Source organism: Netta rufina, assembly GCF_964035555.1.
Source record: "Netta rufina genome assembly, chromosome: Z".
Lineage (NCBI taxonomy): Eukaryota > Metazoa > Chordata > Aves > Anseriformes > Anatidae > Netta > Netta rufina.
The window spans coordinates 50,313,600-50,454,706 of NC_140126.1; the positions used below are offsets into that span (position 1 = coordinate 50,313,600).

The window sequence follows — 141,107 nt, forward strand, 5'->3', positions numbered from 1 at the left end:
AACTAATTATTATATATTAACACTCCCAATACTGTGCACATGACAACAAGAGTCAATTGCTCCTACATTCTGAAAAACAGGTTTGGAAATAAAAAATACTATTTCTTTGTACATTTTAATGTTCAGTAGGAATCTGTCAATATTATAACTGAATTACCTGTGGAAGGCAAGTTACTGGTAGCTAGGGTCACAGATGTTTTTGAACAGCCATAAAGAGCTTTTTTTTTTTTTTTCTGACACATTCAAAGATGATTACTAATAGTACATGTAGAGCATAGAGTTACGTAAACATATTCCAAGAAAAGGATGAAAATGTTTCAGTTGGTTAAAAATCTGAGTAGAAGCACAAATTCAATGTCTGGTGTTGTATTTCTCTTCTATGAATGTGAATTATCATTTACTTTCATGTGTTTTTTTGTTTGTTTGTTTGTTTTTTTATGTACAGAAATGCTAATCCACAGCTCTGCCGTGGGACCCATGGGCTGCAGGGGGACAGCCTGCTCCACCAGGGGCCTCTCCCTGCACAGCCCGCAGGGGAACTGCTGCTGCCTGCCTGCAGCACCTCCTGCCCTCCTGCGGCACTCACCTGGGGGCTGCAGGGCTGTTTCTCACTCCTCTCTCCCAGCTGCTGGAGTGCAGCAGTTTTTTCCCCTGTCTTAACTCTTCTTTCCCAGAGGCCCACCCAGCATCGCTCCCTGACTTGGTTCTGGCCAGCAGTGAGTCCCTTTGGAGCCATCTGGAGCTGGCTCTGTTCTGACATGGGGCAGCTGCTGGGCTCTGCTCACAGAGGCCACCCCTACAGATCCCCTCATATCAAAACCCTTGCCTCATAAACCCAATACATAATATTGTCTGCAAACTCACTGAGGGTGCACTCAATCCTTTCATCCAGATCACTGATAACAACATTAAACAAAACTGTCCCTGGGACAGCCCTGGGGAGCACTACTGGTGACCAGCCACCAACTGGATTTAACTCCATTTACTGTGACTCTGATTAGCCATCCAGACATTTCTTCAGTCAGAAAACTGTGACCTGTTCAAACCATGATCAGACAGTTTCTCCAGGAGAATCCTGTGGGAATCTGCCACTACTCTTGAAAAACTTTGCCATCCATTTGCATCTTCCTGCACATGTTTCCTTATGTTGAGTTGCATACATCTTCAGATACCTTAAAGCCAATCCTTGTTTTATATTGGTAATATGTATTATATATAGACTGACACCTATTGATTGTTCACACAAAACCATTTTAATATGTAAGTCATATGAAATACATTATATATATACATGTTTGTGTAACTGGTGTATGCTTTGTTCATTTGGATGAACTTTCCAAGATTTTAAGAATATATCAAAAAACTTGCTCTGACTGATGATCCAGAAATCTTTAGAATGCATGAAGATGCCAATTTAGTGTTTCAGGTTTGTAGGTTTTTCTTAAAAACATTTCTAAACAAATATGTTAAATGAATTATACCTTGTAGCTTAAAGGGCAAATTTGATTTAACAATCACAGTTTGTTAAGCAGAAATAACAAGGAGTGGCTGCACAGCTCATTAGATTTGGCTTTTTCCACATTGGCATGAAACAGAAAATTCTTGGATGTTTTCTTCAACACGTCTTATCAAATTACTTATTATTATTATATTCTATGTTATATGTTATCCATGGTTTTGCACAAATCAATCAGTTTTCATGTGCTAGTGGTTTTACACTGTCCAATTTCACAAAGAAATACACCAAAGGAAGACTAAGAAGCTGTTCATATCCAGGTTCTCAATATTAAATTAGTTAAATCTTTTTTATCTTTCCTAGAGGGACTCCAGTAATCCTCTAAAATCTGCTTAAGCGAGACTTTTACAACAACTGATAATGTGATATGTTTACAACCACTTAATATAAGGAAGTTTAAGACTTTCAATACAAGCTAAAATATAAACATGAAGGAAAAAAATGTATTTGTTTATGGTTAAGGTTTTGGGGTAGAACTGCAATAATTTTGTACAGCTGCTGACTGCACCACAAATACCCAGAGTAGACTGGAGTAAGTCATTTGATCTCTTTATATTTTTGCTTCCTGTCAGCAGAAAAAAAATGTAATATTTCTTGTTTATCTTCCTATACCTTGTTTATCTAATCTGAAAGCAGTTTGGATTGACTGTACACAGCCAACAACGTACGAAAATAATTTTGGTAGTTTCATTAGTGCTTCTGAGTACACAATAATGACATTGGATGACTTTAGAAATACATATATGTTAATATTCCCTGGATCATTTTTAATAACCTGATATGCAAATCACACTTTTACCACTTAGCTACCAGTTGCTACAAGATTTCTAATTCTTTACATTTCTATTCCTAATTTATCAAGCATCAATACACATATCAGTCCTTTTGCAAAGATATCAACTTGAGATTTTAGATGCAGTTTTGAACAGAAACAGTTTACTTACATCATAGCCCTCTGTTAGGGAGAAGAAATGTCAATTTATGTCTACAGTGCAATATTAATTATAAAAACTAGACTTCTACAGCAATAAACTGAAATCCTAGCACAATAAAGATGGAGGTTGTACCTCCTAGAAAATAAGGAAGATAAAGGACATGATATTTAATAAACTTTGTTCCTCCAGGCTTGAAATGAGAATTTAATAACATCTAGTCCTAAGATAATTAAGTCAAAGTATTAAAATTTTAATACGTTTTCTTATGTTTAAGACCTCATTCGGTAATACACCTAAGGATTTTACTGGCAAAATTAGGAACATGCTGAGGAGAATAAACCTCTTTATGAAGGAAACAGTGAAAATTGTCCTTAGAATGATCAGCACAAAGTATTAATAAACACTTGAAACCAACTTGGAACATTTATCTTTGATTTAAGTAGTATTCATGGTCTACAATTTAGTGCAAAGGAATAGATGTTGTGTAAAATTAAAAAATATATTTTTTTCCCAATTCCTTGGAATATTTTTCCTGTGCAGTTGTTCTTTTACTAAATAGCTGAGAACAAGTAGACATTTGGTGTAGAACAGCAATTTTAAATTTTGAATGGAGCAACTTAAATAAGACCATCATTCCAAACACTGCATGGAAGCATTTCCCATGGAAAATATATATATATAAATAAATAAATAGGAAGGAAAGAGTAGTAAACATGAGACTTCAGTTGGAAAGTGCTCTGAAGGATTCCTGTTTTTCTATTATCTATCCTCTGTCCTATATAAAGAGACTGATATTTTAATTACAATAATATCTGAGTTGCAGCCATGGTCAACAGCACAAGGATGAGGGAAAATCAGTGAGGAAATTTTCTAGGGCTCATTAACATTATCTTGTCCAAGCTCTATGATATTTCAGTGTCACATATCTTTCTCAGTGCTGATATTCTGTATTATAAAGTCTGGTTGTTAAAACCAGTGAAAATTGGTCCACTGTTTAATAAATTCACTTCTCACTGGAAGCACTACAATGGACGGCTGCAAACTCTACAGAAGGGATAGGTAGCCCTGTACATTAGGGAGTGTTTGGATTGTCCTGAGATCGATAATGGTGATGACAGGATTGAATGTTAATGCATGAGAATTAGGGGGAAGGCCAATGAGGCAGATGTCCTGGTGGGCGTTTGTTATAAACCACCTAACCAGGCCGAAGAGGCAGATGAAATACTCCACAAGCAGCTGGGGGAGGTCTCAAAATTGTTAGCCCTTGTTCCCATGGAGGATTTCAATATACCAGATGTCTGCTGGACATACAACATAGATGAGAATAAACAGTCTAAGACAACTAGCGATGGCACTCTGCTAGGCCTTTTGCAGGGCAAAATATAGAGAAGGAATTGTGGGTGATGTGAAGGTTGGAAGCTGCCTTGGGCAAGTGACTTAATAGAGTTTTCAATTCTTGGAAAAGTAAAGAGAGGGTTTAGCAGAACTGCCACCCTGGACTTCCAGAGGACAGCCTTTGGCCAATTAAGGAGGCTGGTTGGCAGAGTCCCTTGGGAGGCAGTTCTGAAGGGCAAAGGAGTCCAGGAAGGTTGGACACTCTTCAAGAAAGAAATCCTAAAGGCACAAGAGCAGGCCATCCACACATGCCAAAAGATGAGTTGGTGCAAAAGAGGACTGGACTGGCTGAACAGAGAGCTAGGGCTAGAGCTTAGGAAGAAAAAGATGGTTTATGACCTTTGGAAGAAAAGGTGGCCACTCAAGAGGACTACAAAGATGTTGTGAGGCTGTGCAGGGAAAAAGTGGAGGGCCAAAGCCCAGTTGGAGCTCAGTCTGGCTAGTCCTGTTAAAAACAATTAAAAATAAATAAATAAATAAATAAATATTATAAGTACAAGAAAAGAAGGACTAAGGAGAATTTCAGTCCTTTATTGGATGTGGGAGTAAACATAATGACAGGAAATGAGGAAAAGGCTGAGGTATTTAGTGCCTTTTTTCCTCAGTCTTTCACAACAAGACCAGTAGTCCTCCGGGTACTCAGCCCCCTGAGTGGATAGATAGGGACAGGGAGCAGAACAAAGCACTCATAATCCCTGAGGAAATAGTGAGTGAACTGCTACTCCTCTTAGATGTGAATAAGTCTATGGGACAAGATGGGATTTACTCAAGGGTACTGAGGGAGCTGGTGGAAGTGCTTGTCAAGCCTCTTTCCATTATTTCTCAGCAGTCCTGGCTACCAAGTGAGGTCCCAATTGACTGGCGGCTTGCAAATGTGACGCCATCTACAAGAAGCATCAGGAGGATCTGGGAAGCTATAGGCCTATCAGTCTGACCTCAGTGTCAGGGGAGCTCATGGAGCAGATTATTGTGAGTGCCATCACACAGCACATACGTTATAACCAGGTGATTAGGCCCAGTCATCATGGGTTTATCAAAGGCAGGTCCTGCCTTATGAACCTTATCTCCTTCTACAACAAGTTGACATGCTCAGCGGATGAGGTAAAGGCTGTGGATGTGGTCTACCTGGATTTCAGTAAGGCTTCTGACACAATTTCTTACAGCATTCTCCTGAAGAATCTGTCTGCTCAAGGTTTGGATGGGTGTACAGTTCATTGGGTTAAACACTGTCTGGGTAGGCAGGCCTAGAGGGTAGTGGTGCATGGAGTTAAATGTAGGTGGAGAATGGTCGTTAGTGGTGTCCCCAGGGCTCCGTACTGGGGCCAGTTCTCTTCAATATCTTTACCAGTGATCTTGACGAGTGCACCCTCAGTTAAGTTTACAGATGCCACCAAGTTAGGCATGAGTGTTGATCTACTCAAGGGTAGGAAGGCTCTGCAGAGGGATGTGGTTGAGCCACCATCCCTGGAGTTCTTCAAGAAACACGTAGGTTTAGAACTTAGTAGCATGGTTTAGTGGTGGACTGTAGTACTAGGTTAAAGGTTGGACTAGATGACCTTTGAGGTCTTTTCCAACCTGAATGATTCTATGTTTCTAATAAAAGTGCACTTGTCATAATGCCAGTTTCACATAACAAAATAGTAAATATGCATATAGCATATAAAAAGCCAAACTTCTAATACCCGTGAAAAATTGCTGTACTTTGAATGTTAAAAGGAGGAAAAAAAAAACGATCATAATCCACTGTCAGTGCATGAAAATTGTTGCATAAAGCATAATTAGGCAGTAAATTCTCATTTATGCATGTGAATATCTTCAAAAAGGTATGATGACTAGTGAATATAAAGCATGTAAGATTAATCAAAACACATTTTTTAATATTAAATATATTTATCTGCTAAATGTTAACAACTGCAACACAGCATAAACACTTAGGAGTAACAATCCAAACACTTCAAGAAGTAAGAGCTCTGAATGGCAATTGGTGTTTACAAGGCAGATTATAAGTGTGTTACTGGGACAAATTACAGTGTTGAAAGCCTCTTTCAGAATACCTTCCTCCCCCCCATCCCTCCCCGGGCCAGTGATGCAAATGTTATCTGGCTGTATGGAATAGACAAAATAGCATTTCACGGGATCATACCTAGTTATTTTAACTGAGGATTTGGCTACTCTTAGATTGCATGTTACACAGTGATTAGATACCTGGCATAAAACCGTTCCTCTCAAAATAAAAGATAACCATGTGGGAGTAAAATTTCCTACAGGTGTTTTTAAATCAATGCTTTTCATTATGTTTTAAGTAGAAAACCTTGAATAATAGTTCAATTAAGATTAAACTCTTTTAAACCTGTCACAAAACAGAAACTAATTAAACACCTTCAAAATTATGGTGGTCAGTAATTGTATTCCTATCTGCAACAGGCACAGGTGTCCATGAGAAAAACATGGTATAAGAATGACTGTGTCTGACTTGTTTGTGTATTGTCTGCACATAAGTGGAAAAGAAGGAAGGATCTCTAAATGGAGTTGGAAGTCTTAGGCAATTAGAAAAATCATCTATTCAAATAGATGTTCATGATGAGATGTCATAGCAAAAATAGATATCTTTTGTTCCATTAGTGAAAATAACATCCTTTTCCAACACCATTTTTTTTTACATATTCCCTTAGCTCTTAATTTCATTTATTTGCTAAAAGAAAATTTTAACACTTACATCACCTGAAATGCATAAATCTCACAGCAGTTTACATGGTTACTAAGCAGCCACAACTGTGCTACTGAAATGCTTTCCCTGCTTAGATTTACACATGTATTGAAGAGGTATGGCATTTGCCATGCATGACACAGCCTGAGATATCTCGTTTGGGTAGTTTTTTGTCTAACTATATATGATGTGGCTGCATTAGCAAGGTATGGCCAGCAGGTCAAGTGAGGTGATCCTTCCCCTCTCCTCAGCACTGCTGAAGCCATACCTGGTGTACAGTGTCCAGTTCTGAGGCACCCAGTGTAAGAGAGACCTACACATACTAGAAAGAGTCCAGTGTAGGGCCATCAAGATGGTCAAGTGACAGGAGCACCTCTCCTACAAGGAGAGACTTAAAGAGTTGGGACTGTTCAGCCTGGAGAAGAGGAAGCTCAGGGAAGGTCTTATCAGTGGCAATAAACATCTGAGAGGAGGGTGCAAAGATGATGGAAATGGGCAACAGTGCCCTGTCCTTATCTCAACCCTTAAGCCTTTTACATCATATTTTCTGCACTTTCCCTTTGAGGAGAGGGAGTAAGAGAGCAGGCTGTGGTGCAGCCCAGCTGCATAGATGAGTAAAACCACTACACAGGAGTACCCATCTCTGCACATTTTTTGGAGGCCTACATAGTTGAGCCTTTAGTTTAGATAATCTTTGAAAAGCAAAGGCTCTGAAGACCATTCAAAATAAAAGTAACCTGCACTTAGATACTGAGGTGTGAACATAGAACCCCAGCTGCAAGTCTTATTTGAAATCACTTCTGACATCCTTGCCACCTTTCAGGTATACCGCTTGTGAACAACAAAAACAATGAGATTTCTTTATGTCCATGAAATCAGTTGGAATCACAGAGAGTCTGTGTCATTAATGTTTCCTAGAATTGAAAAGTACAGGAATAAACTGGAGTTCAGGTGTTTCTCACTGTGCAAATCATTCATTAATCTTTACTTCAGTCAATAAGAAAAGAGTAAGTTGACAATATAACGTTTTTTGTGAAACAAGGTCTAATTCTACCTCAAATATAGACAGTACAGTCTCTCATATCTGCCTGGTGTTAGCAGGAATTTACATTCTCCACAAGGACAGGGTCAGCCAAAAACACTACATACATTCTGCACATGTAGTGGCTCTCTTCCATGTAAAACCACTGAATGAGGCGTGGCTGTGGACTGTGCTTTCTGAATGTCAGCAAATACAGCACTGAAATCTTTGGCTCCCTTTGTTAAGAGAGACAGAGATGAAGAAGATAGGTTTAGGTACAGGTTCTGTCTCACCCAGTATTCAGAGAAGATCTTATTCAGAAAGCTGAGCAACTTGAAGTTACCTTACTTGTTCCACAAGGATTTTTGCTTTTGTGCTCAATGTAAACATAAACCAGTGGCAGGAGACATTTTTGTGAGACTTGAAGCCATACTGGTGACATGTGCTTGCTTTGTCAGGTTCCTTTCAGGCCTGCAGTGACTACACATGATCTGGAGCCTGAACTTCATCCATGCCCTCCCTTCTCTGGGGAAATACATTCAAAAGAACCCACAAATGGTCCTTCCTTCAGTATCAGTTACTTCAGCTTGGAAAAGGATTGATTGGACCTAAAATATGTGACTGATTTTTGACCATCCAGTATATGTTGGGTTTTGCAAATTTCTTAGCTTACAGTGCTCTACAAACGTCTATCACAGTATAGAAAGTTTTTTTTTGGTTTGTTTGTTTGTTTGTTTTTTCTCATACAGTCCATACCAGGATTTTGTTAGCCTCGCTCCTGAGACCATTCTATAAACTCACAGAAGGTTTAGGAAGGAAGACTGAAAGGTAAAATGGACTTAATCACAGCTCATGATTTTCAGAGATGTGTAATTTGTTAATGGAGTCTCCTGTCAGGAAGTGTTCACCTTTACTCCTTAAAAGGTTTACAGATACATGACGATACTGATGTTGAGCCTGGTTATGAAAAAGCTGATATCAGCCAAGGGAACTTGTCTCTCCCTTGACAGGTGCAGTGTTTTGTGAGGAAAGTGAAATGCTCAATCCAACATTTACTGCTAAATGTTCAGTATATATGTCCTGTCCTTAGGATGCCCTTAGGATGCCCTCTCTGCAGCAAATTAAGACTCCCATGCCAGGCACCTGCCATAATGTTATCTCTGAGCTCAAGATAATACAAAGCTCTGAGTGAGATTTTCTCCTAACACAAGGAAGATGTTAGAAGTACACCAGTGAGTTACAACCTGAAAGGGAGTTAACATAGTGCATGCCTGAAAAGATGAAATTAGTTATGTGTCCTCTGCCCATTTAAACTGGTGAATAATACCACAAGATTCTGCACATGATGAACACTGAATCCCAAACTGCTGGCTTTGCCACTTGACAAAAAAACACTTTCACTTTTTACACTCTAACATTTTTTATTTTTTATTTTTTTTAGGCGTTGGACTCGATGATCCTAATGGTCCCTTCCAACTCAGGATATTCTATGATTCTATGATACATTTATCTGTTCAGGAATTCCATTAGACATACTCCATCAGTGCCATCCAGGAAAAAACAACAACAACAACAACAAACAAACAAACAAACAAAAAACTCAACTGAGGGGAAACATAGGATCTGTCTGCAAGCAAAACACTTTGTTATTTTGCCAAGAACACTTTACTAACATGTAGTAGAAAATATATGGTCACTGAATTACAACATGGAACTAGTATGTGATCATCAGTCAATTAGATAAAAGACAGGCTCTTTTAATGTGTTCATGGAACTGGGCATGTCCAATATTAATAACAGAAGTGATGACAAAAGTCACTTTATACTATTTCTGCATTAAAGCCTGTTAAAATGACAAATCAGGTTGTTGCTGTTTAGATGTCCACAGTACCCACAGCTTCCATTTTATAGCAGCTCTGGAGGAAACACATGGGCAGAAACATGGTTGACTTTTTGTTTCATACCAGTTTTGGAAGTGACTCCTCATGTCCAGACCCTGACATGCATCCCCTGGAATTGCGTAACAGAGAGTTCTCCTTACAAATAGGTCTTCCGCTCTCCCACTAACAAATTCTATCAAGTTCACAAGAATCTTCCATGCTACGCAGATGCTTACTATCAACAACTAATTTTCAAAAGCTCAGATTTTCACTTGGCAATCTTTTTCAACAGTGGTGAGAACCTGGCTGTTTCTTGCTCTGAAAACTGATCCTCTCACAGATACCCAAACACAAAAAGTTGAGACTTTATATATTTATATATATGATGTTATTCTTACTCTGCAGAAGCAACAATTAAAAAGGCAAACAGATAAACAAACAACAACAACAAAACCCAGAGCCTTAAATAAGAGGTATGTGGTTAACTTCTGTTTCTGTAACATTTTAAAATTATGACTTGAAGTCTCTCTGGAAACACTCAAAAACAATTGCTGGCTTTGTGGTGATGACAGAAGAGGTGGAAAACAAATCTATAATAGTTTTATTTAAAAAAAAAAAAAAAGTTCCTGCTCTCTGGGCCAATGCAGAATATTCTTCTCCAAAGCCCTTAGGAAGCTGAGTATAAAATTTTATCTCAGGACAGCAGTAGATGCAAGTATCTCACTTTATTAGTTAAGGATTTGGGAATTTCATGCTGAACTTGATGTCTTTCAGCTTTAACTATGGGAGCTGCTCAGCTCCCATATGAAAGAAGATGCCAACCCAAGTTTGCTGTGTAGTCTTCTCTCCAAAAGCCATTTGGAATTGAAACACAAAATTCACACAGCACAGCTGCTGAGAACTCTGCTGTTCATCATTACCATTATGGTAGTGGAGTATGTTTCTGGACACTGGGATTTCAGCCTGCTGCTAGTCTTCAAGGCATTTGAAAATTCAGAGCAATGGGAAGGATGTGCTGCAGAAAGGCCCTTCTGGTACATTTGAAATGGTGTATCCAGCATTGCTGCAGCTTGAGCCTTCCCAGCTATTGCACAGCATCAATCTCAGGTCATTACCTTGTTCTGTCGGATCTCATATGGAAGGTGTATTTTAAAGTATTGGAATCTAGTCTATATAATTAGGTGCTAGTGATTCCCAAGCAGTTGTAAAATATGTCTGGGATGCATCTGGGAAACTATAAATCCTCTGTTATTTGAGTTTTAAGATTAGTTATGTTGGAAGCACTTGAAACACAGCTGCTGTTGATCCCATGTTGGTCAGTAGAAAGATTGTGTGAATGAATTGCGTGATATTTGATAAGGAGTCAGAGCTAGAGATCCAAAGAGAATCTTAAATGGTGACGGAAAACAGTTGTGATGGAGTCTAGCTTTAAAAGCTACCGTGTCAAATATAAATCCAAGAGACATTTCTACTCTTTCCTGTGCAACACCTGTGTGAAAGCACAGTAGACCCCTAGCAGCCTTCAGTCCGTTCAACATGAGAGAAAGGGAGCCAACTTTCTGAGCACACGTATTTTTACAAAAATTGAAATGGGAAGTTTTGTATATTTTGGGTCCTTTCTCCCTTGCTCTGCATGCAATCAGGAGGAAAAAATATAAGAAACCCTTGTTTTGCTAATAATTCCAAACTGGATGTGGAATTCTGGTAAGGGGAGGTCTTCCAGGCAAATTTTCTTTTCTGAGCCCTTAGCACAGACATACATGTATTCTCAATGAATGTTTTACAGAGGTTCAAAATATTCCAAATTCCAGCAAGAGGAGATTGATGGAAGAGATTTTAATTGAATCATAGAATATCTGAGTTGGAAGGGACCCACAAGAAGCATAGAATAGCCTGGGTTGAAAAGGACCTTAAAGATCATTTAGTTTCAACCCGCCTGCTCTGGGCAGGGTTGCCAACCACTAGAGCAGTGGTTCTAACTAGTTCCCTGAGCAGTCTGAAATCTGCTCTCCCCAAATCCAGGTTTTGGCAGCAGTTTTCCTTTTATGACCAAATATTTTGAATTCTACTACCTCATGGCTTCTATGGCCAAGACAGCTACCAATGCCACCTCACCCACAAGACACCCCCTGTTTACAAGCAACAGGCATAGGAAAGGTACCCCCTTTCCTAGTCAGATGGATTCACCTCTATTTATTTCCATGGTGGTTTCACAACTTTTGGCACTCTTATAGTATAAACCCCACAGTTAGCCATGTTCTTCAATAATATTCTGCTGATTTATACAACTCTCTTACTCAGGGAGTGTGGTAACTTAGTATAAGAAAATATTTTTGGCTCAAAAATCTTCTACATCTTTATTATTATCAATACTAAAAAGTTAATGTTAGTTCTAAAGAACTATATGGTTTTACTGTAGTAAATACATTTCTGATATGCACTGATAGAAGTTATACAGCCACACTTTCCATGGTGGAAGGCAAAACAGCAGACTTTCAAGGGTGACTGCCAGTGTTGTAAGAAGATTGAAAAACATATTGTTCCAGGTGTATCTAGGTATTTGAGTCAAGACACCTCAGAAAACATTGTAACCCGAGTCAAAGTGAAAATTAGACATTGATGGTATCTATTGTTTTTTATGCTTCATGAACAAATCAGGGCTGATTCTCATCTTCTTATGCTGAATACTACCATACCAGAAACCTACCATGTCTTCTAAGAAATAAGGCTCTCTTTAGCAAAAGACAATGCATAAGGGCCTTTACTGTTATGTTTCTGTGTTACCTGGGAAGGGTAAGAGGATCAATGCTCTTCATGTATCACTTGTGAAAGTGCCTCGACTTTGTAAGGGACATTGTGGGTTAGTTCCTTTTTGCCTTTTACCCTTTGTAATCATTTTGGGATTTTTTTCCTTCTCTTAGAATTATGTAGTACTTTGACAGATACTCTGTGACACTATTTAGCCATGTCATGAAGGACTGTTTATCAGTAAATACAGATGACGCATCATCCTCTCCAAGGGTGCTGTGATTCTCAGAAAAATATTAAATGTATTGGCACTTTATTCTGCATTGTCCTGTGTGTACAGTGACTATTTTCTGGGCCATTTTAAACTAGGTCACTCTACAATTTCTGTGCTGATGGTGCTATTACCTTCCAAAAGGTTAAGTGACTACTGAATATCAGTAGTCACTTACTACTGATATTCAGTAGTCACTTTACTACTTTACTGCTTTACTTTGTCATCTTAACAAGTAAGCAGAAAGCAGTTTCAGTCTAGTTATAAAGATTTGTAAACTGCATAGAGCTAACATAATTTGAGTTTTAGAACACTTCTGTAAGAGACAGTCCAGCCCTGCTATGTAACAGTATTACATAGTAAACTGTAAATTGAAATTTTTATTTGCACTGGAATTAATAAAACAAAAATGATTGAAATTAATATTCCGTTGCTGTTTTCAGACAGTTTCTGTCCTTTTTCTGATCCTAACATATACACATTCAGTTAAAAAGACTCTTATACAACAAATCTACGTTTCTTGAAAAATCATGCTTTGCATTAGAACACTAAGCTATTCTGACTGTGTGCTTTAACTTTAGCTTTTATCTTTTTATCCTGTCACTGGAGATTACTTTCAAAATGGAGATCTTCAAGCAAAAATATTAGTGGTCCTTGAGCAAGTGTTCCAAAGGTCATTTAGCATCCTGCATCATCAACTGCAGAAGTAAATGATATTTAGGCTTTTTATTCATCTATTGTCCCTGTAACTAAAGCAATAATATACAGTGAGCACTTCAGCTGCAGTCCAGGAACAGAGCCTGATATGACTAACCCAAAACCCCATACCAGTACTGCAGTTCAGTTAAGATATTTTTAATAGGCAAACCACTCTTGAATTGCATTCTGCAAGGTCAATTTCGCAAGCAGAAGCAACAAAATGGGCAGGAGAAAGAATGAGAGATCATGGCAGTTTTGTCTTGCTGGCCCAGAAAGAAGTACTTAGAGCACTAAAGCTCCTGTGGAGGAGAACAAGATCTCAGAAATATGGATTGAATTTTTAGTGGAGGTTTTTAACCATAAATCATTGCTACCCCTCTGAACTGCACCCAGAGCTGAAGAAACTGCCATAAGTACAGAGCACAAAAGCTACATGAAATACTGAACAGGCAGCTGTAGTCAGAACCACCAGGGTGCTTTTTTGAACACAACTCCAAGTGGTGTGATAGCTCCATTGATGTGATGGTCTAATTTCAAAGCTACAGAGGTAGCATTCATAACAGTGAAGTCTCTGTCTGAAGGGAGCCATCACACCCCTAATAAAGAGCACTAGAGGAGAAGCTCAAGAACCTGATCCTAAAAGAAATAGTTTCTTGTTCCTGAAGACTGTATAGCTATCAGCTTCACCATCACCTTTTAAATTGAAACGTTTTCTCTTGAGTAATAGTTCTCTTGCTAATTTTCTTTTTCTCTCCAATACTGATGGTGAGAAGGATTCAACAAGCAGGTATGGGAAATATTAATTCTGGTGCACTAAGACTTGGAAGAAAAGGAAGGTGTGGGCCAGCCAGAGAAAACAATAAGTTGATGTTTTCTTTTAGCGAACACTTAGAAAAGTGCTGTGTTACCCCAAAGAGGGGAGGTGCCTGGATCAGATCATATCCTTTTGCAGGTCTGTGGTGATTAGTTGGCAAAATAAAATCATACCAAGAAAGGTGTCATCGCCACGACATCAGTGAATGGAAAGAAGCTATTGAGAAGAGTGCCGTATTGCCAATATCTTCCAGCCAAATGTCATGATATAAATATATATTTTTTTTATTAATTGATACTTTGATACTTTAATTGAAACATTGCTGCATGAGAATTTAGCAAAATAAAAATAACTTTTTACACAATCTTTTTAACGAAGTCATATACACCTAGCTTGAAAGTGGACTGTACTAAAAGATTTGCAAAAAATGTTGCTTAAATGTGGTGTAGACCATGGACAATAAATATGGAATCTGACACCAATGAAATCATTGGCAAATTTGCTACGGATTATGCAAAGCCAACATTATTGCCCTAATCACACAGAGTTAATCACTCTATGTTGGCAACTGTGACCCAAGAAATCAGAGATATTTCAGATTAAGTGAAGGTGACAGCTACAGTTAAGCGGCAAGAGCACTGGGGGTGTTCTGTTAATGATATGTGTGACTGTCAGCATGAATTTTCTTTCCATCCTCAACAGCCAACATTTCATACATTAGAAACAAATTAACAGAAAGGTGATATTCTGGCAAAAAACAATAACAATAATAATAATAAAGTCTGTTAACATATTTACTGATAAAACATTCCAGACACTGCACTGGTAAGAGCTAAGAAGATGATAGTTTATTTTCTTATATGCAATATTCAGGATCATAAAACTGCAGAGAGATGTCTGTCAAATCTGAGAAGTAAATTTCACAACCGCACTAAACAAAAATGATAAACCATAAAGAGATTGAAAACAATAAAATGCTGTAAATCTTACAGTCATGAATGTATCATTTAACTTATTAACAATATTTAAAAGTTCACAAATACATAGTAACACGTTGACACTACTGTTAACTTGTAATAAATGCATTGTGCACTTGAATTCTTGTCTATTATTTGTAGCAGATGATGACAGAATTACGCGTGGAATTAGTCTAGGAAATAAGTAACAGAGCTCAATATGTATACTATTCAGTAGCTACAATTACTAACATCAGTAATAATTATCTCCTAAAATTAATTTTATCCCCATCAGTGTATGTTAGCACATAAAAGTACACTTCTCTCTTTTGAGTTAAATTACTTAGCAGAATTACTGGTAATATTCACTTTTAAGTTACCTTTCTGCTCTTTGTGTTTATCTTTGAAATCCTTATGTAAAATCCTTTGAAACAGCTTCTATGAAGTTTGGAGCAGACATGAGTATTGTAAATGTGCAAATGATGGCAAAAAGGGTAAATGCAACCAGGCATAATCTGTCTATAACTGCAGCTGCAAACTTCCACTCGCTGCAGATTTCTTCACCCTCGTCTTGCTTCCTGAAGCGTGTTGCTATGAACTGAACTTCCTCCAGGATCTTCACAATCACTGGGATAGTATCCATTAAAGCTTTCTTTTGAACAAGCTCATTGTCTTCTGGCAAGGGGCAAGAGATCTTTCCACTCTTGCTACCGAGGTCATTGTTCTGGGGGCAGCATGGATTCTCCATTGCATGGTAGCTGTAGATCATGTTGCCATTGCTGGACTGGTGCCCAGGCAGGGTGTTCATCTCCACGTTCTTCATGCTTGGATGGTGCTTGGGGTAGCTATATTTGCAAGAGAGGGGCTTTAGGTTTTCTCCAGGTTTTTTCATACGTAAAAACCACGCACACCAATTCAGCAGAATGACACGGACCTGAAAGAAAGTGGTCATGATATAAATAAATGGAAATTTAGTGCAATTTAACAGGTTTTGAAACACTCAGTGACTGTTATAGTCAGTCTGTATGTTCTGCTAGAATGACTGGCTGCTGTTTCTAAAGAAAAACAGAAAATAAGTTAGACTGGGCAGTTCAAGTCCTAATGCTTTTGTTGGCTGCTGTTGTCTCCCCATAATCATGTGTACAATTGCTTGAAGCATTGTGAGAATACTCTAACCTGCACATGGCAGACTGTGGAGTGTACATTTCTTGTAAAGGTCATCAGTTGAGACAAATGCGGAGAGTGCATCCATCTCTTTTTCCTTATGAAACGATCTTCTGGTGTCCTGCCTGAAATCTGAGCCTCCTATAATTCCTGTATTCGACATCATTTGTTGTGAACTAAATCAGTAGATCTTGTAATTGTGAAGTCCTGCAAGCAGTATGTATACAAAATGGACATTTGCATGGTGCTCATGAGTTACTCCAGGGAGAGAGAGGACCTCTGTAATGACTTTGTCATTCTGGCTGCAAGTCCAATAATCTGCTGTTTGGGAAAAAACAAAAGTGACCACTGTTTTTGGGAAGAACAGGACTCTTTCTGCATTTCTAGTTGCAGTCATGTCAGCCACACATAGCTCAGCACCACCCTCTGCCACTGTGGTTGTTTTAGATAGAGGCTGAGTTGTCTCCTACGTTTTGCACAGTGAAGATACAGGGATGCGGAAATTGCAGCAAGCATGTCAAGTTGCTGCTGTAATGACAAGCATAATTTCAGAAAGGAGAAAGCATTAATTACCACAGTTGGGAATAATACTAATAAAACCCCCAAGCAATAGAAAGTGGAAGATGGTTACACAACTTTGAAATTCTACAGTAAGTGTTCTTGTGGTTTGCAGTCTCGTACTGTTTTCTGTGATCCTTCCTGCTTCTCTCCTATTAATGAATCATTTACTCTTCATCATGAAGAATATTTCCTGTGTTTCAAATTACTGTTGTTTTTTTGTTTGTTTGTTTGTTTTTGTTTTTGTTTTTGTTTTTGTTTTTTCCCAAGGGCTTTAACTGTTTCATTTATTTCCTCCGTGGTCAGCACAGACAAACAGAAAACTGTAATGTAGCAGCTTAAAAAAATCCATCCTCAATTTAATTGAACTTACTTAATTATAATGTCCTCTGACAGCCTTTAGACAGAAAATGAAACATCATTGAATAAATAAGGTCTTAATTACTAACAGTATTTTAACAGTGTTTGTGGCAAGGGGGAGAAAGACAAATATTTTCTTCAGTACCATGAAATTCCAGAATACTGCACCAGGCAAGCTTTCTTATTTGAAAATGTTAATAAGTCTCTTAGCTCTGGAAGGAGACATGAGGTAAAAAGCTTTTTTCTATGTGAATGTTACTTTTCCTTTCAAGACAAAGTGTTTGCTCCCTAGGGAAATTAGATTTATAGATATAGCCAAGCCCATTTCCCATAGAAAAATAAATATGTGCAAGAAAGCAACACAGCTTTTAATTTGCTTGAACTTCAAAATGCAATATTTCTTTGAAAACAGAGATGCTCAGGCATCAAAATGGTCTGTCATGCCAATTAACTCAGGAGACAGACACAGCACAGGAGCTGTCAGAAAACAGCCAGGATTTGATGGTATGAGCCTACATTCTCATCTGCACTGTCATTTATGGGTGTCTGTGGAGGAATGGCACAGGTATGCCACCTTCAGAAGTTAGCAGCCTGCCACTGTTGCGACCTTGCCACCACCACACCCTTTCTGCTCTCTGTGCTATCTGTCCTATACCTCTCACCTATCCAATCGTTTTGCTTGCCAGCAGAGGTGGGTTGGTGGAGCTGAACCTCACACTTGATATTATCCACTCTCAGATTGTCAGCAAGCTGGACTTTGCCTCACGCTATTTCAGCAGATGTTTTAAAAAGTGCCACGTTGCCATGAGATCCCACTTCTGAGCTGAGTAACCAGCAAATACCATGACTGAACACCTCGGATTTAAGCTTCTCTCTCGGAAAGATGCAGGCTCTAGTAAATCATCTAAGATTAATAGACAGAATGGCACAATTCTCAACTGTGGAGTAAGGGAAAAAGCAAGAACTTGCAGAGAGCTTAAAAACTAACACTCATATCTCCTCCCTCCTCTGGCCCAAAGGCCAAACACCAAGCCCTTGAGAGACAGGCAGGGAAAAGAAACTGCTCAGTTGTGAAAAGTTTAGAAAGCAGATGTTTCAGCAGTGCAGTTGGCTATCCCCTCTAGGTTTGACGCTGCTTCCACACAAACCCAGTGCCTTCCCCTGGAACTTACCCCAGCACTAATTGCATCGGAGCAGGAGGTGAAAATAATTGTGTAATGTTATCCAGTCAACTAGGGCGAGAGCTCTGCAGTACACTGGTGTCTGGCTTTGTGAGGAGGAGGAGAGTGTGGGGAGAAAGTAGCTGGTAGGGGAATCTGATGAAACTGGAATTGCAGAGGAAAAAAACCAGTATTTCCTACTTTCTGCAGACAGATGTATTATATCCCATTTTTTTCACTGAGCAAAAGTCTGTAACGCTGTCTGGGACAGAAAAATGTAACATGCCTTGAAAGAGGGGGGACAGGAAAAAATGAAAAATGGAGAATGTGCCATGAATCCTAGTAACTGAGACTTGGGCATGTATTGCAGAGGACTAATGCCCAATTTTGTGGAATTAGGCTCTTCCCCGCATACCTGGCATTTTTTTTTCTCTTGAGATCCCTTAGCCCTGTCAACTTGCCTGTTCTGCATATTTCATAGTCTTATCATCTGCTCTTTGCAGCGGTCCATTAAAGAGTTTTTGCTTCATAATTGTTTTTTGTTTGGTTGGTTTTATTGTTTTTATTTTGTTTGTTTGTTTGGTTGGTTGGTTTGTTTGTTTGTTTGTTTGTTTGTTTGTTTTAATGCATGCCAGTTCACCAGTTCAGCAGTCAGGGCACTGAATCATGTTCATCAGGAGTGTTAATTCTTTATACTCAGTGTTTCCAGATGAGAGGGTGGACCTCAGCAGCTCTGTGGCAAGACCCCAAACTACTCAACCAGGTCTTCTTTTATCTGCAGTTTTGATTCTTTCATCCTTTGGTCCAGATGTTGTCAGGCACAGACCAGGTGGTAGTCACAAAGCTTAGCAGCAGGTCTCTGGTGGGCTCATGAGTCCCACACAACATGCTTCAAAACATAGATCCAGAGTCCTCCATTCCCTCTCTTCTCACATCCCAGCCCCTGTATTCCCAGACTGGTTTCAAGAGTCTGGTTAGGTCTAATGCCAAAATGGCCAGGCCTAATGCCCAAACTGGCCAAATTAACAGAAGCTCCCGTCTTCATCAGCTGTGTTAGCACAGGAGGTTGCCGTGGGACTTTGCAGCACTGTTCTCTAAGGTTTGTGCTCTCTCATGAGAACCTCCCAGAAGAGTCCTGAATCATCATTTCCTCCAAAATCTGAGCACCATATGACAGTTTCCGCAGCAAAATAACTGAGGAGGCCTGAGAGGATCTCCTGCCATTCTGTGAAAGAGAGAAAGAGCTGACTTGGAAGGCCTTGTGAGCATATTTAATATGAGCCATTTTGTCCAGGCTCCTCAAAAAGCAAGAGGAATAATAAAATTGCTCGTGGGAGCTGTTAAGCTGCTACATACTCTGTCTAGACAGGTATCTGAAGCATGTTTACCCAAATTTTTGCCCTCAAGTCTTGCTTGCATGGAGGTTTATCCACAATTAACATGCTCTGGTGTCTTGAAAGTAAAATGATCTTCAAAGATATGGCACCTTAAGAAATAATTATTAGTAGACTTATTACTCTTGGACTTTCTTTCATTTATTTATTTTTTAATTTGCACTGATGCTGCAGTTTATTTTTAGAGAAGTCAAATTAGAAAACATTTCTGTTCTCAGGCTGACATTGGTAGGCTTATGACATTTAACATTGTGTCAGGATAATTGTCTAGCATGACAAATGTGGTGAATGAGGTACTAAAGGATGCTGTAGGAGCAGACGTCTGCAAAACCAAGGTAGGCAGATGACTATTTGTATCTGCTTATGCCTTCATTGCTTTTCTTTTTGCAATAGCAAAGCATAACCTTCTTATTCTGAAACCTATTCTAAGGGAAATGAGAGAGGAAAAAAAAACAACATACTTTTGTTTTAACTGGAAAATCTAAAATAAAGTCATTCCTCCTGAAAGGCATCTGGGACAGGTGCCAGACCTCAGTGGGAAAACAGAGTCTTCTGCTGCAGAGAAAAGAGGGTCCACATGTGAGCTGAACTGAGAAGTGATCAGATGGAAACAGACAGAATTAATTTTCCACTTGGAGCAGTAGACATGCTTCAGCAAAGGGCAGATAACTGAGCCAGTGATGTCCAGGGATCTCCTTGATGCCAGAGTGAGCCCAACCTTTCTGTTTTTGCTGATGGTGCATTAGGAGCCATATCCAAGCTGTGAGAAGCATCGCTGTGCTCTGTGTTCAGTAATGAGTTGTTGGTGTTCCTGGTTTTCCAGCAGCTCTGGGAGCCAGCTCGTAACTGGGGCAGTTGCAAGAGAAGATAAGCAAATTGGCCTCACCTCCTGCCTTTGTTCTGGGGGATTACAGCTCTGATGTTAAATTCAGTGAGAATCTGTGAGGGAGCAGAGCAGACAAACTGCCCAGCAGAGACCAGTCAGTGTTTGCTGGTGCTTTGTAATGCCACATTTTATTGGTGTCTGCTGCATAAGAAATCAAAGGTGCTGCCCATGGGGTTGGTGCTTACAAAGCAGGTGCTGAGAGAGATTACTCTTACCTACCCCTGTTTAAAGTTTAAATTAAAAATAAATAAATAAATAAATAACAGATGCTATTTTTAATGGAAACCCCAATTTAGTATGTTTGTTCTTCCACCCCAACAGCAAAAGTAACAGTGTAAAACAGTGTCCATATTGACACTTAGGGTTAATGAGGAACAACGTCTGCCCCTCATCAGTTTGCCACAACATTTAAATTTTTCCATCAGTAGGTTGTTGAATATTTACCACCAGAGGTACTTACCCATCTGGGCATCTTTCCGGCTTGTGGGTCATGATGGTGAAACTGCAGAACCAGCACCGTTACAACCACAGACAGACCAACGATGACCATGATGCTAGCGAAATACTGAGCTGCAAGTAGAAGGAGGATTTGGTTAGGAGGAAAAAAAATAAAATAAAATAAAAAATTATTCCTTGCCCAGGCCCTGAGAGCTACATTTGAGAAGCACTGCATCTTATCCAAACACCCTCTTCTCTGATCTTCAACATTGGAGCATCTGAGGCCTCTGAGGTTTTCAGTCTACCTGCTCAGTTCCCCCCTCTCCACCAAGAAAGGCCAGAACCAGTGAAAGGCTTGTGTTGGTGAGTTTTTGTTCCCAGAGAGGAATGTACAGCTCTATGCCAGGGACCTGCTCCCTGTCTGCTGCCAGGACAGCAAGGTGCCTGCAGAGCTGACCAGAACACCTTCATGCCATCATTGCTCACAAGGGGTTAGGTGCATTTTTTCAACATCCTCCTCAACCCTTAGGGCCACCTTCTAAGTGCTAAATTTAAACCTTCCATGCAGGAAAGAAAAGATCTTGAAAGCCAGAACTGGGACCTGAAACTGAGTCACCTCAGTGTCAGTAGAGCCTCCTCATTCCAGCAGTGGGGTTGATGCACCAGAGCATACAGAAGAATTATCCACAGGGCTAATGACATTTGAAGGCATCTGTGTCAAAACACCAGGGACCATTATAGCTGGGTGACAGGGAGAGATGTGGGAGAGAATGTGACACCACCACCACAGGCTGCAGCCTCCTTCCATCATCAGCCCTCCCTCCTGCAGCTTGCAGAAAAAAAATTAGAATCTAATTAAGACTCCGAGGCAAGTTTTTCTATCTCAATTTCTTAATGCTGCATCCCACTGCCTCAGCAGGAAAAACAAATAAAAAAAAAATCTCGTTCATAATAATGAGGTTCTGAAACCTTTCTGAAACCAACGCTGCTATTGCTTCAAGAGGCAGTTGTGGGTTTCTGAGACAAGATGAATTTCACAGCTGAATGCTCCTGAGAGTGAGGTGAATTGAGAGGTCTTTGCTGCACCTACTCATAAGAGAACAGACCCTACAGCCAGGCAGAAGAACAGTGTGAGGAATGTTTTAACAATTTGTGTCCATAAAGAACAATTCCATTTGAATCCTGTCTGCCTCTGGGCCCTGCACTGGCAATTTAATTCTTGAACCACAGATGCAGTGTGTCCCAGTCTCCCCCTCATTCTAGTCAATTTATCAAGTCTTAAGAAAATACTCCTTAAATTTATGAACCTGTTTGCTTTTGTTATTCCGGACTTCTATTTCTAACAGTTACAGGTTTTTTTTTTTTCCTGTCTTCTTCGAGATTAACTTAACACTGCTATAGATGTGTCTGTGAATGACTGGGGAAGAATGTTTTAATTACTCGTGAAGCGTCAAATAAGAAAGCTGTTTGTGTTTGATGTCTGGGAGTTTCAGAACAACTGATAACAACTAGTGACTGTCATGGGATACTATGCGGATCTTTGGTATCTGGTTAGGGGGGGCCGAGAGATAAAGAGGAAGGAGAAAGAAGCTGAAGGATGGCGGGAGACAAGACTTGAAGAGAATGTTCTATAAACTTGGCATGGTTCCAAGTAAGTAGAAAGGGGGAGAGGAAGACTACGAGCCTTCAGCATGAAAGACCCCAAACTCGGGGTTGAAAGGAGATGTTTGATTTGATTCCAGCTTGCCCCTTACAAGAGAAGTGTTGGTATCACTGTTTTAATTACTGCCATAAATCACTAAATACTACAGTAAATTCCATAAAATTTGGTGCCTTCAATAAGACTGTGTGGCCTGAAGTGATCCACTTAAAGGGCTTTGGCTTGGATTTTTTTCACAGAATCTTACAAAATTACCTGCCCTGTTGAATTTGAAAAGTACTTGGTATTACCTGACACTATCAAGGTTCAAGCCAATGATTAGGATAGGAAATCAGTCTTAACTTTGTGTGCTGTAAACCCAGCAACTGAGGTCAGGAACTTGCTGTAGATATCTACTAGTAAACAAGGAAAGCTGTTTTTTCAGGAACAGATTGGGAATTGTAGGGGACCCGTGGAGCCATAAAGAAAGATGTTTTTTGCTTCTGCCTAATGATAGACAAAAGAAAATAGATAAGAAATGGCTGGGTGAGCACCATCCAGTATTTGTCAGGTAGGTTCAATTCAAGGCACAGTTAAGTTTTCAGTTGGAAAGTAAAGATGGAGGGAATAGGGAATTGTACTTCAGCCCAGTTACCAGGGTCAGGCAATGAAAAGTCACAAGAGAATCTGTGAGATGAAAATTGGCAAAATTGGCATGGGTAAACCCATGCACCCCAGGTGCTGAGTTTATCTCAGGGGAAGAAAGCCCCAAATCCATGGAGAAGCCCAGACTTGAATTTTGCCAGCCCGAAAGAACCAGCAGTGAAAGAGGTGGAAGGAAGTAGCAGTGGGTGGCACGCTTTGCATGTTAGCCTTTCACAGCTCCAGTATGCAACATGATAAATGATGTCTCCTGCTCTTCTGTGGCAAGGCAAGGTAGACCTAAGAGTCATTGTTCACAAAGAAATTGCTAGATCCCCACATCTATCTTTGATCAAAATAAGATTTCAACTACAATCCAAATCTTGTACTGGGACATAGATGCAGGTAGAGATGACCAAGACCAAGCTGGGCCTGGGTTCAGTGACAGTTCACGTGGAAGGGAAGGAAAGACCCCAGGACTCAGTGTTAAATTCTGCAAGGCAAACAGATGCTGACTTGGTAAAAACATGTGTACCCACTCAGCATTTCCTGATCTTCCCTTCCAGGGTTTGATCTTACAGCCTTCTATTTCCCTGCTGAAAAATGTGGTCCTTCTGCAATAGTCAGGAAAACTGGTGAGTAAGACTCCCATGCCATCTCCCATGCACCTCCCCAAAATCATTGCTTAATGGTTTGAGAATTCTCCAGCCTGCTGACTTGGCATCTCTGCCCCTGGCAGGTTTTAGCCGTCACAACAGATGGATCAACCCCATCACCTGGTGAAAGCAACAAGGACTGATGTCCCATTTCACACCTAGCACGCCCTCTGTTTTGACTGTGACTTTCTCACTTTTCTTAAGCCACCCTATGAGGAGAGGAGCAGGCTGCAGCTGCCCCACACTTGGCCCAAATGAGCCCAAATTAGTGAACTCTAGTCCTGGGGCACCACTGATGTTGCTGAACACTGCCACCAAAACAGAGATGCTCTCCCATGAAATGCGGCACAGGAAACAAGTGACACTTACGGGCTTAGGGCTTTGAAGCTGCTGCTTTCACCAAGCCCTACCCTCGTGTGTGCCTGTTGGCAGGACTAAATCTGAATCTGATTTCACAAAAGCTCATCCCTTCTCACTGAAACAGCAGAAGGGAAGTGCTCAATCTCTCTCACTAAGCATCTCTCTGTATCCTTCTTAAGAGCTCCTGCTTACTGAGATCTTCCCTCATAAAAATGGGTCATGCTAGGGGCTTTAACAAATCACCTTCCAGTGGGTAGTGTCAGCCCTTGGATGAACAAAGAGCAACCCCAGACCAGGGTGCATTAGCAAGAGCACGGGACCAAGTGCTGTGCGTCAGCTGCTCTGAGGCACATCTGGGAAATGACTGACCCGTTCTAGAAGGCAACTGCTTCGTCTACACTCCCTGCCCTGGACAGCTGCCACAGTCCAGGAAAGGGAGAGATCTGCATTTCCAGTCCCACCAGATACCTGCCTTATACAGCGACATCGCCCAGGAATACCAACGCCTGCTAGATGCTCTCCATTGATTTCAGAGCTGCATGCCACTCTCTTTAGCAATTACGTGTGAAAAGGAAAGCTGTTTAAGATTGTTGGCTGATGTCTTCCAAGCATGAAATATTTGCTCTCCTACAGCTGATATTATTCCCTTTGCCAAAGGAGGCGTGATGTAACACGCTACCTGGACAGCTGTTCTAACATCTGGGAGTTGTCAGCCTCTGTCTCAGCACAGTCAGAAGAAGATCAGGTGCTGCTGTCATAGCAAATACAGATCTAATATAGCCACAGAGACCCAGAAGCTCTCTAAAATATCAGTGACAACAGCTATTTGTTCTTACAGACATCCTCTGACATTGCCTATATCAAAAGGATGGCACTGACTTGCAATTCATAACTCAAGGAGCTTCCAGCATGATTTATGGACCCTCTGTGCCCTTATTTGATGTCAGGAAAGCACCTTAGGATTATTTCAGAAATTATTTGGATCTGCTGCTTGAGTGGAACTGGATTAAGTTTAAGGGCTGATTAGGAGCAGGGTAAATAAAACAGAAACCCTGAGGGGTGAAATGATTCCAGATGGATGCTTCACTTTGTTGATTTTATCACTGAACACTGATTCAGAAAGCAGTATATTACCCAGATTTATTAACACAACTAATCATAGGAAAGGCAGAGCTTCTCCATTGTGGCCAGTTACAGTCTTGCTGTTACTATGGAAGAGGGGGAACAAAAAAAGAGTGTCATGATCAAGTATTTACAATGATGAGGTTGGATACCTGCCACTGCCTTTCCTGTTCATATTCCTTCTTTGCTGCAAGCACCAGTTTGTGCATCTGAAGTGCAGGACTGGTTCAGAGCTTCTGTAAGTCAGGTCATTTCAATCATTTAGCACTGAGCACTTCTGGTGAACTCTCACAAAATGGCAGAAAAATCCCAGAAAGTATGCACAGAATGAGATACACGCTGCTCTTCCCTCTGGAATGGCTCCAGGTTAATAAACTGACACCTGTGGAGGGTGCAGGAAACCCCAGATGCCAACACAAGGACTTCCAGCCGTCCTCCTTATGTCATGGAGCAGGACTGGTGCAGGTCTGGACTGTCGCAGTCTGCAGCAGGTGATGGCTGTACATGGGCAGAGCTTCTTGGAGACAAGGGAAATCAGAAGGTGGAGGACCGACTGCCTTGCTGCCTGACTTACTGTTGCACACGGACAGTAAAGAGACAAGGAAGATGACAAGAGCAAGAAAAAGTTGTCTATCGTTACCATTTGCTGTAGCTGGGACACCTTGTGTTAATCCATTAGGTCTCACTGGCAGTAGAAGGCAAAAAAAAATTGTTACTGGTGCCTCACAAACATGAAATGTATTAAAGGACTGAGAGACTTCAGGATTAGACCCCATCTTGACCTTCTGATTATGGTATTTGTAGAGGGCATGGATTTTCTATGTCTTTTTCCTCCCACGTGCTGCTGAATAATAGAAGCAAGTGTTTGAGGAATAAAACTGTTCTTTCTTTTTTTTTTTTTTTTTTTTTTTTTTTTTCTCTTTTAAACAATGTGCATCCAAGACTCATGGATTTCTGCAAAGCACCATTGATCACCATAAAAAACTGCTGCAAATAAGAATTTCTGTAGGGTGGAAGAGGTTGGGAGGAGACCTGGCATCAGCAGGTCACCAGGAAGGACCATGAAAAGGGAAGGAGAAAAGTATTCCACAAAACTGGAAAGAGACAGAGAAAAATGAAAGGGCAGCAGCTGAAGACATGCAGGCAGGTAAGAGAAGATGCAATAGATTAATCTCATTTTCTCTCTCTAGTCAGTACCATTAATAACATTTTATGCTCATAGCTTAAACAATCTGTAACTCCTGGAGGTGGCAAAGCACCACACTGCTTCCTTGTCTTAGCAATTTGCAGTCTCATTTGCTGTATGACTAACTGCAAGAAATCACCCTAAGCATCTGCTGCACACATACTTACCCACAGCTTACAACCCTGATTTGTATTGAGATAACATTGGCAAGATAATGAACGGCAAGGAGCGGAGGAGGCTGAAAACAGGTCAGCACAGTAGAGCCCTGAGCTGCAAATTTAAGTGCTGTGGATTTAGAATAAGCAAGCAGATGAAGAAGACAGAGGAAAATCCAGTTATGCTGTCTGGAGACAAGGGTAACTTGAGGGGTTTTGTGCAGCATTTGACACATCCAGCCAAGGTGTCAGGCATCATGTGGAGGTTGATCGTAGGAAGTGACAGTTCCTTACATTTACAAGCCCCACTGTCCACTTCCAAATGCGCTCTGCACATGTTATCTTTCAGGTGTTTCATGTGTAAGAATCCTTGTAGAGAAAACACGAATTTGGTTGTGTTATTCTGGAGATAGAAATAGTGATTTGCAGTGTTTTGGAGACATTTGGCTGTGGGGGAAAAAAATCTGACATGATTGAGGACTTCTCCACAACAGGATGTTCTCTGACTGGTTTCAGAACATTTCACCTGAGGATTTCGCTTTTGGGCAACCTGATCTGACATCCTCAGAGCAGTGGCTAGGCTGGAGGGAGAGCAGCAGTCTCACAGTTTCTTGCAGATTTGGACTCAAGCTAAAGCTGTCCTGCTGTGAGTGCCTCTAGTGCTGTGAGTGCTCTGCATAACTGTCCTGCTCTGCCACCCAGGACCTGACCTCAGGGACTCCTGGTCTGCTGTGAGCTGTGGACCAACAGGAGAGTAAACCACCAGATTAATTGCAAAGTGATCATTTTAGGGTATGTTTCTCCACTACATTGCAGACATCTGTCTTTCTGAAAGACTGGTTAGTATTCGTGGTAACTAAACATTGCATTAGAAGCTAAAAATTTTTATGGTGTTGAGTTTACAAGTCCAAACCAGAAGCTTAAACTGAGACACTAATTTTTGAAGACATGCCTACAGCAGCACAAGATTAATGAGATTCTAGTCACAGCTTTACCAGGTACTGCTGGATGTGTGTAGGCATGGTCAACAGCTGTGACATCTTAAGGAGGCTCTACTCAAAGGAGAGTCATGAAGGGACACAGTTACAGTCAGGAATCTAACTTGCCATAAGTCTTGACACAGGGGGACTTGTTCCTCAGTGACTTCTTAATGCATGATTTACTAGCATTAATTACAAGGTTGCTTCCAAATGGGAAACACAGCTTAATGAAACAGACCAGAGATATAGAGACTGTGAGCAGGGAGGCAAAGAGCTCTTTAAAAAAGAGAATTCAGGCATATGTCTATTGCCAGAGGAAGGAACTGATCCTATCTTCAGAGATAGTCATAAAATATTATCAAAAATGCACTTGATTATCCAGCCCTGTTTACCTGAATAACTTTGTAGAGATAAAAAAAAAAAAAAAAAAAAAAAAAAAAGACACTCCCAGTTTACATCTGAACGACTCAAATGTAGTTCTCAGATGAATTACCTAAGCCTTTACTTTCAGTGGATAGGACCTAAGCTTGTACAAAAGCTCTAATTGAAATAAGCGTATTTGCTTAATTTCAGTGTGGTCAGTGAACTGGGAAATCAGCACAGTGGGATGCACATCCATGTAGATATCCCTTCTTATATAATGCAGTAGGCTGGGTGCAATGGTAGGGGCATGAAATCCCTTTGAAATTACCAGCTTTTATTGTGTGAGACAAATCTATGCATAACTGCATAGGTTTTGAGAAGCAGAAAGAACAGTTGTATACGTGAGCTGTACCACACAGGCTTTAGGATTTCAGCCAGGGATCAGTACACTCAGACCAGCCATTTCAGACATGCAACACATCTGGAGTACTTTGCATTTCTTTATGTTCCTTCCTGAAGTAATGGCATCCGTCTCTCTACTTACACAGATTCTTCATAAATATTTCCAAAGAGAGAAATCAAAAGTCAAACCATGTGTGCAGCCAGACACAGTGCCCATGAGGAATGATTAAGCTACACCAGGGAGGGTAAGTTTAGGACACAGCTGCTGCTGTGTGGACGCGGTCTGAAAGTCTTTTAAGGAGCTACACTCCAGAGCTTTGAGTGCCAGGAGGGACCTCCAGGACCCAGAAGCGAAACAAGCCTTGTGTATAAAGTTGACTTGTGTTGGGCTCTGGCCAAACCATTGTGTTTGTAGATGTCCTGGGACTAAAATGCTCTTCATCCAAATGGCTGAGCTGGTTTCTGTTGCTAGGGGTAGTTAATTTTTTAAACAGAAACAGAGGCATCCTTGCTCTGGTTCCCAGGCTTCTTTCTTTGGCATCACAGATGACTTTGCAGAAGGGCAGCATTCAACTTTTGAATGGTTTCTGTGCCTTGCTTGGCACGTACTCATGCTGCTGAAAATTGTGTTTTGGAAGTACTTTTTTTCCCCCAAACATGGATGCTCTCCTGGAGAAGGATGGGAGCAGATGTGTTTCTATTCAAGGAGTAACTAGCTTCTGATATGAATGCAAACCCCCAGGAAGGCTGGGAGAGAGCAGGGACCAAATGTCATCATCCAGACTACCCAGATAGAACATTTGGCAGGGAAATAGACTGAATCATTGTGGGAAAGAAAGTTCCAGTAAACACAACCCTGCAGTGCCATGGAGCATCAGGATTCTGGTGTTGGGAAGTGCTGAACAGCCTGCTGCTTATCCCTAGGCCAAGATTTGCTGCTTCCTCTTTGCAGAAAATAAATCTTCTTGTTTTTAATGTGTATTAACACAGCATTTAGAGGGCTGTATAGAGGGCATCCATTGTGAGGGGAAGTTGAACATGACGAAGTAAGAGCAGCTTTATAAGCAGAGAAAGAAAGGGCACACACACCAAGGAACCAGGGAGCAGCTTCGTGCAGAGGTAGGAAAAAGCAAATGTCTTGCCCTGCCTGTCTCCCTGTGTCTATTTAGTGCTTTATTCACTGTAAATATAAGTTGAGGACACAAGGGAAGTGGCCTCAGCTAAGAAGAATCAGGCTATAATTTCCACATTTCCTTTCAAATAGAACAACCCTGAAAAGCTAGTACTATTCTAAGTGTTGTATTAGTGCAGCATTCCTTTGTCTCCTCAACACAGACACTCTGAACAGCAGTCGTGATAATTTCCAGCATTATTACCTACTATTATTTAAGTAGTTAAAGCTGTGGTCTGCTGGTGGGGAAAAGTAAGATGTACAGCATGTTTGGGTTTAGTGTTTTTACACTAGGGAAGGCCAGAAGTGTTCAGCCATGTCCAGGTAGCAGTGAATGAACAGCTGTTTAAAAAATAAAAATAATAAAAAAAAAAATCCTAGGAATATAATGCAGATTTTCCAAAGCACGTGGGGTTTCCCACATAAAGACCAGCAACAGTGGCTTTTCTGTAGACTAGCAATGGATTTTTTCAGCTGTCAGTGACCTTGAGAAGAGGATAGAAGGTGTGCTCTTTATAGAGTCATTTAGGTTGGACAAGACCCTTAAGATGATCAAGTTAGGTTGATAACATCAACCTAACACTGCCACTACTAAACCATGTCCCCAAGTGCTTTGTGCTCATATCATTTAAACATCTCCAGGGATGGTGACTCCACCACTTCACTGGGCACCCTTTTCCAATGCTTCAACACCCCTTCATGAAGAAATTCTTCCAGACATCCAAACTAAACCTCCCCTGGCACAACTCGATGCTGTTTCTTTGAGTCCTACCACTTGTCACCCGAGAAAGGAGACCAACACCCACCTCGCTACAACCTCCTTTTGGGTAGTTGTAGGGACTGATGAGGTCTCCCAGACTGGGGAAACAAGTGAATACCTACAAGGCTGAACTATTTGGAGGAAGGGCTGACTGAGCCAGCAGGCAATTCAGGCCAGAGATATTGGCAGCCCTGGGCCTAGGCATGCAGAGCCCATCAGGGGTCCAGAGGGCAGCCCTGGGAGATGGCACAGGCTGCATGGGGCTTCACAGGAGCCAGCCATGTGCTGGGGCAGAGTGGGCATGGGGTGAGGATCCAGGAGGCCCGGGGGGATCCCTCCCTTGAGCAGCAGCCAGTCCTCATCTAGGTGCTCCTTTCTGGGGTCCTGGGCAGGGCGGATGATGGCAGACTTTCAGACAATGATGCCTGAGTGGACCCCACCATGTGGAGGGTTGGTTTGCTTTTAGGCTGTTACAGGGGAGCATCAGATGAGAGTAGCCATGGGATTGTTTTAGGCACCCCTCATCTGGATACCCAAAGTCAGTCTCCAGCACCTTACAAAGTATTTGTTTGTTAGCATAATTATATTATAATGTTTCACAATGCAACATTTGTCTAATGAACAGAGGAAAGAAACAGACTGCATTTGACCTACATGACAACTTTGAGATTCCAATATATTTAACATGCTCTAATTATTTAGGCATTAGGAAAAACTTGTAACAATATGCGCAGCCAATGAGGCAAATTTAGTATACTAGTTGTGAGAAGAGACCTCTTTATCACCTCCCTGTCTTTGTGATCTAAAAAGGATGAAAAGGTGTGGGAGGTCCTAATATAACTGAGACAACATTTACCTGGAGAAACAGACTGTTGCATAGTCACCCTCCTTCTCCACAGGCAGATCTAATTTTTTTCTCCTTGAAGTTAGATAATGAGATGTCTGAGTAAATGCTATTTTGGTATTTTTATGATACAATTCATACTAGGCTTTAATTTTACAATGATGAAGTGCACCTTCTGTCAGCACTTAGATATATTGTTGAATGTTTTGTTTATTTCAACTGCCTGGAATGTGTACCTTAGTCATGATTTATATGCAAATATTGACCTTAGCTCACAGGAGAGGATAATTTAACAATTTCTGAGTTTTTCTGACATGTTCATACTTCTTTCTTTTGCAAACCAGAACAGTTTTATTTTTCCTACCCTGCTATGAGGTCAGGAAGCTATGCTTTACCCAGTTTATCGGAGAGAAACTGAGTCCTCGTGAGATCAAGATAGAGTGATGATCCTATGGAAATAAAAGTAATAATACCTGTCTGGATCACTCAAATCAACTTCAGGATGGAAATGACTCAAATAGCCATACAGCAGGTGTTGTTAGCTGGGTCCTGTAGAACAGCAGAGTTCCAGCCTCATTTTCTCCTTTTTAAAGCCAGGTCCAAATTAAGCAAAAGGAGGATAAGGAGATAAAGGACTTCACTGCACTCTTAGTCCCAGTGAAAAAAGCAACTACTGGCTGCTTTGCCTGTGCCCACAGGATGACTGTCATCAGCTTCTCCTTCAGCAGGTGCTGGTAGTAACTCAGGCTCTGCAGCCAGATACATGTGCATCCAACAGAAAGACAACATGAAAACCTGTGCCTTCATTTATCACTACTTGCCACCCATCCTTCTACCTCTGCCATCCAATTTAGCCATCACAGCTCTGCTGGGTTTCTTCCTCCTCAGCCCAAGAAAGATGGAGAGGCACCTGAATCTGCTGGCTGTCTGACCAGCCTCAAGGCAGTCCCTTCTGCCTCTGCTTCTCTGAAGGCAGAAGGGAGCTTCTTGCTGCATCTCCCTCTCATGCTGCTGCCAGTGACAATGCAGCTGGTTGAGGAATGTGCAGCACACAGAGGTGATTTTCCCTTCCTGTAGTTTATGTCACGTGCAGCCTCAGAAACAAGATGCCATCAAGTCCGTCTTTCTCACTTTTTCTGTTAAGGTTCATAATATCCAGTCATTGTCTTTGTGTGCTAGTACCTTGATATGACAACCCAGTAACAAACAAACCATCTCTCCTCCCACATCAATTTACCTTGGAGAACAAAAGTGAATCCCTCACCTGACTTGTTATTTGACACTCCAGAAATAAAAAAATAATAAATCAATAAAAATAATTACAACCCTCTGTCTTTCTTGTATGACTTTGGGCAAATCATTTAGTCCTTCATAGTGTCTTCACTCCTTGTCTGAAAAAAATGGGAAAATGTCATTCCTTCCAGCTGTTTCTTTTTAATTCCCATCCATTGTGTGCTCTGTGTGCTCAACCTACTGATATGGAGCCTTCTGATACCACTACAGCGACAATGTGAATAAAAATCTATGCTAACTCCACATAAGATTTTTTTTAGAGGTTTCCATAGCTATTTTCTAGCTCATAATAAGAATGTATATCTAGTATAAGTTTCTATTTCTTGTATTGTCTTCAGAGTTATTTGACATTGGTCAATGCCAGAAAGAGAATTGACTAGAAGGTTCCTGGTTTGGATTTTACAGGGCTATATCTAGCCTTAGAGATTTTAAGCCAGTTATGATTGGGGGGTTTTTGCTCTCAGTGTAGGCTGTGCAGTCCTACAAGCCCCCAGAGGGTGATCTCTTATCCATTTTGTGTCCGTGTTAACTTCTCTATCTGTAGGTTGAGTCTTGCTGTTTGGATGGTGGTGGTAATTTCTTGAGTCATTTGTGCAAGCCTCACCACTCTGTTCTTACCTTAATTCCTTGGTAAGGACAAGCTCCCCTGCAACAGCATAGCAATTTAACCCACACTGGTTATTTCAAAAGAGCAACTCATGGTACACCTATGGGGAGTTCTGTGTCTAGCTTGGGGGGATGACCACAAAGAGAAACTGAGACTTCAGTGAGCTTTAAAGGCTCATGACACACCTTTGCAGACTCCCTGTAGATCTGCATATGGTGGCAGGACTCTGTCCAATGTTCATTAGTCTTTTTTTATATTTAAGCAAAAAGATGAGTTTAATTTTCATCAGGTAGTTCCCAACAGTGCGCAACAGGATGGATTGCAGGTGATGTGGAAGAGGAAAGAATTTTCTTCAGCCAGCAGCACTGACATCTTCAAATGGGCCCAGCTTCATCCAGAGAGCTGTCAGAGTAACTGTACCAGCAGACCCAATGATCCTAGCACCAGGGATGAGCAATATTCCTGTATCCCACACACACTCATGTACTGGTTGTGCTGTCCATTGTACTTTGCCTACCCAAACCTCCACATTGTGTATTGATTCATTGTCCCATGAATCACTCCAATTACCAGCTTATATGATACTTCCAGAGCCCTCTATCCCTCATAAAGGCTCTCTCTGCATCTACTCAAACAGTTAAACCCAGACAGAGATTTACTCCTGGTGTCGCTGAAATGTGAAACTCTGGTAAGACAAAGAGTCAAACCTCCAACGGGCATTGAAGAACTCTTGGAAAGCATTGTGCTTTATGCACAGAGAAGAGAAAATCAACCTACCTATTAGTGGGACTGAGTCAGAAGTTGCAGGCATGATCTCAGCCACAAGCAGCATGAACACAGTCAGGGAAAGCAGAACAGTGATACCTGCAGGGAGTGAACATGTAGGGGAAAGATGAGGACCATGATCGATGCAGCTCCTCCTCTGATGTCTTTGCTGTTAAAAACAACTTTGTCCTGATCTATGGCTAAGCCAAAACCATGACTTAGGGCTTCTTAGGGCAGGTGAGAGCTTCTACCAACTGAGAACATCTTTTGATATACATTTATCTGCTCCCTTTCCACTTCTCAATTGCACCCAAACCTTTGCTGCTCTCAAAATAATAGATAAATCTTTGCAGGTCACTAAAATGGAGCTTGCAGAGCTCATGAAATACACCGTTCTTGCAAAACAGAGCTCATAAAAAAAACAGACACTTATTAAGGGCTAGGAGACACTTAAAGAGTTTTGGCTATTGCACGTTATATAACACCCTCCACAGAGATGCATGCCTGTTTCAAAAGGAGCTCATTGTCATCTTGTTCTCTCTGGAAAGGCTGTTTGCAAATCCTAACTGCCCTAAGCTGAGAAATTGCTTTTTATTTCACATGTTTAATGTATGAACATTATATCCCATTTTTATGACAATATTGTACTTTAGCTCAGATAGTCCTTTTCCCTGCCTGCACACTGTTTTTCACAGGCAGCAGTCTTATCCCTCACAGCCCGTGTTTTGCTTCTTGTAAGACCGGCTGCTCAGTAGATCCCTGATGGTTTTAACAACCAAGTGCATTTGTATGATTTAAAGGTCTCTATCCTGATTGTATTTGTGCACAATTGACTCTAAAGGTCTCAGCTGGGTCACTCTTACATATTTACAGCTTCCCCTGTCTTTTCTTAGAATCACCATCCTGTCTGTATTGGTATGCATGACAGTAAAGCTTGTTTAGCTATTCCTTTGCTGTTGCTACTTTGCATTCCTTGGGAACTCATGGTTTGGAGGTTTGGGAGCTGTACTTGGAAGGCAAAAGTAAAGTACCCAGCTGCTGCTGCTCATGACCCTTCACTCTCTATATCTCAGCAAGTCCTATCTGAAAGAGAGTTAATCACCTGTGAAATCCAGTGAGACATGCTAAGGAACAGGACGACAGGGAAGACAGACTGCTATCACTGCTGCCTCTGCCAGAGATGAGTTCTGCCTCATCCCAGGGTAAAATCCCAAGGATGATGTAAGTGGAAGTACTTAGTACAGCGTGTGTGAATGCTATACAGAAAGCTGTTACCCCAGTTTCTGCAACCAAACAAGTGCTTCTGTTGTTCCTCCAGGGAAATCTTTATTCATCAAGCACCATGAGGCATTATTTGCCATTTTATGGGAATCCCTAATGAAATAAATGAATTCTTGACCACTTACCTAAAGAAATCTTCTCTCCTGAATCAGCTGGCAAAAGGAAAACAAGCAGAGCCAAGCCAGATATGAGGACACAAGGAATCAGTAAGTTCAAGCCATAGTAGAGGGTGCGTCGGCGCATGGTGATGGTGTACGTCACATCTGGGTAGGGTTCTTTACAGCACTCGTAGTACATCTCGTTCCTCTTTCCTGGGACACCTACAGAAAGGGAGGTCAGAGCAGCAGGGAGAGGTGCAGGACTGCCCAGCATCCATCCCCTTGGAAGGAGCCAAGCACCAATGGCTTATGAGCCAATGTCTGGCTCGTAAGGGCCTCTCACTGTTACCAAAAGGATCTCCAGAGACCCTCTAGTCTGTCCCACAGCCACAAGCAGATCCAGCTTTCTTATTTCATATTCTTATGAATGAAATGTTTCTTATTTCATGTTTCTTATTTTATTGTTTCTCAGATGCCCTGGCTGGTAGAAATACTGTAATCAGTTATTCTGGGTCAGTTTTTCCTTGGCTACATATCTGGATTAGAAGATGAAACATCCTTGTTGCAAGTTCTCATTAAAGTGGTCTAAAACCTGTCCATTTCTACAGCATTACTTCTGATTTACAATTTCTTAAATGAGTTCAGAATATCTCACTGAGATCAAGCTATGAATAACCAATTCTGGACATGGGTTCCTCTTTTAAAAATGCAGGTATCTTTTGAAGCACAGAAGAGAAGAGAGACATAGTGAGGTGCAGTTATTTGCAGATTTTACAGACTGGAGGACACTTTGATGGTTTTCTGGCTGAGAGGGATTCTTTGCAAAAGCTCTTTCCAGTTTTGCTGAAATAGTGGTTTTTGCACCAATCATTTTTTGGCTGATGTGTTAGAGTAGATGTGACAGTAGTGTTCAGTGTGTCTACATGAGGCACATCTAAGTATAGTACTGGCACACTGCTCAGATGCATCAGCACCAGTAGATTTCATCTATGCACTTAGTTTTAGGCAATTGCTTCAGAACACAGTGTTTTCAGACACATTTCAAAGAATGTATTTGAAAAGTTTTTTCTGAACTTTTTTTTTTTCATGCTGTTGTTTTCATGGAAAATCTTAGTATCTGTATTTCAAATGTCTCAATAAGATTGATCATTTCTATATATTTGGGTTTTGTCTTTGAAAATTAAACTACTGAAAAATAATTTAAGCCAGATAATTTACCCACTAAATCCCACTCTCCATTTGAGATGTAGTTGGAAATATCAGCATCAAGCATCTGCAGGTCAATCAGCCAGCCACTGTGAGTCCAGGAGCCAAACTTCAAATCACACTTCTGCACATCAAAGGGGAACCAGCGGACATCAATGTAGCAGGTGCTCTTCAAGATGCCTGTGGATAGACATAAACCAGAGTCAATAGCATGCAGGGAGCAGTTCTCCTCCACCCTTATCTGTCCAGTTGAGTGTGAGCAACTTTCCTCTGCAAAAGCCTGTGTGATGTAGTCGTGGGTTAATCAAACAACTATCACAGGTGGAAGGTGTTGGTCTGTGTGGAATATCATCCCTTCCTGGGCACCAAGGAAGAGCAGAGAAGATGACCGGTGCAGCCCGTGCCACCAGCAGCTGGTGGCAAAGCACAGATGCCATCCCTGCAAACCCTCACTCCTGCAGGCTTGTAGCTCTGCAGCCTTCACCTTATCTCCCCACCTCCCCGGGCCAGCAGCCATCTCAGAGGTGCTGTGCGATGGAGAAGCAGCTCCTGCTTCATTAGATAGTTATCTCCAATGCTGTGCCGAGGTGACCTGTTTGCAGTAGTTGTTTCTGTGTGCTCCCTAAAACACCAGCTAATATGAACCCTAGACGTGAATCACCTAAACTGAGTCTGATGCTTTGCTGTAAGTACTCAGGCTGTGATTTTGAAGATAAAATCCCCAAAATAGAGTTACTGTGTTGCTGTTTCTGCCTGCTGCTGCAGAGGCTCAGGGCATTCTGACATAACTGTATATTATGTGCAGGATTATTTATTTCCCTGCACAAACACTGATGTTCTTCAGAGGCTAGATTCCCTCCTTTTGCTCCATCACCTTCTGGTAGGTCTGCCTCCCACTGCCACAGCCACTGTGGGGTTGGTTTCATGGGTGTTTTCTCCTAGTTTTCCCAAATTTTGGCTCTGCTCCCTTCCTTCTCAACAGACAGCTGTCTCCTGCTTGTCCTCTCTCTCCACTCCTCCACCAAGCCATATGTACCAGAGCTTGTTTCTCTAATGGAGAGCAGTGGTGAGTACAGTCTGCTCTCAGTCATGGGAAATAAAACTTTCATGAAGCCTTGGAAACAACATCTTTTCCTCCTTTCCATGTTTTCCAGTCTCTTGATTAATCTAGCTGCTTCTGTGAGCACTTGCTGCATTAAGTAGGCTGATTATCAACATTTACCTTCTAAATTGGATTGGGCAAAGCAGTTTAGCAGCAGTTAAACTCATTTAAGAAATTATTTCCTGTGCTTTTCATGAGACATTTCTATTACTCCTTATTCTCTCTTTTCTATTTCCTTGCAGTCTTAAGTAACCACAGTGTTTGTAGCTCACCATAGATGTACTCTGCTTGTGTGGTATGCCTTCTCCTCTGTTAGGTGAAAAGAGACTAGCAGAGCATCAGATCTGCCCACCCAGGCACCTTTTCCATCACCTACTCGTACAGACCCCAGAGGAATGAAGAAGGCTCTGCTCTGGTGCATCCTGATTTTATTCCTGTCACCTGTTTCTCCCTGGAGAGCAACCGTTCCCGTGGTCTGCCTCAGGAAAAACAAAACAAAACAAAAACTTTTCTTTTTCTTTTTCTTTTTTTTTTTTTTTCTCCATTTGCTTGTTTGTTTTGTTTTGTATGTTTTTAAAGAAGTCTCAGAGGTAAGGATCTGTTGTGGACCAGCCACCAGGGAAGACCAATTTGTTTCCTGGTGTCCCTGTGGATGTCCTGGCATCAGTATGCCAGCAGATTTGGCACAAGGTTTGGACATTTCTTGCCCACCAAATGGAGGGGCTGTGGAGATAGCCCATGTGTTTTCTGGCAGGTGCTGGCTGCTGGGCCCTCTGGGCACTGAATCATGAATACAGACAGAAAGCAGGATGTGTTTTGGGTCTGGCTGGCCAGCACTGGACTCAGTTCATCTTTTCTCCTGGATCTGCAGGCTCAGCCTCATGAGGTGGATTTGGCTGCAGAGGGACTGCTGCTTGTGGGTGCCTCCTCTGGTACACAGCTCTTCTCACTCTCAGGAAAGAGCTAGTTGGTTTACATGAGAAACTTCCCTCTGTGATAATGTGACCTGTGGTGCGTATCACTTTGCTTTGGGCAACACCTCAGCTGGGCCTCTGAATGATCAAACTGCTCAGAAGAGAGATTTACTGATTTATGAAGTGGAAATATGCTACTAATGATGGACCTAAATTACTTCAGTGGGTCTGCCTAATAATTAAATTACACAGATTGCAAAATTTCTGCAGACTGCTTCTAAACATTTTGAATTCATTTATGAAGGAAAACTGCTTGTAGTTATTCAAAGCTACGCATTCACTTAAAACAAACAAACACACTGCATCCTACCTGGAGGAATATATTGGCAGGATCCAGAGTAATTCACCAGCACATTTGTGTGAAATGTTGCATCAAATCTTTCATCCGCACTATAACACGATATAAAGAAAACAAAAGAAAAGAAAGAAAATGTAGGCTGATTTTGAGTTAAGATGAAGCAACTTCCAAGAGAATAAAAACAGTCTTTTGTGAGAGTTCAATGCACAGAATCAAGGTCTGGCTTACACCTCAGCAAAGAGCACACCCTTCATTAGTATCTGGTCTTCTGACAGACACCATTGGCCTGCACCCAGACATGCTGGTGACTTTCTTAACATCCTTGGACAGTCTGGGAATCATATTATAGAATGACTTGAGTTGGAAGGGGCCTTAAAACCATCTAATTCCAAACCCCCTGCCATGGGCAGGGACACTTCCTACCAGACCAGGTTGCCCAAAGTCCCATCCAGCCTGGCCTTGAACACCTCCAGGGATGGGGCATCCACAGCTTCTCTGGGCAGCCTGCGGCAGTGCCTCACCACCCTCCTAAAGAATTTCCTCCTAACATCGAATCCAGATCTCCCATCTTTCAGTATAAAACCATTCCCCCTTGTCCTAGCATTATCTACCCAAGCAAAATTTGATTTCCATCTTTTTTAATAAACCTCCTTCAAGTATTGAAAAGCTGTAGTGAGGTCTCCCCAAAGCCTTCTCTTCTTCAGTCTCAACATCGGATGTCTCAGGGCAAAGGCAGAAGGGAAAGGAGCAGAAGTATCATAGTTTTTGAAGTTTCTGAGTGGTTTTCAAAGATTGGACTGTAGGAAGAGTTTTTTTTCAGGGGCTGCTGTCAGAATCAGGCAGCTCACAGTGTAAATCAAGTTATTTTTTACCTAGATATTTGTTATGAGAGCAAAGGTTTCCTGAGGCTACAGTTCTGCAGTCTCTTAGGATACATGGGGGCCAAAGGTTTGCTTCAGACAATGGAAGACGACACTGGAGAGAACGTGTTTCAGATCTGGGAATCATAGGACATTAGTGATTGAGGCTGTATGAGCAGAAACCAAGCAAAAGGGACCAGGAAAAGTGAATTTATTTAAGGTTCCAGAGGTTCTGAGAATACAAAGGGAATGGTGTGCCAAGCAAGGGCAAGCATTCTTCAAGGGAGCAGGCATGGGGACCTGCTCCAGGTTTAATAAAGAAGGTTCCTCACACTGGTGCTGCAGACCCTTGCCTGTCATAGCTATGTGCAGGTCTTTGTTGCAGGCCTCCACCTTCTTACACACCCTGTCTTACAACCAAACAAGTAAAATTCAGGTCCCCTGTTCCTCTTATGACCTGCTCTCTGTTCCTGTCTGAGGAGTCCTCGGGCAAAACATGCTGGAGAAGGAGACTCCATACAGGACACACAGACAGCCTACTCTGATGGGAAAAAGTAAATCACAGTGTCCACTGCTTCAGGATCCTCTGCATCAGGGCCTGGAAATCAAGGGCTGAACATTGAAAACATGGGAGCAAGATCATATGCCTCAGGATAAGATTAATGAAACAGAACAAACCAATGGGGATGAAATTGAAAAGACTAAGGTGCAGGATGAGTGATGACATAAAAGGCAGCAAGAAACGCTTTCATTAATAGAAGAAAACAAGAAAAAGTCAAACTGGAAAAGTCAGACAGGATAGACCCACTGCTTTCCATGGTACAGGAAGATGCAGTATCTTGTACCCTCTGCACCTCACTCTTCACAAATTGTGGCTCACCCTAATTAATTCTCACACAGTGACAGGAGCCCAGGGCAGGAGAGGGGAGGAATAGGTTAAAGAAGTGTAGATAAGAGACTTTCCAGTTGGCAGCGCTGATGAAATTTACTCTCGAGTACTGAAGGGACTGGCCGAAATGCCCTCTGAAGCATTAACAATTATCTGTGAGAGCTCGGGGAAAACAGGGAAGGGCTCAGTGAATTAGAGAAGATCAAACAGAATTCTGACTTTTTTTTTTTTTTTTAAATAAGGTGAAATTACATACACATCAGTCTAACTTCAAAGATAATGAGGTGAAAACAGCTGGCACAGATTTGTCAAGGGCCAACTGGATCAAATCAATCTAATTTTCTTACTGACTTACTGAATAAGAGGAGGTAGAAGATATATCTGAACTTCAGAAAGCCTTTTCCATGCATATTCTTATAAATAAACTAGAGTAATATGGACCATACTGTATTACTCATTTTTGGTGACAGAAAATGAGTAAAGAGACTGTAAAGTAGTAAAGCTAGAGTAAAGAATTATACTTTAAAAATTTCCAGGTCACTCCAAGCTTCCTTCAGATATTGCGGGGACTTGGAATGAAAAATGGATCTTGGTAGACAGTAGAAACCAGCAGAATGAAACTCATCCCAGATAATTAGAAAATATTATGCATAAAACTGACAGAAAAAAAAAAAAAGACAAAAAAAAAAAAAAAAAAGACAAATCAGTGTCAAATCCCCCCCCTCCTGGAAAGAATTAAAGAGAAGTGTCTAGAGCACTTTCACTGCAACCAAAATGGCAGAAGTACTGTCCAGAGTACTGGACTCTCATGGAAAAGAAAAAAATAATCTGGAGTGTTAAGAGGAGACAAGGAATGATGAAAAGAAATTTAGAAAATGTTGGTGATGGGTAATGTGCAAAGAAACAGATTGTTCTGTTCAGGCAGGAAGACTGTGGCAGCAGCAATTTTCTAGCACAGGTGTGGTAATTATAAGGAGAGTACGGATTGTTTGCTCTGCACATTCATTAGGATAAGGGAAATAAGACACCTGCAAAACAATAGCAAGATTTAATATTTAAATATGTTAGCTGGTGCTCATTTACTTTTTTTTTTTTTTTTTTTTTTTTTTTTCAAGTGTAGGAGACAAAGTCCTGGATGGCAAAAGCCCTGGAATATAAATGCAGCAATGCTGTTTTCCAGCACCTAGTGTTCTAGTGTTAGGCTCTCACTGGATATTGTGCACCTTGCTTACCTGTTATACAGAAGAATGTCTGGTACCCAAATCTGGTCAGCGGGAAATCGTAAGTTCTGCACCCCTGGGTATTCGTACTGATCCCAAGACAAGTAAATATCAACCCAGTACTGTTGGAAAATACATACATTACGTTATACAAGCTAGCAAAAATCTTTTAAGGTACCTGGAATATTTAGGGAACAAAATGGGTATTGCCAATAGCAATAGCAGTAGTCTGACAGTATGGCTAAAAGGGTGTTACGCGTGCTATAGCTGAAGACACCCTCCGCAAAGGACAGGATATATGTAGGCTGTGCCCTGACAGTCCCGTAGTCCCATGAGTTGGTCTGCTTTAGTTTTTCCAATAGAGCTAAACCCATTCTTTCTGCAAACAGCAGCAGGTAGCTGCAGAAGAAGCAGCCTGTTCAGTTGCACCCATTAACTTGACATAGTGTTCGGCTGCTTAAGTCAAAGCAGAATTAGCTCAATCATTCAAGTCTCCCACAGGCTTCTCCCTGCAGAGCTGCATCTTTGCTGAGCACAAACCATTAAGGAGATCGGTTTATGCTCCATAAGAATAGATCATATCTCTCACCATACGCCACCAGCAGCAGACGTGGTGAGAAGCTCCCTCCACCACAGCCCTAAGCGAAGATCAGTTTTGCTTATCCTGCATGACCAGCACTGGTCACTGCTCAGCTGGAGAGGTTTGCAGGAGAGGGAGGAGGAGCATTTATGGGTGAGGTTTTTAAACTGGGAGGGAAGCTCCTAGGAAGCTGTGCCACCAATGAGCCTGGGCACTGCTGACAGCAGTGTAGCACAGGGCTCCACGTGGTCCTCTGCATTTAGAAGTGCATGCTGGGGGGGTTTTGTACAAGCCATGAGAGCAGGGCACCCAGGTCTTACTGTGCCTTACTTCACCACAGGTCCTCATCTCTGCCCTTGGAGGGGCCCTGAGCCCCTTGAAGAGTCCTTCACTTGTGGTGGGAGTCTACCTTTGGGCTCTCCATTGCAAGATCCCTATGCCCAGTGGCCTAACAGTATAGGCTGGTATCACCTCCTGAAGCCACCAGGTCTGCCCAATGGATTAACTCAATCTCCTTTGCTTTGTTTCAAATGCTGAAAGGAACATTGGAAAAAAATCAAAGGACTCAGAACATGCACTAGTTTCACACTGCAGACAAGTTAAAAGGCAGCGATCTTGCTTTCCAGGTAAGAAAATGCATCCAACAGCAGTTTGGTATTAGGAAGAGGCGGGTTGTTTATTGACATGGGTTACTCACCATCTGTAGCCAAGCATTTGTGATCAACACCTGGTTCTTCTCATCCTTTAAACAAAAGGGACAAGGGAAAGGGAAAGGGATAAGGGATAAGAGATAAGGGAAAAGGGAAGAGAAAAAGGGATGAGCCTCAAAGTACAAATAAATTACAGGTGGAAGAGTTCCTTTTCTGTTTCTTTGAAAACCCATGCTCTTGGAGTAAGCAAACACAAATGCTACGGCGTAGACTGTGAGTTCAGCACAGTGCCACCCAGCTGCTTTGCATGGCTCAGACAATACTGGCTCTTTCTATCCTTTAAAACTACAGACCTCCTGAATTTATCATAACAAATCACTATCAGAAGCGAAAATAATAGACAACAGCTGTTATTTTGCTGGAGACAATTGAAGAGCTTACCAAATGCACAAGCTTTTCCTTTCATCTAGTTGGGCAAAACAAGTTATTTCTAATACCATGAAGTATGTGATAATTGGAGCAGGTTTATGTCATCTCTGCTGCCACTGCAAAACAGTAGGGAAATGGCACTGGAAGCACTCTTCTTTTTGAGTCTGCAGAACCCCAGATCCACACCCATGCTTTGCATAGCTTCAGATACCACCATATGCGTGCCCTGCACTTACAGGGAGCTAAGGCTGGGTACTCCATGGTGCTGGCTTACTGTATGCACAGTCCTGTCCAGCTTGAACTGAGATGGATACTTAGGCTTGGGTTTGATGTTGTGCCTGAGGGTAGGTCTGACCAACGTAGCCACTTTCCAAGAAAATCACACTCTTGGCCAAAAGGCATGCCAGAAAGCAGCAGTTGTCCTCTCTGCTTCAGCTCAGATCTCTTGGAAGGAACAGCCATGGCCTGGACAAGGTGACTCACTTGCCCACAGCAAACTGGGAATGCTTTCAACCAGCGTTCTCCCAGACCATCACACCCCATCATGCATTGACTTGCCTACCCTTACTCCAGGTAAGTTAATATAAAGTACAATTTGGGCTCCGGAGACATTACTCTTCTTTAACAGATTTTATGATTGTGTTCTTTCCTATTCTTCCATAGCCAAAGAGAAACATCAGATACAGAACTCATGCAGAGACCAGAGTGATTAGTGACATTACAAGGAAGATGTGGAGATCTCTGAAGGAGAGAGAGATGTTTTATCATCAGACAAAGCCACTGTAAAACTCTGCAGAAAACCCTGTGACTGCACTGCAGTGATAAAACCTCAGGGCCCAACAAAGCAACAAATACTCATGGAGAGTGCGCAGTAAGAGCAGACAGACAGAGAACTTCACCAAGATGCAAGATGATGTGTTGTCCTACCAAGTTTCTGAGTAGAAATTTGCCAGTTGGTCCTGGATGTCACCTAATCAAGTTACTTCCCAGGCTCATGGTGACAACCACGTGGTGCCAGTGCTCTGGACTCCCAAGCTACCAATTAATGAGTCTGTGTGTGTGTGGATGCCCTACGAAGCATCTGTTCCTTTCTGGTGTTTGGGGTGGGAGACACTGCAATTGCATACTACTGGATGGTTTCTTCAATGAGGCCTCTTGAGTTTACCTGTTTTGTGTCCCATGCAGAAACCACTGCACAACTGCAGACTCCCAGGCTAATGCCTGAGGAAGAGCTGCCTCAGGAAGCCTCCTCTAAGCCTCTCTGGCACAGAAGATACTGAATCACTGGCACTGCTTTACCCCTAGCATAAAACTTGTTTGTGTCGTGCTTCCTTCTCCTCTCCCACTTGGCTTGTTGGAGCTGCAGAAACATCCCATTATAGAGAGGAGGAAATCATTGATCTGGAGGATTCATGATTGCTTTGGCAATGTGGCAGAGATATTCTCTGTTGCCAGGCACCTTTCTCCAGGAAAAGCATGACACAGGTCTTTGCCATAGTCCTCTATGCAAATTTGTCTATCACACCACCTCCTCTTTCTCACCTTGCATCCCCTTGGGATCAGCCTAAATGACTTATGCTGCTGGAAGGTACTACACAGAAATCAGACGAGATTTTAGATCCTGCTATACTGGTAATTGATGGAGTCATTAGAGTTATTTGTGCCAACAGATCTGGAAAAACAGCAACCCTACAATACCAAGGAAGTGTCCCAGGAGTTCTCACAGGCCTTCCCTACCTGACTGATGCCTGTCTGGCCTGCCATGATTCCCCAGGTGGCATCTGGCATGGTGGGCATAATGCTTGTCTGAGTTACTCATTAAATCTTGGCTACGTTTTGTGCTGCTTGGCAAACAATAAGTGCTTTATACTTCTAAGCTGCATACATCCTCAGTGCAAAGACTTTCTGTGTACTGCTGAAGACAGCTGAACAGAGTGATCCAAAAAGGGGCTGTAACAGCTAGCCTGCTCCTTTCCCCAGCCTGTGCAAAACGAAGGTTTTCCAAGCATACATTTTACCTCATGGCGAAAGTGGGGAGGGTAGCTTCCCCTTTCTGTTGGCTACCCTAAAGCCAGAGTGGGATGCAGTAAAGGGTAGCACGGATCTGGAAGGCCTGTAAGTTTACTCCATGTGGAGATGTCTCTGTTCAGGGGCCTTTAACTCTTGACTCTGATTTACAAACAAACTTCCTTTAACTTGATGTATTAAGCTTATTCTCAATAAACTCCATGATTGCAAAGAAAATCACCTAGGGCAGACCTCTGTACTTCACAGAACTGCCTGTTGTGTTTAGCTGCTCACCCATCATATCTTTATGAAGTCCTTATTCAGAGTCAGGTGCTAATGACCTTGGCAATCAGCTTTGTCTTCAAAAAATTCATCAGCCACCGCACAGCATGTGGATATTTCATGTAGCACTAAACACATTACCTTGGGTACAATTTGACTTCTTGTCACAAGGCCACAGTGTTCACTGTGTTTGTTCTGCTCCTCAGTTTTGTTTTGCAGTCAAGGTTGGACTTTTCTATTCAAGTTGTCACACATTCACCTGGAACATAAGCACACCCTGCATGGTCTTCCTGCCTTGCTTTTTGATAAGCACAGTCAGAAAGAGCACAAAGTCTAACCAGAGCTTTGGGCTGCTTATGACTCTTTTAGCCTTGGGGGAAAAAATGTCACTTCAGGCTCTTTTCATGGCCATTCAGAGTCTGTCTATTCTCATCCTCGCCTCCAGGCTGCCGAGCTTTCAAAGGCTTTATAGACAGCAAATGCTATTTCCGTATTCAGCACTGATCAAAAGATGCAACCTGACGGGTCCTTCTTATCACAGGATGGAACAGAAAGTTTCCTAAACAAGGATCTGAGTTTGGGAAGAAAAAATAAAAGGCTGTTCTGGGGAAGCAGAGGGGCACAATCCCCTTCCTCCCCTGCTGGCCACCCCTCTGTTGATGCAGCCCAGGCCTCAGTTGACCTTCTGGGCTGGAAGCACACACTGCTGGCTCAGGTTGAGCTTCTCATCCACCAGCACCCCCAAATCCTTCTCTGTAGGGCTGCTCTCAATGAATTCTTCTCCCAGTCTGTCCTCATGTCTGGGATTGCCCTGACCCGGGTGCAGCACCTTGCACTTGGACTTGTTGAACCTCATTAGGTTCACATGGGCCCACTTCTCCAGCCTCAGGTCCCTTTGGATGGCATCCCTCAGAAGGCCCCTCCTCAGAAGGACCCTGAGGAGCCAGGCCTTCCAAGAGTGCATCCTGAGGCTGCCCAGGAGGTAAGGGTGGTAGAAGTCTGGAAGTCTGAGTCTATCATACCATGTTTGTGCAAGGGGCTTTTAAGGCCTGAGATATTTATGGAGCTTTCCATCTTTGAAAGTTTGTTGTTTTACTGGGCTGTGTAGCTTTGTAACCTGTAAGGAAATAGGGGACTAAATAGCCTTTGGAGTGGACTGGTTTTCTGGCCTTTCCAGAGCTCTGGAAAGATAGGAGAAAACTTGAATAACCCAGCACTTCTATTTTTTTTTGGTCAATTTGCAAGGTCTATTCCTCACTTAGCACTGTCAGCCCTGGGGATGACCTTCCCTCTGCTTTTCACTCTCTCAGCTCTCCCTACAGCAAAGCAACCAAAGCAGCCTAGCCAAAATCCCAGGTGAGAATGGAGAAGACAAGCCCCCAGAGATGCTTTTTCAACATTCCTCAGGCTGTTCCCCTGGGCTGAAAATGTTCAGCTCAAACAAATCAGTTTGCTTCTGGTTATTAAAAATGCTGGGAAAGCTATTTCTGTGGTCAGTAGCCAGTGCAACAGTTGCCCTCTAAATCCTTTCTTTCTTTATCTGGGTCACATTCTCCCCTTTCTATCTTCAGACTCACCCCAGTTAATCCTCTCTCTTGGACATCTGATTATTCCTTTAGCCTTTGACCCATGGATGTTTCCTCCAGTGCATGTTCTAGGACATGTGTGAGTTTTATTTTTATTTATTTATTTTTCCCCACTGCCAACTCAAAGCTCACAATATGCCTTTCTTTTGCACCAATGCCTATCAGTAGACTCTCCCTTGCCAGGCAAACTATGCCACACAATTATCTGGGTCATGGAAGAACAAATGCAAAGGTCTTCCTGGTTTAGTAGCCACATCCTATGGTGATGTGTCATCTCTCTAACAAGGCATTTGCTACCTGGTGACTGACTGACCTCATTAATCTTTGTACTTTTGCAGAGGGAGTTAATTCTGCCATTGATTTATCACAAGATACAAAGCTAAAAAGTCCTAAATTGCACAGGTAACTCTCAGCAGTGACTAAAGGCCATATGGGTCTACTTTGGTTGATTTCTTTTCTTTTTTTTTATGCTGCTTTCATGCCTGAATGTGTAGGAGGGGTATGGCCAAGAGAGAACACCATTGACCTTGAGACTCAGCTTTGTTAGCAGAGGCGTCATTCTCCACACTGGATTTTTCAAGAGAATCAAAAGGAAATGGAAAGGCTTTCAAATGCTCTTAGGCTCCGTCTATGTCTGCAGCAGGCAGTCCTTTCCACTGCTGAAACACCCTTCTACCCACTACCTTGCAATGATTAAGTAAAACAGCTTTAATGCACTGTATGAATGAAGCCCCACAAAACCAGACGGCTTGGGGAAAGCCTGGGTTGCCCTGGCAACAGTCATTAAGCATAGCTGGACAGCCTTTATACTTTTTTCCAGTGTTTGTTAACCATAAGTACTTGTACATCTACAATTTGCCTTCTGAAAGAGCGTTTAAAATGTTGGAATGAACGTTGCCATAGAAACGTCAAAATTGAGAAGATAACTGATGTTTAAGTACTTCATCTCCGTACTTTCAAGAAGGCACTTTCAGGAGGAAATGGGAACTGGGGAGATGGCCTGGGGTCAAGAGGAAGGGATGACGAGGGACACCAATATACACTGGAACAACAAAGAGGACCAAACATCTACTGATGTCTGCTAAGCATTTCTGTGCACATCAGGATGGAGGCATGGTAAAGTTTGTCAAGCCAAGATATAGTTAAGAGCTCATAGATGAATATCCTCTCCCTCTTGCTTGTCTCATTTTACCACCTCAGGCCTTTACTCCTATGTTAAAGGTGTTTTCTTTAACATCCATGGAATGCAGACTTAGTCTCACACCTTTCATAGTGCATGGCATTCAACTACAGACTGTGGCTATAGGTGCATTACTGCTGAAACTCTTCAAATTTTTGCTAAAATGCAGCCACTCACCAGAGCCTGAAGACTTGGACTGCTGGAAAGAGTGCCATATTAGAGACTCTAGAGCTGGTTTGATGGCTATTTAGACTCAATCCCTTCAGCAGAGACCTGCACATTCAAGGGACCCCATCCCCACACTGTGGCAGGGTGCTGGGAGGAGCGAGGGTGCCTGCTTTGTCCTGCCACTTCACACACATTTCCCTGGGCAGCCCCAGGAGCTGGGACAACAGGCCTCACGTGGCTTTCCAGCACAGGGCTGCTCTCTGATGACTGCTTGGATGAACTGACATGCCTGCCCAGTTCCTGAGGGAAAGGATGTTATGTCACAGCCTAAAATCAGCCAGCCCTCCGCTGAAATACCAAGCCATCCACATGGAGCATGTAGGTGGTTTGTGTATTCTCCAGGGTGGGCTCCTCATCCCAAAATAGCCCTCTGTGTGTTTTGTGCACAGTTGGCAGGTGTTCTGATAAACAGGACTCGACAAAAAATAATGTTATTCCAGCGCATTCATTATTCATTGCCTTTTTCAGCATTTGAAATCACAGGAAAAGCAGTGGGAGAGGGGCAGAGAACGGTCACAAACAGGCCAACCCCAAGCACTCACCAAAGTCTCACTCCCAGGACACCTGCAAGGGTGCCTCTGCATTTCCTCCTGTATCTACATGCTACCATGACAGGACATGAGTCTGTTCTGAAACACAAGCAAGCACTTAGAGTCTTTTGTGAGGGATGGGAAATGGGGGAAGAGGATTTTACTTAAGAACTGAAGTGACTCTCAGGAGGTACACTCAGAGAATACAGCAGCACTAAGATATAAATCTTCTAAACACTGACAAACTAAGAAATGGACAAGGACACACTGACAGCTTTGGTTTAAATGCTTTATTGCAGCTTGTGGATTTAGAAACATGACCATTTGCAGTACTCCTGTCTCGTGACATTTTCCACATTTTCCCCTGGGCAATGGCCAGAAGTCTGGTTTGTGGGGACTCTACTGCCTTTACTGGAGGGGGATGTGGAAAGTGTCATGCATTTCAAGCAAGTGAGTGCTTCTCCAAAGGACAAGTTTCTTTCCCTGTCACTGCTACCGGGCTCTTGAGTGATAATCAGGCAGATCTCACCTTAAATAATGTTTGCTCCTTTGTACCTTGTCTAGCTGAAGTAACAAGTGCTAGGGACTCTTAAAAATCCTAGGTGCCTCAAATTAGTTACACAAGATTAGGGACTATCCATGGGTTCAGAATCTAAATTCCCCTTCTTCAAATGGGATAGTACAGGCCTTTTTGCCACATAGACAGAAGACTGGGTAGTTATTGTGAACTAAAAAAAAAGGAAAATCAGTGTATTTCTTGTTAGAACCACAGCCACCAAGCACAGCTTGGAGACCCATGCCAAATAACAGAGCAAACAAGCTGTTGGATTGGTGCTTACTAGGTGAACCCCATCCACTCCTTACCCCGAGCCAGGCAGAAGCCAGTGAAGAAAAGCTTTAGGTTTTAGGTTAAGAGGCGGGTAATTAAGACTTCATGACAGTGGTTAATGTAAGTGTGTGGGCAAAGATGTATCAGCCAGGAAGCCATAATTCCCATGATGCCCAACTTCATTGTGCTAGCAAACTCAAGTGTTGCATGTTTAATTGGCTTAGTAAGACTGACATTTTGATAATGCCTGACACTTAAGAGGAAGCCAAATTACTAATTCATGACTCAATTAGCCCTGGCATTCCCACTGTTGAAGCTTCAACCACACTAATGAAGAGGCCAATTTATTTAATTTTTCTTCCCAGAGTTCAAAATTGGTCACAGTAAGTGAGCTTTATGACCAGGAGAGACTTGTTGGGATTTAACTTTAATGAATCTATTGGTCTATCAACCGTTCCATAATTTTCTGCTTGGAATTTTAATGAATACTTTTCATGATCACTAATTACTGATTTTCAGCTTTTATAATGATGTCCAGTCTGATTTGCTTCTCAGTTACACAGTTCTGAATCAGTCTCACTGCACTGGTCTCCATGAATTTGCTGTTGCAAGATGAGAATACAGTTTCTGGTGGAGAAAAACCTTTCAGGAAGGAGATGGGGTTTTGGAAAGTAGGGCTGTAGAAGGAGAAACAGAGCAGATGTAGCTCACAACGACTATGTTGGAAGCCTGCTGATAAATAATCACAGAATCACAGAATTTCTAGGTTGGAAGAGACCTCAAGATCATCGAGTCCAACCTCTGACCTAACACTAACAGTCCCCACTAAACCATATCCCTAAGCTCTACATCTATAAATGCAAAGGCTTGAATAGGGAACAGTAACAAAAACAAAAAAGGATATATAAATGCAGAAGAACTGAAGGGCTGAAAGAGTTTTTCTTCCTACCTTTTGTCAATGTTTTGTGAATAAATAAAATACAGAATGTCTGCTTAATAAATATTTCCTTATGGTATCTCTTTCTTTTATATGCTCTGTGTTTCAGTCTTGAGTGGTCAAGCTTACACTTTTTAAGTTATCTACTCTGAAAAGATTTGTACAGGATGTACTATCAGGATTACGGTTTAATCTATGAATAGTTTAATCAGTGAATACTGATGCTATATTGGGAATAATATGTGAATGGGTGCTTATGTGTTTGACGTATTTATATTTATTTCCTTGAATCATTTGTGAATTGACCCAGGTTTGCTGTGCAGATATTTGGACACGTGGCAGTGTCAGGATGTAGGGTGGGAGGGGATGACTTAGCCACTGTAAAGTCAATTTAGGAATGGAGAGGAGAATTAGAGCTAGAAAGACAATATTTGAATTTTCCGATTGTTTGGTTCACTTGCAAAACCAGTGTGCCTGGCTGCCACCCTCCTCAGCACCTCTGGCAGGACCAGCACCACCACCAGCACCGCCACCAGCACCAGTACCACCAGCACCTCTTGTCCTTAGCCAGCTTTGCAAAACGGGAAAGCAGTACCTTCACCATGTTAACGTTTTCTGGAAGGAATAAACACATTTTCAGATTAGAAAGCAGAGCTTGTTTCATAAATCATTTGAGTTTACAGCTTATGAAGCACTTGAAAACAAGGGGATGACTGCTAAAGATGTTCAGATCTGACAGAGATTTTGCAAGTACACTGACACTAGGAAGTCTGCATCAGATGGCAGGTGCCACACAGCTGGCCTTCATCACCTTCCTCCTGCCCTTTACCTTCACCTTGTGGCACAGTCTACTTACAGGCAACCTTGTGCTTCGGCAATTTTTAGGCAAATGGAGTAAGAGCCAGCAAAATGCTTTTTCTATACCAGCTCTTGTTGGCTGAATTCAAGGGCCCTGCTAACTGAGGAGCAGATCACCCAGGAACTGAGCTGGCAGATGAGGCTATCCCTACTATAAAAGCTGCCTGCAAGGAAAAATTGTTATCTCACCAAACACTTCCTTAAAAAAAAAAAAAAAAAAAAAAAAAAAAAAAAAAAAAACACTTTTCGGGGCTGCAATCTGATTTAGAGGAAAAATGACATGAACTAAAGCTTGAATCTGGAATTCTGATGAGTTTCTGGTAGATAAAGTTAAAACTTCCGTGTTGCCAAGCTAGCACACTGCTTATAGCACTAATAACTGCATCTGAGTACTCAGGGAAAGCATGCGCATATTTTCACCATAATTTCCCTGCCCGGAAAAGCACAATATGCACAGTTCCAGTTTTCAAGAGACAAACTGCATATTGGCTCTTTATTGCTCCATTAAACTTGTCTGTGACCTTGTCTTGCTACTTTGCACACCAATCCAGAGCTTCGAGAAGCACCTAAATCTGCGGTTTAAGTGGGACTGTTTGCAAGCATATGATCCGGTTTGGGATGATCCTGCAATCTGTGGAATGGACAATCACTCTACACGCTGTTCAATCAAATCAAAACAGCGTACAGTAAATTTTCCATATAAAATATTTGTTTGGGGTTTATAGCTACAGCAAAATGATGGATTTTTTCACTTCCAGAAGTGCCAAGTTGCTCTTGGGTGGCAAGATTGGTTTTGTTTTAACATTTTTATGCCTTCCTATTGGGGGTTTGCCATCCCTTTTTCTTATAATTTTTCTTATTGCACTTCCTCTGAAACAGGGGGGCTGTTGCCACTGAAGCACTAACAAGATTGTGGTGTTACAAACTTGGGCAACCTTGCTACTCCTGGCGTGGTTTTCTGGATCAACAACCAGACCTTCAGGGTGGCTCTGCAGAAGACGACAATGTCAGAGTGATGGACAGGCCCTGCCCCTTTCTTGCATGAGGCTAATGAGTGTGCTTGGCATTGTGTAGCCTCTGAAAGGAAACAATGCACTTACTGGAAACCTCAGAGCTGTGTTTGCTTTTAGAAAGGACTTTTGAGTCATTTATTACCTCTGCAGCTTTGTACCACCTTGCAGCACTCTTCGTAGAATGTGGCTCTTTAAATATTTTTTTTTATTAAATCTGTGAGAATTGCTGCAGTTTCAGTCATGATACACTTCTATTATTTGTCTGGCTGGTTTCTTTTTCTCTTTATACATCTAAACTTGCAGTTTGGAGAAACGTGGCCTAGAAAGCTAATCAAACAAGCTTTTCTTGCACCAAAAGCAGTGTCTATTGTTGCAGTGGCATTGATGCACTGACCCAAAGATAACGATAAATAGCATCACTAACAGAAGGAAAGCTTAAAAAAATACTGTATTTTTTAAAAATGTCTCACCATTTCTTCATCATAAAGGATGTAGACCCCCTCAGATAAGGTCTCCTGCAGATGCCAGCAGGAGCAATCAAAATCACCATTCATGATGACAAATATTTTCTACTTAGCAGGCTACCATCACCTGAGCCAAAGGGAAAATGCCTGCGCTTCCTTGCTGTGAAAAATGCCTTATTTTTTAATTTGTCTAGCCTGACTGACAAGCTGGGCTTTCAGGCAAATTAAAAAGAGGAATCTCACTACAGGTACTCTTGGCTATGCTGTATGTTTGTTGAGCTGTCAGGGTGTGTCAGTGCTCCCTGTGCTCCTGGGGAAGTTCAGCACCCAAATCCCCACTGGCTGTGCCAGGGAAGTGCCCACTTCCTCCAGGGAAGGGTGGGGGACAGGCCCCAGGAAAAAAGTGACCCCAAGATGTTGTCCTCACATGTTTAGGACATGGCAATCTAAACTAAGTCCTGATGCTAAACAGGGAGTGCAACAGGTCCGCTTCCTACTCCTTTGTTTCCTGGGTGTGAGAGGTCTGGCTTGGCTGTAGATGTGAATTAAGACCATTTTGGAAAAATCCTAATGCTAATGATAAGCTGTTCTTCACATCATGCATTTGTCTACTGGTCTATTTGTTGTCTATTTGTACAACTGTGAAAAGCAAAGAACATGTTCTTCAAGGCTTTGAGTATGGCAGGTGGCTTTGGGCTTTGAGTGCTAAAAAAAAAATAAATAAACAAAATAAAGGCAAACAAAAGTTGGTGGCTACAGAAAATACAGTCTATGGAAGTCATGCTATAAAGTTTTCTTTGAATGGATGAGAGAAGAGGAGGTGATACTTTAAGTCATTATTATTTGGCAAACTATGGGAATCTCAGAGCTGTCTTTCCTCTCTGTGTAGCGAATTGTCATCAATGCTGCTATTAGAAGCCTGGCTGCAGAAGATTAATTTAGATTTTTTTTTTTTTTTTTTTTTTGAGTTTAGACTTGATTTTCTGTTCTTCTCTGGAGGAGACAGGCACCTATTTTACATTGTGTAAGATATACATTTCAGGTTAGTACAGATATTTTTTTAAAAACACCATAATCAAAGGTTTCAATACCATGAGCCTGGGATAAGTCAATAATGCTCTGAGCTTAGCTTCTAGCATCTGTAGTGTGTGCTGAGGCAGAGGGAAGCAAAGCTGTGATTCTATGTAGGCATGACCATTTAAATGACCTCTTTCTTATTGCTGAAAACCCAAAAGAAAGAGGAATTAAATGTGTTGCAATGGACAAACACATAAGGTAGACAGAGCACTTAAAGAAAGGTCTGCTGAAAGGATATATTTCACATGCAAATGTGAAACCCAGCTGAAAAAAGGTTTTATGTAACTCTTCCCTCCTCCTGACTGAGTGACTTTGAAAATGTACAGTCACAGCCGGAAGGCTAAGAAGTCCTCTCTTCTACCCTCAACCTTCAAATTACTGCATGAAATACCAGCGGAAAAGGAAGGTTTGAAGCAAGATCTTTGGAGCTAAGATTCCTCTGCTAAACCTGGAATTGCTCGCTGAAATTTACTTGAAAGTAGCTGGAGGATTTCTCTGCTCTTTCGTTCATGAAGAGGACTGTGAGCCCCTGCTGTGAACGAGTGACTTCAGCTAAGGGTACTGATCTCCTCTCTCTTCCAGCTCAGTGCAGTCACTAATGTGTCAAAGGAGAAAGCTGCTTATCCTGCCTGAGTGGCTGCTGCCTGCCCAGGGGGAACCACAACTGGCTGATCCTGCCGCTGGTGCTGCACTGTGCTGGGGGGCTAGGCCTCCAGGGGCTCGCTTGTCCCTTCAGAAGGGGCACGTGGTGCACCATGCATTTCCATAAAAATTATGGGTACTGTAAGAATTTTAAATATTTGAGACCTCTGTCAAATTGCTCTGCAATTGCACCAATATTTGTAAGTTTCTCCCTCTCCTCCTCATTCTCTCCACAACAATGACAGCATGTTGGAAACCAGCCCATACTACTGCTTATGGAAATGGCAGGATGAAGGGAGAAGCACTGATGTATTCAGCTGTTTGTTGCACTGGCCTAAGTGATGGTGGTCAAAAATTTTTTGTTGTCTGCTTTTTGTTTTGTTTTGTTTTGTTTTTCCATGCACATGAAGGAAATTCTCCCCATACAGCATGGCTTACTGTAGAGAATCATCGTTGGGGTGAAAAAGAGATTCGGGTTTAGATTATTATATTAAAAATTTTCCATGGCTCAAATCTCCAGTTCTGGAAAAGTATGTTTCAGAGAGATTGGTAAAGACAATTAGAGGGCTATGCCTCCAAGTTTTTATGTATTTTATTATTTTTATGTATTCCTAACCTAGTCGCAAGACAAGCTCTTTCAACTGTCTGCTAAAGATGTGGTTGGAGAAGAGGTCGACACCATTATAATGTCTAAAGAAAAAGTGTAAATGCAGTGATGCTAGCTCCTAATGCTTCACATTGTCTTCAGTTATTGCATCCTGCATGGTGCTGAGAAGAAGATGTCATTAATAATTTGTAGTGACACATGGCTTCTGAACTATTTAATTATTTTTTCTGTTTAAAACAGAATTATTTTCTCTGTCTAAAACAAATGGAAAAACTGCATAGTCTTGCAGCTCATGTTGTATCAGAGATGACTGTGATTCTAGGATGATATTCACTCTTTTAAAGTGTAAAAGCATGTACTCCAACAATTTTTTGAGGGTGCTGAGCCAAAGACAGTACGCTTTCATCTCTGATAGCCTGATTAAGAGGAAATGTGTAGTACCTACATGAGAGATAAGATTAGTTATGCTGGACGGGTGCCATGGAGAACGGAGCAGCCAGTGACTTACCACGTCAATTATCTGCAGCAAAGAAAGCTGAAGCTCGACTACAAGGGGCTGGGAGTCGTTCATGACCGGTCGCTCAAGACGATTGTAGTTTCTCAGCAGCTCTCTGTACAAGCGCCTCTGGCTTTCACCCTGCAGAGAGACTAGGGGAAAAGAAAGAAGGCAGCTGTCACTGAGGCTGGTCCCATTGTCCTCATCGCTTGGCTATTTAGCTGAAAAATCCCTCTTAATATGTTGGTAATTTGAAAGCTGTTTTCCAAAAACTAAGTTCCCCCAAACTCTGTGCGTAGGTGTGACAGACACGGTTTTTCTACATAGGTGACTGGTGAGCTCCTAAATAAAAAGAAAATAAAAAGAAAACAGAAAACAAACAAACAACAACAGCAACAAAAACTATTAACACTTTAACTGGTTACTAACACTCAAAAACTACCAAATATCCTTTTGGACTCAGAGTAAAAGTCCCCCACTGCTCGGCCCCCTCCTGATGATGATCAGGACTCCAGAACTGCCAGACAGCTTGCTGGAAGGCAGTGAGAGCACTTTCATTTGCTTGTGCTTATTTTATAGAGATGGGCTGCTGTGTGCCAGTGCTGGTATTACCTGGACACACTGCATGTTTACTCAGCATGTATAACAGGTATGCTTGTAACTCAGGGCTGATGTATCAGCCCTTCTCTGAGTGTGCTCAGGAAGCAGGAAAAAGCCTTCTAAATACCCTCTTTGGTTTTGTGTGGAAGCCTCTACAGGCTTTGGGTTGACATTTTTCCTTCAGATGGCAGCACACTTTGCTGGCACCAAATGAGGCAGTGGTTTGGAGGCCAGAATGTGCGGCAGGTATGTGTAACAGTGGTATTGAGCTCATGCTGTTAGATGCTTAACTGGGCTTCCTGTGGGAATGGTCTCAACACAGCCGCTGTCATGCAGACAAAAAAAGCCTGTGAGAGACTAGCAGGATTTCAGTCTGTGCTTAAATTGCACCATTCTTCTGTGTCCTGTCACCCTGCTTTTGTGATGAGCATGGAACATGGTCATGTACCTGGTGTTGCAGTGTTTTCAGGCCATAGCAAGCATGGATGAGGCCGTGTAGCAGTGATTGCTCCAGTTTCTTCCTATGGGAACACCAGCAGCTCACTGGGGTTTGCTTTCCAGGAGCTTGGGTCCCATAGGACCATGCAGGTTTTGATGCTCTGCCTGGTGGCAGCCTGAGCTCAACTCAGAGATCATCAAACAGAGTGTGGGCCATGGGCTGCAGGTTTTCTCAGGCCAAACCAGTCCTGTCTGCTCGACTGTACATCCCTTACACTGTAGAAATGCAACCTCTGGCAGTGAATCTACACACTTGGGGCTGAGGCATTTTTAATACACTGTGACTCTTTTTAACTCTTGAGCAGAGGTCTTCACACTGAGACCAGGAATCCTCTCACAGTGGCTGTGATGAACACCTTTTTGACAGTCCAGGCAAACTCTAACAACTAATTCTTCTTTCCCCAACATTTTGCTGTGCTCAGCAAGCCCTGCAAGCCTGGAACAGGTATCTCCAACACAGCAGCCATGACTTTTAAAGCTGATGATGTTGCTCAGTTAAAAAATATATTTAATTCAGATTTGTTCCCATTTTCCTGATACTGAGGGGAGTTTTGTGGCTTACCAGTATGGCAGTGCCTCATGAACAAGGAGAAAGAGTGTTTTTGTTTATTTTGGTGAGTTACACTGATGCGTCATCTTCATGGACCCTCTCTTCTCTTGAATAATACATAGCATGTTCATGGGGGCCCAGGGAAGCAGATGCTGTAGGGCTGCTCCGGTAGCCCTTGCTGACACACTGGACACTGTGCATTACCATCTGCATTGACAAGCTCTGGCCACAGTTTCTCACTTCAGCAGCTTAAGCAAGCTTCCTTGCAAGACAGTGATTAAGGTCCTCTTAATATATTTATTAATATATATCCTCTTTTCCTCAAGAAACTGGCTGCTCTTGGCTTGGACTGGCACACGCTTCGTTGGGTTAGAAACTGGCTGGATAGCCGGGCCCAAAGAGTCGTGGTGAATGGAGCCAAGTCCAGTTGGAGGCCAGTCACTAGTGGCGTCCCCCAGGGCTCGGTGCTGGGGCCGGTCCTCTTTAATATCTTCATCGATGATCTGGACGAGGGCATCGAGTGCACCCTCAGTAAGTTCGCAGATGACACCAAGTTAGGTGCGTGTGTCGATCTGCTCGAGGGTAGGAAAGCTCTGCAGGAGGATCTGGATAGGCTGGACCGATGGGCTGAGGTCAACTGCATGAAGTTCAACAAGGCCAAGTGCCAGGTCCTGCACCTGGGGCGCAATAACCCCAAGCAGAGCTACAGGCTGGGAGAGGAATGGTTGGAGAGCTGCCAGGCAGAGAAGGACCTGGGAGTGATGGTGGATAGTCGGCTGAGTATGAGCCAGCAGTGTGCTCAGGTAGCCAAGAAGGCCAACGGCATCCTGGCTTGTATCAGGAACAGCGTGACCAGCAGGGCTAGGGAGGTGATCGTCCCCCTGTACTCAGCTCTGGTGAGGCCGCACCTCGAGTACTGTGTTCAGTTTTGGGCCCCTCGCTACAAGAAGGACATCGAGGTGCTTGAGCGGGTGCAGAGAAGGGCGACGAAGCTGGTGAGGGGCCTGGAGAACAAGTCCTACGAGGAGCGGCTGAGGGAGCTGGGCTTGTTCAGCCTGGAGAAGAGGAGGCTCAGGGGCGACCTTATCGCTCTCTATAGGTACCTCAAGGGAGGCTGTAGCGAGGTGGGGGTTGGCCTGTTCTCCCACGTGCCTGGTGACAGGACGAGGGGGAATGGGCTAAAGTTGAGCCAGGGGAGTTTTAGGTTAGATGTTAGGAAGAACTTCTTCACTGAAAGGGTTGTGAGGCATTGGAACAGGCTGCCCAGGGAAGTGGTGGAGTCACCATCCGTGGAAGTCTTTAAAAGACGTTTAGATGTAGAGCTTAGGGATATGGTTTAGTGGGGACTGTTAGCGTTAGGTCAGAGGTTGGACTCGATGACCTTGAGGTGTCTTCCAACCTAGAAAATTCTGTGATTCTGTGATTAATTTCCAGTGCCTCAGCAGGCTCCAATTACCTTTTAAGATTCTTCCATGGGAAGGAAACCAGTGAAAACCACAAGACATCATCCTATGCAAAGAGGCTCTGTGTTTTGAGCAAATCTGCTGTCCTTTGACTCACCTAACACACTCCCCCTGCTCCCCTCTCCTGTCCCTGTGCTTTAGGGAAGGAATGACTGCCAGCACTATTGCCCTCATTCTGAGAGGCATTATGTAATTTTTGCCTTTAACATCCCTTTTAAACTGTCTACCTCAGCTTTTTGCAGCAGAGAAGTGCCCTTCACCAGGCTTGGGAAGTTGGCTGGGCTGCAGGAGTGCCCCGGTACCGTCACTGTCATGGTGCATTAAAACAGCTCACTGAGGGAGGCCTGGATTGGAGAAATCTCAGCACAACCCTTTGCAGTGCGCTCCATGAAAATGTCTTTGCACCATCAGCTCAATTAACCCAACAGTGCACTTTTTGTACCTGGTTTTCCACCCTGTCTTCAACTCTCCCCTCTGCAATGGGGTCCTATTGCTTTGCAACCTCTTGTATCCAAAGTTGTTAACATAACCTTCGCTGATCTATACTTAGCCTGCTGAGTCAGCAAGAGTAGCCACGTTTGTGTGCTGCCTGGTTGTGTTTACAAAATTACGCAGATTCAGAAGCAGCAGAGCTTCTGGGTTCTCCTGGCATGTAGCCTTGGCAGCTATCGGTATCACAAAGACCTGGTACATCTAATCAAACCACTGTCTCTCTGCTGTATTTTTGAGAAGAAACTGAGTAGGCTGAGAAGTCAGGGTTGTGTTTTCATAGGCTTTTTCTTTAAATTGTAATTTTCAAATACTTAACATTTCCTACTCCAGAGAGATTGCTGCTTTTTTCCCCTCTGATGCTTGTGCTAATGCATTGTGACACTACAACTCTGAGTGCTAAATGGAGTGTTTGCTGGAGATGGGGAAATCTGCATCTCTCAGGAATAATGGTAGAATAAGCTTTACCATTGCCTACCCCTCAGCTGCAGAAATCTCACCAAAAGCAGTGTCACTGTGAGCTCACTGGTCCCTAATACAAAGTTTCATCTTTTAAACTAGGCTGGAAGCTGAGCGTCAAAACTTCAGCTTACCAGGTCAGTCTCCCAAAAGCAATGCCAGGCTTGCTGGTCTGTATATGTTACAGGGAAAGTACAAGCAATGGTCATTAAGGAAGATGCTTGCTAGATGCAGCATCTTTAAATAAAAGAGAGATTCGTGTGTCACACTGCCTCAGCCAGTGTCCCCTGTGCTGCTCAATTATCTCTGAAGTAGTAGCAAAACACACTGTCTTCACTAAAATTTGAGGGAAGCATGCCCAGTGGATGATGTTTATCTTGAGTTCAGCAAGGCTTCTGGCACTATTTCTCACAACATCCTCAGAGACAATCAGATGCTAGATAAGTGAACGGTGAGGTGGACTGTCAGGTTCAGAGGGCTGTAATCAGCAACATGAGGTCCAGCTGAAGGCCAGTCAGCATCGGAGTACCCCAGGGGTGGATGCTAGGGATACTAGCTAATTAACATCGTTTATGTTGATGTCTGCACACTCAGCAAGTTTCCAGGTGATACAAAACAGAATAGCTGATGCACCACATCTTTGTGCTGCCTTTCACAGTGACAGATTGGAGAATTGGCTGACAGAAACTTCAGAGACTTCATGAAGTTCAGTTAAAGGAGATGCAAAGTTCTGCATCTGCAGATGAACAACCTCAGGCTGGAAGCCCACTGGCTGGAGAGCAGGTTGGCAGAAAAGCCTTGGGGGGCTTTGTGGACACCAAGTGACCCAGATGAGCCAGAAATCCACCCTTGCAGTGAAGAAGACCACCAGCACCCTGAGCTGCATCAAGCAAAACCTCACCAGCAGGTCAGAGGAGGTTATTCTTACTCTCTATTCAGCACCGGTGAGACAAACCTGGAGTGGTGGTTCTGGTTCTGGCCTCCCCGGGACAAAGGAGACATGGGCTTACTAGAACAAGTCCACCAACAGGCCATAAAGGTGATGAAAAGACTGGAACGCCTCTCCAATGAGGAAAAGCTGAGAGAGTATTCTTCTGTTCAGCCCAGAGAAAAGAAGATTGAGGTGGGGTCTTACCAGTGGCTACCTGATGGGCAGAAGTAAAGAAAAGGGAATCAGGGAAAGGGACGAGGAAGGCTTAGGGCAAGGGTAAGGGAACATGATTTTCAGTATGGAATGTAGTAAGCCTCTAGAACAAAAGCTACTACGCTTCAGTATCCTAATCAGGACTGCTGAATATCTGTCTTCAAAATATGCTGTATGTCTCTCTTCAAAATATGCTTAAACCAAAAAGCATGGGTTTGGGGTTGTGAAGTGAAATGCAATGTTTGAGGTAGGCAGAGTTTTGGAGATTGTTATTGCCTAAGTTTTACTCTCTGAGTAACCTAAATTGGTTCTCTAAACTGTTGTGGGTTTTTTGTTTGTTTGTTTGTTTTTGTTTGTTTGTTTGTTTGTTTGCAATTTGCAGACATCTGGAAAAGCAGAAGACAATTAACCCATGGAAGAGATAGAGTCCCTTTATGGTTTTCTGAAAAGCTTTATGGATAGCAGGGGTATTCATGGACTATGTTCATCTCTTCAGTACCTCTCTGAATCTCCTCCTATACAGCTGCATGTGGAAAGAAGTCTGCAAAAAGCCCTTATTGTGATACCCACTGATTGATCAACATGATCTATAAACTGCAACCAAACCTCTTGGGAATACATGTTATAATGGGACTGCATCTTTCTTTCTAGGACGGAGTTGCTGAGAACTGCACTGCAAGGTAACTTGCCCAGGAACTATTTCTCTATTACAGTATGCTACCATCTCCTCCAGCAGGAGGTGTGAGAATATATAGGTCTCTCGTAATGCATTACCAAGAGATCGGGTAAAGCCCCCGTGGAGGTATGGTGTCCTCTCTGCTGGATCAGTGGGTCCTGTGATGTGAAGGAAGAGCCTGTACCAAGGAAACAGAAGATGGAAGCCTCCCTATGGGCTCATGTCTGAAATGCCTCTGAACAGCTGCCATTCTCCTCCTTCATTCCCTTACAACATGCTCGCCTTGAATTATTTCTGCTGGAGATAAAGCAAGACGCCTTGGTGTTATTTCACAGTCTGGGCTCTGTCTTTCTTTGCACACACAGAGTCTGTGTGTAAGATTTCATCATTGTTAAGTGCAGACATGTTGTAATGCCCCAGATAGGCTAGGCAGAGACACTAAGGGTGAAACGTGGGATAATTGGATATCAAATAAACATCTGCAGAGCTTTAGTAGCTAAACAGCAGAGATCTCTTCAGGGCAAATCTAGAAGCAAGAACATCCAGGTATTTGGATAACATGTGGCTTAACAGCTACAGGGGGAGAGACACGTTTGATGGGGCTAGCACAGATGGTGTCTCATACTGACTGTAAGGTATCATAGATAAAGGGTTTTGAATTCTCTGAGACGTTGCAATTAAATTAGATCAAGCTGGTGCTGGATGATGTCAGCTCCAAGCCAGCAACTCTGCATGCTTAAGCTCAAGCTCAGAATGAACTCCTTGTGTCTTCTTGCCAATGATGGCAAAGAGAGCTGCCTCAGTAGGCATGCATGTGTGGTGGTGACTTCAGACGTGCTGATCTTACTGCGACTCAGATATCTGTGCATGCTGCAAAACTAATGATAAATGTTTAAACAACCCCAAACCACTGCAAAGAGAGGAAAAATATATTTAAAAATAAATAAAGAAAGAAAAAGACATAAACCTGACTAAAACTAGTGAAGCCATTTCCCCTGACCTGTGTGCTGCATGTGGTTTGTGGCATTGCACTGGTTTCCTCCTTTCAAGTTTTGCTTGGCCTGCTGAAGAAACAGAGATGTGTGTCCTGACATGTGGCTGTGGGCTGACCACAGACCTCTTCTACTTTCTGTCTGCCTGGGTTCCTCTGGGCTTGACTTGCCTCTTCTGTGCTTGAGTGGCAGCCTGAAGTCCCCAGCGTGCCACCGTAATACTCCTTGCACCTTCTGTGGGTTTGGGTTCAGATCTGGTTAAGAGTTTGTTGGGTCTGGAGGCTGTTCAGTGTTGTCTGGTAAGTATGGCTGTCAAAATTGCAGCTATCTCTGGCCAGACTGTCCATATGCTATCCCCAGGAAGGCCAGATGCTCCTTCCTTTCCTAAGAGTAGTGCTGTCATATCTTGGCTGATAGATCCCACTGCTCTGCTTTGCATGCAGAGCTCCCTGAGCTCCAAGGCAAGAGCCCAGCCTTGACAGCTTCCCAGGTTTGCTCCAAAAGGGGCCAGCTTCTTGACCAAGCAACCCCAGTGTGGGTGATAGGTTGGCTTGCTATGTACAGTAAAGAATAAATATTAAATCGTAAATATAAACAAGAGAGTAAGTGGACTAACAGAGATTTCAAAGCTGGTCTGAGACATATTTTTCGTGTTTAGTGATCACTCTTCCTATTTTTAATGTTGTTCCCTGGATTTATTTTGATAATCTCTTGACTTTTTTTGTCTATATTGTGCCAGCTTCTAGCTGAATGCTTTCTAGTTGTTGCTAATTTCTTTTGGCACAGGCATGAGTCTTACACACAAACTATTACTTTATTCATAGAAGTTTATAGTAGTTATTTGTACCTAAATAATTTCAGTTCAAATGTCGTATTTTTCCTATACAGAAATATTTTTCCATCACTTTTCTTGACACATACGCATGCTAATATGCCTCTGAATTAAAACATGCCTTTTTTTCTTCCTTCTTCAAAAACAGTTCATAGAACTATTTGCATACAAACAGCACAGTAGGTTAAAGTCAACAGCGTATTGTCAACAGCATATTTCTCATTCATCACTTTATTTCTTTCACGTGTTTTGTTCCCTGCTACTTTCAGAAAGCGTCCAAAACTGCAACAATATTGTGGTTGTGGTGTTTATTCAATCTCCTTGCACTTTCTGCAGGTATTTAACCCGAATTTTTGCCTTTTTTTTTCCTCTTTGTTTCTTTGTATACTGTGGTGTGGTTTTTTTTGTTTGTTTGTTTTTTTTGTTTGTTTGTTTGTTTGTTTTTCCCCACATTCCTTGTTTCTTTTTTGGGTGTTTATGTTTGTTTGGTTTGGTTTGTACTATTTTGCAAAAGAAATTGCGTGGAGTTCTGGTCTTTTTTGAAAATCAGTGTCATTATACTGATAGGTATTCTTACATTTCATTATATCACAATTGCCTACAATCTCGGTGTGACTGAAACATTTACACAGCAAAAGACATTAGGAAAACATTTGTGCAGCAAACCTAACTCCCAGAACTTTCACGTACTTTCCTAACAACCTGCAAACTGTTCTGGAGTACCTTATATTCTACTAGTTATTTTCTCTTTAGTTTATCATTGCAGGGTTACAGGGGTTTTAGCTATCTCTGAGTGAACACAAATATGATGATCACAGGCAGATGCATACCATACACGATTATGAATTGTGGGACAAGTAACAGAAGTAATATCAGAGAAAAAACAAGTTGTTTCACATGCAACGTAACTGAAATAAATAATTGGAATGACAACAGCACTTGCTAAAATGTGGTATGTTCTACTGCTTTGGTAGCTATAAAAAAGCATCCGCCTAATTTTGTATATTTTGCAGATTTCTGAGAATGTAAAGCATGCCACTGCCATATGTCACTTAATCCCCAGAGACACAGATGTGTCCCATCCGCTTTTGTTCTTATGTGCAGCATTTTCACTTTTGTCTGTGTCTGCAAAGGCATTATTTCTTTCTTTGCCCTTTGATTTAAAATGCACACCATCGCACCTTCGGGGAAGAGTACTCACATACTAGACAATGGAATCATATCAGCTGCCTCAACCCTGTGTATTTGTGTGTGTGTGAGTACTGTGTATTTGAATACGTCTGTCATTTAAAATCTCTTTTTAATCTGCTTTCCTTCTGGGTAATATTTGACTCTTATCTTCAGCTCTCACTACGCAGATTGTTTTTGCATCTTACACTCAAAACTCATTAGTTACCCAGAGGAATGTGAGAAATGCCTGCTTTTCCTACTCAAAAAAAAAAAAAAAAAAAAAAAAAAGGACCTAATCTTCCTGATATTGGTCATCTCTGCTCTTTTATACCAGATAAAGAGCTCCCAGCAGAGATGGGTATTAAAGGGTATGTGAGGAAAGGTTTCAACTCAAAGACTTTAGGCACATGACAACATGCTAAAAAGAGTATATAGGCCATTATATAATGAAAGGACGGGATTATTTTTTTTTTTTCAGTGGTCCTGATGGCTTGGTGCAGATGTTTTAAAGGCTGAGATATGTGTGTAAGGTGAAGAGACATGCATTAGGATATTAAAAGTGGGATACCTCTCAAATTCATGGCAGTTAGGAGAAAAAAAAAAAAAAAAAAAAAAAAAAGGGGGGGGGGGGGGAAGCTGTATTTTTTTTGTATTATGCTAGTTTACATCATCTCCATGCAACATAAGTGTAGTTAATGCAATCATAGAGGTGGAGGAGCGCAGGAGGAGGGAGTCGGAGCAGGGGTGAAGACTGGGACTCTCCTTGCCAAGACATATTACAGGGAGCTGTGGTTGTGCAGAGGTGACTCCTGCTGGCCTTCCAGAGATCACTGGGGACGAGCAGTGATGGACACCAGTGGAAACAAATAAAACCACACGGTAAAAGTGAGGCACTGGGGACACTGCCATCAGCATGCTGGTGCAGGCTGCTGAATTCCCCACCCACACTGGCTCGCAGAGCAGCATCCTTCCACATCCTTTCACCTCTACACAGTTCAGTACCCAAGCCAGTAAATGAAGGGAAAGCCCTCATCAAAAGAGCACTATGAACCTCACTAATCGAGTGCTGCTAATTAGGCAGCCATGGTGATCTGCACCACATTCACAGATGTCTCTAAAAAGGAGCCCACTCAAGCCCACGAAATACCATTGCTACTGACCATAACCTCTGCGACATGTTTGGTCACACTGCATCGTGCTTCATTTCCACAACAAGATGGTTGTGTGCAACATTTTCACTCTGACCTGTCCTCTGTGTCATCCAGAGCAGTTCGACTGCCAGTGTAGCTTTAGCAACATCACGTCAAGGCAATTGTTTTGAGGCAAGGTCCCTCCATCACCCCTGAGCTGTGAAAAAAAGAACAGCTTTCTCTGCCTAGCAGAGGCAAGTTTGTGACTAAGCAAGAGCACCTGGGAGAGCGATGTCTGATTTTCATCTTTGCTTTCTTCACATCTTGGGAACTTTTTATCATCCTGGGAGATCAACTATTTTTCTCTTCTTCTTCTTCCAGGGTCCTGCTGATCCTGGATTTTTTTATTTTTATTTTTATTTTTATTTTTTTTCTATTTATATTGTGATATTTTCAGGGTAGAAAGTGGAGACTGAACAACTGGTTTGCACAATAAACTGTATATGTCATTCCGGCCTCCAGCACTATTATTATCTACAATGGGTTTATATATAGAGAGATAAAAAAATCTCTTCCTATCATCTCCTCAGCCCCCAGCAGATTTACTTATTTGTTTCCTTTTTTGAAATCATATTACGCCTGCCTGTCCACCTAGGTTTTCCCAGATCTGAGCAACAAATGATGGACTTTTGCCCTTCCAGCCTGTAAACCGTACTTGCACAGCAATTATAACCAGCAAAGGCACTGAGGATTCAAAAGCCAAATTCAGTGATGGCTTCTTCTGCCTTCGTCCTGCATTGTTCAAGACTCTGCTGTGGCCTTGGAGCAAAGTGGGAGGGCTGCACTGCCTGCAAGGCATGGGCAAGGGCAGTCAACATGGACCTGGGAATGTAGAGAAAGTTGCAAGGATTCTGTGTTAGAAACTCAAATGGTGGATGGCAAGAAATGGTGGGTGTCGGGGCCCCGTGAAGGGGGTGTGAGCTTCCCTGCTGGGAATTTTGACAGCATCTTGAACAGCTGCTCATTTCTCATCCTTTTCTGTGCTGCACACCTGAACTGGGAAATATGAATATACATCTTCTCAAGATCCGAAATACGTTACTGCGAGGGAACCAAAACTTACATAAAACATCTGTGGACGAGAATCACCCCTGTTTGAAGCTGCAGTGCTCAGGTTTCACTAGGCCAGGCTAAACTTGCAGCCCATCTATGTGAAAGATGCTGCATTGATAGATAGCTGGTGATAGTTCAGAAGTTTTGGCAGCCAAAGAGGCTGCTATCAAGCAGCTTTGCTGAGGGAAAGAAGTTTTAGTCTTTGGTGGTCCAGGTCTTCAAAGGCAAAGGGAACTGTAAATACAGGCATGAATATTCCTAGCAGGGAGTCTGAATCTATTTCGCACTGAAGACAAAAGCTGCTTCTAGGAGCGTCTCAAGATGATGAGGGAAATGGCTGATTCTTAGCAAATTAGACTTGTGACCAATCAAACAAAGGTCTGTGGAGATCTGACCCAGGACACTTGAAATTGTAAGATGTGCTTTGATTTGGCTCATTTCAGCACAGATTTGCCTTTGCTTATATCAAGTGGTTGAACTCAGGCTGTATCATGAAGGATACAGCTGTTTTCTTCCACACGCTGAATGTCACAAGGTCTCAGTGGCACACGTGTGTTTATTAGCTTTGTTCTGTTTCCATTTCTGGGATGGTAAATGCTTTTGTCTTTCTCTCCTGTCCTGTTTTTTAGGGGATCAACAGGGAGATGAAATATGTTGTTTTCATTGCTGCCTTCTGCCAACCAAAACTGTATCAGCTGACTAACCCTGACTAAGAGAAATGAACTGCAGTGAAAATGAGGTACTCCCAGGCAACGATGGCATGGGAGCCTGATTTTGACATGTTTTTATCTGCCGATTTTAAAGCCTTGGTAACCTCAATGTACTGTTCCTTCAACCCAGTGCCTGCTGAGGTGGAGTGAATCTGTAGCTCTGAGAGATGATTTTAGCTCTGTGGTTTGACTATCCCTGTTTACTGGAATCCGTGAGCAAACCAGGCGTTTGTTTTGTTGGGAATCCATAAGTAGGTTGACTTTGGAGAGTGTTTTTTAATTAGCTTTCTAGCTGACAGCTGTGGAAATAAGCCATTGTAACAAATTATCATTACAATTATTACAAAAACAGACATCCAGTAATTTGCCCCATATCATTCATGTCTGTCTTAGCAATGCATGTGTGAGGGGATCCTTCCTCTCCAGCATGGAGGGTTGCCTGTGAAGTCTCTGACCTCCTAAATTCTTGGTCTCCTCTATAACTTGAGGATAAAGCCTAAACAAGAATGGACACAATTCAAAGTCACTGCCTGGGTGACAGCTGAAGCACTGACAACAGAAAACCATATAACAAACATTTTTTATTATTATTATTTTTTCTCTATTCCTGTTCTTACAGCTGCTCCTTCTCAAGCTAGTGTGCTGATGTCTTTTCTAAAGTGGAACAATATTCAGGGCATATACTTCATTTGTCTTGACCTGCTCTGCCACTCTGCAGGCTCAGGGCAAAAAAAGTTCTTCAAAAAGAGAGAAGGATGGGTAAGAAATGTTAAATGTATTTTCCACATCATTATATAAAAACAACAACAATTTGCTTTTTTTTCCCCCTAAACCTACTGACTCAGAGATTAAAACAATAAGTAGCATCCTACTCCACAGCCAGCATATATTCAGCATCAGCAAGGCCCGCTGCATGACACACAATTAGCTTTGTGCCTAACGAAGCCTCCCTAGAGCAACTGAGGACACTGACCCTATGGAGTGAGTCCAGTGGGTGTCCCTGAGAGGAAGGGCTGCTGGAGCACAGCACATCTAGTGAGAGGTGGAGTGAAATTGGCTTGGTGATGAGAAATCAAAGGGGAGCTCTTCTGGCTGCCTCATCTCTCGCAAGGGAGGGCTGATGGTGATGGAGTCAGACAGTCCTGAGAGGTGCTCAGGCACAGCACCAATCAGACAAAAGTCACATCTTGGGGCTTTTCCAGGAGATCAGTGCAGCCTACTTTCTCTGAAGGATGTTCAGCATAAAGGAGACCACCACTCCTGAGGATCTTCCCAGACTGACTGCACTAGGGTCAACTTAATCGAGCTCCTCTGAGAAGGGGTATTAGACTGGGCAACATTTGGAGGTCCATTTCAGCTGAATTATTCTATAAGTCTATAATCTACAAGTCTACATTATCTTATATTTTTTTCCCTTGCCATTGTGGAGATCAAAGTGACCTAGACACTATTTTTTACATAATCACAGTTGAAGTTAAGGGAACACAGGACGTGGTTTTGTCAAACCAACCTGCAAATTATGGCTTTAGGTTGTTTAAACAGCAACAGACTTCCCACCTACCATTATGTGGTCTTCAAATCACCCGCTAATAAGAATATCATGGTGCCCTGTCTTTGGTCAAAGGGAGGGGAACACAGTCCCTCTTGTCCTAAGTGGTGGCGTAAGACAGAAGGCTTAATGTGTCTCAAAGAAGGAAGGAGGAAGGATGAACTCCTCCCTATCCTCAATGTGAAATGAGATCTCAAGCCTGTACCTTTCCCCTAAGTCCTTTGTCTAAATCTATGCCACATCAAAGAGATAAATAGGGACTTTGGCTTTCTGTTAACTGATTTGTCCTCATGCAACATCCTGGAAGACAACAAGGCCTGTAGACATCTAATTCTGGAAGTCAGTAAGTACTGCAGACATCCATTTTAGTTCTCTGGTAACCACAGTTTCTCTTAGCTGGGAAAGGCCAGTAGATAGCACGGCAGGGCAGGGTCACCTGCATCTTGTGTTTGATGAGCATAAGTACTCATGCTCATTATCTTATTTTTCTATTGCAATTCACTGACTTAATTGTGAGCCGTAGGCAGAAAGACTGTTATTTCCACTTACATCATCTGGTTCGGGTCTCTGCCTTGTTACCAGCTGCTTTGCTCAACACAGAAAGTACTTGATAAGCAACACATTTTCTTCAAGCTATATTTGCTCAGCAATAAACTCCTGCCTACCTGGCTCACTCCCTTGGGTGCTGCTGATTGCCACTGCTAGCTCTACCTGTCTAAGGTGGCTCTGCTCTCTTCCTTTATTAGATTATGCAGGCAGTAGGTATCCTTGTACAACCATGCCAGGAGTGATGCAAAGGTTTTGATCTACTTTAATCACTTCTTAGAGCTGGAGAAACTTTCTTTCTCCCTGCTTAATTACCACCTACAACATCCAATAGGTTACTGCCATCACTAACTCATCCTCTCCTCCACCTCTCTTTGGAGAACAAACCAGAGGGAGCAAAAAGTCTGGAGCTCTCTTTAGAACCTGAATCTTGTGCCTGAAATGGGAGTTTCTGCTCTGAGGTTGTCAGAAGTCCTCCTGTGCTGGAGCAAGGCTGAATGCTCCTGAGGCACCATCAGCCATTCTCCCAAAGACGACTTGGAAGATACCTTCCTGTGCACTGTACCAGCTGCTGGAATGATGCAACCAAGAGAGGATCAGCTCAGAAGATGTGGGGAACTGGGCTGAATGTGACCTTCAGACTTCAAATTAAGAGCATGAAAAGCTCTAAATAATATGACTTTCATATCTGGTTCTAGTCAGGGAAATTATGAGATCTAAAGTTGAAGCTCTTCCATTGACCACCCAAGCTACCATGAAAACACACTATATTCTGTTAAGGCACAGGAATTCTAGCATCTATTCAGCAATGTCTCCTTGGACTAAACCAGTCTGATATTCACAGCTCACTGTGGTTCTGTCAGTCCTATGCAACTGAGGCCCAAAGTTTAGACTTCATATATAGACATTTAAATACCATCCTTCATTCCTCCTGCTACAGAGATCTCTAAACTCCCTTCACTTCCATTTTAACTAGTTCACATTAACAAAATTGTAGCTTGGCAGCAGAATCTGGCCTTTTGAGACTGTCTTGCCAATGATTTTGCTGCTGCAGAAAGAGCACCTGCTTACATGGAAGTGAACCAAAGCCAGTATCCTAGTGAGGATTTGCTCCTAGAGATCACCAGCTGTTTTCTGATGTGATCTCCAGAGCTCATCTAAACCAGCAGAGCCATGAGAAACCAAAAGAGGGGTACAGCACAAGAATTCAACTCTGTACTCTGAGACAAAGAAAAGTTGTTTTTTTGTTTTTTTTTTTTTTTTACCAGCTCAGTAAGCCAAGTCAGGTTAAATTACTTCATCATTTACATCTTCTAGGTGGTAGTCTTGTTTGCAGCATCCTCTGCCATGGGTTTTGTCCAACCCAGCTTAGCCCTCCATTCCCACAGGATTGCAGGGTATGAGCTCGATCCTTACTTTGCCTTTGCCTTGGCTGAGCTTTTCAAAACACACAGCCGGAGTAGGGCCCTGATGTCAGCCTACAAGGAGCAAAGAAACTAAGAGGTCTGACTCTGCTCTGTGTGGTGTGTATGGCACTTTTATGACTTCACTTAAAAAAAAGAAAAAAAAAAAAAAAAAGGACATAAAAGTACAGTAATTAAAATACATCGGTTAGCTGTTCAGCTCAATATTTAGCAAAGTGTGTGTCTAACTCCTGGGTTGTTCAAACCCAGCAGGTGCCCAAGCACTGGGCTAAAGGTAATGCTCCTTGGGGATGCTAGGTGCCTGTATGGTCAGTGAGGTATATTTCTTGGGAGGAGAACTCCCCTACAAAGTCATTTGCAGCTGTGCCATGCCTCTGCCTGAGGTTGCTATGAATCTGATGGACTCACAGGGGACTTCCATCCTCTGGATGCTCCTTCAGGAAGCTGATGACGAGTTTGCCTAATTTCACTAAGGCATATATCCCAAGAAAGCACCACTAGCTCCAGGTGCTTTGGGAAGGACAGATGCAGTGACCTAAGAAGAAGGGCACAGCTCCCAGCAGTAGCACAAGCAGAGCCGGGATGAGGTTGCTGAAATGAAAATTCATGGGGAAAATAAAATCAAATAAAATAAATCTTGTGTTTTTTGTTTGTTTGTTTGTTCGTTTTTTGTTTTCCTAGTCCTTTTAACCACTTCCCTGTCAATCAGCCCTGCAGGAATTTTCAGTAGTTGAGGAACTGCTGCGAATTCTGTTGAAACAACCCAGCACTACCTGCGAGTGATGTTAGTTATGACAGGCTTGCTGTGAATTCCACGAGTAGTCTTGTGGGAGTTCATTTGAAGCTTACTACTAAGAAGGCTCCACTATTGACAACATGTTAATAGCATCTTGATTTTTCCTCTGTTCTGCCCCAACTGTCCAATTTCTGTGGATTTTCTCTTTTCTAGAAATAAAATACATAAATACCCATAGAGCAGAGGGTAAATAGGGAGCACCTTCATTACAGGTTCATTTTATTCTGTATTAGCAGTTGTCTATAAAAGCATATACTTGTAAACTTCTGGTAAAAGCACCTAACAAAAAATCCCCTGAATTATTTATAAAAGCTGTTTGAGTCTTCATGTGCTGCTCAGAGAAACTGAACATCCTCCTTGGTGAATTAGTGATTACTCAGTATTCAAAAGGCCATATTTTAAGTGTTTGAAATAGGACTGCACGTAAGCTGAGTTATATCAATAGCCAGCAGCCATCACTTCGATGTTAGTTCAGCTCTGAAGTAGCACGGAAATGTCTTACCAACAAAGATAACAAGGTTCTTAATCAAGCAAGGGGGGGGCAACATTTTCTGCAATACCACGGCTACATCAGGCAACTGAAATGTGGAGCTGTAATAATGACATGCATAGTTGTTCTGAGGGTTCAGATAAACTAATGAGGAATTAGGGTGACTTGTATAGTCCAGTGCAACAACACGAATATGTAACTTTCCAGTGCACCTGCCTGTCCGAAGTATGTGGACTACCTTCCCTGTTTTAAAAGGCAATCCTCCTTTCTCTATGTAGAAACCATGGGTAACAAAACACGGTCCAGCACACTTGCAATGCTCAATTTTAAAATTTGTATTTGCTGCAGGCAGGAATGTTTCACCAAAAAAGCTGTCAGAGAGCAATACAAGTGTGTTTTGTGTAAAACCCAGAACATCTTTCAGGACTATGGCTATTTCAATCTCCCTTCCCATTTAAAAAATCTTTGTCATTAGCATTGCATTCCTCTATGCTTAGAAAGAGTCACACAGATACTACTTTTGTTTGTAACATGACAAAACTTCAGATGATAGCCTGATCACAGGTTAGACAGCTTAGACTACAGCAACCCATTATTATTTTTATTAGGTATTTCCAACTTACACCCATCACTGCCTGAAAGGACTCTTTTTAAATGAACTCAAAGGTAGAAGAGAAAAACGTTAAACCACAAATAGCGAAGTCATACGTTTATGCAGCTGCGTATCTTACCAAATAATGCACAGAAAGTAAACAGTTACTAATTTTCTTCTGGTTATATTTTCTTTGTAGAACAACATAATTTCAGCATCACACCTACAGGGTTCTCACAGCCATCCTGTCCAGTCTGGAGTTATAACTTCTCATTCCCAAAATAAACACTGATAGAATAAAATTATAAAGGAGAGCAAGAACATTTTCCACTCCAAATGCAAACATTTAATTTCTGAAAGTGAAAATGGCTCAGGTTTCATTTAAAAAGCACACCTTTTCCTTTCTTAAGAAAAGGTGCACAGTAGTGTAAGATATCCAGACTTAATCAAACTTATTACAAAACTTTTCCTAACTTCAGTACTGCACCCTGATGAAGTTTAAACTACATGCAGAAAAAAGTCCTGAAAAAGAGCTGGGGTGAGTGTGACTGGTGTTTATGAAAGAAATTATTAAAACAAAAACAAACAAACAAAAAAAAAAAAAAACAAAAAAAAAACAAAAAAAACAGACAACCACAGATGAACTTACCTTTAAAGAAAGACAGGAACAAGGATGCCCAGAGACATAGTCCAGAATAAAAAAATCCCAAGCACTTTTCTGTGAGCATTGTCAAAACTGGCTGGGTATCCCTCCTGAGCAGAAGGTGAAATAGGATCAAGTCTTGGAGAGAGCCTGCAACGACTGATGGATTTGGCAATTAGAGTAAAAAGGCACCAAACAAAAAGCTTTCTACCAGGAGAGAGAAGAGCACCTGCCTGTGTGCTTCTCCAGTCCCCAGGAGCCAAATCAGCTCAGTGCTGGGTCAGTCAATCCAAAAACAAAGGAGCTGGCTACTTTGCTTGGGACTCACAATCCCAGGCACTCTGAGCCTTTCCTTGGTCAGAAGCAAATGCCAGCAATCCCCGCACACAGCTGTGTGTGTGTTGCAAGGAGGGGGAGCTGTGCTGCCTGGGAGATGCTTTCCACATCCCCAGATTGTACCTTACTCGAGACAGCACGTCTGCAGCGCTTCCAGTGCTTGCACTCGAGTGCCTCTAGAGCTGCTTCCCAGAAAAATGAGTTTGTGTCCCTCTCTGCTCTCTCTCAGCTGCCAGTGTGACTTGCAGCATGCACCTGTGGCATGGTCTCCCTGCGATCCACCTGCCCTTTCTCACGGGAGGAATGGTCCAGGTGCAGAAGGTGGGGATAGTGACCCTGGACAGTCTCACGCCCTCTTCAGTTTTCCCTTTTCCTATCTTCACATCCATTGAAGGCAGGCAGCTGCTCTCTGTGCCCCTTCCCGAGCTGCCCACTGCTCCTGGCTCTGCGCTGAGGAGTTTTACACACACCGTGGCTCCCCCAGAACAGTTCCTCTGCTTCTCCAATTCACTTGGTCAAGACGCAGAAAAATCTTGTAGTTCTTGGGCAATTTTGCCAGCCTGTGGTCTGTGCTGGATTTCAACAGTCACTGTCTTCATCCTGGCTTGCTTGGGGGTAGGAAGGATGTCTTGCACTTTTCTGTCCATTTTAACCAGTACCAGCTGGACATTGTGGCTGGGATTGAAATTTGTGCACCCTCCCCCTGTCCTCAGTTCTGAACTGGGATGACGAGTCTCTCCTGAATGCACACCCAGACCCTGCTTGTCTCTGCCCACACCTGAATTGTGTTAGGTTTGGGATGCAGATGGAAAGGAAGAGGGTTACATCTTCCATGCATGTAGCTGTCTGTTAGCACTCCATCCCCTTTTCTTCTGTCCAGCAAACCTCCTAAGAAAACCCCACACTAACACCTCAAAGCAATACAGTTCTCTCGTATCCTAGAGAAAGACATGGCAGGGACATGCAGACGTAGAGATTTCCATTGGGCAGATTTGGACTACTCACCCATAAAGACAGATAACAGGAGCCTCCAGGGCATGCCTCAACTACTCACTAAGCTCTACGCTGGTACTGAATGGCTTATACAAAACACAGGCTACCCCTTAGTGCTGCACCTGTAGCTAAGATGGGATTTGTCAGAGAATCAAAGGATCAAAGAATGATTGAGGTTGGAAGGGATCTCTGGAGGTCATCAGGTAAAAGCTCCCTGCCCAATCAGGGCCACCTAGACCGTCGCTGAGTACCACAGTTGCAGTGAGCAGGAGGGAGGCCTGGGGCGATGGGGATGGGCACGGGCTGGCCCCAGGCAAACCCTGGCACCAAACCTCCCGCTGGGAGCAGCTGCAGAGCTGCAGGCCTGCGGCTGGGCAGCACGCGCTGTCAGGGGGAGCACAGCAGTGGGGCCGGTGCCCCTGGGGAGGGGAGGGAAGGGGAGGAGAGCGCCGAGACGAACACCCCAGCCCTCCTGGCCAAGGGCAGCATCGCCGTGCCCCAACCCCAGCAGACCTCACAGCGGGAACGCGAGGAGGTGGTGGGCACAGCAGCAGGAAGAGGGGTAGATGGCAGTAGGGCTGGGGATGGCGACACCAAATACATTGTTAGCTGCACTGAGACTTTATATATATATGATTTGTTTTCTACATTGTATAGATGTATTTCCTGAGGGCCTTCCGTGTGTCCCATCTGCTGGCCCGGCCCTGTTGTGGCCAGCTCCTGGGGTGCTGCCCTAGTGTTGCCGGCGGGGTGGCCTCTTCTTGGCTGCTGGAGAAGAGGCCTGGGACGTGGGGGCCCTCCTCTTCGGGGCTCGCCGGGGCCCCCTTTCGGGATGGTCCCTGCCCTGGTCTGCTGTGGAGGCTCCAGGCACAGCCTCCGGTGTCTACTCCTGGGGCGCTTCTTGCGCCAGGCTGGAGGGGGGGAGGCCGGGACCCCCTTGAAGGGCAGCACTGGAGCTGCCCGCAAGTTCCTCTGTGCTGGCTCCAGCAGCGTTGTTGGAGGGCTCTGCACCAGGACCAGGAGGCCCCTCTCGGGAGGCAGAAGGCCTGGGGGCAGCTGCGGGGCTGCCTGCCTGTCCCATGGCAGCACGGGAGCCCTCCAGGCCCAGCAGGCGGTGGGCCACCCAGCTGCACCGCTGCACGGTGATGCTGATGAGCCGGTGCACAAAGCTGGCTGCGTGCTCCGGCATGGAAAGCTGCAGCAGCTGCACCAGGCGATCTTCATCCAGCCCCAGGAGGCCCATGGCGGAGGTGAGGAGCTCTTCCACCATTTGCGCCTCCACGTGGTCAGCCCCATGGATGCGCCTCAGCTCCTGGCGCAGCCAGGGCAGCACGGGACGGATGAGAGTTGGGTGGTCTCGCAAAAGGGAGGCCCAGACTTCAGGCTGGAGGCCTCCCACAAGAGCCGGCCCTGCAGCTGATGGCGGAGATGCTGCAGGGTGGTGACGGGGGTTGGTGGTGGCTGCGTGGCCATGAGCTCTCCCAGCCGGCTGGGCCACGAGGGATGCCTCTGCCGGCGCTGGGATGACGACCTCCTTAAATTTGTTGTCTGCTCGCACCGAGTGCACGATGGAGCTGACCCTCCTCTTGCAGAGGGGGCACTCGGGCTTGCTCTCCACCCACTGCTGGATGCATCGGAAGCAAAACTGGTGGAGACATGGCATCACGTAGCCCGCGTTGTCCCAGGTGTCAAGGCAAATGGGGCAGCGGCTCTCCAGTGCCGTGGCCATGCTCTCCAGCTGCTGCAGTGGGCTGCGTGGAGCAGGCGATGAGGGGCTGCTCCTCCTCACTGCTGCTGCACCAGCAGCTGTCACGCTGCAAAAGGCAGAGAAGAGGCCACGGTTATCTGCTGGTGTGGGGGCAGCTGGAAGAGCGGTGCAGGTCCCCAGAGGAGGAAACCCTTCCAGCTGCCCAGGGCCCAAGGGGAGGTGTCCCCACCGCGCTCACCTCTGCTGCTGCGAGCGCTCGTCCTGGGTCTCCCGACGGCCCGAACGAGGCAGGGCCGTGGAAGAAGCTCTGATGGCTCTGGGAAGGGCACTGAGAGCTGCTGCAGCAACTCCCAGGGCACGACACCAGCACCAAGGCCAACCTCGCTCCTCACTCCAGACCTCACGTAAACGCTCAGCCGGAGTGCGGGCACTAGCCGGCGCGGTGGGACTCTGCGCCCGCATATGAGCAGCGAGGGCCACGCAGTCACAATGCATTGCTCACAGACGTCACAGTCCATCGCTTGGAGACGCCACCAGCCACCCGTAGGAGATATGCCAAGGGCCCATCCTCACCTCGGCAGCTCTCTGACCCCAGATTCTGAGGCCTCCCGCAATGCTTGTGTCCACTCCGTGCCCCCCAACTTTTGTCTTGTCCGTGGCACTGGTGTTTCCCAGCAGTGCGGGGTCCCTGGCTGTGCCTTCCCAGGGCCCCGTCCAGGTCACCTTGGCTACATCATGTGTCTTCAAGCACATACACCAGGAGGGTCCGTTCGATCACAGCTCGGGCCTGCCTCTGAGGCTGCACCCCACAGTCCCTCCAGTCCTGCCCATCTCCAGCACTGCTGGCCTGCCCTCTGGGCTCCCGTGCTTCCTCCCATGCTGGGTGGAAGTCAGCCCTCTGCTTGCTCCCAGGGACTTTCTCCCGTCTGTCTTTACTCGCTGGGGAGAGCAGGGCTGATGGTGCCCTCTGCTCAGCACCCATCAGGCCTCACCCAGGCACTGCGTCCTTTATAGGGTGCTGGGCAGGAGACACACGGGGAAGCTGCAGGGGCCCTGCCAGGAAGGCCTGTGCAACCAGGGCTGGGTCAGCATGGCTCCGAAGAGGTTTAGGGGCACCTACCAGCACGCTCTGGTGCCTTTGGGGAAGGCATCAAGGAAAGGGGGCCTGGCTTCCCACAGCAGTGCCTGGTGAGAGAGGGAGGGGCAGTGGCATCAGATGGAACTGGTCAGGTTCAGGCTGGATACAAGGGAAACAAAAGCACAAGGATCAACAAAAAGTCTAAAAGACAACAAAAAAGGAAAACTGAAGCCTGTTGCTGACTAGAAGCCACATGCTGGAGCAACCGGCGACCCAGCCAAGGAGATGGAAAAACTGCCAGTGAAGCAGAAATATTGTCTGATGACCACAAGCACAGGCAGGTTGCCAAGTGTAGAAAAGGCACATCTGTCAACCAGCTCAGAGTCTTCCACCTAAGGCCAATCCAGGAGATCTGAAGTGATCTCCAAAGCTTAGGCCTCTTGTGTGATACCGTCCAGACCAGGAGGAAATACAGAGGAAATATACTTTGTGCTGCTTGCAAATATGGCACTGGCGCTGTTTAACATCTGTGTTGGTGACACGGACAGTGGGATCGAGCGCACCCTCGGCTAGTTTGCCAATGCCACCGAGCTGTGTGGGAAGGGATGACACTCTGTAGGGAAGGCATGCCATCCAGAGGGAGCTGGACAGGCAGGAGGGGTGGGCCTGTGTGAACATCATGGGGTTCCACAAGGCTAAGTGCGAGGTCCTGCATCCGAGCGGGGGCAATGCCAAGGATAAAGAGAGCTTGGGCAGAGAATGGATTGGGAGCAGCCCAGAGGAGAAGGACCTGGGGGTGCTGGTTGACGAGAAGCTCACCATGAGGCAGCACTGTGTGCTTGCAGCCCAGAAAGCCAACCGTACCCTGGCTGCACCAAAAGCAGCGTGGCCAGCAGGGCTGGGGAGGTGATTGCCCCCTCTGCTCTGCTCTCCTGAGACCCCACCTGGAGCACTGCGTTCAGCTCTGGGGCCCCCCAGGAAAAGAAGGACAGGGATGCATTCAAATGAGTCCAGAGGAGGCCACAGAGATGATGAAGGATCCGGAGTACTCTTTCTGCAAAGGCAGGCTGAGGGAGTTGGGGGCAGCCCTAAGTTTTGGGTCTCCATTTGGTGAAAGGGGTTGCACCCAGATGCCACCATGGAGACACCACAGGACACAGTCACTTTTCCTAGGAACTTTTTGTGTTCAGTTCCTGTGGCCCCTTGGACTGGGATGGATGTAGTGCTTGGGTCCCAGCTCAGCTGTGGGGCTGAGCGGGGCTCAGCACCCCCTGGTCGATGTCTGCAGGGTGATGGGGTCACACAGTTCTGCTCAGCCCCGGGGTCTCTGCCTGCCCTCAGCAATCAGAGCAGCACTTGGGAAGAAAGTGCAGCCTTTTCCCTGTCCAGCCTGTTTGATTTGGGAGACCAAGGCAGTGCCTTTTTGGGACAGGAAAGAGGATGCACCCTATTGCCCAATTCCTCCAACAGTGTCAGCCCACAGAAATACAGACCCCAGGCTGAGCAGTGCCCATGCTTCAGGTTCCCTGGACAGCAGCACCCGTTTCACCTCCTCACCTTCCGTGGCATTTATTGCCATTGATATGATGCCCCTTGAGCCTCCTCCGGGCTGAACAGTCCCACCTCTCAGCCTCTCTTCGCAGAAGAGGTGCCCCAGTCCCTTGACCATCTTAATGGCTCCACATTGGACTCTCTCCAGGATGTGTAGGTCTCTCTTGCACTGGGCACCCCAGAACTGGACACAGTACTCCAGGTATGGCTTCAGCAGTGCTGAGGAGAGGGGAAGCATCACCTCCTTCAACCTGCTGGCAACATGCTTACTAGTGCAGCCCAGAATACCACCAGACTTCATTAGAGCAAGGTCGCATTGCTGGATCGTGTACAACTTCTTATCCAGCAGGATACCTGCCTCCTTTTCTGCAAAGACATCTTTTAGCTGGGTGGCCCTGGCAAATACTAGTTCATGGGTTTTTTCCCCCCTGATGTAGGACTTTGTACTGCTCTGAGAAATAGTTTTGAAAAGAGGTCATTCTCCACAGCTCAACAGTTCTGTGGGCACTCTGAGCAAAGCATTGGGTTTGTTGACCTTCAGAGGCCCCTACCAGCCAGCAGGATGCTGTGACTGTATGGACAGGGCGATGTCTGCATCCTGCTCTCATTCTGTCAGTGCCTGTACGTCTGTGTGAGGCCTGCACCAACCACAGAGGTATCTCATTGGCTGTCACCAGACTGCTCTCCAGGTCATGCAATTTCTCCTTAAAGTCAGACTTTAGCTCTTTATTTACAAAAATTCCTCTCGCTGTTATTGTCTAATGCTCTGGGGCTTGACAAATGTCAGAGTGAAGAACAGGCTGTCTGATCACGCCTGTCCACTAGTGAGGCCCAAAGCTAGCCAGACCAGCCTTTCCTGAGCCTGCAAGTAAGTGTGCAAACAGACACCTGTAGCAGGAAAATATCCTGAGAACAACACTCCCAGGCAAGAGGTCTCCTGAGGGTGGGACTAAAGATTGTGTTCAAAACATATTCAGGCCTCACAGTGATGTTTCTGGCAGCAACTTTTGATACTACAATGTCAATGGAAAGGTATGACTGCGTCCTCCCTGGAAAAAGCTCTCGTGTAGCCAGGGATGAGAAATGAAGAGGAAGAGAAAGGGCAGTGAAAAGCCCGAGGATGTAAACAGCTTCCTTGTGCTTGAAAGGGTGCCTTCTCTCCGTGGACAGTTGTCTTTGTGTTTCCCAAGAGGAAAAATGGACCAATGTCAGATGGTTTAATGTGCAGTCATACACTCTTACTTCGATGGAGTTTGCAATCAGCAAAAGATCTCAGCCTGTAAATCCAGGCCGTTTTCATGCATGGATAAAGCTAACATGTGGGATTGTCTCCTACATCTAGAAAAAGTTGTTGAGCATCCGTAGAAAGCCCTGGGAAGGATGTCTCATCCTTGGCAGTGCTTGTCTAAGAGCCCAACATTAATGCTGGATCAGTATGAAAGAGGTCGCATTTTTGGAAGTGGCATTGTAAACAGTCTTGTGGAACAAGAACCAAAGCTGTTGTTCAACTAAAGGGGAGGAAATTCTGAAGATGAAATGTTCTTCTTTCTCAGCACAATTGGTTCTGAGATCCTCTTCTTCTGAACAGCTTCACAGATAAGGAAGACAGGCTGTTGCCTCCACCACATTTTAGAGAATCCAAAGTATATTGGCTTTAACTTGATTTGAGTTCATCATGTGAACTGTACTTAAAATCTGAGCCTCTGAGATGTCCCCACTGGTGAATCCTAATGCAACTGGCACCATGTGTGACCTGGCTAGACCCAGACTAAAGGCAGAATTTTGCAGGGGATAGGAAAGCTCCTGTCAGGCCTCAGGAATCAAAACAGCTGCTTTTTGGTCATTCCAGTCCCTTTTGTAATGCCATAGATAAGGCTGAACCTAAAGGCCATATGTGGGGATGGTTGAGCTGGTAATGCCATAATGCTGACTGGTGTTGTACGAAGGAAGTTTTGCAGGAGGAAATTTGATGCAGAGAAGTACAAAAATTGCAACCTTCACATTTTAATATGGACAGAAAATTGAGGGGACAAACAGTTGATAGTTCAAAAATAATGAACTGTGCTCTGAAAAGGAGATAAAATAGATTAAACAAAATAATCTGATATGTTCCTAATAATAACCCACAAAAATTGCTGAGAAATTCTTCTGAAATGAATCAAAGCATGCTTTCCCAGAACAGAGTACACTTTTCCCAGAGAGAGAAGATGAAACTCAGACATTTTTTTACAGACTCAAAACTGTACTAAAATGATAAATAAAAATAATAATAATAAAATAATAATAATTTAAAAATAAAAAATAAAAAGGGGGAATGATAGAGCACATTTTGTTCTAAGGAAGGGATTAAACAGGCAATCCAGTTAGGGAACTAAAATAGGGTAAAGAAAAGGTAAATACAATTTTGTAATGGTATGGACAAGGAGTCTTCAAATGCATTATGTCAAGTAATGCAATGCAGTCTGCAAAAAAAAGTTGCTGTTGCTGTTAGGAGATAAACTTCAAATCAAAAAAGTCTAACAGATTACAGCTGGTAAAGAAACAGCATGAAGTGTGATCTTGTAGACTTTCAGTGCTACAAGTGGGGAAGCTGATGGCATGCACTTTGAGGAGTGTGTGGGGAGGAAACATATGTCAGTACTGAAGAAGGTGCCATTAAGGATTAGATGCTCTGCAAGAGGAACAGAGAGCTGTGAGGATGCATACGCATATCTTTTTGCAAAATGGTGTGGAACCAACCTGATTAGAAAGGGTTGTGATTTGAATAATGTGTGTGTGAATGGGACATGCAAAACTGTGCTGAGAAGCCCCAGGTGCTGAGAGGCCCCAGAGTGACAGTGATAAAGAGGCAGATGACCACTAGCTGGATTAAACAGCAACTGAGGATTCACAAAAACACTTTTGACACAAACAAGGAGTCGGATTGAAAACAAGTAGGAAAGAAGCCTGAACCTTTGTGATGGCGGAGGAGGAAAGCAGTAAAGAGAGAAGCAGTCATGTCATTTGGCAGTGCCAGAAGTGGAACCTCCGGCATTGCACCTTGTGGGGAGACTGGCTGAAACACACATAGTTGCTTTGTATTTATTTATTTATTTATTCAAATTGATTAGCAGCAGAAAGTTTCTGCGGAGGAAGACAGAGTAGTTGTAGGATGAAGGCAAAGGGCTGCTTACATTGGCAGTGCTGCTGAGACACAGGTTTGGCAAAGTACACCCTGCAGTCTTTCAGGTAATAATGAAAGCATCTTTGAATGCTTGCCTGAGGGCAAGTGTCTTTTGAAAAGAGAGGAAAACTTACAGGCAGGCCCTGTCAGCAAGACAAGGGCAGATGTAGATGTGCTCTGTTCCTTTTTAACCTCAAGGGTGCACAGTCAGGGAAGATCTTGATCCTTTCTCAGGATGTCCATTGGGGTACACACCTCATTGCTGTTTCTTCTCTGGCTGCACTTAGTTATGCACTTCAAAATTACTTGAGATTCCTACTGTGCAGGGGAAAATATATAAATATATATATAGCCAGCTATTCTGGTTTCTTATATGTATATTAGAAACATAAATCTAAAATATATATATTAGTAACCAGAATAGCTGGGTAGACACTTCAGTTCTAGCTGTTCCAGTTCATCACATCACTCCACTGCTCTCATCCCCATCTCTGTTCTGACACAAACTTCTGCCCTACCTGAAGACATGTAAGATTTCCTCAAAGGTCCTGTGTTTTCTTAATCCACATACATGTTAGTCCCTCTTAGCCCAGAGACACCAGGGTCCCGGCAGTGGATATTCTTACATTTGAAAGTGTCATTGTCCCTGTTTCAGACAACTACGAGCGACTGGAGGAGACTCTGATGAATCAGGACTGCTAACAAGATGCTACGTTAGAGGTATGAGATTTGGAGTTGGCACAAGTGGTTCTTCATGAGCAGCAAAGCCAGCATGCTGTACTGAGTTTATGTGGCAAAATTTTGATAGCATGGGGAGCTAAAGAGGTGGCCTCTGTGACAAGAGACATGTGTCTGCCCCTGTGTTGGACAAGAGCCGGTTCCACCCAGCTCCAAAATGGACCTGCCACTGGCCAAAGTCAAGTGCATCAGCGACACTGCTGGCACCTCTGTGACCACAGATTCACAGAACCATTCTTCTTTGAAAAGAGCTCCAATATCATCTGGTCCAACCATCGCCCTACCACCACCATCACCCACTAAATCGTGTCCCTTATATTAACTATGTGATAGCATATGTGATAACATAGTTAATATAAGTTAATATCATAGTTAATCACATTATTAACTATGTGATAACAGTTAAGAGAGGGAAAAGAACACTGTACAGCTTCTGTGGCAGAGGACTGAGAAAAATGTGAGAGAAACAACTTTGCAGACACCAAGGTCAGAGAAGAAGGAGGGCAGGAAGCACTCCAGGCATCAAAGATTCCCCTGTAGCCTGTGAAGAAGGCCATGGCTGAGCAGGTTATCCCCTTGTGGGCAATGGAGGACTGTCTTTGAGCAGATCTCCCCCTTGTGGGCCGCGGAGGACACTCTTTGAGCAGATTTCCACGCTGCAGCCCACGAAGAACCCCTCACTGGGGCAGGTGGATGTGGCCTGAAGGAAGCTGCAGCCCACAGAGAGCCCTCCCTGGAGCAGGCTCGTGGCAGGAACGGTGTCCCGTGGGGTCCCACACTGGAGCAGTCCGTTCCTGAAGGACTGCTCTCCATGGAGAGGACCCACACGGGAGCAGCCACAGGGCTGAACTGAGCACACGGTGCGCTGCTACTGCTCCATGTGAGACCCCAGGCCTGTATGTGTGTCTTCAGCCTAAGCAAACCACCACCTCTTTCCCCACGTACATGTATGAGGTGCTTTAAATGAGACTGTGTAGCAATACAGTCCCAGAGAAAGAAGAAACCACGGTGTTTCACCACCCGCTGCTGCTCAGAGCCGTGACTTCTGTGGTGCACTGGCAGCTGAGCACCCATGGGTGCTGCTCCCACAGCGGGGCCAGCCACGCCAGCAGCGAGCAGGCCGTGAGTGCTGCTCGCATCCAAATCACATCCAAACTGACTAGTAAACTCCCCTAGAACAGGAAGACCTTGCCACAAGGATATTCATAATGCCTACTTTGAAACTAAATGCAATGTGTTAATAAGCAGCTTTATCTAGTTTTATCCAGTAGGCCAACTGCAATATTAGCAGTTTGGTGCTATGCATACAGAATATTGTCATAAATAAAATAAAATAAAATAAAATAAAATAAAATAAAATAAAATAAAATAAAATAAAATAAAATAAAATAAAATAAAATAAAATAAAATAAAATAAAATAAAATAAAATAAAAGGTGAAGGCAATACCCATTGACACTAAAGTCACTGCTGATCCTCTCACATTCCATTGTAAAGCAAACCCAAGAAGCCACATCAGTAAAGCTGGGGGTCACGAATTGCCTCCTGTTAGCTCAGCCTCAGGTATTTTACTCATTGTAGATTCAGGTTCTACTTCCTCTGGAGATTTTTCATACAAACACGGGGAGGATATTGTTTGTTGTAAAACACCTTATGATCAGAAACTTCAGAAACTTCCTCCTCCTCCACCGAATTTGGTTCAGAGATATCCTGCCATTTCCCCTTTTCCTTTACAAGACATTTTAGAGTGTCCCACTTCTTGGTTCTAAGAACCTGTACCAATCTGGATCATCTGTGAACTGCAAGGTGGAAGACAAATAAAAACGGAGGGCTGATGGAGCCACTGAAAGGCAGTTTTCCATACAAACATTCTCAAAAGTCTTAATTAGAAGATTGTAATTTGACTGATGCCTGTGGTTTACTTGCCTCCTTTGAAGAATAATCACTTGCTTTGACAGACCCTGTTCAGTTTAAGTCACTACTTCTACGTACATCCAGCACCAGCTGAACTCAAAATGCCTATAAACTGCAAGAGTCATGACAGAGGAGGACATTCGCTCTGCCTGCAGGCAAATGTACCAGATGGGCAGCCTTGATTTTTCATAAGACTATTTAAAACCAAGTTTCAGCATGTCACGGACTCTCCAGTTACACAATAGTGCCACAGCAGGAGTAACCATGCACTCTGGACAATGCTCTTGCCTGGTTGTTTACAGCAACCCCCCAAAAGGGGAACAAAACAGCTTGTCTAGGAGTCAGATCCAGAGAGAGATGAAAACCAAGTCCACTTCCATCAGACTGCTGAGTAACAAGACAGTTTTTTGAACCATGACATAATATATATATATATATGGGGATATATATATATATATATATCCCCATATATATATATATCCCAATGACTGAATGCTGAACAGATCACAGTACATTTTTTCCCTGCATCAGCAACTGGAGCGAAGGCATTCCTTTGCAATGCAACACACTGAGCAATCTCAATTCTGCTCATGCAGGTGGAAGAAAAGGATTTTTGCTACTCAAATAGAGACAACCGGCACTATTGATCTAGCTGGGACTCCAGAAGAGTATTTGGCTTCTAACTATTACTTTGGAAAAAGACAAATTTCCTTCCTCACAAGGTTGTAACTGATCTTTGCATTGCTGATTGGGGTGAATGGTGCAAATGTGCAGCACATCGCCTCCCAAGGAGGCTGGAAGGTGTTTCCTGATGGTGACATGAATATGTGGCTTATTTTAGCACTTGAAGCCAAGCAATACATTGGCAAAAAGCTGTGCTATCAGCTACTCTTAGATGATTGATTTCACCCGTTTTCATCCTGGGTTTCCTCATCTATTCTTTTTTCCAGTGACTCTATATTCCAGGACAGAAAACCATGCATTTATCAAGCAGCCTTAGACAATACACATTCTGGGGACAACCACTGTGAAATGAGAGGTCTTCCTTGTGCATAAAGATACGAGCCTGGTCCTTGAGTGTTGACCACTTGGAGATGTTGTAAACTGGCACATGCCTGGTCACAAACACAACCCTTCAAAGCCCCTCCTTTACCAGGGCTGTCTGTGTAGCAGTGACAGGGTAAAGTGCTACCTAAACCAAGCCAAAATTCACAGAATCATGGTTACAGGCACATATGCTCCCTGGGGTAACTGTAGTCTCTCATGCTGCTCCACGGGAAGATGCTAACTAAGCTGTCACCCCTCTCCAGGGCTGGTCCCTAATTCTGATTCCTCTCAGGGCAACAGTGCTCAACTCACATTGCTTTTCTGGTCTGCCATTTAACAATACTCAAAATTGGAACTATTTAAAGACTTAGTGGATGAGATCCCCTGGAACACTGTCCTTAGGGACAAAGGAGCTGAACAGGGATGGCAACTCTTAAGGATGCTTTTCTTAGAGCACTAGAGCTCTCCCTCCCCCTGTGTAAGAAAGCAAGCAGGGAGGGCAGGGAACCAGGCTGGCTGAAGAGGACAGGGATGCTGCTTGGATGTGCAGGGATGGGATCAGGAAAGCCAAGGCACAGATGGAGCTGAGCCTGGCAAGAACAAGAAGGAGGGATTTTATGGGTACATGGGCCAGAAAAGAAAGGACAAAGAGTGCGTACCCCCTCTGACGGATGACGAGGGAGGACTGGTAATGACAGACATGGAGAAGGCTGAGGTACTCAGCAACTTCTCTGCCTCAGCCTTCACTGCCAGGCAGTTCCCACATCTCTCCAGTGCCCTCTAGGCAACGGCTGGGGGAGCAAATTCCCTCCCGCTGTAAGCAAAGAGCAGGTTGGAGACCTCCTGATGAAACTGGACAGGTACAGGGTCTGTGGGGCCTGGTGCCATGCACCCCAGGGGCCTGAGGGAACAGGCAGATGGAGCTGCCAAGCCTCTCTCCATTGTATTTGGGAAGTCCTGGCAGTCAGGTGAAGTCCCTGGAAGTGAATGAAAAAAGCGAAACACCACTCCCATTGTTAACAAGGGTAGAAAGGAGCACCAGGGGAACTACAAACCGGTGAGCCTCAGCTCTGTGCCTGGTAAGATCATGGAACAGATCCTCCTGGAAGCAATGTTAAGACACATGCAGGACATGGAGGTGATCCGAGACAGCCAGCACGGCTTAACAAAGGACAACATAAATTATAATTTTCTTATTAAAAAGAATGGAGAGGGACTCTTTACTCGTGTAGATAATGATAGGACAAGGGGTATTGGTTTTAAACTGAAAGAGGGGAGATTTAGATTAGATGTTAGGAGGAAATTCTTCACTCAGAAGGTGGTGAGGCACTGGCACAGGCTGCCCAGAGAAGCTGTGGATGCCCCATCCCTGGAGCTGTTCAAGACCAGGCTGGACGGGGCTCTGGCAAATGGGATCTACTGGGTGGCATCCCTGCCTGTGTCAGGGGGGTTGGAACTAGATGAACATTAAGGTCCCTCCCAACCCAAGCCATTCTATGATTCTATGATTAATGATCCTTGTGCTTTTTTTATGATTAATGATTGTGCTTTTGTTTTCCTTCTATTCAGCCTGAACCTGGCCAGTTCCATCTGATGCCACTGCCCCTCCCTCTCTCACCAGGAACTGCTGTGGGAAGCCAGGCCCCCTTTCCTTGATGCCTTCCCCAAAGGCACCAGAGCGTGCTGGTAGGTGCCCCTAAACCTCTTCGGAGCCATGCTGACCCAGCCCTGGTTGCACAGACCTTCCTGGCAGGGCCCCTGCAGCTTCCCCGTGTGTCTCCTGCCCAGCACCCTACAAAGGACGCAGTGCCTGGGTGAGGCCTGATGGGTGCTGAGCAGAGGGCACCATCAGCCCTGCTCTCCCCAGCGAGTAAAGACAGACGGGAGAAAGTCCCCGGGAGCAAGCAGAGGGCTGACTTCCACCCAGCATGGGAGGAAGCACAGGAGCCCAGAGGGCAGGCCAGCAGTGCTGGAGATGGGCAGGACTGGAGGGACTGTGTGGTGCAGCCTCAGAGGCAGGCCCGAGCTGTGATCGAACGGACCCTCCCGCTGTATGTGCTTGAAGACACATGACGTAGCCAAGGTGACCTGGACGGGGCCCTGGGAAGGCACAACCAGGGACCCCGCACTGCTGGGAAACACCAGTGCCACGGACAAGACAAAAGTTGGGGGGCACGGAGTGGACACGAGCATTGCGGGAGGCCTCAGAATCTGGGGCCAGAGAGCTGCCGAGGTGAGGATGGGCCCTTGGCATATCTCCTACGGGTGGCTGGTGGCGTCTCCAAGCGATGGACTGTGACGTCTGTGAGCAATGCATTGTGACTGCGTGGCCCTCGCTGCTCATATGCGGGCGCAGAGTCCCACCGCGCCGGCTAGTGCCCGCACTCCGGCTGAGCGTTTACGTGAGGTCTGGAGTGAGGAGCGAGGTTGGCCTTGGTGCTGGTGTCGTGCCCTGGGAGTTGCTGCAGCAGCTCTCAGTGCCCTTCCCAGAGCCATCAGAGCTTCTTCCACGGCCCTGCCTCGTTCGGGCCGTCGGGAGACCCAGGAGGAGCGCTCGCAGCAGCAGAGGTGAGCGCAGTGGGGACACCTCCCCCTGGGCCCTGGGCAGCTGGAAGGGTTTCCTCCTCTGGGGACCTGCACCGCTCTTCCAGCTGCCCCCACACCAGCCGATAACCGTGGCCACTTCTCTGCCTTTTGCAGCGTGACAGCTGCTGGTGCAGCAGCAGTGAGGAGGAGCAGCCCCTCATCGCCTGCTCCACGCAGCCCACTGCAGCAGCTGGAGCGCATGGCCACAGCGCTGGAGAGCCGCTGCCCCATTTGCCTTGACACTTGGGACAACGCGGGCTACGTGATGCCATGTCTCCACCAGTTTTGCTTCCGATGCATCCAGCAGTGGGTGGAGAGCAAGCCCGAGTGCCCCCTCTGCAAGAGGAGGGTCAGCTCCATCGTGCACTCAGTGCGAGCAGACAACAAATTTAAGGAGCTCATCATCCCAGCGCCGGCAGAAGCGTCTCTCATCACCCAGCCGGCTGGGAGAGCTCGTGGCCACGCAGCCACCACCGACCCCCGTCACCACCCTGCAGCATCTCCGCCATCGGCTGCAGGGCCGGCTCTTGTGGGAGGCCTCCAGCCTGAAGTTTGGGCCTCCCTTTTGCGAGACCACCTAACTCTCATCCGTCCCGTGCTGCCCTGGCTGCGCCAGGAGCTGAGGCGCATCCATGGGGCTGACCACGCGGAGGCGCAAATGGTGGAAGAGCTCCTCACCTCCGCCATGGGCCTCCTGGGGCTGGATGAAGATCGCCTGGTGCAGCTGCTGCAGCTTTCCATGCCGGAGCACGCAGCCAGCTTTGTGCACCGGCTCATCAGCATCACCGTGCAGCGGTGCAGCCGGGTGGCCCACCGCCTGCTGGGCCTGGAGGGCTCCCGTGCTGCCATGGGACAGGCAGGCAGCCCCGCAGCTGCCCCCAGGCCTTCTGCCTCCCGAGAGGGGCCTCCTGGTCCCGGTGCAGAGCCCTCCAACAACGCTGCTGGAGCCAGCGCAGAGGAACTTGCGGGCAGCTCCAGTGCTGCCCTTCAAGGGGGTCCCGGCCTCCCCCCCTCCAGCCTGGCGCAAGAAGCACCCCAGGAGTAGACACCGGAGGCTGTGCCTGGAGCCTCCACAGCAGACCAGGGCAGGGACCATCCCGAAAGGGGGCCCCGGCGAGGAGGGCCCCCACCTCCCAGGCCTCTTCTCCAGCAGCCAAGAAGAGGCCACCCCGCCGGCAACACTAGGGCAGCGCCCCAGGAGCTGGCCACAACAGGGCCGGGCCAGCAGATGGGACACATGGAAGGCCCTCAGGAAATACATCTATACAATGTAGAAAATAAATCATATATATATAAAGTCTCAGTGTAGCTAACAATTTATTTGGTGTCACCATCCCCAGCCCTCCTGCCATTTCGGCCTCTTCCTGCAGCTGTGCCCACCACCTCCTCGCGTGCCCGCTGTGAGGTCTGCTGGGGTTGGGGCACGGCGATGCCGCCCTTGGCCAGGAGGGCTGGGGTGTTCGTCTCGGCGCTCCCCTCCCCTCCCCAGGTGCCCGGCCCCACTGCTGTGCTCCCCCTGACAGCGCGTGCTGCCCAGCCGCAGGCCTGCAGCTCTGCAGCTGCTCCCAGCGGGAGGTTTGGTGCCAGGGGGTGCCTGGGTTCAACAAGTCCAAGCACCAGGTGCTGCACCTGTGTCGGAGCAATACCAGGCACGAGAGGAACTCCTTGACAGCAGCCCTGTGGAGAGGGATTTGGGGGTTCTGTTGGATGAGCAGCTCGACCTGAGCCAGCAGTGCGTGCTTGCAGCCCAGAAGACCGGCTGCCTCCTGGGCTACATCAAAAGCAGCGTGGCCAGCAGGGGAGGGAGGGGATTGCCCCCCTCTGCTCTGCCTTTGTGAGGCCTCACTGGGAGTGCTGCATCCAGGTGTGGAGCCCACAGCACAAGAAGGACACAGGTCTGTTAGAGCGTCTCCAAAGAAGAGCCATGAGGATGATCAAAGAGCTGGAGCACCTCTATTGTAAAGAAAGGCTGAGGGAGCGGGGGATGTTGAGCCTGGAGAAGAGAATGCTCAGGGGTGACTTTATTGCAGCTTTTCAGTTCTTAAAGGGGGCTTTTAAAAAAGATTGAGAGCAACTTTATGCTCAGGCAGGCAGTGACTGGACAAAGGCAGATGGACTTGATGATCCTGGTGGGTCCCTTCTATGACTCTAAGGGGAATGGTTTTAAACTAAAAGAAGGGAGATTTGGATTAGATGCTAGAAATTCTTTATTCAGAGGACGGTGAGGCCCTGGCACAGGCTGTCCAGAGAAGCTGTGGATGCCCCATCCCTGGAGGTGTTCAAGGCCAGGCTGGATGGGGCTTTGGGCAACCTGGTCTGGTGGGAGGTGTCCCTGCCCATGGCAGGGGGTTGGAAACAGGGGATCTTTAAGATCCCCTCCAACCCAAAGCAGCTCTATGGTCCTATGATTCTGTGAATATCAGGTGGCAGAAGTGAGTATTGTCTTGCTACCACATACACAGCCTGGAGCTAGAAGCCATCCTGAAAATCCCAGTTTCAGATCGTGGTCCTGGGAGGCAATGGTGGACAGGTATGTATGAGGGATTTTTGTATCACGTGTGTGGGGAGAGGCAATCTGGTGAGCAGGCCTGATGCCACCAAGTCAAGCTGTGGGCAGTGATGACCAGCTTCAGCACAGGGATCCTGGCAGGCCAGGCCACGAGGGACTAAGGATAAAGCACAACCCTGCTTTCTCTTTTAAAACCCAGGCAGGGCACTGGTGCTACAAGGTGCAGGTGTCTTCTTTCACCTCTTAGGCAGAGTCTGGTTCCTCTTCCTTCCTCACATGGGGCTTGGTCATCAGAGCAGGGCCTGGATAAGGGGTTCCCTGCTCACAAGCTGCTAACAAGGAAGGAAATAAAGGGAGGGAGCTTGTCCTGCACTGCTACTCCTCCCTCTCATTGCTTCTACTCTCTCCTGGGCTGCCACTGTAAACGTCTGAGAGACAATAAAGCCAAACTCTTCAGGCTGAGGTCCTGTGAGAAGCACACACAATGCCCTGAAGCTCAGCACCTGAGGCTGGGTGTCACACAGCACTCTCGGCCACAGTCACACTTAACATCTTAGCAAGGAGAAAGGGCTGGATCCCTTCAAAGGGTCTGCCTTGCCCTTTGCTCTTTGTACCAGCTTTGTGGTAGCATCCTAAATATCTTCTCCATACAGAATAATGAGTGCTTACAGCCATCTGTATGCACCTCTGTGCTGTCTGCTATGGCTGTACCCTACCAGGATAAGCAAAACAGAAGAGCCACAGCCACCTGATCTGCAGCAAAAGCACCAAGAAAAGTGAAAGTGCAGCTCCAGGCAGGCCAAGAAAAAGCTGAGGCAGTACAAAGCTGTTCTCCGCTACGAGCCTGGCGGTGTGATACCCCTGGGCTAGAGGGCTAGGGGTCGGGATGCAGGGGAAGACCTGACGAGGATGCTGCTACGCCACGGGGTCTGGAGATGAGAGAGGAGATGCAGCAAGACTTGTATGTGTGCAAGAGCAGCAGCATGGGCCTCTCTGCGCATCCTATGGGCTCAGCCAGACTCACGCGTGCTGGCTCCGTGCCCTCAGGCTAACTCATGTCAAGTGCTAGCGCATGCACCCTGCCCTCAGCGCTCACCCCAAGCAGCACCAGGCGCATGCGCAGTGCCCCTCACCCCGCAGCACCGGGCACAGGCCGCAGCGCAGGCCCCGTGCCACTGTCAGTGCCCCCTTGCTTTGTGGGCCTCAACGCTCCCAAACCTCACTTCAGGGCACCTGAAATGTTCTCTGACACTCCGTGGCTTCCGCACACTGAGCCATACCCTGCATAAATGCCCCCAAACACCTCAGTCTCTATGCCAGGGGCCAAAAAAACCCTAAAACTTGCTGCAAGGCCCCATTTACCCCACACACAGAGCAGAAGTATCTCTAGCGTTCCCCAATCCTGCCCAGGGGCCCATACACCTCCCAGACCATGCCATGGGGGCTAAATACACTTCCCCAAATCTTTCAACAAACTTTAAATATCCTCAAACTCTGTGCCATACTTACAGGCTCAGAGAGACTCTGTATCCAGAGCAGTTTTCCGCAAAGAGCCCCAAATCCATTCCAGCCTCCCCCCCCGCCCCTTTCCCCTTCCCCACACATACAACTTACTTCAGGATTCCTAGAGACCTCCCCAAAATCCTACCACATGGCCCTGAACCCTGCCACAAAAGCTCCCAGAAACACGGAAAGCCACACACCCTGTCCAAGTGCTCCTGAAGCCCCCAAACCTGCTTTTTGCCCAAAACACCCAAAGTGTGCCCTGGGAACCCAATAGTTTCAACCAACCCCTCCAAGTGGATGTCCATAGCCAGCTAAGGACCACAAATCCTGATCAAAAGGTCTCTGAAGGATGTTTCCCAGCCCCTTATCATATTCTGGTACCCCCCCAAACTCCCAAATCATGCCAAAATGCTTCATTAAAACCTGTCAGAAAATTGCTAGGATCCTGAGGCACCCTTATAACCTGCTTCAGCCCTCAAAGACCTCAAAGTCATCAGCCCTTATACCTTGCTCAGCTGCCACCAAAGAGCTCCAAACCCTGCCCCACAGGTCCCCAAACACCCAGTGATCTGTCCCAAGGGGCCTCTACTGCCAAACGCTGCCCCTGGGTCCCCAAACATTGGCAAAATGAGAGACACCAAACACCCCACACCTGTGCTAAAGCCCCACGTAAGCAAATCCTCCCAGCCCCATAAAACTTCCCCAGACCTGCCAAAACCATCACCCAGGGTCTGCAAAGGTCCCAGACCATGCACAGGTACCTTCAGAGATGCCCAAACCTGCCCTTGGCTGCTGAGTGACATCTGCCCACCCCCAGGGCCTCAAAACACTCCTGAAACTCAAGCTCAAACAGCTCCAAACTTGCTTCAGGACTTCCAAACACCTCCCAGTTCTATCTCAGCATCCCTAAAGAACAATAAAATCTCTTCAAAACTCTCACTGGTTCCTTAACTACCTCAAGACCCTCCAACACCTTTCTCTCATCCTGTCCAAACCCTGTCCAGCCTGGGTTTCCTGCTCTCCTGCAGAGGCCATCTGATTTCCCATTCTCTGTGGAGCACATGTTGTGCAGCCACCTCCAAACAGAAGAGGCACGGAGGTCTGTGAAAGAAGGAGCCAGTCAATGAACCCAAACCAAACGTTACTCCTGAGTACATGCATATTCATCCGTCAGCTGGGGAACTGAGTATCTTTTCCTTAACAACACATTTCTTGTTAGTGATTAATTTCTATGCAATATTCTTTATTCTTTCTTCATTTCCCATCCTGTTGACACTGTGCTCGATGATTTATGAGTATGACATAGCCGATACCATCTTTTCAGCATGGCTGGCTATGGTCCTGGGTGGCTCCTAGTCACAGAGAGGAGGTTGATGAGACTCAAGCTCTTTGAGAAGAGAGGTCAGGACTTTAATGGGCTTGTTTTCTCTCTTCACAATTTCTTCACTCGTGCCTGACGTTTCTATGCCATTGCCTCTGTCCCCAGACAGGGAGAGGAAGCCTTCTCTGTTCCTGACACTCCTTAGGGCTCAGACCCCAACCACCTAAAAATGCCCTAGAAAGCTTCACACGCATGGTGAACCAGACACCCACGGTAGGACGTGTAGTGTGTCAGCTGTTAGATCCATTTGGCACCATCTGCAATCTGCAAACAACAGGCACCCTAAAAGTTTGGGTCACACAGTAGTGGTGGTAGTGGCAAGAGGAAGGCTGAAATAGAGCTTGGTGATTTGAAATGCATCTGCCCAGACTTCTTCTTAGAAGGAAGCGATGCCAAAGGAACCAAGGAGGGTTTTAGCTCAGAAGAAGAGCTAGGGAAGGGAACAGGGAGAGGTTGCATATTTTATTTTATTTTATTTTATTTTATTTTATTTTATTTTATTTTATTTTATTTTATTTTATTTTATTTTATTTTATTTTATTTTATTTTATTTTATTTTTATTTCTGAACAGAAATGAGAGCAGGTCACTCTTTAAAACAGAGATAAGGCAGAATGGACCAGGTGAGGCAGAGTGAAGTTTCCACCATTTCTCCCTGCAGGCGTGCTGTGTTATGCCCTTTCTCCAGGGGGGATGCTCTCAATTAAATCATCTCTTTTATTAAAGGAACATGTTATAGCAAACTAAATCATATCAGTACTGTCCATCACATGCTAATAAATCTGAGAGTTCCTGAAATAGGATCTCAGAGTGTGTACATGAGGGAAACTTACCCAGGCAGAAAGTACTATAAGAGATCTTTCGGCTTGTTAATGTTTTGCCTAGCATCTTTTGGGGTGCCATTCCCACTAAACCTCTCAAGTAATCTAGTTTTCTTCTAGGCACTGAATGTGAACAATAGCTCAGTTATGCACCCTTAATAAAGGTGTATCACAGTATAACTTCAGCTATGGTGGTAATTAGGCCAGCATACACCCATGCCCAGAATTTTTTTTTTTTTTTTTTTCTAAAGACAAACTGTGATATTAGCAGAAGCAGTACAAACAGCTGATGGTGCAAGCTAAGTATTTGTGTGAACTACCTGTCTCTGCTGTTAGCAGTACTACAGCGCCTCTACAGCACGCTGCGAGGGTATGACAAACCCTGAGGTGGAGGAGCAGCCTGCTCCTCTTCACATCAGCAGTTCAGAACTAGCCTCACACAACTGTATGCCTCTGCTGGTGGAGAAAAAAACTCCCCTTTCAAATCTCTTTTATATGATAGGATGAAGAGTGCCTTAGCTAGTGCGACGCCGACTCTGACCAGGACGACAGGTTTTGGAGATGCTTTAGTCTCCTCTCTCCCTTAAACTGTCCTTCAGCATAGAGCTAACTGCAGTTTAACCTGCAGCTAATTTCACACTGCCTTTTTAGAGATCTGGGGTAGCATTTATCAACATTTCAATCACAACTTAACTGCACATATGCCAGATCAGTGACCTTTGGCTTGTGCTGTGTAGCAGATGTGATGAACTCTTGGACCTACAAAATACTTGATTAATATAGCGAAAAAAAAAAGATGACTCTTTTTGTAATGTTTTCTTAATCCACCCTTTATTAAAAAACATAAGCATTTGTAAATATATAAAATTATAAAGTACCAAGTGCTTTTTGCTTCCCAGTACAGTAGGACTCAGGAGAGATGGGTAAATCTGATGTTAATCTGTTCAGTGTATTAGGTCCAGTGCTGCAGAAATGGTTAATTTCATTCCTCTGACAGGTCCAAAGTTACCTTGTTTTACCTCAGTTTAAGACTTCCTTCCTGCTCCTCTTCATGATAAGACATCAGTGCTTATCAGGGACAGCAAGGCTGTACCTGTAGGAACTAGGAGACTCCATGGAAGGATGCAGGAAGTTGTTTTATAAATGGAAAGATAACCAGTTGCTAATGGGAAGGAGAATTCAGGCATTGAGAGAGCTATTCTTTAGTGTTTATCGGGTAAAGTGCATTCTTTGCTATGTGATTATCCCCTAACTGGACTGGAGAAAAAGAGCCACTGTATTTTCAGAGGTCCAATTTACATCAAGTTCCCTTAATCAACAAATACTGAGATCCCCTCTGCAAGCTGCATGATATGAAGCATCGCCAAGTCCCACCCATCTTATTTTTTAGCACCAAAATGTCATAGGGTTAAAAGTCCTCAGGCTGTAGGTTTAGACCTCAACACCAGAGCAGGACATTGGGCTCCTGTGCAAGCATTGTTGTAGAATGAAAACCAATTGTACCCACAGAATCACAGAATCACAGAATTTCTAGGTTGGAAGAGACCTCAAGATCATCGAGTCCAACCTCTACCCGTTGCAATTTGTAGTGGAACTGAACTCCAAACAGGATCTTTTGTGCTACCAACCATCTCTTCAAACACTGAGCAGCTGTTGCTTGTAGAGAGAACTCCAAGGTTCTTGTTGATGTTGTTTCTTACTTGGTCTTCTACCAGAATCCCCTATTAGCTGCAGAAACTCGTGAAGGCGTCCTGCATTCTGTGTGGTCACCTTTGCCAGGTCTTTTTCCAGCTGCTGCCACACCATCCCCCCCAAAGTGAGCTGCTTTCTCAATATTTTTCTGTAAGAGAGCATGTCTTCGCTTGGTGCAGTGCACAACTCTAACCATAAGGTTCATCTTCTTGTGAAAAGCTTGAGCCATTGGAATTGTTGGGCAGATGGGGAAACATCCAGAGCCCAAAACAAACTTTTCCTGAATGTCTTGGCATATGGCAGGGGACAAGAAAGGGCAAGGAAGGCTGTTATGCTTAACTTCTGCTGCTCACTGATTTTTTTCTTTTACAGTCAGCACGGCAGGCAGCACTTTCTTTTTCCTGTTTCTGTGAGAGGACAAAGTGGATATTGCAACAGATTTGTGTTACAGAACATATACCTACACCTCCCTGCTGCAACAGAAAAATTCTCTAGCTCCTACCGAATAATTATTTCCACACTTAGAGTGGAAAAGTTGCTATACAATATGGGAACCGTAGTCCTGAAAGGCAAGTTCTCTGGCAGGTTTGTGATAGCAACCTTCACCTCTCCAAAAGCTTCACTCCTGATCCATGTATGTGAAAATGAAAAAAAAAGGCTGAAATATGATGCTTCACTCTTCTGCGACATTTCTTCAGCTTGAATCATGTCAGCTAAAAAACCCTGTGTAGTTATCCAGTTCCCCTTTGACCTCTGGCAGCACAGCCTGTGTTACAGCCCAGACACACAAATAAATACAAGATAGGGAGAAGATCAGCGAAGGTGCCCCAGTGACTGCTGCAGCCATTCTCCTCTGAAATCCAGGGTGCTTCTTGTGCAGCAGGACCCACGCACCCCAGTCTGACAGCAGAGCACTTGCAGTCTTGGTCCCTGCCCATAGGCCTGAGTCCTTCCCTAACTAACTGGGCCCTTGGCATGCCCCTTTCAGCCTTGTTAGGCTTCGGGGACATCTGCTGATTCTGTATCTTCTGTCCTGACCAAATCGCTGTTTGTCTCCGCATTGAGCCGCTTGTAGTCTGTGTGGAAGAAGATGACGTAGAAACAAGCCATGGCACTGCAGAGGCCAGCCAGCACCAGCACTGGAGCTGCAAATAAGATGATAGACTTTTAGCAGGTCAATCCACACATCCCAAATGGTGCAGAAGGCTAGAGGTCAGCTCCCTTACAACTGCACAGCCTGGGTGATCCCCTCCCAGAGGCTACCCTGAGGACAGCGTGCAGCTCCCAGTGAGGCCAAACCTCATGTCCCACAACAAGGGCTTTGGAAGAGGATTTGAGTGAAAAGTGGAAGGCTTACAGGACTCGTGTCCTGCATGGCTCACAGGCTGGAGGTCTTACACCAGTGCACACAGTGTGTTTGTGGGAGTGCATTTGCATGTACCTGTGTGCGTATGTGTGTGGACATTTGTGTGGTGGGGGCAGGTGAAGGATGTTACAAGAAAGACTTAAAACACCTGGGCTTCATAAGACCTCACAGGTAGCTTTGTTTTGTTATCTAAAAGCAAGGTGTATCAAAGGATCACTAAGGATAAACTTTAACTGAGTAAAAAACTTGTGTCTTAAAACTTGTGTCTTGCAGCTTTTCTGATGAAAAAAAAAAAATTATACAATGCCTGGAAGTAGATATGTTCTTAGTTAAACAGTATCTCAAATAAACACCTCCACACGTTTCTCCACATATATGTCCCTGCATGTATCAAACCACAAAATGAGTAGGCTGGGTAGTAGGGATGGGTATCTAATCATAAGCTCTGATCTGATGAAGAGGAATGTTGCAGACCTTCAGACATGAAGCAGCCAAATTGCTTTTTGGGAGCAGTTACTGTGATGACTTGTTCCCTACCTGCAAGCGGACTGGCTTATGGGGATTTCTGCTCAGCTGAGGATTTTATACAAAGGTGTTTGGCAGCCGCTGTTATGGCATGTCCCTAGGACTTGCTGTCATGTAAATATGAACCAGCTGAGAGATCAAGACCAGAGTTTAGCTTACAATGCAAAAAAAAAAATTTGTTGTGTTCCAGTTTCTATCAATTGCTGCCTCTCCTCCTGACCAGCTTGGAAAGGAAGGTGAATATGGAGTACGTGTAAGTCAGAACAGAGCTGTACAGGCATGCTACTGACCCGGGCAGCCGCGTGTGCAGATGCAAGGGAATTGACTTTCAGTCAGTGTCTGTGGTCTTGACCTGCCACACTGCCCAGCAGCACGGGCTGTGCTGCACAGACAGGGTTGTGTATCCCGTGACCCCAAGCTGTTCTTCCCCCAGGAGCAGCTGCTTGCGAGCTTGGTGAAGCTCAGGTCTCTGCACAGCAGCTGTAGGGGAAGGAACTGTAACCCACAGCCAGCAGCAGCTTTTTTGGCATCTTAGAAGTCTTCCCCATGTCAGCCGTTCAGGACTGTTTTAGCAGGAGCAGCAAGGGTGCAGAGGCAGGTTGGAAAAGGTGGCCAAAAGGTAGGCTGCAGCAGGAATAAGTCTTGCAGGCTCCCTCACAGTGAGATATGGGCAGGAGCAGGGGACAGGTAGGGTGCAAGCAATTGCCCAGCATTGTTTCCCAGGGATGTGCTTACTTGTCCAGTCCAGGGCTCCATCCTGGTCAAGGGCGCAGGTGGAGGATGGGTCCTCAGAAACACGCACGGTGAGGGCTTGTAGCAGAATCATTAAAATCACACCTTCAATCTGGCTGTGGGGAGAAGCCAGCATGCAGTGACTGCCCCTGACCCACACACAAGTGGAACTGGGCCACCTCTATCATTGCTTAGGGCCTAAGCTCAACGGCTGGCTGGGTTAAACTTGTGTGCTTACCTTGCAACGAAAATCAGTCCTGTCGAGGTGCCTTCTCCCACAGGGTAGGAGCACTCCACAGCCAGCTCCATGGCAATGGGGTACATGGCAAAACCAAAGAAACCAAAGACTGAGCTGGCGATGGCCAAAGCGATGGCCTGACCTCTGAACCGGGATGCCTGCAGGCAGAATAACAGCACCAAAGTCTCAGTCTCAGGCACTGCTGCACAGAGTGCCTCTGAACCCATCACCTGCAGGAAGTCCCAAGTAATTTGGCTGTCAAACTTAACCACGGAGAGAGACAGGATCAGCACAAATATCTGAAAAATGTGCATGTAATTATAATACTGTGACTTGATTTCCTGGACAGTAACTCTCCAGGAGTGCACTCAATTACCAAGAGTGTATCTCCAGAAATACATGAAACAGACACTTCTGTCCTGACAAAAGCTAACATTTCAGAAGTGGCATTTGGAGTGGGTTACATAAGAATTCACTGGGTTACTACAGCTCAGTACACACTGAAAACTACTCCTTACCATGTGAGACTCATGTTTGCAATATTGGAGTACTTCCAACAAAAACCCCAAACCAACATACAAAACCACCTGAAACATCTACAAAACCTGGTGATCCGTTTACTGCCCAAAACAGTCTCATTCCTAACTCTTGTGGAAAAAGCATGGCCTTGTCCCAGTGCTAGTGAAGTGAAGGGTGTAACTCCTGAAGCCCCTGTGCCAGTACCTCCTTCTGTAACTATGTTTTGAATTACCACAGAGGAACACCAGGTGTCTCTCCTGGCACAGCTCCAGAGGCCTGGATGGAGCTGGTAAAGTCAAGGGAAACTGTGTGTCTGGAATCCAAGTTCACAGCATCAGGGCATCAAGCAGATTTGGATGGGTGGTTTTCATTTTACTAGGCAGGGAAGTGGAGGAGAAGTAAGGAAGAGGGGATCCAATGTAAAGGAGTAAATGGCACCAATTTATTTATATCCTGCAGCAGTCTGATTGAGGCTCCACTGTTCCTCTGTGAAATCCACAGGAAATGTTTTCTCTGTGATTTCTTCTAGGATTTATCTAAAAAATCCTAGCCCTTGTAGATAATCCCAAAGTAGACCATGTAATTTAGTAAATGCTATGGAGTCAAATAACCCTGTTCTGAGTTGATGGTTTATTAGATGGCAACAGAAGTAAGCCCACACGTATGGTGCAATGCAAGTGCAAACTCACCACTGCAAACACGATGCTGGCAAGTGCGCTCAGACAGAAACAGATCTTGGTGGACTCTATAAAATTCCTTGTCCGGTCGACATACAGTCCTAGCAGGAAGGCTCCCAGCAAACCAAAGACTGTGAACAGTGCACCATTCAGGCCGGCAAATACCTGGAGGGCAGAAAAACAAGTGGCCAAGAAAACAGAGTGGTTAGGAAGAGGTTTTAATGTCACTGACCCATCCGCCTGCTGCCAGTGGATCATTTCCTGAGGTAGAGCAAGTTTCCCCCAAAGGACTGTGAGTAGCAAATAACTGGGCCCAGAATCACATGCTTGTGGGCAGGTGGGTCACAGCACCACGGTCTCAATGGACAACAAATCTTGGTGAGCCTGAGAAGGAAGGCTGGGTGCAGGGCAGGCATATAGACGTGCAGACCTATCAGCTGGAAAGTTACGAGGACCTCAAGAGGGGTACAAGCAGCAGGACTGAAGGGGAAATGCAGGAACCGGAACAGCCCCTTGCTACTGCACGGAGACAACAGGAAGAATCTCACCTGTGCACGCCCTGTGCTCAGCTGTAAAAGCTGCACCTGGCCAGAGTCCAGGAAGGGATGGGGAAACAGAGCTGTTGCAGTACCTGTGACTTCCTACTGCCTTGGCTTCGTGCAAGACTGTCCAAAGAAAAAAGGAAATTGCACCAGCCTGCCTTCCATGTCCTGCTCACTCCAGGGCCCATCGGAGCCTCCATCCCCCTTTGGGAAAGATGTCAGAAGGCTGCTTAGACACCAGTGCTCTGGAGTGCTTAAGTAAAAATGGAACACTTTTTTTCCTAAATAGTGTTTAGGGAGAAAAAGCTTTTCATTTGCAAATGGGAGCCTGGCCAGAGGCAGTAACAAAAACACAAATCATCCATTACACTGAAAGATTGCCTGTGCATTAATGTACTGCTTAACCTACGTTAAATAATACAAGCAAACAAGATGTGAGACACTGCATCATATTCATTTGAACCTATCATAGATGCTGTGGATAGTGGGGATGAAAGGAGGAAGACTCACATTTGAATAACCCTTTTCACAAAGGATTTGTTCTAGTAGAGCTGAAAAGCAGGTAAACATCCCAATTCCTCCTCCAAAGCACACCGCCAGGATGATGTAGGGCTTGTTCCTCAGGAGCTAGAGAAAAAAGTTAACATATTTAAACAAGCAAAGGGGGAAGAAAGGCCAGGCTGTGACAAATAGATCTGAGGATCTGAGGCTTTGACCCCTCAAAACATTAAGGGCAACCCTGTGAGCACTAAGTTTGCCTCTCAGTGAGCACTGAGTTTGCCTCTCTTCTGTCAGTTCAGCCAGCAGACAAGTAAAAGTTGAGACCATATAGGAAGTAGGGATCTCTTCAGTGCCCCAAATTCTTTCTTTGCTTTGTCACATGCTGTCCTACCCATTACCACGTCTGTTACCACCTCAGAAGGCTCAGATTGTGTGGTCCTCTTGGATGAGTTCAGATGTGCCTGTTAGCCAGCTGAACAGCAGCCAGCCAGAGGCTGAACAGTCAGGTAATATCTCTCACGGCTTTGCTGTGAGCAGCTTCTGCTCCCTGAGGAAGGAAGAGAACCTGGTCTCCTTCAGGAGGCTGTCTGTGCCAGGTTTGGTGGAGAGCAATTCAGTCTGCTTTGTCAGCAGATACCATAGCGCATCCCTGTCTGGCAGGGCTACATCCCTCACCTCAGCACTGTTTTCTCTCCGTGCTGCAGCACTTACCATTTTGAGCCCTGTGAGGAATGGCTGAGAGGTGGAGTTGGTGGCACTGGCTGAAGGAGGTGTTGGAGGAACTTTCTCGTGAATCCCCACAGCTGCTAGAGCACAGGCTGTTACCGCTGGGATGGCATAAACACCCAGCTACACAACACAAAGCAAAGACACGTTACCAGTCTTTCCAGCCCCACTACTTCCAAATATATAAAGAAGCTGGACCCCAATCAGCCCAGCTGGCTGATTAAGCCAGTTTTCATTTACCATCAGTGGGATGTGCTTTCCTTCAGGAACTAGTATAGGTGACAGCACGTTTGCTATGAGAATTCCCAAGGGATTGGCTGAAAGAAAATCAGAGAAAAATACATTATTCATGCAAGCAGTCACAATCACCTGTCAATCCCCACTACCAAGTCAGCATCGGAGTTGCAGTATGTAACAGAGCAACAAGCATGGACAGACCAAAGCATATATATGGAGAAACCAGGAGGAGAACACCTGTGAGAAGATAACAGTGCTGTGTCACTGTTGCCACATCTGTTCCCCCACCCTCAGGAAGTTCCATCGTATAAACCCATTTTCCTACAACACCTAACTCATGTAACAAGAACCTGGTTTTCATTGATGAATTATGGTGTCTTCACCCTCATACGGCTGTTCCAGTAAGGGCTAATCAGAGGGGACAAAATGAGGATGGGCCAATGCACGTCATCTGTCCTGATGTTATACAGCAGCAGCAACAAATAGAGATGCTCCCCCCAGGCAATCTTACCTTACCAATCTAGACTCCTACCTGAATCTGGAGCTAGAAGAGTATGCATGCTAGCCCTAGCTGGGACATTTCTGAGTTCGGTGTGATGCCCTCACGTGTCACCTCCTCAGCCTTCCTCCAAGTTTAATGTCTCCTGCCTACTCCACTGCCACCATGATTTCCTCACTCTCTTCACACATTGCTGCAATATGATCAGCCATTGTCACTGCTATCCAGCCTTAAAACAGAAAGATTAATCTTTCACAGTAAGCAGAAAAACAGCATCCTATAAGCACTTGCAGTTCAGGAGAAGGAGCCAAGTCACAGTTGGTCCATCTCAACTTTCCCCCACAAGCAGACTGAGTACACCAATAAGGTGGTAGGCAGCAAGGAGAATTGCCTGGCCACCTTTCTGTGCCTGATATGTTTGTCCATTTCATTCTCAAAAGTAACAAACATGCCATGATCTGGTAGCTCTGAGAACATATGGACATTTAGTCCAGAAAAAAAAAAAAATCAGCAAAACAACCCTTTCAAAACATGAGAACCTTTGCTACTGCTGGGTTGTGCATTGCGTTTTGAGAAGACTGTCCATCCAGGGCACAGCGTGTGTCCTGCGTACACCTCCTCCAGTCCTCAGCAGAAGGCTATTGATGATGTGCAGGACAGCCCAGAGCTCAACCACTGTAAATGAAGGACTCTGCTGAATTACAGCAATGTTTTATGTGGAACTAAAGTAGTTCTTCCAAAGGCAAAAGTGCACACAGAATCAGCAAAACAATCAGTGAGGTTGGCAGGTGCCTCTTGAGATCTTCTTGTCCAAGCCCTCCTGCTCATACCAGGGTCAGCTGCAGCCAGTTGTCCTGGACCATATCCAGATAGCTTCTGAATATCCACAAGAGAGAGACTCTGCAACCTCTCTGGGCAACCTGTGCCTGTGCAGAGTATCCCAAGACGTGCCTTAGAGCCTTCTCTGTTCTGTGGTTCTGCTGAGGCATCAGTAACACTGCCATAGCACACAACAGTCACAGAACTTCTCCTCTGTGTTTGGGAAAGTCCTAGTTCATGTAACATGACCTGGGTGAAATGTTATCTGCTCCAAACTAACATTAAGTGGACACGGTTAAACTACAGTTTCCGAGGAGAGGGATTTAAACTTCTGCGTTTGGGCACTGTAGGAGACAGGCTAAAAAAAAGTATATTCATGTTTATGACCATGAGCTATCTGCACAGTGAAGCAGCAGATATGAAGGGGGAGGAGGGGAGATGGAAATGTGAGCATTGAGCTCAATTTGACAAAACTAAGAGAGCCTACCCAAGTCATTACAGGGTTTCAGCCTTCTCCTCCTGGGAAGGGAAACGATACAGGCCTAGACTGAGAAAGAATGGAAAGGAGATTGCTGGAGCTAATCAGCAGGAGTTTTGCCTGGATTAGTACGCGCTACCCCACTGCGGGACTGTGTGTTTTGTGGGCTGTGATGCTGGTGCAATAAAACTGTACAAGGGGCAGAAAATGAGATGCTGACAGACCACAGGAAGCGAAGAATCCAGCGGATGAAGCAGAGAGCACTTCTGTGGACTCTAACTCTTTCTTCTGGCATGGGAGAATTTCCCACCATCTTCACAGGGATCCATGCTTGGCCCAGTTCTGCTTCTGTGTGAGTAACTCTACAAGTGATAGGAGGACTGACTGTGGTAAAAACTAAAGAGCACCGATGAGTCACAGTGATCTCAGCTGCTCAGCTGGATCCTGTCTGCAGGGTCTGTTTTCATCTGCATGCAAACACAGCGAAACCTACTCGGAGGTACTAACAGAAGCTGTGGGGATACCAGCAGGGCCAGTTTCTGTGTGCGACGCTGAGTGCTGCTTTGGCATTAACACAGGAAACAGAGGGTGATAAACTGGAGAGAGCCGAGAGAAAAAGCTGATGTGAGCAACAGGCAGATACGTGGGAAGAGGAAGAGGGAAACGTGCCTGTGAAGTGATTGCACTGGAGCAGTTCAGACTTCCTAGACAAAGGAGAGATGAGGCGACTGTCCATAACTACCTGCCAAACAGGTGCAACGAGACTCAGTGGCTGGGGGATAAGGAGCATCAAGATGAGAAGTAGCATGTAGGCATTTGACAGTGAGGCAATTAACCACTGAAGCAAACGACTGGGCTGTGGCTGGTGCTCCTTCTAGGCAATATTCAAACTTTTTTAAAATGAAATCCTGATTTTGTACAGTAATGGGTGTAACCAGAAACCATTAATGGACGTTTGCTAAACAATAATATGCAAGCATTGCAGCAGATAATAATAACAGCCCTTTCAGTCCTCACGCTGATATCTCAACATGCCACAGACTGAACACCTTCAGAGCTTGGGTATCTGCTGTTCCTTGCTCTTCAGTTGTATTTGTTCTCATAGTTAAATCCATTTATTCTTGTAGGGATTGAGGTCACTGTGTCAGCGAAATACTATTTGGCTGCTCTGGCTGTTCTCTCACTTATTAAAAAAAAAAAAAGGAAAAGAAAGAAAAGAAAGAAAAAAAGCAAGTTTTCTGGAGGCTGATACTTCACACTGAGGAGAAGGATAGCAGTACCCAGTGGTCCCCAGCAGCGACTTCTGTACTCCTGTACTTCTGTAGTACCTGTATCACACCCCACTGACAACAGAGATCCTTCTCCAGCAGGGAAGGTGAAGATCTAATTCAGCCCTAGGAAAGCAGGTGCACCCAGCTCTAGGGAAGGCAGTGCAAAAAGAATTGCTTTGTCCTGACATCACAAATCCATTCTTGCTAAATAACAGCACCCATGCTCTGGGTTTGCACCAGCACACCAACATTGGAAAGCCGTATAGGTGTCCTCCTACACTAGCCTTTTCCTCTGACTTATCCCTTCCCACACAACTCCAAGGCAGTGTGGAGGCAAGAGCAGGTGGAGCTCTCCCGTACGTGCAGGTAATGCAAGATTTGCCATCTGGAGTCAGCGGGCCAGCCTAGTTTCTGATGCTCTTCTCAAGTCCTTGGAGGGAGAAGCTGGGGACAATGTCATGCATAGGTGGGAAAGAGGTCTATCAAATGCAGTAGTTTCTATCTAGCAGGAAACAAAGGAACCAAGAGAGGGCTGAGATCAGAGCAAGCATACCTGGTGCCTCTCCTCCAGTTTCCCAGCTTCCAGGCACTCTACCTCAGGGACTTCACAAGCAAGAATTGGTTTCTGTGTGAGTAGTCCTCCTGCACTTAGAACACTCAATGTGCTTGCATTGCCTGCTGAGTATGTTTTATGCAGGTATGCATGTATACCAATTTGGAATACAAGCTCAGCCTCGCTACTGGAAGAACTGGTGGGTAAAGTGGATGTTGCAGCCTCACCTCTGCCTGGTTACAGAATCTGGGAACTGTGATCACAAGCACCATTTGCAAATTGGAGTCTTGCTCAGCAAGTTGCAGAGATGAGACCACTACAAAGACATTATATTTAATAACACTGAGGGCTGTCCTCAACCACCATGATATATGAACAGAAGGCAGAGTGTTTCCTCTGCCTCCTGTTTCTGAAAGGCAAACAAATGCTATCAAGTTCTGCAAGGCAGCAATATTACTCTGCAGCTGTCACTTACACATTGATGAGATCATGTTTGCTGTTGCTCTCTGGTGGTCTGGGAACCACAGCGCTGCCAGCTTGGTCGGTGAAAAGATGACAAGGGGCTGAGCCAGCGCGCAGAGGCACTGACCAGCAAACAGGTACCAGTAATTCTGGGAGCCCAAGCTCATGAACTTCATGACGCTGAACGTCCGGATGATGCTACCCGTCATGTTCAGCCCCGCACTCAGGATCACCTGCAGCAAGCAAGACATGGGGTTGTTAATAGCTGCTGCACAGAAAGTTGCCTGCAGACTGTCCCTGTCCCTCTGGCCGCTGCAGGATGCTCCTGATCCAACAGTAACCTCTTTACCAGTGCCCTTAAAGAGCAAGAAGGCTCTCCTGCTCTACACCATCATGTAGCATATGCAAGACAGCAGGTACCATCGTGGAATTGAGGAAAAATCCAAAGTTCACTACTTTCACTCCATTTTCAAGTTTGCACCATCACCCATATAACTTGTGACAACTCAAAGACCGTGGAAATAAGTCAGGCAGTTTACAGGTCCTGCTAGAGGGCTAGTGTCTCAGTGCCACCACCTCAGCACTTCTGCTTTTTGGGAAGTCTCTGCTGAGATCCCAGGTTGGCTTTGCACTGAGCAAGCTGTAAGATGACAAGGGTCTCTCTCTTGCTTGCACCCTGCCCTGCTACTCCTTACACTGGCCTCCCAAGCAAAATAGTTGTGTTAAGAGTCTTCACTAGCAAATCTTGCCTGACTCCAACAAGCTCCTCACAGTCAGCTCACGCCATCTGTCCCTGTCAGTTGGCCAAGACAACAAAAAAAAAACAAAGCAGAAAAAGGCATGTAGGGACGCAACATTATTCTGACTTTCCCTGCAGCTCCCCCCTTCAGAGGTGGTGACAGCTACTACTGAAATAGAACCGAGCTTTCAACACACCCATCCTCTGCTGCACTTGGCAAGATTCCCATGCGCAGTACACATGCTAGGGCTTTGTGCAACTAAGCCCACGGAGATGTCACCTCTGCTGTCTCCGGGTGAAAAGCCCGCAGGGTGACAGAACAGTTCAACTCACGGCGCATCGGAGCCCCACGCTGTCGAGAACCCATGTTGCCACCAGACCAAACGGGATCGAGATGAGCAGGTACACTATTGAGAGCCAGTTGACCATCTCCAGGGAAATGTGGAAGTAGGCAGCTATCTTGTCAGCCACAGGAGCGAAGGTCAGCCACAGCTGCAGAGGAGAGAACAAAGGTAGGTGCGCATGAACACCTTTACCAGAACAGATTTTCAGCATCCCCTCAAAATAATCACATCATGAAGAGGCTGGCTGCCTTAGTCTCTCCTTGAAATTCGGGTGTTAAGGCTTGTAGTTAAAACTCAGACCTTCAGTGTTTGCATGCTGGTAGTATTTTGGCACTGACACCATCATTATCTTGACCCTGAGCTCCTCATCCATTTCCCTTTCTCATCCCCAGTCTTCCTGCCTTGCTGCTGGAAGCTGGCTGAAGTGAAGGTCAGTGAGGACGTTTTCTGTCCTCAGGCTGAACACATTGGCCCCCAACACACATACTTACCTGACGCAAACCACAAGACATCCTCCTGCATTAGCATAAACCAAACAGAAGCTACCTTCTCCTCTCTGCAACTAGCAGCCTCTTCAACTCAGCCTGGCATTACCGGCCCTGGATGTGTCCTTGTAAGAACATCTTCGCAATTTGTCAGCCAAGAGGCTCACACTTTCCCCACGGAATATTTATTTCATGCTGTCCTACACACACTCAGGGGCTGGGAGAGGACCTAGAAATTTGCATCCATATCAGAACGTGTGAGAGGGAAGCACAAGAGGTGTGTTAATAACGATGCGACTGATCCTTCCAGTGCCTTATCTGAAAATATCCCCCTACACCCCGTTTTAGTTGCACTGGTTTCACAACATCACTGTCTGCTCCTGGTTTCTTCTGGGAGTGATGAGGCCTGCTTTGATCCTGAAATCAGCCCTGAGGCCATGCCCACAACAAAGAAACAAGAGTGCCATCCCAGATGTAAAGATACTTCTGCGCATCCTTTGCTAAGGATGCATCCGTGTGCTTCCAACACAAGGTGTTCACTCACCTTCCACAACTAGGTAGATGAAGATCACAGGTGAGGAAAGAAACTGTACCCAATGCTTTCAGCACGCAGCCGGGTATATCTATGCCCCATCAGAAGAAGAAAAGGACAGAAATATTGTCCGCCCACGGTATATTTGTACTCACTATTACAGGAGAGCCCCCTTCACACCTCCTCTGGCAATGTGGGATCACCACGGAAAGCAAGAGCACCGAAACTCAAACCATCTGAACAATACTGAAGTTGGAGGGGCATGGCTCCACTTTCAGCTCTCCCTCCCTTTGTTTTGACTTTCTTTTAGCTGGCATTTTGGTTTTTCTTCTCCCGCGTCTCCTGCTGCAGGACTGCCTGCTCATTTCCCCATTAACTGCAGGTCTGCTTGGGCCCTCCTGTGCTTTTAGTTTACAGCTGCTCTCATTCTATCTAAGCTTCTTTGCTGCTCTCTCTTCCTTGTAAACTCTCAACTGATGCTAAAAAATGGATCCAGCCCTCTTCCTCACCCAAACCCTCTAAGTTTTCTCCTGGTATCATGCCGTTTCCACTTCCATCTTCCCCAGGGTCTCTCCCTCTGTCCCACTGCCTTTACTTTCTCACTCCCACACAAACTCCCCAGGGTCCATTTCACGTGCAGGACACAGCTTCCCTCCACCCTGATGAAACGGGACCTTCTGCTTTATGACAGGCACAGCTCAGCAGCCCTCAGCCTGGCGCTATCCCAGCCTCGGCGTGCTCTCCCCCACACACCGGCTCACAGCTCCGTGGCTGCTCTGAAGCTGATGCTGCGTGTCCCTCTGAGGCACGCAGGGCTCCTCCTCTCCTGAGACCAAGCCATGAAGCTCCTCCACCAGATTCCTCACCTTCAAGCTCATTGATCACCAAAATGGACACAAAGACTGGGAGCAAAGAGCCCCCAGCCTCACCAAAGGCAGACACCCATGCTGACACAGCAGCCTAGGAAGGACAGATGGAGGTGAGACCTCCAGCTGGGTCAGCTCGCTGTGTGGATCTCCGTTTTAGCCTCTTGCAGCTCCTGGGAAGGCTGGCAGGACACAAGGGCCAGGCGGTGGCAGCTGCGTGTGCATGCTTATCTACAAGGGCACTGCAGGACCGGACAGGTGCAGGTGAGGAGAGTGCACACCCTGCCCGGGAGCACGCCGTCCCCACTCGTGGGGCTCTCCTTTCTCTCCTGAGTACTTCAAGTGCTGGTGTAAGTCCTCCAGGACGGTGAGTCAGGAACTGTCCAGCCACGTGTGAGCCAGCTCCAGCCCCCGGCCCCGCTCCTCCTCTCCCGCCTGCTCATGCTGACAGGCAGAGAACAAGGCAGGAAACACTCTCGCTTACATTTCTCCGTGCTTTTCTCTGTCCCCAGCATTAAGGCAAGAAGCAGTTCCCCCTGCGAAGCGCAGAGTTTCCACCCTTTGAGCTCAGCAGCAAGGAGGCAAAGAGGAAGGAGGTGTTGCCAAAGCATGCCACTGCTAGACCAGCTGTCAGCACTCCCTGACTACTATGACACGTTAAGGCTTAAAGTTAAAAAAAACACACACACACTCAAAACCACAGCATCAGCTTCACAAATCTGGAGAGCAACCACAGGCACAGTAAGGTCACCCCCCACCTGAAATGGTGGCAAAAAATAATCTGGGGATCAATCACCTAAGTTTGGCTTAGTGGTGGTCAGAAGAGCCTCCTGGCCCAGGACTTCAGGCAGGTAGTGAACCTGGTAGACGGTGCCTACTTATGGAGTTTTTAAGATATTTTCAGCTAGCAATTTCCAGAATAGCAGTATTTGGGAAATGAGAACCAAACCTCAGCAAGATAGTACCCGCTTTGTAAAAATCAGAGACAGAGGCTTTGAAACCCAGGTCAGTAACAGAGATTGAAGAAAGAGACCGTTTACCTTTGGTGTAAAAGCCCTCTTTATGCCTTATCTACCCTGCTATGCTCTCTGCTTAAAGACAGGACTTCACGTGATGATGCAGAGCAGGAGGAAGCAGTTCCTCTCTCAGCACCACATGATCTGGCCTGGCTTTGCCCAGCCACGATCCTAGCACAGAAGGAACAAAGAATCACTTCTTTCTCATCCTGCCCTTGCTGCGTGACTGAGCGTGCTTTCCTGCTGACAAGTTTGCTCCTACATTGCGTTCACAGCACTGATGACAGCCTCCCTCTCTCAGGATTGTCTGCTGTCACTTTCAGTGAGACACCCCATGAGGTGACCTGTTCTCTCCAAGTCAGACAGCTCCTAAGCCATGCATCCTCACCAGAGGCATTTTGCAGACAGACCGACACAGGTACACACAGGACAAAGTACTGCATGCAACATCTGGAGAGGAATTAAGGACTCATCTGAACTTCCATGGCAATTTTCACCCCGCAGAACTGGTAAATTAATCTTTCCATCTGGAACTCTTAAACAGAAACCAACCACGTTGATCTCATGTTCTTTCAACCACTCCCTCCATTTTCACGTGATTTTCGTCTGGAACGTGTAGGAGAAACATCAGCATCAGGAAATGTTTGGTCACAGCTTGTGTGTGTGTCAGCATACTTGCAATTCCAGACACCTGCAGCAGCTTAGAAACACTATTGCTACCCTAGGGTATTTACTGAGCACAGGGTTTTGAAGTCCTCAAGTTCTGGATCGAGTTGCTACAGTGGCAAAGCAATGTTGTGGAGAGCTGGGAAGTTGGCAGGAGACCAAGCAGGCAGACAAGTGCTCTGATCATCCAGGGCTGGGAGGTTTTCAGCGGCGTGACCCGTGTCAGGGCTGCAGACAGCAGAAGGGCCACTTCAGGGACCTCTCCAACTTCACCCCGACTGTTTAGCAAAGCGTACGTGTGCCAAGGCGGCCTGGAAAGCTGTGTGCAGCCACTATCCACACGGACAGGGACGGACACCTCACCTAACAGCGGTGCCTTCCTATTATTTCGTGTTCTCGTGCTGTGCCGACGGAGCTGCAAGCAGCAGCGCTTCTCACTTCTTCCCTGCAGGACACCTTCACGCACTCCCAAAGGACATGGATACTTCCCTATGAGAGGGCACCTCAGCTTTTCGGTGATTCAGTATATTCCCTGATCCTCAGCATATTACCTGATAACCACCCACAGCATGCCAAGCAGCGATTTGGGCTTCCAGTTTGTTAAAGGCTGTGCTCCCTGCCCTCACCCCGTGCCCACCCGGGGGCCACAACCACAGCAGCCCCTCTGCCCTCCCGCTGATCTCCGTCCTCCCAGCCCCACTACGGCCCCAAACCTCGGGCAGGGCCACACAAACCCTGCCCGAGCCCCTCAGCCTGCTCCTTTTCCCCCCTTTTTCCCCCCGGCAGCAGCCGCGGGGCTCACCATGGCGTTGGAGCAGTTGAGCAGGCACACCACCCCCAGCAGGAACCACCGCCGCCTGTACGCCTTGAAGCGGGGCAGCCGCGACAGGCCGCGCTCGGGCAGCAGGACGGACGCCTCGTCCTGCTCCATCGCGGCTGGGATCGGATCGGATCGGATCGGATCGGGACCGAGAGGATCGGGACCGATCGGGTGGGATCGCCTCAGCACGGCCCGGCACGGCCCGGCACGGCGCCGCCTCGCTGTGAGCCCGCCCCGGGGCGGGCATGGGGCGGGAGGCCGCCCTCGGTCCTGTGTGAGGCGCTCCTCCTCTGCTCGTGGGGGATAAATAAAGAGACATGTTCGTCCCTTTTCTGCCTTAGGGTTATCCTCTCCTCACACATAACCAGTGATAGGACCAGAGGGAATGGCCCCAAGTTGTGCCAGGGGAGGTTCAGGTTGGCAGTGAGGCGACATTTCTGCTGAGAAAGAGCAGTCAGGCACTGGGACGGGTTGCCCAGGGAGGTGGTGGAGTCACCGTCCCTGGGAGTGTTCAAGGACAGGCTGGATGTGGTGCTTGGGGACAGGGTTTAGTGGGTGACATTGGTGGTAGGGGGATGGTTGTGCCAGGTGATCTTGGAGGGCTCTTCTGGTTCAGCCACCAGAAAGTATGCGTCAAACAAGGCCACAAAAAGGGAAAATACAACTGCAGCAGGAGAGAGCTGCTTTGCTGTTTGGGCCAGAATAATCAGATGGATCTGTGTAAATATCTTACTAAATATCACTTATATCTGGGGCAAAACTCAGTATTTTTTCCCCTCACCTTCTCCTAGATGTATCACACCTGTTCTTTCTTCTAAGCTCAATGTGAGAAGCCGGTAGGCAGCTTGCTTTCTGTCTTTCTGTCTTTCTGTCTTTCTTCCTTCCTTTCTTCCTTCTTTTTTCTGTCTTTCTGTCTTTCTTTCTTTCTTTCTTGGTGCTCTGCTTCTGCCTGCCCGTCTCCATCAGTGTGCCCAGTGCCACCCTCTCCTCCCCACACCCCCGTGCACCCTACAGGTACCCCCTCACCATCCTGGCTTTTGTTTTCAGGAACAGGCAGCTTGACCATATGTCTCAGGTCCTTCCTAGTTTGGTGGTTTTTGGTTTTGTAGGTACTTGAGGCACCTTTGATCTCTGATCTGTAAGCACATCTGATACCTGCTGAACAGACCCAGCTACACAATTTGTGCACAGAACAGCCTGTGATTGAAAAAAAAAAAAAAAATCTCTCATTTTCTGTCAGGGGAGAGACACTGAGGCAGTTGGTATGTGAAAGAAGGTTTTCAACAACGGGGTAGTTAAAGTCTCTGAACCTTGGTTGTGAAATGGGCGTGGAAAGATCTGGGAGAGGACTGGGAGAGGTTTGTGCATCCAAAGCAGTTTTCCAGTACTGATCACTCAGGATGGGAATTACAGGGTAATTCAGCTTTGAAGAGAGCTCAGGAGGACTCTAGTCTGACCTCCTGTTCAAAGCGGAGACAGCAATGAGGTCAGAACAGGTTGCTCGGGGCTCAGTCTGGTCCTGGAAGCCCCCAAGGACAGGCACTACACAACCTCTCTGGGCAACCCCATTCTACTGCTGGACTGTCCTCATGAGGAAGAAGTTTCTCTTCATATGCAGCCTGAACCACTCTTGTTTCAACTTGTTTGCCTTGTCTCCTACCACGTAACACTGCAGGGAGCCCAACCCCATCATGATGATCCTCCCTGTAGGTTTGGGAAGGCTGATTACATCCTCTAAATCCTTTTATCCCAGGTTGAATAAGCCACATTCCTTCAGCCCCTCCTCTTCAGGCAACTGCACCAGTCTCTTGCCATCCTCATGGCCCTCTGTGGGACTCACTTCAGTTTATCAATGTCTTTCTTCTGTTGGGGGATCCAGAACTGAGCACAGTACACAACCTAGTAAGTACCGACTAGAAGAAAATAATCCCTTCCCTCAACCTACCAGCTGTGATATTCTTCACACAGCCCAGGTTGCTGTCATCCTTTTCTGATGCCAGGGCACACTGCAGCCTCCTGTCTACTGGGCATGTCCTGGGGGCTCTTACCAAGGCCCTTCAGTACATTTACAGCAGAAGTGCTCCTCAGCCAACCAGTCTAAAGCCTGTAAAACTGCAACAGGTTCTTCCTGCCCTGGTGTGGGGCTTTGCATTTGTCCTTGTGAAATTTCATTGGCTACTTTCTTTGGCTGGTTGAGGTCCCTCTGAGTAGTAGTCCTGTCCTCATGTGTGTTGAATGTTCTCCCTACTTTGGTGTCACCAGCCAGCTTGACAAGCAGTACTCCCTTGCATCCTTCAGGTCAGTTATAAATGAGCTAAACAGGAGGGGTCCTGGAACAGATACCATGGTACAGCCTTCAGATACAGGACTACCCACTAAGCATGACCCTCTGACCCAATCCATCCAGTATTTAACCCATCAATTTTTTTACTCATTCAGAACATACTGTCCTAACCCTGATACACGAATACTGTGGGAGACAGTGTTGGAAGTGTTGCTAAACTCATGGTAAATGACATCCACTCCTCTCCCCTGTCCAAAAATCCAATTCCTTTTTTCAAAAAAAAAAAAAAAAAAAAAAAAAATCAGGCAGGTCTGCAAAGTATTATTTATCTGTGGTGAATTCATGCTGATATTCCCAATTGTCTTCCTCTTTATGTATCCAGAAACATGAACCAAGAGTTCGTGTTTTTTTCTAAGGAACGAAGTGAGACTGAACAACCTTCAGTTATCTGGCCTGTCCTTTTGGTGCTTTTTGGACATAGGCACAACATTTGCACCTTACCAATTGTCAGGAATATTCATGGCCTCTCAAAGATGACCTAAAGCAGCCCTGCTATGGCATCAGCCAGATCTCTCAGCATCCTTGAACGTTGTCCTTTTGGTCCCATGGGCTTGTATGAGTCAAGTTTTCTCTAGCAAACCCCAGTTTACCCACTAATGCTCATCCTTCACTTCCTTGAATCCCAGTTCTTGAGGCATGGAGAGCTTGCTAGTGAATATTAAGATAAAGAAGGCACTGAGTTTCTCAGGTTTGCCAGTGCCAACTTTCACTAAACAACCCAGCCTGTTCAGTAACAGTCCATCATTTTCCTTGATCAGCCCTTTACCACTAGCTTAGCAATAGAAGCTCTTCTCATTACCCTTGACATGCAAGTTTATACTCCAGCTAAGCTTTGGTTTTCCTGACACCATCCCTACATGCCCGGGCAATGTTTCTAAATTCCTTCTTTGTAGCCCATCCCTGCTTCCACCTCCTGTATTTTTTTTTTTTTTTTTGCACTGGAGTTCTGCCATGATTCCCTTCTTAGCCAAGCTGGTCTTCTTTTTTCCTGAGTACTGAAATGACCTGTTCTTTCCACTTGGTTGAGGCTTCCGAGACCTCTTCACTGCTGGGGACAGTCACAGAGTGAAAGGCTGCTTCTTCCCATGCTGTGCACTGGAAGAGGCAGGGAACAAGATGTCCTGAGCTGTAGGATGAAGCAGCCAGATATCTTACGGGTGCACCTTTGGGTTGACTAGCATTGAGTAAGTTGTAACCTTTCATCACGGTTGGGGTATTTGCAATATCCCCCTGTTGCTTGGATCACCTCTTTCCTGCTGACACTAGTTTTTCCGTGCTGGAGTGCTAACAGGTTCTCTCTCTTCAACCACGGGTTTTCAAGAAAACTATGGGAATTGTGCTGGTTTTGAGAAGGCTGTCCCTCTGCTGAGTTTCATTAAAACTCACTAACAGATAAAAAAGGGGTGAGGGTTGAGGAAACAGACAGATTTACTGGCTTTGTTCATTACTTACTCTCTGAGGAGTTGAAAATGGTACTTGAAGGTATAATTAAAGACAATACAGACTCATTAAGAGCGGGGGAGTGGGATTAGGATTGCTCAAACAGTTTTTATTCTGGCATTTCCTAATGGTTAGTGTTTAAAGTAGCAATATTTTTCTTTTCTTTTCTTTTCTTTTCTTTTCTTTTCTTTTCTTTTCTTTTCTTTTCTTTTCTTTTCTTTTCTTTTCTTTTCTTTTCTTTTCTTTTCTTTTCTTTTCCTTTCCTTTCCTTTCCTTTCCTTTCCTTTCCTTTCCTTTCCTTTCCTTTCCTTTCCTTTCCTTTCCTTTCCTTTCCTTTCCTTTCCTTTCCTTTCCTTTCCTTTCCTTTCCTTTCCTTTCCTTTCCTTTCCTTTCCTTTCCTTTCCTTTCCTTTCCTTTCCTTTCCTTTCCTTTCCTTTCCTTTCCTTTCCTTTCCTTCCCTTCCCTTCCCTTCCCTTCCCTTCCCTTCCCTTCCCTTCCCTTCCTCTCCTCTCCTCTCCTCTCCTCTCCTCTCCTCTCCTCTCCTCTCCTCTCCTCTCCTCTCCTCTCCTCTCCTCTCCTCTCCTCTCCTCTCCTCTCCTCTCCTCTCCTCTCCTCTCCTCTCCTCTCCTCTCCTCTCCTCTCCTCTCCTTTCCTCTCCTCTCCTCTCCTTCTTCTTTTTTTTTTTTTTTTTAATTCCACAAACAACATAGTGACTAATGCTTTTGTAACATAAATGGATCCTACATCTGCTCCTGTTCTTTCCCTTGGCCTGATATTAGCAGCATGAGGAGAATTCCCCAAGGAACCTTGGATTTTGGCTAATCTAGACTTTTTAACGTTAATCCTCCTGTCCTCGGTCCATGTACAGTTTGTGACAGAGAGGGCACCAAAGACTCATTCTGCATGTGTGGAAGCCAGCATCCTGCTTGTTTCCACAGTGCACACTGGAAGGTGCATAGGAAGAAAACAGTAAAATCTCCGTCTTTGAGACCATCACAGTGCAAGTCTAAGTCCCTTTATGGGAACAGGTCCCTTTATGGGAACAGGTCATATATGTAAATATATCTCAAAAAAAAAAAAAAAAAAAAAAGGAAAAAAAAAAAAGAAAAAAGAAATAAAAAAATAAAAGAAAGAAAAAAAAGAGGTCATTTGTTAAGCATGTATAGCAAAACAGAGAAGAGGATTTCCCAGATTGCAAGAGACTGTTGCATATGCAAGTTCCATGTTACTGACAGGTATGGAGAGGAAGCTGGAATGCAGGAGTCACCACACTGGTATGTTTGCAAACTGCTGAACCAGACGCTTTCTTCCAGACGCAGAACATAGTTGCTCACAAGGGCCAAACAGAGCAAAACATGCCAGTCAAATCAGAAAAACACCTTAGGAAACAGCAAACTGCAAATCCAGCCCATTGGGTAGAGAGCCCGTTGACCTGGGGCTGAATCTCTTTACAGTTAAGCCAGTCCTGGAAAGGGCTCCTCCTATTCCCCTTTGCACCAGATATGAGCCTGTGAACCCAAATTCCCACAGAATTCCAGCCCAACAAAAGGACTTTTCTGGCCAAAACAAATGGTGCTTGCCTTAGACACTTCTGCTTGTGGACTCTGAGAATGGGAAGAAAAATATGCTCCTGCTTGCTGTGTCTGTGCTGACAATCCTTTCTGAAGCCCAGGGTAGCTCCATGAAAGACTTGAAACACTACGTGACATTTTCAACTGTTTTCTTATTTTGGTATTTAATCATCCAGGTTTTCTCCATCTACATCTGTACCAAACTCAGACAAGACAAGTTACTGAAATTATTGTTATGGCCACATAAATGTTGGCTGTGCACTGTCAGCTCCATCGGTGCTTTGTAAGATGAATCCTTCAAGGAGAAAGATTTTATTTATTTTATTTTATTTTATTTTATTTTATTTTATTTTATTTTATTTTATTTTATTTTATTTTATTTTATTTTTATTTTTCCTGTGGAAAACACAATTTCATGGCTCTGCAAACACCAGTAGCTGAACCTATTTTAGAATCATTAGATCTAATGATATTTCATGTTCCATTTAAAATAAATCAGTGCAAAATCCAACAAAGTAGGTGTTAAATTTACATTTTGAAGCAAAAGACAATTTTAGCAATTAGCCTTAGAGGCACAGCCTTGTCTTTGTTCTTATTTCTTTAAGTGTTTCACTTATTACCTTTCCGAGTAATGAGTTTGCAGATGGAATTTAGTGCTGCCTACCAAGGCCATTCGAAGTCTTTCTCGGCTTCCCCAGGAGCCCCCCCAGCTCTGCCCAGCCCTGCATCCTTCCCTGAGCCTGCCACCAGTACAGCCAGAGGTGATGTCCCATTCCAAGGCTGCTAGATGTCCTCGCCACACTAGCAGCTGCTGCTGCTGCACAGGCACAGTGAGAATGAGACGAGAAAAGACAGCCTTTTCTATATGCATTCCCAGATTTGTCCCTTGTCCTCTGCACAAAGGAATGAGAGCTAAAGGATGGAGTAAGGAGGCACACATCTTATGCAAGATGGGATGCCTGAAGGTCCCAGAAGTCAACTGCTTTAAGTCCAGGTACAGTACACCTAAGATGAAGCTGCAAAGAGACGCTCAACGCTGGAAGCGAGCCGTCCAGGTAGAACACAGAAAGGATGTTGTTAAATCCACTTTTCAGGGATGCTGTGCAAAGGAGATATGGTTATAAATCAGCACTTACCACAGCATTCAGTTGTTCACAGTCCCAGACCGCCGTGTTTTCTGTGGACAGCTGCTCATAGTTCTGCCGTTATTTCTCCCTCCCCACTTCCTCTTCCCATCCCCTTGTTTCCACAAGAGAAAACCAAGAGTGGTTAGATGATTTATTTGTGCCTCTCTTGCACGTGTTCAGTTGTTTTAGTGAAGTTTCCTGTGTTTGGAAGGTTTGTTTTGTGTTAATTACGATTTCTCTTTTGTGCACTTTGCTATACAACTGGACGCTTTCTCCCTTTCAGCTGCATGTTTTCCCTGATGATTGGAATTCCCTACCCAAACATTACTTAAAACACCAAAAAATGATGTAATCATGTGTGATTGTTAATGTCTGCAGATGAGTTCTCAAAACCCTTTTCTTGCCTTTCTATACTCCGTTTCGCAGATGCATCCTCTCTGCTTTATACCACTTTAGAGATGTAGAGAGCAGCTACTGTATACAGGTCAGCTGATGCTGCTGATAGAGGATCCTGGAGCAGTTACTGCAAAGGACATCTCCCTCTCCTCTGGTTTGCCTCTACCTCTGCACACCTGACATCTCCAGCATGGCACTTGATCCCTGCACAGGAGGAGAGGACACACCGCACCTTCACATGCAACACCCAGCAGGGCACGCAGGCAGGCACAGTTATGTTACTGCGGGCTTGTTCTGTTACTTTGTGTAATTAGAGACTTTTATTATTTTGTGCCTGCAGGAAGCGGCATCTGAAAACTTCAGAGAAGTCCAGAAAAATCGTCCTGTTTAACAGCAGTTTCAATTCTTCTGTTTCTGAAATAGTTGTTGGCAAGAAATGATGGTTAAACAGAAGAGGAACCAACCAGGCTTCCTAGTGAGGAGGTTTGTGCCCCATGCCTGCTGGTGTTCAAGAGGAATTTGGGTAATGCCCTTAATGATAAGCGCTAACTTTTGTTTAGCCTTGAAGTGGTCAGGCTGCTGGTCTCGATGATCTCTGTTGTTCCCTTCCAACACCCCTCTCTCTTTTCCAAGCTCACCACAGATCACACTGCCTTGTGACCCCCATCCACCCAACAAAAAGAGGTGGGGTCATGGGAGGCCCTCTGGTTCCTGCCATGAGACCAAGAGGAGAAAATAATGTGGCAGACTGGATATTGGATAGAAACCCATGGAGAATACAGCTTCTGTAGAAAGAACAGGAGCTGGATTTGATGATCCTTATGGGACCCTTCCAACTCGGGATATTCTATGATTCTATGAACTATTCTCAGGACTCTTAGGACATCAGACCAGAATGTAAAATCCAGCTACTTAATGACTATTTTCAGCGTGCTTTTCTCAATTTTAATATTTCCTGGCTCCAGTCATCTATCACAAAGTTGCTAAAGATGTACAGGATATAGTCTAGGTCTTACTTTAAATCTGTTAATGAGTATTGTATTTTACAAAGTACCTTTTTTTTATTCTCATGCTGAGCTTTACATTTGCTTCTCACCCTGGGCAAATACCTAATCCTCAGTTTAATGCATAATTAACAGATCTGGAGGCAGAATTCTTGTACAGATATACTCAATTGTTATCATTTGAAATCCCTTTTACTGCCCTGCCGAGTCACAGGTTTCTCTTGATCCTGTAGAGCTAAACTCACATCAGAAATTAACCACGCAGAGGTTGATTTGTTTTCTCTTCTGTGCTGTCACAGATGCTAGCACAGCTAAAAATCCAATTACACAATTTAAATATTCTTAATTGTACGAGATTTTAAAATCAGTGGTTACAGATAATTTTGAATATTCTTAGGCAGTAATTAGCATCTGTATAAATTGTGACTTATTTTACATCCTGTGGCTTCAGAATAGGAAGTGAGAATAAACATTTGATTTAGAAAGCCTGATAGATGGCACAGACTGTGAAACTTTTAAGTGTTTGACCTGAAGACATTTTTTATTCCAGCAGAAATCTAACTCATTCAGATTTAACTGTTATTCTGGCCTTTACTCTTGCTGAGAAGAGATATTATAGTGTTGTGTAAGAACAGTATAAGGAATCGTTCATGAAATGAGCATGGGATAAACTTCATAGCACGCAGGCTGGTAAAGATGATCTGCACAGAACTGATTGTTTGCAAAACAAACATAAACTGCGATAGCAAAGCCAATGCAGCCACCCATCCAGGCTGATGTTGCAATATATGATGCTGCCTCATTAGTAATGCAAAGAAATAACTACACAAAGTTCATTTACTAAAGTTGTATTACACAAATACTCTAAAATCCAGCTGTAGGTTTCCACATCGAGCAGGCCATCAATTGCACTTCCAGGTAGACTCCCCAAGAAGAGAGCCAGTAAGAACCCATCTTTTTAATGCAAATGAGGAAATACACACACTCATTTCTTAAGGGTGAGGTTGCTTATTTTTCACCTACATACTCAGGAATGAGTAACACTACTGCGGCAAAGAGCATGCCCTTATCTTTCTCACATCTGAAGTCCCATCAATCACAGTAGAAGCTCCTGTTACTCCCAAAGCCACTGCAGAAGAGATGGCTGCATGCTGACAGTTGCTTTCCTTGGTTTTCTCTCCAGGTGCCACCAGTATCAACTCCAGAGTAAAACTGTTTGGTAAGATGAATGGCTGAACAATTGACAGAACACAAGGACTTTAGTTCATCATGGTCAGCTTTCAGTTTGGCACTGAAATCTAGAAAGAGACTCAACAACAACAACAACAACAACAACAACAACAACAACAACAACAAAAGTGAGAGAAAGCTGCAACTAACAATTAATTTTCCCTCCAATTACCTCCTTTTTTGCTTTCCACCAGCAAGGGCAGATATGATGTCTGCAGTGATGTTCAAATACTGGTTTATACCAAAGGCCCAGGGTTTCCCTAGACCCCGTGCATCACCATGGTGTGCTCATGAACTTTTCCTACAGTTCACTGCTGTAGGATCATGACTTCTGACACCAGAGAAGTTTATTTAGGTCCTGGAGCTGGCCTTTAACCCTGAGCTACTGAAGCCTGTTTTCTAACACATATAGGCAAGGTCCTCTGCCTTGAACCCTGCTATATCTGCAGTATTTTGTATATGCTAGTATGAAAGCAGAGACTCCCCTCCATATTTCAAATACATTCAAAAAGGCAAAAAGCTCTTTCTCTCCACAACTTAGTTATACAATCTTTCTCCCATATTTTCAGTTTCCTAAGGGGAGGTGTCATTTGGTTATATCATTTTTAAAATCAAAAATATTCTTATGTTCAGACTTAGTAAATTTTCTTTTTAGACCTCTGCCTATTTTACAGCAAGGTTGGCATCTTGAAAGCTGTCCTATTTTGCTAATTTTATAGCACAACATCCAAATTACTTTCCTACCTTTATTTAAGTTTAACATCTAGGTTCATGCAGATAAAAGACTTCATAGGAAAACAATCACTGAAGATCTCAGGGAGCTTTCCAAGGACATATTCATGTTCTATATTGCTATTCATGTTCTTTTCTTTAATCTGGGTCTAATTTGGCAGACAAGCACCATTTCAAATGACAGCAATACTAACTAGTTAGGGAAAAACAAAACTAGGTAGAATAATATCACAACAGCAAGTGTGCTTAATAACCTTCAGTTAGAAGTTTAGATGTCTAGACTGTCTACAAGTCTAGAGCAACTATTTTAATTAATAGTGAAAAAGCTGACGGCGATGCCAATTTTGATAACACGTAGCTTTAAAGTACATCAAAAATACCACAATTTAAGTAATCTTACTATTAACACGGGGAAATATATACCATACACACCGGAGGTGAAACAGTGCACTAAAGTGCGTTTGCATGAAAATATAGGACTTTTTTCATAGTGCCAGTGTGAAAAGATACACTGTTTTAGCAGGTTTATCATAAGTTGCTAATGTGTTCCACACCTTAAAATGCCTGGAAATAAATATTTGGTCGAATCTGCCCAACCCCCTGGATGAAAAAAACTGATACAGGTGTGTTGGTTTTGACTATGCCATAGAGGCACTGATGGAAAGCTACATCTCTCATGGATGGAGCATTTTCTACCTATCCATGTGGACACTGGGAGCTAAGGTCTCTAAGAGCAGCCTGCCGCAGGGTTACTGCTTCAGAAGAGGCGAGAAGAGCTTCCCAAGCCTGCTTGTCTGTCCCCTCTGTAGGGTTTGCTGAGAGGTTTGGCTCGTATTTGAAACCTGGGCAAAGGCACACTTCAAAATAGTGAATTCCTTTTGTACAAGAAAGTACCTATCTCCACCAATCCTTTTAAAAAGGGCTTCTAGCAAAGTAATTTATGGGTCTGGCAGACGAGGGAGCAGGAAGCATAAGTGGGAAAATGGCTGTTATGAAACTGCTCTGTCCTGGGCAAACTGGGGAAAGAGCAACTTTCAGACAATAGCACATCTGGTATGAAAACATGGTTCATAAAATACTTTTTCAGGCAATGCAAAAATAGCAAAACAGGAGTCAGCTTTTGGTCCAGTGGTCGCCACATTTGCCTGACTTAAACATTCACTGATTAAGCTAATCCCTGCTCTGCCCCATTTTCTCCAATGTTGCCCACTAAGTCACTTGTTTAACAGAGATTAAATGGGAACTTTATTATTATTTACTGACCTCCAAGCTTTTAGGATTCCCTCATTTATTTTCCAAGTTCTTTCCAGAAGACTCTAAATTTACTGCTGCATTTTTTGAGAGTTTTTACAGTGAAAAACTGACATTCACATACGGTCATTCATTGCCATGAGAAGTAGATCTCACTGTAGAGAGACCTGGTCTGCAAAGGGGTATAGAAACCCCAGGCTCCATTCGTGACACAGTCTCTGCATTGTCCAGAACGTTTTCCCTTGTGGGTCTTTGTAACCAGACTCGTGCTTAGTAAAAAACTTGAAAAAGTATTGTTGCCCTACCCACATCTCTAAATCACACTGTGTTCAGGAATTTCAGCTCTTCCGTCTATTTAATCTGATTCAGCAGCTGAATTATGTTTGTTCAATTTCTGTGCAGCAAGAATGACTTGTTAGGCCAATATTTTTTTAAGTGTCCATTTGAACAGGGTTTGCATAGAGGACAGAATGACAACAAGATGTCTCTGTTGCAAGAACATTAAAGACTATAATAAATTACATCAGCCATGTTCAGGTCATTTCTGTATGATCTGTAAAATTGCTCTGTGAAACAACTTCAGAGCAGGAATGCATATTTTTCATAATAACAATATCCTAAATGGTACAGAAATAGAATTGAGACTCACTTCAGCTTCTTCTAAGCCACGCTGAATGCTCTGATAGGCAGCTTGTTTTTCCTGCCAGTGGTTCTGATGGTGGTTTGCTGTGGGTGTGTATGAGGATATTTGGAGTGAGGAAATGTTAATACAAAGGGCAAGTCAGGGCCCCTGGAGCCTGTGGTGTTTTGGAGGGGTTTTTAAGTTGATCACACTGGCTGCACTGGTGCCTCCTGCCAGCAGTTTGACAGGGTCCTGACCAGACAGCTCAGCTCCACGCCGGGCATCACGTTACCTGTGAGCCCGGGGGATTTTGTTTGCCCTGCGTGGCCAACACATCTTATTTACTAACTATAGCTGTTTTACCGAGGCCAAATGAAGACTTCATCCCTATAAAGGGCTTCCTTGCATGTGCAGTGAATGTAGGAAACAAGTTCCTCACCAACAGCTTCCTCAGCACCAAATATGCTTTGTCTTCCTTCATTACAGTGTAAAACTATTCTCATCTCTAGCACGAGCCTCCAAGAAGCAGCCAGTGTCACCTGAAAGGCACTTCTATCCCATTTCACGTGGGAATTTGTGTTTTCTTGGCTGCTAAGCTTTCGTGTCTCCTTGATCCTCCAAGGCAAGGCTGGGAAAAACATGGCACTTTCACTTGAAGAGAGCAGCTCTGTGCACCTGGTGCTACGTGCAATACCACACCGCCTTCATTGTATTGCCAGCTTTCTTTTATTTTCAGCTTTCCCTTAGCAGGTGGCTTCAGACTGGTGGGAGAAACCATGTCTTCCTCCCCTCAGGATGCAGCTGCAGCTGGTGTGGGGCCGGTGTGGTGCGGGGGTGGCAGAGAGGCCTACTGCCATGGGCCTGCCCTGTCAGCAGCTCCCAGCCGCCATGATGGGGCTGGAGCTAGCTGCTGCCAGCGCTGGCATTAATACCAGCCGGGGGCTGCAAATTGTCTGCAATTAGAGGCCATTAGTGGCTCCCAGGCCAGCGTTAAACATCTGCAGACAGCAACTCCGGGTGGTTTCTTAACTCTTCCTCGTAAGGGAACCGGCTAGGTTTGCAGACAATAAGCTCTTGTCACCCGAAGGAGAGGTCTGGCTTCCTCCTCCAGAGCTTGCTGCAAGCACCTCCTGTCTAAAATTATTATGGTAGGGCTGACTTTGACTCATGGGATTTATTCGTTTAAAACGGTAGATTTTAGTTTTTCGAATTTAAATCTTACTTGAACTATTAAAACGCAGGTGGAACTGATCAACTTTGAAGTCAACCTCCAAATCCAAGAGCTTATTTGCAGAGCCTAAAATAATTTTTAGGTATTTTAATGTCCAAAATTGAATCTGTTTTTGAGAGAAGAGCTTTTTTTAGACAGTTTTTAAATAATCTCTTGAGTTCTTAAAATAATCCGTTTGAATGGAAATTGATAGCTTTTAGATCATTCTACAGAGACAAGTTTGACTGTACTTTCTAAAATGTACTTTTAAGAATTGTACTTAAAGACTGTTTTAGCAAAGTTTAAGAATTACTGTTGTGTTTATAAGCATCCCAAGGTGGCAGTGTTAGGCAACCTTTCAGTTGTTTTCTGTTAGACAGCGAAGCCTTCTGTCCTGGGCAGAGAGGCAGTGGAACAGCTTTCATTTTATTATGCAAGACTCTGGATCCTTGTTTCACTCAGCAGCATCTGCCAGTAATGAAAAACAAAATGAATTAGTGCAATTATTTCAGGGGTCTCGTGGCACGCACACACACACACACACACACAAAAAAAAAAAAAAAAAAAAAAAAAAAAGATGACACAAGCTGAAACCTGCAGAAACACTGACAACAGAATTGCATTATTCATATTCTCAGTGGTCACTTTTTTGCCTCTTTCAGGGACAAGGAAAATCAAACTGAACTTTATGTAAGAGATACCTTACTCCAGCACCCCTTGAAGATGATTATCAACTGCCTTCCCCTGCAGGGCTGGTGCAGTGTTGAGGAACTAATCTACAGACCTTATTCTGTGTAATTCAGACTTTGATATCTCCTTATGGCAAAATTCATATCATGTGTACCCCAGCTTCTGATCCAAGAATTCCTCTGCTAAATCTAGAGAAGAACCAAGGCCTCTGTTTAATAACCTAATTGCCTCAGTTGCCTAAACTTGCTTTTATGCCACCTCTTCCATATGCTAGGGATCATTCCCCTCGTATTAGCACCACTGAGCCCTACCACATGTGGTGTTCTGTGTCCAGTTTGGGCTCCCCGGAGCAGGACAGCTCCATGGAACGAGGTCAACAGCTGTGATAGAGATGAATAGCGTGCTGTAACACAGCACATCTGAAAGATGTGGAGAGAAAAGGCTTTTGTTCAGCCTGGAGACAAGAAGGGAAAGAAGAGTTCTTTTGGATGTCTCCAGTTCCCTTGGGATGGAGGGACAGAAAGGATGGATCCAGACTGGTTCAGAGCTGCACAGGGGCAGGACCAAAGGAGCCCCTTCTTTTCTAGAAGGATACTTGACCTATGAAGAGAGACCCCTTGAGGGTCCTTACCTTGGAAGAGAAATATGGCCAAGAGAAGATTATTTGTTGTATGTCTTCTTTTCCATGAAGCTGTAGCATTGATGACAATCATCCTGGCTTCAGGACTACCAACTATATGCCTATTGGTCATTCTGGCTTGCCAGGTTTAATCTGATTCCAGAAGTTAGGAAGAGATTCTTAATGTGTTATATTCAGTCCAGTTACCAGTGGTGTTCTCCAGAGCTCCATTTTGGGGCCAGTTTTGTTTAACATTTTTATGTTAACATTATGTTAACATTTATATTTAACATTTTTATGTTAAATGTTTAACATTTTTATGTTAAACATTTGGAGGAGGGCATGAAGTGCACCCTCAGTAAGTTTGCAGGCAATACAAAGTTGGGCAGGAATGTTGATCTGAAGGGTAGGGAGGTTTTACAGAGAGGTCTGGACAACAAAGCTGGTGAAAGGACTCGTAAGAAAGACATATGAGGAGCGACTGCGAGAACTGGCATTGTTTCATCTGAAGAAGAGGAGACTGAGGGGAGATATCATTGCTCTCTCTTCAACCAGCTGAAGAGAGGTTGCAAGGGGGACGGTGTTGGTCTCTTGTGAGGTGACAAGTGATAAAACGAGAAAATGGCCTCAAGTTGTGCTGGGGTGACATAGATTAGATATTAGGAAGAATTTCTTTATGGAGAGGGTGGTTAAGCATTGGAACAGGCTGCCTTGGGAAGTGGTGGAGTCCCCATCCCTGAAGGTCCCCATCTCCACTTAACAGATATGTGGATGAAGCACTAAGGGATGTAGTTCAGTGATGGAACTCCATAGGTCAGGTTGATGGTTGGATTTGGTGTTCTTGAAGGTCTTTTCCAACCTAGATGATTCTATGATTCTGTGTTACAGACCAGCAAGTAAGGTGGGACTCATCCAGGTATGAAGATTTAAGAAAGCCTTATGTGAGTTTCAGGCTTCTGTAAGCTAAGATCATGCCTTCGCTAATGGAAAGGGGTAAGAAATGCTGATGGCAGAAACTTTAGAGCAACAATAGGTACAAGCAGGTGGAAAGTGCTAGTGGTTTACACCAGGGAGAAAAGTAGCTCAAGGAGACATTTATGAAAGTGTTATAAGTGAAAAAACAGCTTAGCAGAGAAAGACAGAGCTGAAATCTCTTACTGTGTGTATGTTTAGAGTTTGTCCAAAACAAGACCACTATCAGCTTAGATTGCTGAGAACATGAAGGTTCTCCAGAGGAAATGTGTTTCCCTTTAAAGACAGCTTTTCTAGGAAATAAAGTGTGGTTTATATCTAGATATGGGGCTTGGGTGTTATTTTTTATTTTCAAAACCCCAATGTGCATGCTGAAAAAAAAAAAAAAGAAAAAGAAAAAAAAAGGGAAAAAAAAAAAAGCTGTGATGTTTTCCTAGTGAGAAGCTGAAAATACAGCCTTTGTATTCCTGTGGTATCCAGCTCCACAAGCGCCCCTATTGTTTCTGCTTGTTTTCTGCCTGTAACACTAGAAATACTGAAAAACCAGTGTCGTAGTTGCAGAACTGTACTTGGGAATCCAAGAGCTCTCGTACCTCACTTCTGAATTTCTACATCTGGAAGAGTTTTTCTGATTTTATTTTATTTATTTTATTTAAAATCTGTGTGAAACTATTTTCTTGTTCCTTTTAGAACACACTCAGCATCCACAAGACCTGGTTGCTTCAGGAGCCAGGGCTCCACCATTAACATCTCTTATCCCTGTAGTCAGAATACGATGCTGCACTGGTCACCATAGAAATACCCTGTCACTGTGAGTCTTCCTTGCATTTTTCATCAAAAGAAAGCATTTCTCGGTTTTCTTTAAATCCCAACTGCAGCAAGCTAACCCACACATGTCTTGGCATGATCACAGTGTATTAATCACAGTCACTGCTTTGTAGGAGCCTCCTGATTCATCCTGTGTTTGCAGCTTCTTCCCTGGTACTGAGGCTAACTTGGGGGGAGAGCAGTGAGAAAGGTGGGACAGTACTTTCCCTGCCCTCAGACTCTTGCCCACTCAGGGCTGCAAAAGCCTATGGAAGTCTTACAAAATAACTCTGCAGGCTGCAGATCCTCCCCCATGCACTCTGAAATGTGGCACAGATGGAGCTGTGCTGTCAGGGGGGATTACATACCGGAGGAGTGGCTATGTACAAGAGCCCTGTCAGTGTTTAAACCCACTCTCTGGAGACTCGTGCATGGGGTGTGTGGGAGGAAGAGAACAAGGGGAAGAGCTGCGACTTGCCAGATCTGGGCTGGGTCAGGTCCCAGGCTGGTGTCTTCTGACCATGGACAGATGAGCGCCTTGGGAAACGCACAGAGTCAGTGGATTTCTTTGAACCTCTGGGGAGGCTGGAAAGGAAGAATTTTAATGAGGGAAGGACAGTTGGGAGAAGAAGTCAAAATGCATGTTTTCTGCTTGCACAGGTGCCAGTGACAGCCCAGGGACCTAAAAACGATCAGAACAGGTCAAATGGAAGTAAATTCTGTCTTTCCCTACTGTTCCCTGCAGAGCTGTTCCTTCAGAGCTCCTCTTCAGTGCACGGTGACTCCCGCGCGCTGCATCACTTTGAAGCTACACGTTTCCAAATCAGGATGTGCCTCAGATCTTGGCAGCAGAACTTGTCTCCTCTAAAAGCAGAAACATGCACTGTTTTGTGTTTAGGAGAGCTGAATTTTCAGTGTCCGTCTGGTTTTAGATACAGGGCTGATGAGGAGGAATTACTTCTGAGGCTACTTACTGAACTGTAGGTCTCTTAGTTCTTGCAGATTTTTTTTTATTATTAATTAATTTATTTTTTAACTGGTATGTTTTTTAAACTATTTTTGAATGCTGCATGTATTTGAGATACTGTGGTACTGGAACTGGTATTGGCCAAGCAGGCTATTTTAATGAAGTCCTGGATGGCTGCTTATTCTGCAAATGCTGCAGTGGCACTAAACTCTGAAAAGTCAAAAGCACCCAGATGGGAACTGTATATCGTAGCAGGCAGCAAATCTTTGAATTACCCAGCATCATATCAGCCAAGCTGAACCTTTAAATAAACAGGCACAGATTAACCATTAGGGACTTACCTTCAGTGCTCGTTTCAGTTCTAACCTGCAGTACTCAGCAGAATTCTCCTTTCCAGAGACCTGGGGCCCCCAGCGGACCCTGTTCCTGCCCTCTCCCACACGCTGCCAAAGGGAACAGTCCTCCTGCAGGAGTCTGCTTCTAAGTAAGAGGCCAGAGCAGCTGTGGTCCTGTGCTTGGATGGTCCTAGCACCATCCTCAGGGCATGCAACAGCCTCCAGAGCAGGCTGCCCACTTGGGTAGGAGGAGGTAAAAGTAAAGGTTTGACTCTACGAATAATGGAAATGTCATGCAAATATTTTTAGCGTAGATTTGAATACAAAACTTTGGAGTCACAAGCCTGTTTAGGCTGACAGTGGTGGCTAAACCTGATTTCATGGAGTGCTGGCTACAGGAACCATATAATTGGTGTTAACCCTACGCAGTTCTTACCTTCTCATAAGTCCTTTACAAGGAGCCTGTTTTTTTTATTTTTTATTTTTATTTTTATTTTTCCCCATGTTAACAGTAAGGACTAGCTCTCCAAAAAGATTAAAACAGTGTTAATAAGCCAGCTTATAAGGTTTGAAGAAGGCAGAAAAATGTTCAGCAGAAATCCAAACTTTCAAAGCAGGTGAATATAATGATTGGTGCAATAGAATAACTATAGAATGGTCTTATTCATGTAGCCAAAGCATTCTACATTCTCAGGAAACATCGCTTCTTTCAAGCCAAAAATCTTTAGGGAAAGTAAAATGGGGTTTAAGGCTGAAAATTGCTAACTTAATTTTTCTTCGGACTAAAGGTATTGATTTAAGAAACCAAAACCAGATGCTTGACTTTCGGAGTGAGCATGCAATACTTCCTCTGCTACACCTCTTCGAAACACCCCAAATCATTAGTCAGCGGTGAATAACATCTTCTCCAGAGTTCACAGAAGAGATAAATATGTTCCTGCCCATGACTGGGGACCTCAGCAGACTAAAATTCACTCATCAGCACTGCCTTTTCCTCAAGGAAAATGACAACACTTCTAAATTTTATCCGTGGCTTTCATAACGTGGGTGATTTGGCTGACTCATTAACCTGGGGGGGAGAAGAGAGGGGGAGGGGGTTGTTAATCAGCAGATGACTGCTCTCTGTGCCACAAAGCCATGATTCAGATTTGCCCCTTTATAGGAATGCCTGATTGAAATAAATTGTATGGTTCACATTAAGCCATAGTCCTCTCGTTTTGATCCTTGTTTCCTAAGAAACACAGCTTATGCAAACAGTCCTTGTCCTCTCTTTCCCTTCCCAAAATCTTCGCAATATTTGCCCAACCTCCATAAAATTCATCAATAAAGCTGTGGCCTGTGGCAGCTTGTGGCTGCGCCAGGGGGACACCACATTACTGCAGACCTCTTGAGAAGGAGTTGGTGGGAGGAGAGTTCTCCTCCTGCACGTGGGCTCTACAAGAGAGTTTTTAGAGACACGTGTGAGGAATGTTTTAACAATTCGTGTCCATAAAGAACAATTCTGTTTGAATCCTGTCTGCCTCTGGGCCCTGCACTGGCAATTTAATTCTTGAACCACAGATGCAGTGTGTCCCAGTCTCCCCCACATTCTAGTCAATTTATCAAGTCTTCAGAGAATACTCCTTAAATTTATGAACCTGTTTGCTTTTGTTATTCCGGACTTCTATTTCTAACAGTTACAGCTTTTTTTTTCCTGTCTTCTTCGAGATTAATTTAACACTGCTATAGATGTGACTGTCCTTGTGAATGGCTGGGGAAGAATGTTTTAATTACTCGTGAAGTGCCAATAAGAAAGCTATTTGTGTTTGATGTCTGGGAGTTTCAGAACAACTGATAACAACTAGTGACTGTTATGGGATACTATGCAGACCTTTGGTATCTGGCCAGGGGGCCAAGAGATTAAGAAGAAGAAAAAAGAAGCTGAAGGATGGCTGGGAGACAAGACCCGCAGAAAATGTTCTATTAACTTGGTATGGTGCCAAGTGAGTACAAAGGGGAGAGGAAGGCTACGAGCCTTCAGCATGAAAGACCCCTAGAGACCCCCAGAAGAGACCCCAGAGGAGACTGCGCATGCTCCAGTAGGAGGGACTGCACCCCGGAAGCTAATTATAACAATCTATTTTTTTTAGAAGTAGTAATGAATATGTATTAGTCTAGGAGCATAAAAATCAGCTGCTTGATGTAACTGGTGTGCGTCCTGGTGGAGCGGAGACTCCCAGTGCACCCAGCGCTGTTTACTTACCTCTATTCCTTTATATTCCTTTAATAAATCCTATTTTTTTATTTAATCCTAATTTGAATCCTGAGCCATTTATAACACACAGTTACAGACCTCCAGGGAAATACGTTGCATTTTTTTTTCCACTAAGATTTTTTTCCACTAAGATTTATTTCTTTTTTTTTATAGCTTTGCTGTAAATAGTTCTCCATCCCCGGGTGCTGTTGCAGAGCAGGACAGGTATTGCAGGGGTAAGGGGGACTAAGAAGAGGCAGGTAACAAACCTTATACAAGCCTGACGATTCTCCAATACAAACTACTGTTGAAAAGTTACCTTAGTCATAAACCTGAAAGTACTGCAGGGCTTTGCACACAGAGTTGGGCAAAGACTAGCTGTGTGTCCTAACCTGCAAATTTCTTAACTGAAGCTGTTTAAAGGAAATCTGGAAAGAGATGCAACACAGAAATCCCCAGGCTTTATAGTGGATGTCTTTTAGAAGAAAGTCCAGCTGTCCCTTAGTGCAGTTCCTGCTTTGAAAGTAGAAGAGAAAGCAATGAGCTAGGGTCAGCCTGGAAATACAATCCAAATCCCACAGGCCAGGTAGTTTTAGGTCAGGGAACGTAACCTTGCCCCTTTGCCACATAACCTTCTGGGACCTAGCCAAGCGGAAGCAGGACCAGTCACCTCATTTTGCTTACTAATTGTTTCAAGCTGAGTGCAAGAAAGGGGTGTGTTTGTTGTACCAATGCCTGAAGGTGATACATGGGGAACAAACTTTTATGTATAGGTATTACATTTTCTGTAAAACTTTAAAATCAAATTCAAACCTCATACGCTGTCTCCTCCATCTTCTCTGTTCCTTCCTTTTTTCCCCTCCCACAGACTTACAAAACAGACTACATTAACTCTTTCCCCTCTTCTCTGCAATATTCCCTCCCTTAGTATTAATTTGTGTTTGTTCTTTTTAAACCAGTGTCTATCTTTTCATTTTTCTACTTCGTCTCACGGATTCCAGTGTGTGCATCTCCTTTCACTCTTTCTGCAAAGCCCATTCCTTTGTGCATGACCACTCCTCTTCACCTCTTTCCAGTTCACAAATGTACGTACTTCCCCAAAGAGAATCCCGGATTCAACCTACAGAGTTCTTCACTTGGGTGTATGTAGCAAGGTTTTGCTAGCTTGGGGCTGCCAGGGTGAGAAGAGACATGGGGCCATCCCCATCTCAGATGTATGGCTGGGCTCATCAGTGGTGCTCATAGGCACCTCTGTGGTAATATTTAAGGATGAGTAAAAAATGTCACGGGACTGCTGGGAGATAGAGAAGTGAGAAATGTGAGATAACAGCCCTGCAGCTCTCAAGGTAAGTGCTGCAGGAGGGCAGGAGGTGCTGCAGGCAGGCAGAAGCAGTTCCCCTGCGGGCTGTGCAGGGAGAGGCCCCTGGTGGAGCAGGCTGTCCCCCTGCAGCCCATGGGTCCCACATGGAGCAGATCTCCACGCTGCAGCCCCCCCATGGGTGCAGGAGCCCCCGGTGGAGCAGGTGGATGTGGCCTGGAGGAGGCTGCGGCCCATGGAGAGCCCCCGCAGGAGCAGGCCCCGGGCCGGAGCTGCAGCCCGTGGAGAGGAGCCCACGCAGGAGCAGAGAAAACTGTGAGGAGGAGGGAGCTCATCACTGGCATTTCACCTTCTCCAGCTCCACTGTCAGCTCTCCCCAGTCCTGTTTTTTTCCTTCACCGTAGCTGTCCTCCCCACTTTCCTCAGGACTATTCCTTCCCGTGACCCCTGTAATTTCTGCCACTGTACTGCCTGATGGCTGACTTTCTGTTTGGGCTGTGGCACCTCACCACAGTGCCATTCTAACCACCTGGGTACGTCTGTATGTGGACTCTCTCCCCCTGTTAGTTCTCTGCCCTAGCACATCCAGGAAACAGCTGCTTTACAAAATGTTTTGAACTTCACCTTTGCCTCCTCTGTTCCTTTGACAAAACAAACTCCCCCTACACTTCCCCTCTCTGCTTACCGTCTACTCCTTGCAATCCCATGTTCACAACTCTTGCTTAACTTGCTCCTGCTCCCCTGGACACCTTACCGTGCCCAGGGACACTAACAAATGAGCACAAAGGAAAAGGCATCACAGCCTTTTCCCTGGCCACTAGAGGAGGTGGCATGTATGGAAAACCCTGGTTGATACTGACTGCTCTGTCTAGAGAAAGTAATTATGGGCAAGCTGACAGCACCCTGTGATGATAGTCTCATTCTGGTCATGACTAGGCCGGATTACCTTAGGGAAAGGGGTGAAACTCAATTTTCTGCCTTGTCTATACCACAGATATATTTAATGGTTCTTTAGCATCAGTGAGGTGACCTAGCTCTACGCCAGCCTCTAGGGCAAAGAGTTATCACAGCACATCCACACTACAAACAAGGAAAAAAAAAATATTCTAGGCAAAAGAAACTTGGTTTGCTCATCCCTGAAAACAAGCTCGTTGCTTTGAACTCCTGTCTTGTGAGTTCTGCACGCGTTTGCTTGGTTAGTCCCTTGGTGCCGTTACAGAACACAAGGCAATGCATCAAGGTCTATGCTGAAATGAAACATTGCACCAATTAGCTTGCCCTGCTGGGGAGAGGCAAGACTCCTTACAGCATCTTTCTAGCCAAAATGATGTTGGTGCCAAGAAAAGTGGCAAAAAGACACTGAGATTCTGTTTTGGAGGAGGAAGGGAAGTTTGATGCAGTAAATGAGAATTTTGGAATTGTGTCTTGTTTGGTGCAGACCTGATTCCGAGAGCTCACTTGGCCCCAGGTGATGAAAAGTTCTTGCTATGTATTCTGTTCAGTGGTTGCCAAACCCTTGAACATAATGATCTGTGAGTCTTTTCCACAGCCTATCTTCCACCTTGTTAAGCAGATTGAATGTCTGTTCTTAGGCTGTAGTTTATATGCTAGCTTCCAGAACTCCAGTTTCCAGATCTGTTTTTTGAGACAGGGGGTTGTCAGCTGAGGCTGTTAGTGGCTCAGAATCCATTTTCAGACAGTTTTTCTTCCCTCTCAACCCTCTGCCTGGTTTGGCAGCGGGTTTTGTGGACTTCAACCACCCAGAAAAGCTTCTCGCAGGTGTCAGTGGAAACCGATGCTTGTCTGCATAGTCATTAATAAATAAACTGTCACTGAAGCACAAGTCTTGTGGTTGTGCCAGCTTGTCCAGGTTGCCTAGGGTATGCAGCGGATGGGTCTGGATAAATTTCTTCAGCAACTTGAAGGTTTGGAGATACATATATTAACAGGTACAGCTCTTGCTGATCAGCCTTGGGTCTCTCCCCTCTCATCTGGGGAATTGTTTAGCGTTCTACGTAATATCTCACAGTTGAGGCATTACAAATTATTTAGATTTGTCTCCTTGTCCTAAGGACGATAACCCATCTGGTTCTAAGGGAAGCCCACCTACAGTCTCCAAGACAGTCCTTTTCTGTTCAGCCAGAACAGCAATTCCATTTGCAGTACTGCAAAGCCTGGTCTGGGGTCTTGAAGCGCAAAACCTCACAAAAATAGACCTGCTTGTTCAACGTGAAATGTATTAATTGAAAGAGATCTGTCCCTCAAAGACAATGAAGAAGAAAAACTTAAACTTATGATCTGGTCAGGAATATTTCAGAAAGATTTCATGAAAGATGCCAATAACATATAGCATCTGACTGGTGACCTAACATGTCTGCAGACTATTATGCTCACATTCAAGAGCAGCAAGTGCTGGCTCTGGACTACTGCTTTTAAGCCTGAAGTTGAAGCACACTTGAGGAGCATATATGTCAGATAGAGTACATGTGGGTGCAGTGGTCTGGGAGGCAGGAAAAAAAAAAAAATCTTGCAAGGCTGAGAATAGTGGCAGTTTAATGAAAGGGAGAAAAATGAATAAAATAAAATCAACCAACCAACCACAAAAACACATGCACAAACACACTCACACATCAAATAGATAGATAGATAGATAAGAAAGAAAGAAAGAAAGAAAGAAAGAAAGAAAGAAAGAAAGAAAGAAAGAAAGAAAGAAAGAAAGAAAGAAAGAAAGAAAGAAAGATTAAAAAAATAAAATATCTGAATTCTCTGAATTCTCCTTTGGGTACCATGACACCACAGAACTCACTTTTCAAGGCCCAAGATGGCATTTCAGGCAGTTGCATCGTCTACCAGGTATGTTTCCAGCCACCTGGTGGAGATTGTACTCACACAGCTTTTTTGACTGCAGCATGTTTTATGTTCATGGATGACCTGTGTCATGGTCTGAACTGTCAGGTCCACCACTTGATCATGAGTTCACCCCTATATTGCATCTCTCCCTGGACGTCCTGATGTTCTGTGGGCCTATCAAGCAACAAACACCTCACCCTGACCTTCCCAGGAGAGGCCCACCCGAGCCATTTCAAGTTTTGCATCCTGATCTATCTGCTCATTGTTCTGATGAGAAGAGAAATGTTTGATATGAGTTTGAAGAAGCTAAGTGTGGTGTTTTTTTCAAGGTGTGTATTACCTAACAGGGTGCTTGGCCTGGCTTATAACATTGCCTTTTTGTGTTCAGCGAGTGCAGGCCACCTGTCCACGACTTCAGTGTGGGAACCTCTACTTCCAGCAGTGCAGACAGAAAATGTACTCAATAATTCATTTAAATGTGCTCAATAATTTAAACGCAAAACCTGCAATGATTTTCGTTGCCTTGAGTGGTATCTCTGCAGGGCTGACATGAACAAGCAAACAGCACAGATGGCTCTGCCTAGGGCAAGATTCTGCAAGCGGTGGCAAATGTGTGGGTGTCCGGCCATGGGTGTACGCTGAGGAAATGGTGGCCACCCCCGCCTTCCAAGTGACTGCTGCGCTGCTCTAGCAGAGGTGATTTCCTCCTCAGCTAGGGTGGCCGAGCGAGAAGCCCGCAGTTTCTGACTGTACTAACCTCAAGTAGAAAGCTGTTCAGTAGGTGGGCCATGTGCACTGCTCCCACAAGTTGTGAGTAGGTACCTACGCGTAGTACAGTTGGAGCCCTTTGTTGGGAGAACAACAATTTTTTTAAAAACTTTTGTGTGGTTATGCATAACCTTGAGCCATTCTTGTTTCCTAGATACAGACAGAAATGTTATTTTTCGTTATGTACTTAAATGTTTGAAGTAATACCGTTAAGTAAAGAGTTCAGCGGGTATAAAAAGGAGCTAAAATGGTACCATCTTGAAAATCAGACTACTGTATCTAAAATATATTTTAAAAACAATTCTTAAAAACAACTAACTTTTATTCTCTTTTTATTCTTCGCTTCTGTTTATTTTTTTGGTAGATTAGGTGGTAGATGGGATTGTCAATACGTGGTATTCCTTGTGGCAGTCAGCTGTTTTCTGCTTTTCCATGTTTTTCACAGGGAGAAGCATTTTCTGACTTATGGGAAAATTGGAAGTCACTTCCTGGTCTGTCAAATATTAAGTTGGTGCAATTTCTACCTCTTGTCTGAGCTCAGAAATAAATAATTTTTGATGCTCCTGCCAACCATTCTTCGTCTTAGAGGGGCAATTATTCATGGCAATGTTTTGAAGGCATAGCTGGAATCCTGGCTCCCACTTATCTGCCCAACAACCTTGCAAAATCTGAAGGATGGTCAGACACCATGGCCCTTATTTTTCTAAACTTCGCTGAGTCATAAAAGTTGAAGCACCTTCAAAATATTTCCTAGGACAAAAAATGGCGTGCTAGAGAGTGATGCTGATTTGACTGGCAGAGCTCAGTCTGGAGGTGGGATATTCTATTTAATGGCAAACCATTTCAGTGCAGTACTCTGCCCCAACAGTCTGCAGCCTTCTCCCTCGTGCTGTTTCACTCATACCTCAGGAAAGCTTGGAAAACTCATCAATCAGATCAACGTGGACCTCTCAGGCAGGCTGAATGAAGGATCAGTCATTCTTCCTTCCCATGATCTGGCTGGGAGGCAGAGGCACCGAAGAAGCAGTATAGCCAGAATGACACAGGAGATCTGTGGAAACATTGAGATCTCAGTTTGGGTGTGCCTTAATTGCTGATCTATTGTTTCTTTCGCTGCCAGAAATTGTCCTCTTCCTGCTGGGTACATGGCAGCTGGACTCTACTTGACTCAGCAACCGCAGGCTTCCAAACATAAGAGCTGTCTCATCTCTGAAGACAAAACAACAAAACAGTGCCGACTTCTCCCTGCTTGTGCTGGGGGTGACGTTTTCCTCTTTCTCCCTGCCTTCCTTGCCAAGTCCCCGAAGCCCATAAATGATTGGGGAAGGCTCAAACTCTGCAAGACCATATGTTGCAAATATGATCATGGGATGACTGGATCCTGTCCTTAATTACCTCCCACTTGTCCCTGTGTTTTCAGTTAATATTTTTCTTAAAGAAAAAGTGAAAAATGCCGTTTCCATCTGCCACACAGTAGCAGATGATGGGGAGGTGGGGGAACCAGGTGAAGACTTGTGACTAGGTTCTGTGGTAACAAAGAGTAGTACGATCCAGACACCCTCAGTGTGAATATCTACAAGAGATCTTCCTTGCACTGAGATGTCTAAAATTGCCTTTGACAGTTCTCCTGCAGAAATACTGGCTTCAAAACATCAACATCCGTCAACAAAGAAATAGCCTCTTTGAGGGCTTATATTCACCTTTATACATACCTGCTTTCATCTGGTCTCCATCTCTCTCTCTTTCTCAGGTAAAACAGTAAGCACAAACTATTCCAAACTAAACACTCCAGAGGCAGGGAGTGCACTTCAGTTTCCCTGTGATATGGGACCACCAAGATAAAACAGAAAGAAATTGCCTTGCAACAAGCTGTAGTGCTTTGTCTTCACTGGGGGAAGGCAGAGCTCTTTTTCACTGAGGTACATTAGTTAACCTGAGGTAAAACATAAAACATAAAAAAGGTTAAAAGGTGCTTGCTAGAAGTGGGTACGGGTCTTGATAAGTCCAGGTAACTAACAAACTGGTTTTAGACATCCTGTTTCTCCTCCAAATAGAGCCTGGTGCTGTAACAGGCTGAGAAATAAGCATGATTGCCACCTGAATATGATGAATTCTTGAGGTCCATTGGTGGTGGCAACTGTCTCTTCTTGAGCTTCCTTTTCTCCCTCTGCGTCTCTGCTGATTCCTAGAACACCATGCTTCGCCTCAAAGACTGCAGCAGCACTTGAAACACTTCCCTTCTGGTACCTCAGCAGAAACTTTTCTGCTATTGACATTAATTCTGACAAGCTTTAGGATGTCATCAGGATGTCCCCACATTCCTTCTGCCACAACAAAGCCGGTCCTAAAACACTTGTTTACAAATCCTGACTGCATGGCCAGCTCAGCCTGGGTGAGTTATCAGGACAGTTTACTTACTAGGGAGCATGCTTTGAGATAGCATACAGGGCATGGCATTGGCTGGATACTTGCAAGACAATAGATAAATCTCTTATAATATCATCGTGAAAAATACTTCAGGGAAACCTTGCAGAGAAACGGAAAGCTCAGTGAAAGTGTAAGGAAGCTCAGCAAAAGCCTAAACAGGAGCCTTCCAAGGGGCCATTGGAAGCCCCCAGCCATGCTGGAGATCACTGCATGAGCTATAGGCATCTTTCCATGGAAGGCAGCATGTGCCCACAAGACAATAGATGATATAAAGCAAGTATTCTCTAGTTAATGTGGAGAAAATTGATTGAAACTTGGGGATACAGACCCTGTGTTAGTGGGACTATTATAGCAAGCAGCAAAAATGTTTTGGGCTGACTGAGCCAATGTAATAAGAGAAAAGCCATTCTGATGTGAAAACTGTGCATTAAAAGACATATTAAGAAACTGAAACAAGTTTGTCTTTATAAATGGAGTACCATCCAGAAGATAAAGAATACAGTAAGAAGATACAACTGGAATTAGATAACCAGATGAATACAGAATGAGAGAAAGAAAAACTGTAGAAGAAAAGCAGAGGAGCACTATACATGCTAATCCCTCTACAGTGCAGTGATTCACCCCAGAGCAAGGAAAATTCCAGTGGGACCTGATCACACTAAATATGAAGCTAAAATTAGACACTCGGAAAAGTAAATCAGGATGCAAAAATCAAACATAGCTGCCGCGTTTTCAGGAAGAAATGGACTTGATTGGGAGCTTCTAGAGATTATGTCTGTGGTTTACTAAGAAGTATCTGCAGGCTAACTGGTTTGAATGGTTCACTGAAATTATTTTAATTCCAGGAGTGAAGGCTATGGTTACTGTAAAAATATAGCTCCATATGTTTGGTAAACAGTTCCTGTATTGGAAATCTATACAGAAGCAACTGGTGGGTACATGAAGTTCACTTAAGATGAAGTCTTGTTGCAGGCCCATTTGAATCAGGACAGTTTCTTAGAGGATGTGCTGGAAGGTAGTTTCTCAGAAATAAAAGTAAAAAAAAAAAAAAAAAGAAAAATAAATAAAAATAATAAAATAATAAAAATTAAAAAAGAGAGTCAGAGAAATTGCAAGGAGGCCTTCTAGTTGTTTTTGTTGTTGGTGTTGCTGCTGCTGTTTATTTGTTTGTCTTCTTGCTTGGCTGGTTTGCTTGCTTGCTTGTTTGTTTGTTCCTTCCCTCACACCGTGCACCCATCCAAGGCAGATTCAGCTGGATTTATGGATGTGTTTGTTGTGAGCCTTCAGTCCCTGGTAGATGCTTGCTTAGCCTCTTCTTAGTCTTCCACGATAGAGAATCTGTGGCGATTATATCCCACAGATATATATCCACATTGGACACTGGAAAAATATCCACCCAAATACCTCAAAACTTGAATCTATTTCTGATGTTTCTCCCTCATTTAGACTAAACCCAAGCTCCCTGTGTCATCTGAGGTCCTATTTTCTAGAACTGTTTATTCTCCTGCACTTCCTCTCGTTTCT

At 44.7% G+C, this 141,107-nt stretch overlaps 2 protein-coding genes across 4 annotated transcripts; both read right to left on the reverse strand.

Annotated features, from left to right (window-relative positions):
• Positions 1–15,354: 15,354 nt before the first annotated feature.
• On the reverse strand, positions 15,355–74,121 carry LOC311221636 (neuronal acetylcholine receptor subunit alpha-7-like; the record flags this gene model as incomplete). Its single annotated transcript, XM_084305732.1, has 10 exons — positions 15,355–15,876; positions 20,925–21,034; positions 33,860–33,946; positions 35,254–35,448; positions 36,445–36,612; positions 38,819–38,898; positions 41,788–41,897; positions 43,053–43,097; positions 56,183–56,322; positions 74,043–74,121. 10 exons carry the CDS (start codon positions 74,119–74,121, stop codon positions 15,355–15,357), a joined length of 1,536 nt encoding a protein of 511 aa, XP_084161858.1.
• A 22,064-nt stretch (positions 74,122–96,185) lies between these two features.
• SLC49A3 (solute carrier family 49 member 3) lies at positions 96,186–112,870 on the reverse strand. Of its 3 annotated transcripts, XM_084304901.1 has the most exons (11): positions 112,653–112,787; positions 112,214–112,339; positions 108,275–111,790; positions 107,216–107,435; positions 103,124–103,200; positions 102,869–103,006; positions 102,167–102,283; positions 101,127–101,279; positions 99,919–100,076; positions 99,684–99,796; positions 96,186–98,202 (listed from the first exon to the last, which is right to left on the reverse strand). In XM_084304901.1, the coding sequence occupies exons 3-11, from the start codon at positions 108,494–108,496 to the stop codon at positions 98,051–98,053; spliced, it is 1,350 nt and encodes a 449-aa protein (XP_084161027.1). In that variant the 5' UTR covers positions 108,497–111,790; positions 112,214–112,339; positions 112,653–112,787; the 3' UTR covers positions 96,186–98,050. The 3 variants fall into 3 exon arrangements, with proteins under 3 accessions (XP_084161027.1, XP_084161025.1, XP_084161026.1); XM_084304899.1 differs by lacking the exon at positions 112,214–112,339 and having other exon boundaries at positions 108,275–108,433; positions 112,653–112,870; XM_084304900.1 differs by lacking the exon at positions 112,214–112,339 and having other exon boundaries at positions 112,653–112,792.
• Between the last annotated feature and the right edge of the window lie 28,237 nt (positions 112,871–141,107).

Coding starts and splice junctions, on each gene's coding strand:
- SLC49A3 (XM_084304899.1), bottom strand. CDS start 112,781: ATGGAGCAGGACGAGGCGTCCGTCCTGCTGCCCGAGCGCGGCCTGTCG. Junction 103,007..103,123: donor GAAAGCACATCCCACTGATG/GTAAATGAAAAC, acceptor TGTGTTGTGTAG/CTGGGTGTTTATGCCATCCC. Junction 101,280..102,166: donor GTGAAAAGGGTTATTCAAAT/GTGAGTCTTCCT, acceptor TCTGCCCTCCAG/GTATTTGCCGGCCTGAATGG.